Genomic DNA, 144179 nt, shown 5'->3' with positions numbered 1-144179 from the left:
GTGCTAAGTAGTCCTCAAGGTATTGACATTAGGTGTGTAAGTAGACATTAGCCATGTCTCTCTTGTAAGGGTGGAGAATGTGCACTTTTACCAAGGATGCCATCATAAACTATTTAACTGATATCCCTCTTAGTGTTTGGTAAAATAAAAAATTCTAAAAGATCCTGTTCAGTCTAAGACCTTAATCTGTATATTACAATTTTCAATTAAAAAAAAAATTCTATCTCAAGACACTTGAATGCATACCAGAGTAACCATTACTATTATGTACTGCCAAATGGTTTGTATATGCAGCATGTTATGGTCATAGAAATACTATAGGATTGTTGACCCAAACATTACTTAGATGTGTGTGTGAGGAGCAAACCGCCCCATCGTAGGTATATCTCATACCCTTCTCACTCCCCTCTCCTCCCATTTATGGGACTTTGTTTTTCTTTTTCTTTTTTTTTTATTATTTCTTTTTCCCTGGTTTTTCCTGCACCCCCTATACCCTTTATGGGCTGAGTTACTGTTCTCTTTCTAGATGTCTCTTAAAGAGGGATCGCTAGAGGTCCGTGACCGTATCCCTCCATCTTTCTTGTTGTTACTGAAGTGACTAAGTGACTTCGAGTTCCTTTTACTTTTTCAGTTATGTTAGTTATGATTTTAGACGCTTTTGTTTGTTAATGTTACAGGCAGAAGCTATAATATGTCCACAGATATGGCGCATGCCTATATTTACTATACTCTGCCTTTGTTAGTAGTTTACTGTTAGACTTGATCAGATATCAGACCGACTAAGCATTATTGTTTCACAACTTCTTCACCTGTGATGATGTTGGTCAAAAGATGTTTATATGTTAAGTGCTTTCTTCCATCGCACTGTGACTAAGCTTTCTGTATTACAATGTAAAGGCCTTGTTTTACGTTTACTGTATGCTGATTGTTTGTTTCCAATAAACCTTTTCACCTGGAAAAAAAAAAAAAAAAAATACTATAGGAACAAAGAAGACACTTCTCACATTCCATATGCTTGCCATCATTGAGATCTTTTATTCAGAACCACGTTGGGTATTTATATATATTTTTTTTTAAACCAAGATGTGGGGTCGAAATTTTAATCTTAGTACAAATCCAAGCTTTACCAGTCCAGAAGTGAGGAACTGACCCCCAAATGAATTATACCATTCTCATTATCCTATGGGATTTAGTTTGTGGAGGTTTAGTAATTCATCTATTGCGATTTCGTTACAGTTTTCTGGTTCACTTAGTAAAGAAGATGGCAATCCAAATCCCACATACACCAGCATTACCAGTCCAAAATAGACTCACCCACAAATAAATGATAGCATTCATTCAGTGCCACGGGATATAGTTGGTTATTTTTTGGCAGTCAATTATTGAGATTACAAATGACAGATAGAAATGACAAATAGAAATTAGTCATTAATCCCAGACGCCTCACAGATGTGCTTTTTTAATAGACATGTGCACACTGAAATATTTTATTCAGGATTTAGTTTTTGTCCGAAAAATACATTTATTTCGTTACTCCAGAAATTTGTTCTTATTTATTTTGTTATGTTAAAAAATGCATTTGTCCGAAAATCCAAAATAATTAAGGTGAAATCTGCCATTGAAGGCTCATGGTGTCTGTCGAATGTTTAGACGGCGCAGCTAAACTGTACGACGGCGCAATCATACATTTCCGGTCAAATGTTCCGCCTACAAGCTATATTAGAATTCTAATGTTGTATGACACTTGTAATAATTATATTTATTAATTATTCTTACTAGTCAACCAACATTAGAATTTGACCATAAATGTCCACTCGCGCCGACTGCTTCGTCAAATCTTCCTGTAGAATCTTTTCTCTCTATGTCGAATAATCTTGGACTAATAGAGTTAGGTTAGGCACATTCGACCTTTTCTGCTATTGTGTCTGTAATGTCGAAATCTTTTCTCTCTATGTAGAATAATCTTGAACTAATAGAGCTAAGGTTAGGCACGTTCGACTACAGGTTCGATGGACACAGATTGCTATTGTCAGCATCATGCCGAATCTCCTATCTGTATCGAACTGATGTCATAACGAAAATGAAAATAAAGCATTTATTTATGTCAGATCTTTCGGTTTTCAGATTCTGCACATTCCTTATCATTTGTTAAAACGATAACAAAAATACCCGAAATTCAGAAGAAAACGAATGCACATGTCTACTTTTTAATGCATTTTCAGCGTGTGGCTCAGGGCACATTGGTTTCTCTGCTCCTTCAGTGGGCCAGTTTGCCCCTGTTGTCAAACCTCTGGGCAGCAGTGTTTAAACTTTTTTTTTCCTTGCTGAAGAAAAGTGTAAAAAAAATGTGTGATGTGTCAACCACTTTTACCTACAGGTAAGCCTATAAGACATCGGCGCATGCGCACTTTAGAAAGGGAAGATCGTGCCGTTTCTAAAGGGGGTCATGCTGTGACTGACGGCTCCCACTCGCATGCGTGGGAGGGATGTCACGCGACTCCTGCCAGTCAAAGAGACAGAGTTTGCGGCCCCGGAAGGAAGAGGGGTGAAGATGGACACTCGCTACTAGTGGGGACATTGGTGACATTGCAGGCTTTGGTTTCAGGTAAGTGATACATAATGGGCTACTATGCGATGCGTAGTAGCCCATTATGCTTTACCTTTGCAGGGAAATAAAGAGGAAGTAAAACCCATCAGGGTGTACTTCCTCTTTAAAGTAGAATTCCTAAACCTAACTAGTCTTATAAATGCCCCCACCCTCTCCCAACACCTATGCTGACTAATCTGTGTAAGAAAGAGTATATACTCACCTATTCCCAGCTTACTCTGGTCCAGTCTTGTGATCCGGCTTCCTGTGACAGTCAGCGGCAGCTGAAGGGGAGGGAGCACTGACAATAGATGGGCCATAAGAGACTATGAGTGATGCCAACACTCTAGGCTTTACTAGACATTTTTGAGCGCTCTCTCCTTTCTCTTGCAGCCACCATTGGCTGACAGAGGAGAATACATGACCAGACCGGACCAGACTGAAAATAGGTAAGTACTGTATGTTGTATATGCATCTTTTTGTTACACGGGTTAGTCAGTAGTGGTGAACAACACAACAACTGTGTAGTGTTACAGGTGCCTGATCGAACCGTGGATTATCTCATAGAAGTCTTGCTGCCCTCTAGGACTGGGGTCGCCCTGTCAGTACTGTGAGAATAGAAAAAGAAAAGAGGGTGCACTGGCCTGGTGCATTATCCAACACGTTTATTTAAAGATATGAATAAAATCATAAAGATGTCTACTCACAAACATAAGTTAAAAACATGCTCTTTAGCAGGGGTCAAGTCCTGGGGAAAAAAGTGTGGGAACTCTCACCCAAGATCCACTCCCCCCACCAAAAAAAAAAAAAAAATTATACGCTCATATGCACAAACGCTTCAAAAGTGGTATTTTCATCCAATTTTCATATTGTGTGTATGAAGCTTAACTGTTAGTACGTTAAAAAAAAAAAATTCTCAATAAACAGAAATACGGTAATTCTCTGAATAATCAGCATTCATTCAATTGTGCTTCCATGCAAATGTGAACATCGTGTTCTGATCTTTATTGGGGAATTTTATTTTGTATATAGAGTGTTTATGTGGTGAGTTTACACTTTTCATTGAACAGAGTTTGGATAACACAGGGTTAAACGGAAAGGACATAAATGAACTGCACATTATCTGGACAGAATGCTTGGGGAGATAGTGATGTGTTCCTGCTTAGGAGATGTATGTTAGCTTGGGGGGCTGCAAACTCTGCAGGGCTCCAACACACACTCGCTGCTATTCCAACCTAAGCTATTTCCACATAAACTTATCTCCTGGCATTCAACTTTGCCAGGTATTGTGCTCAACTTACCACCCCAAACTGATGTTCCTCCCTCAGCTCACCTCTCTCCCTGCATGTCATGTGAGCAGAATAGCTGTGCTCCTCCTCTAGGTTCTCTCATCATATGGCACTGAAGATAGAGGAGGGGGGGATTCAATGGGACACACAGAGCAAGTATGCAGGACAAGGGGGGGGGGGATGAGGAGACAGAAAATCAGGAAGGGCCGGCGGGGAGGAGCGCATCACGAGAGTTCTGACTAAATACAATCTCTTAGCAGCAGGGACTTGATCTACCCATCAGCTAGCTGTGATTGACAGGTAGATCGAAGCAGAAGCTGTCATGGGGCCCCCTACTGGCAATGCCTGAATGGTCAGGTGTGCAGCACTTACTATTGCGAGCTGTGTCGGCGGCTGCTGGTGTAGCACCTGCCACACAGCTCGCATACTTCAAAGTCTTGCAGGACATGGCTGCTAATGGGAACTGAGTTCCTGTTGTGAAAAAAGTACAGGAACTCCGTTCCCATGAGTTCCCGCAGGACTTGAGCCCTGCTCTTTAGGCCAAATGTGTGGCTATCTCATCGATTGTTTGCATCACTGAACCTGGGAGTGGGGGGTCCTGGATGAGACCCCTTAGGCTGACGTGTTTCGAAGGACTGCCTTCTTCGGGCTCTGAAGAAGTTTTTGTATAGTCCCGTTGTACGTGTTGTACGTCACCACGTTCTTGACGTTCGGTAATTTGGGCAACATTTGTGTGACCGTGTGTATGCAAGACAAGTTTGAGCCAACAACCTTAGGAAAAAAATCTACGGTTTTGTTGTTGGAAAATCTGATTGTGTGCACGGGACATTAAGATTTGACCTCATATTATATGGTTTTGGTAAATCTGAAGACAAAAATCTGCAGAAAATCTAATGATCCATACACACGAGTGGATTTTCCGTTGGAAAAAACCTGGATGCTTTTTCTGACGGAATTCTGCTCAAGCTTGGCTTGCATACACACAAAAGTTCTCTGAACTTTCGACCGTCAATCGGTGATGTACAAAACATATGACGAGCCGAGAAAATGAAGTTCAATGCTTCAGAGCATGCGTCGAATTGTTTCCGAGCATGCGTAGGAATTTTGCGTGTCGGAATTGCTACAGACGATCAGAACTGTTTCCGACCGAAAAATTAGGAACCTGCTCTCAATCTTTTGCTGGCGGGAATTCCGCCAGAAAAAGTCAGATGGAGCATACACACGGTCGGAATTTCCGACCAAAAGCTCTCGTCGGACTTTTGCTGGCGGAATTTTCTGATCATGTGTACAGGGCATAATAGTGTGTATGGTGTCTTACTACTACTTCAGTTTAGTTTCAATCTTGGATATTCCAGTCCAGGATCAGTGCTGAGTATTTCACAAATCATCTCAGTATGGAGAACAGAACAATTATCTAGATATGCAAAGCTGTGTTATTAAAAGCAGTTTCACAAAACATACCTTTGTTGTGGGTAATGAAACTGTTTTATACAATGACATGGCTGATTAAGATTGGAAAATGATAAATAGGAACTTGAGAAGAGGAGAAGAGATCGTATAGCTCAAATTGCAAGCACTCGTTTTCACGTGCATATATTTTTTCTGGATGCTGAAAAATCTTTACAAAACACACTGTTATCATTTCCATTGTCTGTGAAGAGAATCTCTTCTTTACCATTTCCTTCAGATGAATTTCATTCTACATTTGTTGATTGGATTGGATGTGGGTTGGTATGCATGGTAGCATGTTATCCTTGCTTCTTCTCCCATGCACTGCCTTATTAAAGGATAATGCAAACCCTGTTAATAAAATCTGATATAAGCTCTGAAGTAAGTAACCCTGTCAGCCTTTTAAAAAAATCCTGTTGACAACTCCCTGCTTAAGAAGAGGTACGAGTATTATACTCACCTCTATGGTGGCCGGTGTCTCCTGTTCCTCTTCATTAACACCTCCAGGAGCACCAGTTGTCTGTGTTCCCCATTACAAACTGTGGTTCCATCCTCCAACCCCAACTTCACTGCAGGACACATCTGACAATTCAGGATGTTCTGAATGTTGAAAAGTCTGACAGAGGCTGCAGGGAACTTCCAATGGAAATAGGTTAGCGTAATTTCTAAAACTGCTGCTTTACTTAAAATAATACCTTGTGATCCCGCCATGATCAGACACTTCCTATATGGTAACAACTCTGCCCTTGTCTCCTGGCTGTGCTCCTGCATTGTCCAATGAAGACTACAAGTGGCCATTTCAACACACATTACATAGCTATGGTTTTCTGTTGTCACCAGTACGAAACTCATGCTGATAAATGTCATGCATATATCACTGAAGTGTACACTACATTGTCAAAAGTGTTTGGACGCTTGCCTTTTACACGCACATGAACTTTACTGGCATCCCAGTCTTAGTCTGTAGGGTTCACTATTGAGTTGGCCCACCCTTTGCAGTTATAACAGCTTCAACTCTTCTGGGAAGGCTGTCCACAAGGTTTAGGAGTGTGTTTATGGGAATTATTGACTATTTATCCAGAAACACATTTGTGAGGTCGGGCACTGATGTGGATGAGGCCTGGCTCGCATTCTCCAACCTAATGCCGCATACACGCGATTGGACATTCTGCCAAAGTCCATGGGATTTTTTCTGACAGATGTTGGTTCAAACTTGTCTTGCATACACACGGTCACAATGTTGTTGGAAATTCCAAACGTCAAGAACACGGTGACGTACAATGAGACAAGAAAATTGAAGTTCAATAGCCAGTGCGGCTCTTCTGCTTGATTCCGAGCATGCGAGAACTTTTTGCATCGGAATTGTGTACACACGATCGGAATTTCCAACAACGGATTTTGCTGTCGGAAAATTCGAGAACCAGATCTCAAATTTAGTGCAAGGGAAATTCCGATGGAAAATGTCCAATGGAGCCTACAAACGGTCGGAATTTCTGACAAAAACCTCCCATCGAACATTTTCCATCAAAAAATCCGACCGTGTGTACAGGGAATTATTCATCCCAAAGTTGTTCTATCAGGTAGAGGTCAGTAAAGTTCCTCCACCCCAAACTCGCTCATCCATGTCTTTATGAACCTTGCTTTGTGCACTGGTCCATATAATTTGGTAAAGGGGGGATTATGGTGTGGGGTTGTTTTTCAGGGGTTGGGCTTGGTCCCTTATTTCCAGTGCAGGGAACTCTTAAGGCGTCAGCATACCAAGACATTTAGAACAATTTCATGACCCTAACTTTGTGGGAACAGTTTTGGGATGACCCCTTCCTGTTCCAACATGGCTGTACATCAGTGCACAAAGCAAGGTCCATAAAGACATGGATGAGTGAGTTTGGGGGGAAGAAACCTGACTGGCCTGCACAGAGTCCTGACCTCAACCCGATAGAACACCTGGAGGATGAATTAGAGCAGAGACTGCAAGACAGGTCTTCTCATCCAACATCAGTGTCTGACCTCACAAATGAGCTTATGGAAGAATGGTTAAACATTCCCATAGAAACAGAATTAGAGCAAATGGTAAGGAAAAAGACCAAAAAAAAGCTAATTTCAATTTTATATAACTACTTATCCAAAACGACATTTTCAGATATAAGTAAGCTATGTGAAAGCTGGACAAGAGATATTCCAACATTAGTAGATAAAAACTGGGAGGAGATATGGAGAGCTCTACTCCAAATACTAGTATCTCTGCGAGATAAATTAATACAATTTAAAATAATACATAGAAGTTATTATACGCCATACAAATTATACTAAATATTTCCAACTAACTCTCAAAACTGCTGGAGATGTGCAGTTACCCCAGGAAATTTCATCCACATATTCTGGTCTTGTCCAAAGATAGTGATATTCTGGAGGGAGGTTTTGAGAATAATTACTATAGTAACATCAGTCTCTTTAAATCAAGAGGCAGAGATGTGCCTATTAGGACTAGTAGGGAATAATATCACCCCTATAGGAAGGAAAATACAGGTGGGTCTGTTGCTAGAAAGACAATAGTGCTGAATTGGAAGAAGGCGGTGGGCCAACTCAATATTGAACCTTATGGACTAACACTGGGATGCCATCAAATTTAATGTGCATGTAAAGGCAGGTGTCCCAATATGTTTGACAATATAGTGTATTTAGACAGGCTAAAGCCTAGTACACAGAGGCCGAATATCAGGCAGCATCAGCCGGTTCAATAAAAAATGGCCGACATGTGTATGGCAGCTGGTTGAAGGGGCATGACTGAAAAGGTCTGCCGATTGGCTGAGAGCGCTGATCGCAGGGCCGTTTTTAAGGCAGGGCAAAAGGGGCAGCTGCCCTGAGCCCTGTCACTGTTGTGGGGCCCAAAGCAGCTCCCTCATACTTGCCAACTATCCTGGTTTAAATTCCCTCACTCCTTGAGGTTTTAGTCCCGTGTTGTGTCCCAATATCTCAGTGTGAAGTGCTGCTACTAATGCTGCCCAGCTCTGTCCTATTGTTGTGTACAGATGACTCACCTGCGGACCCTGTGTTTACATGTAAATTACCAGCATTCATATGTAAATAGCGGTATCATGCCCCCCTGAAGTCATATCCACAGTAATCTCTGGCAACCAATCAACAAGCAGAAATCATGTGCTGTAACCTCTAGCAACTAATCAGTGAGCTGTAATGTGTTCTTTAACCTCCAGCAACCAGTCAGTGAGCGCTAAAGATATCTCTGGCAACCAATCGCAACAGTTGCCTGATCTGATTCAGTAAACTGTTGCTATTTATTGTATGTCTCAGAGCAGGTGGAGAGCAAAACTGCATGGGGGGGCTCCAAGAAAAGTTTTGCACAGGGTCCAATCAATATTAAAGACGGTCCTGGCTGATCGGATGCTGGTGAGAGCGCTGACTGGTGTGTTCTGGTTGGGGGGGCACTCCCCCCTTGTCAGAACACAATAGCTCAGTAGGGGAGATGACTGTACTAATATCAGATAGTTAGTACAGCAGCTCCCTCCAAACTCTTCAGTTTTTTTTATCATTCAGGTTAAAGGAAAAAAATAATAATAGTGTCTACTAGACTTAATTGTCTGCGAGGAGGCCAGCAGCACTGAGATGTAATAAAGGATGAAAAAAAGTAAAAACAAGTGTTTTCTTTTTTTTTTATTGCTTATTATACACAATAATTTAGCAAACAAAATGTAATTTAGAGCCCTTTCACACTGCGCCGCCTAGGGCATCAACAGTAAAGCGGTGTTATTTTTAGCGCCGCTTTACCGTAGTTTTAGCAGCGCTATTCGGCCGCTAGCGGGGGGTTAAAACTGCCAGGCTTTCACACTGGAGTGCATGGAGCAGCTGTTTTAGGGCATTTTGCAGGCTCTATTTTTAATGCTATAGGGCCTGAAAAATGCCCTCAGTGTGAATGGGGTCTTAGGGTTTACATCTACTTTAAGACACCATAACAGATATTCCCAGGGTCGTGCAGTCCCCACTCCAAAAGCTTGAACGCTTCTTCACCTGAAACATGAAAGGATGTGTTTTTAGGCCTATGGAATAAGGTGAGGGAAATATATACATACATATTTTTTTTGCATATTTGTCACACTTAAATGACTCAGATCATCAAATTTTATTATTACACAAAGATAACCCGAGTAAATACAAAATGCAGTTCCTAAATGATGGTTTAATTTATTAAGGTAAAAAAGCTGTCCAAACCTGCCTGGCTTTGTGTGAAAAAGTAATTGCCTCCTAAACCTAATAACTGTTTGTGCCACCCTTTGCGGCAACAACTAAAATCAAGAGTTTCCGATAACTGGCAATGAGTCTTTAACATTGCTGTGGAGCAATTTTGGCCCACTCTTCTTCACAGAATTGTTTTAATTCAGCCACATTGGAGGGTTTTTCAGCATGAACGGCCTGTGTAAGGTCATGATACAGCAGCTCAATTGGATTTAAGTCTTTGACTAGGCCACTCCAAAACTTCCAAAATTTTGAGGTGGACTAGCTGTTGTGCTTCGGATCATTGTCCTACTGCATAAGTGCACTTGAGCTTGAGGTCACAAACTGATCTGAATTCATGGTTCCATCAATTATGGTAAGTCGTCCAGAATATTTGCCTAAAAGTCTTGGGGATAATCAAGATGCTTTTTGGTAAATGTGAGATGAGCCTTTGTGTTCTTTTTGGTCAGCAGTGGCTTTGGTCTTGGAACTCTCCCCATGGATGCCATTTTTGCCCAGTCTCTTTCTTATTGTTGAATCATGAACACTGATCTTACCTGAGGCAAGTGGGGCCTGCAGTTCTTTAGATGTTGTTCTGGGTTCTTTTATGACCTCCTGGATGAGTCGTCGTCATGCTCTTGGAGTAATTTTTGTAGGCCGGCCACTCCTGGGAAGGTTCACCACTGTTCCAAGTTATGTCCATTTGTGGATAATGGCTCTCCCTGTGGTTTACTGGAGTTCCAAAGCCTTAGAAATGGCTTTGGAACCCTTCCTAGACTGATACATGTACATTACTTTGTGTCTAATCAGTTCTTGAATTTTTTTAGATTGTGGAATGATGTGTGTCTTTTTGTGATCTGTTAGACAGTTTCTATTTATGTGATTTCTTGATTCAACAGTTCTGGCAGTAATCAGGCCTGGGTGTGGCAACTGAAATATAACTCAGCTTTCCAAAAAATAGTGTTTAATCACAGTTCATTCATGATTCAGCATGGGGGGGGGGCAATGACTTTTTCACACAGGGCCAGGGAGGTTTGAACAGATTTTTTCCCCCTAATAAATGAAATAATAATTTAAAAACTGCATATTGGATTTACTCAGGTTATCTTTGTCTAATGAAATTTGATGATCTGAATCATTTAAGTGTGAGAAATATGCAAAAAAAATTAAAAATCAGGAAGGGGGCAAATACTTCTTCACAGCATGGTATATATATATATATATATATATATATATATATATATATATATATATATATATATATATATATATATATATATATTATTTATTTATATTTAGTACGGTAATAAGGTAAAAATTGAATATCGGCCATTATTAGTTCATAATTAAGAAGGGCAACTAGTGAGAGGTTAATACAACTCGCATTGTTTGCAAATTACCAAGGATGCAACCTGCATTGATTTGGTGTTTAAGGATGTAAAACAATATAAAAGTTATATTTTATAATTAGTTACAGAAAATAATTTTATACTTTTTAATTAATATATAAATGACTAAACTCCAATATACTTTCCCTTTAAACAAGCCAGTTGATCTCATGAACATGAAGGTGACTACGGTATTCTCTATTTTATTGTCATTAAAGGAAACCAATACTGGGGAAAAAAAATATGTAAGTTGCAATTGCTGGCTGTGGCTGGCCATCTGAAAATGACAATTGCCTGGCTGTGGCTGCTTTTATTACATTCAGGCGTTGACCCAGCACAAGAATACAGTTTGGCAGTTCCTGACTTAATTTGCTGCATGCTTGTTCTGGATGAAGCCAGAGACAGCCGGGTAACTAGCATGTTCAATAAGAATTCAGCAGCCCCCGTATTTTCCCAGTACAGTTTCCTTACCATGTATATGTGTACTAGCCCACTGATGTCTCTGGGATGCCAGTTTGAGGTTGATAAGATTAACCCGTCCTATGTGTGAATTGTCAAAAGGAAATATTATGCTAACTGGAATTTCCCTCTTGGAGTAAAGCGAGCCAATATTTGCCTTCAGGTTAATATTCAAATCCTATTTAATGTACAGTTGTGCTTGGCAGCATCTGCCAACTGAGTAATTCAACCCAAGAAAGTATGAATGTGCAATTAGCAGCCACATTTACCAGAGAATGACTTACTAATCCTCGAGACAGGGGGGTCAATATTTATTCCCTGCAGGAGATGTGATGATATTTACACAGGATATGTACTTATACCCTCTAATTAGGCCCTTGTAAGGCTATTACTACAATAGGATGCCATTAAGTTAACGCGGCTGTACTATGGGTAGGTTACCCATGACATATCCTGGACTTCAGGTACAGAACATTGCATAGTGACTGGGAACCAAAGAGCATGTTGGCTTGTATTGCTGAGATAAGAAGAACATCCCTGAACATGGGAATAGTGATACACATAGTTCCCAACTGTCCCTCATTTCGAGGGACTGTCCCTCTCATCTTATAAAATCCCTCTGTCCCTCTTTCCTCCTCAATTGTCCCTCTTTTTGGTCTAGGTATAGACCTTGTTAAGCAACATATTATTTAACAACCAATGCTACTATGCTAAGCCTTTCATCTATCCTCTGAATTCTTTCATTTGTTCTATTGAACAGCTAGTAAGAAGGAGAATTAGTGGAAAAGGGATTTATGGGTTTACCTAATCATTTTCTGCTTATATATTCTTTAAAATCTGCAAAGCTGAGGGCACGGCAAGAGTATGTACTTTACTTGCATACAAAGGTGTCCCTCTTTTCCATCTCAGAAAGTTGGGAGGTATGTAGGGTTGCCACCCGTCCAGGATTCACCCGGACAGTACAGGTTTTGAATCCTGTGTCCGGGTATCAGTTCACCTGAGCCCTGGATACAGTGCTGAGGAGTCTCCTATAATTACTCTGTAATGGGATTCCCCATGCAGGTGTCTCCCTCCCTGCCTGCACTGCCTGGTGATCTTGCCAAGTCTCCGGCCCTGTGTAAGTTGTGTGGTGACTGTGTGCTGTGAGGGGGGGAGAGATGCACCAGTGCCTACTCCATGCAGACACACAGCCATAATTACTTCATTGTCCAGTGCTCACTCAGTAGCCTTTATCTAATATCTTCTTTATTCTTTATTTGTGGGGTGCCTGTGGATTGCTTTGATTAGTTTTTTTTGGTAATTAAAAGTCCACTGCCCCATTGACACCGTCCACTACCCACTGACACCGCACTCTGCCTCAATGACACCGTCCACTGCTTTATTGAAACCGTCCACTGCCCCGCTGACACCGTCTACTACCCACTGACACGTTCCACTGCCCACTGACACCGTTCTCTGCTAACTGACACCATTCTCTGCCCCACCAACACCGTCCTCTGCCCCACTCACACCGCCCTCTGCCCCACTGACACTGTCCTCTGCCCCACTGACACCGTCCTCTGCCCCACTGACCCTGTCCACTGCCCCAATGACAACGTCTACTGCTCTACTGCCACAGTCCACTGCCACCGTCCACTGCCACAGTCCACTACCACTGTCCACTGCCCACACTGACACCATCCACTGCCCCACTGACACCCTCCTCTGTCCCACTGACACCATCCTCTGCCCTACTGACACCCTCCTCTGCCCCACTGACACCGTCCACTGCCCCACTGACACCGTCCACTGTTCTACTGACAGCGTCCACTACCCACTGACACTGTCAGCCCACTGCTTTATTGAAACCGTCCACTGCTTTATTGAAACTGCCCACTGCTTTATTGAAACCATCCACTGCCCCACTGACACCGTCTACTACCCACTGACACGTTCTACTGCCCACTGACACCATTCTCTGCCAACTGACAACGTCCTCTGCCCCACCAACACCGTCCTCTGCCCTACTGACACCTTCCTCTGCTCCACTGACACCGTCCACTGCCCCACTGACACCGTCCACTGCTCTACTGACAGCGTCCCCTACCCACTGACACCGCACTCTGCCTCACTGACACCGTCCACACTGCTTTATTTAAATCGTCCACTGCTTTATTGAAACTGTCCACTGCTTTATTGAAAACGTCCACTGACCCACTGACACCGTCTACTACCCACTGACACCATTCTCTGCCAACTGACACCATCCTCTGCCCCACCAACACCGTCCTCTGCCCCACTGAGACCGTCCTCTGCCCCACTGACCCTGTCCACTGCCCCAATGACACCGTCCACTGCTCTACTGCCACAGTCCACTGCCACTGTCCACTGCCACAGTCCACTACCACTGTCCACTGCCCACACTGATACCGTCCACTGCCCCACTGATACCCTCCTGTGTCCCACTGACACCATCCTCTGCCCTACTGACACCCTCCTCTGCCCCACTGACACCGTCCACTGCCCCACTGACACCGTCCTCTACTCTACTGACACCGCTCTCTGCCCCACTGACACCATCCACTGCCCCACTGACACAGTCCACTGCCCCACTGACACTGTCCACTGCTCTACTGACACCGTCCACTGCTCTACTGAAACTGTCCACTGCCCCATGGACACCGTCCACTTCCCACGGACACCGCCCTCTGCCCCACTGACACTGTCCACTGACACCGTCCTCTGCCCCACTGACACCATCCACTGCTCCACTGCCACAGTCCACTGCCACCGTCCACTGCCCACACTGACACCCTCCTCTGCCCCACTGACACCATCCTCTGCCCTACTGACACCCTCCTCTGCCCCGCTGACACCATCCTCTGCCCCACTGACACTGTCCTCTGCCCCACTGACACCATCCTCTGCCCTACTGACACCATCCTCTGCCCTACTGACTGACAGTGTCCACTTTTAACCACTTCATACCCCGCCCACAGTCAAATGACATCCACAGGAGGGATCTCCCATCCTGGTCGGGCGTCATATGACGTCCTGGGCTTACTGGCCTGCACTCAGCGATTGCCGGTAACAGAGCCGGGAACGTGGATCTGTGTGTGTAAACACACAGATCCATGTTCTGTCAGGAGAGAGAAGACGGATCATGTGTTCCCAGTACAGAAGAACACTGATCAGTCTCCTCCCCTTGTGAGTCCCCTCCCCCTACAGTTAGAATCACTCCCTAGGTAACACATTTAACCCCTTGATCGCCCCCTAGTGTTAATCCCTTCCGTGCCAGTGACATTTATACAGCAATCAGTGCATTTTTATAGCATGGATGGCTGTATAAATGTGAATGGTCCCAAAATAGTGTCAAAAGTGTCTGATGTGTCCGCTGCAATGTCACAGTCATGATAAAAATCACAGATCGCCGCCATTACTAGTAAAAAAAAAAAAAATGCCATAAATCTATCCCCTATTTTGTAGACAATATAACTTTTGCGCAAACCAATCAATATACACCCTTTTTTTTTTTACCAAAAATATGTAGAAGAATACATATCGACCTAAACTGAGGAAATTTTTTTTTTTTTTTTTTTTAAATTAGGATATTTATTATAGCAAAAACTTGTCACTATTCTTTTGTTTATAGCACAAAAAATAAAAACCGCAGTGGTGATCAAATACCACCAAAAGAAAGCTCTATTTGTGGGTAAAAAAATGATAGAAATTTAATTTGGGTACACAATTGTCATTCAAAGTGCAACAGCGCTGAAACTTGAAAATTGGCCTGGGCAGGAAGGGGATGAAAATGCCTGGTATTAAAGTGGTTAAAGTAGGCTAGGTTCATATTTTAACTGCGACATTTCTTTTATTAATCTAATCATATTTTCTGGGCACACAAATGCTTTTGTTTTATTTAACCATGCCCCTTTACCTCCACCCCCCTCTCCACTGTTAACACAATTTGGCCACAGCCACTGTTCACTGCAGCGAGTAATACGCGCCTCCTTACTACTCTCCAAAGGTAACTCAAAGGTGTCCCAAGTCTCTTGTCACACTGTACACCCCCCCAACCCCCCCCCCCCCCATGACGTGAATGTAAAGTCAGTGTAGAGCAATATATATAAATGTGCAATGGGAAGTATGCAGGGCAGCAAGAAATGGCAGGCCAGCCAGTGAGCAATTAACTAAATGATAGAAAAACTGTGCTTGGTGCTCAACATCAAACAAAAATTTTAAATGAGTAAGTAAGCCGTATTTAGTGGTATGATAGGGCAGTATGTAGTTGCAGGGCAGCCAGGAAACAGTGTGCCATGGCAATGCGGTCAGTGAGCGCTATGTAGTGGCAGGGCATTCAGCGAGCAGTGTATAGCGGCAGGATACACATAGTTTCCAACAGTCCAGAATTTCCTGGGACATTCCCAGTATTTAGACCCTTGTCCCGGTCTTACCGTGTCCTGGGAAATTTCACAGGAAATTGCAGTTTTCCAGACTTTTCGCCAGAGCTGCCGCTGCAGGTCCGAGGCCAGCAATAGTGATTTGTCTACGCTGCCATTTTACAGAAGACCAGCTCTCATGAGGAAGAAACAAGAAGCGGATACAGAGCAGGATGGACTAGCTGCATCTGTGGTGACAAAGTACGCTGTATCTGTGGTGACAAGGTGCGCAGTATCTGTGATGACAAGCTGTATCTGTGGTGAGAAGTGCATTGCATCTTTGGCGACAAGCTGTAACTGTGGTGACAAGTTGTATCTGTGGAGAAAAATGTCAATCTGTATCTGTGGTGGCATGCTGTATCTGTTATGACAAGTGACACGCTGTATCTGTGGTGACAAGTGACACATGGAATCTGTGGTGACAAGTTATAATCTGTATCTGTGGTGACAAGTGCACTGTATCTGTGGTGACAAGTGACACGCTGTATCTGTGGTGACAAGTGTCACAATGTATCTGTGGTGGCAAGTGACAAGCTGTATCTGTAGTGACAAGTGTGCTGTATGTGTGGTGAGAAGTGCATTGCATCTTTGGTGACAAGTTGCATCTGTGGTGGCAAAGTGTGCTGTATCTGCGGTGACAAAGTGCACAGTATCTGTGATGACAAGCTGTATCTCTGGTGAGAAGTGCATTGCATCTTTGGTGACAAGCTGTATCTATGGTGGCACGCTGTATCTGTTATGACAAGTGACACGTATCTGTGGTCACAAGTTATAATCTGTATCTGTGGTGACAAGTGCGCTGTATCTGTGGTGACAAGTGACACGCTATATCTGCGGTGACAAGTATCACAATGTATCTGTGGTGACAAGTAACAAGCTGTATCTGTAGTGACAAGTGTGCTTTATCTGTGGTGACAAATGACATGCTGTATCTGTGGTGACAAGTGCTCTGTATCTGTGGTGAAAAGTGACACGCTGTATCTGTGGTGACAAGTGTCACAATGTCTCTGTGGTGACAGGTGACAAGCTGTATCTGTGGTGACAATCTGTATCTGTGGTGACAAGTGAGCGCTGCATCTGTGGTGACAAGGGAGCGCTACATCTGTGGTGACAAGCGAGCACTGAACCTGTGGTGACAAGTGAGCGCTGCATCTGTGGTGACAAGTGAGCACTGCATCTGTGGTGAAAAGTGAGAGCTGCATCTGTGGTGACAAGTGATATGCTGTATTTGTGGGGACAAGTGCGTTGTATCTGTGGTGACAAGTAACAAGCTGTATCTGTGGTGACAAGTGCTCTGTATCTGTGGTGAAAAGTGACACGCTGTATCTGTGGTGACAAGTGTCACAATGTCTCTGTGGTGACAAGTGACAAGCTGTATCTGTGGTGACAAGTGGCATGCTGTATCTGTGGAGACAACTGCTCTGTATCTGTGGTGGCAAGTGACAAGCTGTATCTGTGGTGACAAGTGACAAGCTGTATCTGTAGTGACAAGTGAGTGCTGTATCTGTGGTGACAAGTGACATGCTGTATCTGTGGTGACAAGCTGTATCTGTGGTGACAAGTGAGCGCTGCATCTGTGGTGACAAGGGAGCGCTACATCTGTGGTGACAAGCGAGCACTGAACCTGTGGTGACAAGTGAGCGCTGCATCTGTGGTGACAAGTGAGCGCTGTATCTGTGGTGAAAAGTGAGAGCTGCATCTGTGGTGAAAAGTGAGAGCTGCATCTGTGGTGACAAGTGAGAGCTGCATCTGTGGTGACAAGTGAGCACTGTATCTATGGTGAAAAGTGAGAGCTGCATCTGTGGTGACAAGTGAGAGCTGTATCTGTGGTGACAAGTGAGCACTGTATCTGTGGTGACAAGTGAGCACTGCATCTGTGGTGACAAGTGAGAGCTGCATCTGTGGTGACAAGTGAGCACTGTATCTGTGGTGAAAAGTGAGAGCTGCATCTGTGGTGACAAGTGAGCACTGTATCTGTGGTGACAAGTGAGCACTGCATCTGTGGTGACAAGTGAGCGCTGTATCTGTGGTGACAAGTGAGTGCTGTTTCTGTGGTGACAAGTGAGCGCTAAATCTGTGGTGACAAGTGCTCTGTATCTGTGGTGACAAGTGACATGTTGTATCTGTGGTGACAAGTGAGCCAAGCTGCATCTGGTGGCAGTCGACGTGGCAAGTGACGCACTTAGGGCTCCCACTGATTTTGCATTATGGTGAGTTGAACTATAATGCTTTTCGATCATCCTGACACCATAACAACCATGGTGCCGTGAAGATTGAAGCTCCAACACCAGGTGTTTTGAGTATCTTTATCTGCTTTATCTACCTTCATTCTTTCCTTTCTTCTCCCCTCCCTATCTCTTTCTTTCTCCCTCCATCTCCCTCTTCCTTCTCCCCCCCAACCCTCTTTCATCTCAGACGCTAACCCCCCCCCTCTTTAAGCCACACCCAATATTTAGTTTAGACCATGCTCATTTTTCCACAGCGGTGCACTAAATAGTTACATAGTAGGTGAGGTTGAAAAAAGACACAAGTCCATCCAATGTGTGTGATTATATGCCAGTATTACTTTGTATATCCCTGTATGTTGTGGTCATTCAGGTGCTTATCTAATAGTTTCTTGAAACTATCGATGCTCCCCGCTGAGACCACCACCCGTGGAAAGGAATTCCACATCCTTGCTGCTCTTACAGTAAAGAACGTTTTATTAGCTTTGTTGCCCTTCTTTGTACTCGCTTCATTTCCAGTACATCCTTCCCGAGGACTGGTGCCCAGAACTGGACAGCATACTCTAGGTGCGGCCAGACCAGAGTCTTGTAGAATGGGAGAATTATCATTTTATCTCTGGAGTTGATCCCCTTTTTAATCCATGCCAATGTTCTGTTTGCACGCCATTGCTGAGCCTATCATGAATTCTCTAAGTACCCTCAGGTTCAAGCCATCTGGTCCCGGTGATTTATTAATGTTAAGTTTCCCAAGTCTAATTTTAATTCTGTCCTCTTTTAACCATGGAGGTGCTTCCTGTGATGTGTCATGAGGATAAACACTGCAGTTTTGGTTACTGAAACCCCCTGATTCCCTCTTGAAGAATGAGGAGAAGAATAAATTCAAAACCTCACCATCTCCCCATCCTTTGTAACCAGATGTCCTACCCCGTTCTTTATGGGGCCAATATGGTCTGTCCTCCCTTTTTTACTGTTAAGAATTTCTTGGGATTTTTTTTGCTCTCCTCCACTATATGTCTTTCATGTGCTATCTTAGCCATCCTTATTGCATCCTTACATTTCTTGATGCATTCTTTATAAAGTCTGAATGCTGATGATGATCCCTCAATCTTTTTTTAAGGCTTTCTCCTTTGCTTTTATATGCATTTTTACATTGGAGTTAAGCAATCCAGGACATTTGTTCGCTCTTTTAAATGTATTACCTAATGAGATGCATTGGTTAATGCCCTTATTTAATATGCTCTTAAACCCATCTCTCCTCCGTGTTTTTTGTTCCTAAGATTTTATCCCAATTTATGCCTTCTAGCAAGGCTCGTAGTTTGGCTCTTTTGAAATTCAGTGTCTTTGTATTCTCCTTATGTTTCCTATTTGTGTGACTTATACTGAAGCCAATTGACCTGTGATCACTGTTACCTCAATTGCCGTGATCAGGTCTGTATTGTTGATAATCAGCAGAGCCAGTAAGGCTTTATTTCTAGTTGGTGCGTCTACCATCTGACCCATAAAATTGTCCTGCAAGACGTTTAGGAACTGGCGAGCCTTAGATGAATGCATGGTTCCCTCCGCCCAGTCTATGTCTGGATAGTTAAAATCCCCCATTATGATAACACTTCCCATCCTTTCTGCTAATCCAAATTGTAATACGCACCACGTTTTTCGACTCCTGCTACACCACGCATACAAATAAATGCCCTGCCCCCTAATTATAGGAAGACTCCACCTACAGACAAAAAAGTGTACCTATATGTTTTTTGAGAATGTTGGCAACTATGGATACAGCACTATGTAGCAGATGGGCAGTCAGTCAGCACTATGTAGCGATAGGGCAGTGAGTTTTATGTACGTAGGGGCAGTATACGGCAATGTTGCGGTGGAGTCACTAGCAGGGCAGGGGCCACAGAGTGGGACTGATGAACAGTATTCCTGCTGTGAAAGCTTATCCCCTTCAGCCGCTGGCCTTCAGATAGCTGGCTTCCCAAGCTGCTATATCTGCTCCTCCTTTTGTCCAATCTTCAGTTGCTGTGTCAACTGGTATAAAGTAACAGCTGTGAGAGGAGTATAGGAGGTGGCCACAATCTTGGCCTTGCCCACTACCTCTGGCTGCCAGGGAAGAAGCTGCTGAGTGCCCTCTGGATTCTCTGCATGGGGCACCGGGGACAACCTGAACTCTGGGAAAAGGGCAGAGCCACAGAAAGCTGCAATTCAGCCCCCTCACCTCGCTGACATACTGAGGCTTAAGACCAGTACAGGTGCCCCTCCCTGTAAAGACCCTCAATGGTACCAACATCTTCTTCCCTGCTTCTTCAGTGTGTGGAGTGACATCACTCCTGCGCACAAGTGCAGTCATCCCGGAACAAATATAGTGCTGTCACTTTAACGATTCCGTTCATGCTCCCATGCTAATATGCTCTATGTTAACATGCAGGTAGGTGTCAGTTTTTCTCTGCAGTGAGCTGTGGTGAGGGGGCAGTGTGATGCGTGGTTTAGTGCATCACATTGTTTATTTACTAAAGGAAAATCCACTCTGCACTACAAGTGCACTGCAGTTGCTGTAGATCTGAGGGATAGATCTGAAATGAGTGCAACCTCTGCTGATTTTATCATCCAATCATGTGCAAGCTAAAATGCTGTTTTTTATTTTCCTTGCATGTCCCCCTCTACAGCTCTGCAGCGACTACATTTCCAAGTGCACTTCAAAGTGGATTTGCCTTTAGTAAATAACCCCCTTTGCACTCTTCTAAAGCTTTATTTGAAGCACACAGTGGGGTTGATTTACTAAAGGCAACTCCACATTGCGCTACAAGTGCACTGCAAGTGTACTAGGAAGTATAGTCACTTTACATCTGAAGGGAAGATATGAAATGAGGGGAAGCTCTGCTGATTTTATCATCCAATCATGTCCAAGCAAAAATAATGTTTTTTTATTTTCCTTGCATGTCCCCCTCAGATCTACAGTGACTACACTTCCAAGTGCACTTGTAGTGCAAAGTGAATTTGCTTTTAGTAAATCAACCCCTAAGTGACTTTTTATTGATATCTTCACATAGCAGCACAGTGACATGCGGTGCCATCCAGTGCACTGCACCTGCATCATTCCGCACATCACATCATATTGTGGTGTGAACAGGGCACATAGAAAACAATTGCATTCCATGTTACCTTTTTTTTTTAGATCAGCTCTTATCTTTTTTGCTTGGATTAGCCACAATAAAGCCCAGCTACATGTTGGTTCCTGGGAAGCCATCTTTCTGCTGTCATGGGAGCCAGCTGCTGCAGCCCCCTGATGATATGCCACTCTCTTCCAGTTGCTACTTTGCCCACTTCCTCTAGCCACTTTGTGGAAGCTGATGCCTCCGGTGTAGGGTACATATCCTTCTTGCCTAGGCGAGAATAGGAAGCGGAGATGGGCTGGAATGTTTAAAAAAAAAGGTAATTAATAAAAGAAACAAAAGAAAACACAATTGGCTTTTTAGATTGCAGATGGGAGCAGAATTGCAATGATATGCTTTGAGTAAAGGTTTGCATGTAGCCACCTAGCAGTTTGTTTTAAGTGATAGTCCCCACTCCTATTGTGTCTTGTCTTTGACGTCACCAAACCAGAGTTGAAGGTTGTTTTAAAGGCTTCAGAAAATCTATGTAAAGCTTGCTGAAAGCTATACAAATCTTTACATTTGTTGTACACATTGATTTTACCAAATCAGAAGCCTATATGTACAAGCCCTAAAGGAAGAATTTCATTGAGAAAGCATGGATGCTGCTATTACTGATCTCTCAATTTAAGAATAAAAGTCTCGGTATTGTCATATCCAGATGGCAGCATTTCTAGAATAAGATCATAAGATCAATAAGATCAAACTCCAAACATATAGCTTCCAACTGTCCCTGATTTAGAGGGACTGTCCCTGATTTGGAGCAGTGTCCTTCTTCCCCCCTCATTTGTCCCCCATTTTGGTCTGATCTATAGAGTTGTACATAAAATGCACTTTTTATCTTTCAAAAAGTGTTTCCCAGTGCTAAACCTTTCATCCAAGTTCTAAATTGCTGCATTTGTACATTTTAAAAGCCAATATACTGTAAAAAAAATAGTAATGGTAAAAAAAAGCCCTTCTGTATTTAATTAACAATTTTTTTGGTTAATTGTCCTTTAAGGGGGTGTGGCAGGAGGTGTGTCCTATGCCTACATACGTTTGTTAGTAGCTGTCCCTCGTTCCTATCTCAAAATGTTGGGAGGTATGCAAACAGCTGAAGGAAAAGCCTCATTGTCGGAAAACTCTAAATAGGGACAGGTGTACCCCCCCCCCCCCCCCCCCCCCGGTACACAGGGACTTTGTAGGCATACAGCAAAAAAATAAAATATTTTTAAAACATACTTTATTTAGACAGACATGATTTTTTATAAAAAAACACATATGTGATGGTACCAAGTGTAGCAATAACCCCCGAAGGAACTGCTGAATTTTTATTGGGCTTACCGTTACTTCACCTGCTCACCGTGTCCATCTTATGCCACTTACACACGTTCTGAGAATCCGTCGGAATGCGTCTTATCGGACCGTGTCATCAGATAGTCCAACTGCGTGTGGTATGCATCGGACTGATTCCATCCAAATCTCCGTCGGACCCAATTTTCCAACATGTTGGAAATATTTCCCGACCAACTGGGCCGGTCGGACGTAATCCAATCATGTGTAGAGAATTTTGATCGGACTAAGTGCCACGCATGCTCAGATCAAATTCCTACATCAAAGCTATTGGCTACTAGCCTGAATGTAGTCCCATCGTAACGAAATTACGTCATCACGTTCTGAAAGATCGGATTTTTTGGCAACTTAGTCCGACCGTGTGTATGCAACAGTTTCGGACACAATCCGTCAGACTAAATCTGACGGACAAAATCCGACGGATTTGGTTGTGGAAATCTCCGACCGTGTGTACCGGGGCTTAGAGGTCCCATTGCAGAGCGAATTAAAGAATGTTAGCTCCGACACTTAGTCCCTTTTCCAAAGATTTATTTGAAATAAACAAAGTTTTGCAATAGAGGGATAGAGAGTTAAGTGGAGTTCAGGTACCTTGTAATTGTGGGTTAGAGGTATTTCCTTGATCCAGAGGACAAACAGCTTCCACAGACTGGATCCAACAATCACCGGATAGACCTCTCTCACTGACCTAGCAGCCTGTGGGGTGCTCAAACAAAGTCTCTGCCACAGACTTGTCAATTTAAATGAAATCATTGTACAATCCTCTGCCACAGGAAAGCACAACCAGCAACTTGATAAGAGATTAAAGAATTGTCACACAGTACCAGTTTCCTTCAGCCGATCCGGAGATACTGTGTGGTAGGTGACAGGGGCGGACTGACAACTGATGGGGCCCCCGGGCAATAGAAGTTCATGGGGCCCCCTGCGTCCCAAGCCACACCTGGACAGGGGGACATTTTGGGGGAGCACAGCACACAGGGGGACACTGTTGGGGGGGCACACAGGCGGACACTGGGGGGAGCACACAGAGAGACCCTGGGAGGGGGAGAGCACACAGTGGTCCCTGTGGGGTTGGAGAGCACATGGGGGATACTGTGGGGGGAAGCACATAGAGGGACACTGGGGAGGGGGGAACCACACAGGGGGACACTGAAGGGAGCACACAAGGAGACCCTGGGAAGGAGAGAGGGCACAGGGGGGCACTGGGGAAGGGGGAAAGCACACGGGGGACACTGTGGGGTTGGAGAGCACATAGGGAGACACTGGGGGGAGCAAACAGGGTCACTGGGGGAGAGCACACAGAGAGACACTGTGGGGGGAGAGCATACAGGGAGACCCTGGGGAGGGAGAGAGGGCACAGGGGGACACTGGGGAGGGGGGAAATCGCACAGGGGGACACTGGGGGAGCACACGGGAAGACCCTGAGGGGGTGGGGAACACACAGGGGGACACTGTGGGGGGTGGGGAACACACAGGGGGACACTGTGGGGGGTGGGGGAACACACAGGGGGACACTGTGGGGGGTGGGGAGCACACAGGGAGACACTGTGGGGGTGGGGAACACACAGGGGGACACTGTGGGGGTGGGGAACACACAGGGGGACACTGTGGGGGGTGGGGAACACACAGGGGGACACTGTGGGGGGTGGGGAGCACACAGGAAGACACTGTGGGGGGGGGGGGGTGGGGAGCACACAGGGGGACAACTGTGGGGGTGGGGAAGACACTGTGGGGGGTGGGGAACACACAGGGGGACACTGTGGGGGGTGGGGAACACACAGGGGGACACTGTGGGGGTGGGGAACACACAGGGGGACACTGTGGGGGGTGGGGAGCACACAGGGAGACACTGTGGGGGGTGGGGAACACACAGGAAGACACTGTGGGGGGTGGGGAGCACACAGGGGGACACTGTGGGGGGTGGGGAGCACACAGGGGGACACTGTGGGGGGTGGGGAGCACACAGGGAGACACTGTGGGGGGCGGGAACACACAGGGGGACACTGTGGGGGGTGGGGAACACACAGGGGGACACTGTGGGGGGTGGGGAGCACACAGGAAGACACTGTGGGGGGGGGGGGGGGAGCACACAGGGGGACAACTGTGGGGGTGGGGAAGACACTGTGGGGGGTGGGGAACACACAGGGGGACACTGTGGGGGGTGGGGAACACACAGGGGGACACTGTGGGGGTGGGGAACACACAGGGGGACACTGTGGGGGGTGGGGAGCACACAGGGAGACACTGTGGGGGGTGGGGAACACACAGGAAGACACTGTGGGGGGTGGGGAGCAAACAGGGGGACACTGTGGGGGGTGGGGAGCACACAGGGGGACACTGTGGGGGGTGGGGAGCACACAGGGAGACACTGTGGGGGGCGGGAACACACAGGAAGACACTGTGGGGGGCGGGGAACACACAGGAAGACACTGTGGGGGGTGGGGAACACACAGGGGAACACTGGGGGGACACACAGGGGAAAACTGGGGGGGGAGAACACAGTGGGACACTGTGGGGGGGGGGAGAGCACACCGGGGGACACTGGGGGGAGCACATAGTGGGACACTGCGGGGGGAGCACACAGGGAACACTGGGGGGGGGAGCACACAGGGGAATACTGGGGGGGAGCACACAGGGGAATACTGGGGGGGACACGGGGGACCCTGTGGGGGGAGCACACAGGGGAACACTGGGTGGGGGGAGAACACACAGGGGGACACTGGGGGGGAGTACACAGGGGGACACTGGGGGGGACACACAGGGGAAAACTGGGGAGGGGACACACAGGGGGAGACACACAGGGGAATACTGGGGGGGGGACACAGGGGAACACTGGTGGGGGGCACTGGGGAGGGGACACACAAGGGGACACTGGGGAGACACATAGGGGGACACTGGGGAGGGGACACACAGGGGGACATGGGGACACACACACACAGGGGGACACGGGAGACACTGGGGGGGACACACAGGGGGACACGGGAGACACTGGGGGGACACACAGGGGAACACAGGAGAAAACTGGGGAGGGGACACACGGGGGACACACAGGGGACACTACTGGGGAGGGGACACTGGGGAGGGGACACACAGGGGGACACACACAGGGGAATACTGGGGGGGACACTGGGGAACACTGGTGGGGGACACTGGGGAGGGGACACACAAGGGGACACATAGGGGGACACTGGGGAAGGGACACACAGGAGGACACTGGGGAGGAGACACACAGGGGGACACTAGGGAGGGGACACACAGGGGGACACACACACAGGGGGACATGGGAGACACTGGGGGGGCACACACTGGGGGACACGGGAGACACTGGGGGGACACACACTGGGGGACACACACACAGGGGGACACGGGAGACACTGGGGGGACACACACTGGGGGACACACTGGGGGGGACACGGGAGGACAAACAGGGCGACATTGGGGGGGACACATTTGGACACTGGGGAGGGGGACACACAGGGCAACACTGTGGGGGGAGAGCATACAGGGGGTTAGTGTGGAGAGGGGAGAGAGCACACTGAAGACTGGCCCGGGCTCCATACATCTGTACTGGTCACCCCCTCCCTCCGATGGCGGCCCTACAGTAAAAAAAAGTTTCACTCACCCCGGTCATGCCTGTAATCAATACCGCTAACCGCGCGCTGCTCCCCGCCGGCCCCTCCTCCCTTCTCGTCCGTCCTAGGTGATGTAGTGTACAGTGCAAGCCCCGGCGACGGACGGGAGGGAAGGAGGGGCTGGCGGGGAGCAGCGCACTGTTAGCAGTATTATTACAGCCGCTTCAAGGGGCTTCTCTTTGGGACAGCCACGGGCCCCTAATGACTCCGGGCCCTCGGACGGCGACCGAATGACCGATGGGTCAGTCCGCCCCTGGTAGGTGACCAGGTATGCGTCCTCCAACTAAGTCTCCAGGCTCTTCCAGAGATACCAGCCTTGTTGCTCGGTCCTCTCCTGAAAAAGTCCTCCCCTGGATCCTCCAGTCGCTTGGCTTCTCCCCACAGGTAAGACAACACAGGACCACCCCTGGATCGATAGGCCCCAAGACTTCTGGGCCTACCCTTTCAATTACAATGCCTCGGGCCAGCCGGCCCCGAGACACAGGAACAGGCAGCACACACCCCAGGCCAGGAGGGCCATGAGGTTGGGATAATGAATCCCGGAAAAATAGACCCCCTCAAAATGGCATCAGTACCTTAAATACCCCCACCCAGAATGCACAGTGGGTGAACCACGTTCACTGGGCTATTTCCGAGTAAAAGGAGTATTCAATGCATTCAGCCTGTTGCATTTCCAACACTTACCAGTGGTGACAGTGACACCTACGACCAAATGGAAACTAGCACAACCCAGCTAAACTGGTACAGAAACCAGAACTTTGAAATAATAAGTCTGAGCCAAACTGCAGCTTCAGACAACTTAAATTTACAAAAACAATAGTGTCTGCTCATTGGGAGCAGGGCGCTACACAAGCATGTATATAAATGGTACATTATACATAAAACATATATTTACGGATACAAATTGCACACTTCAATGCATATCATTTTCTTCCTTTGGCCTAACATGTTTTGGGAAATTCATTCCCTTTTTTAGAAGCAATACCGAAAAGAGTGTAGATATTCAGCATTAAATTGCAGACATACTACTCGTAAACAGAGAAATCAGTCTAAATTGGGTCTGCTATTCTCTCCTTTGTGGGCCAGATGGTGATAAACCTATTTTTTCATCAAAAGTTTTTAACTGATCTCTCTGTCTATGAGTAGTATGTCTGCAATTTAATGCTGAATATCTACACTCTTTCCTGTATTGCCTCTGAAGAAGGGAATAGATTTCCCGAAACATGTTAGGAGGAAAATGATATGCATTGAAGTGTGCAATTTGTATCCATAAATATATGTTTTATATATAATGTACCATTTATACACATGCTTGGTACCATCACATATGTGTTTTTTATAAAAATCATGTCTGTCTAAATAAATTATGTTTTAAAAATATTTTCTTTTTTGCTGTATGCCTATAAAGTCCCCGTGTACGGGGGGGGGGGGGGTACTCCTGTCTCTGTGTAGGGGTTTCCTACAATATATATTGGGATGTGGCAACAAATATAGGCGAGAACTTTTTTGTTCTCCTGGTGGTTCATTTTCTATATTCAGATGGAAAAGCCTCAGGTGAAAGCTGCAGGAGTTTTATTTCCAAGGTAGGCCCAATAGCCAGAAAATGTAAGCTTCCATCTGGGGTTTTCTATTCAAGGATTCTTCATTGTGGCCATTTTGTCTTTAGGTTCCATGTTCTTGTCTGTTGCTTTAATAAAACTTTTTTTTTTAAACTACAGCTAATAAATTATTGTATGGAATACTTACTGACGCAAGACCAATTCTTACATAGAGACATGGGGGTTGACTTACTAAAGACAAATAGGCTGCTCAGTTTGTAAGTGAAGTTGCACTTTGCAGTGGAATTTTTCAAAGATTTTAGTGATTGTGGTGAGATTTCACTTTGCAAAAAATATCCAATCATGTACATGAAAAATAAAAAACAGCATTGTTCTTTGCACATGATTGGATGATAGAAATCAGCAGTGCTTCACCTCATTCACTAAGCTCAGTGGAAAATTCCCTTACAAAGTGGACAGTCTATTTGCCTTTGGTAAATCAAACCCGTTAAGTGGCTGTTCAGTCAACAGCAACCAATTACTGCCTCTGTCTCACACCACTCCTGGTAAAAGTGAAAGTGCCAAAGAAGTAGAACTAAGGTGACATAGTGAAAGGTAAGTATCTCAGTGTTGTTGTTTTTCATGGGAGCTGCAAAAGATGAACAGTGAACCTACAGTAATATTTAAAGTGTAAGCACACCTTTTCAGAAAAAATTAAGAAGTGAACTAACACACACGCACGCACACACACACACGTCTCCTCTGTACTTATCTGTGTGGATGATGAGCTGTCAATGCCTACCCAGCTAGTGTAGCAGTCTGGGTATGTGAAATCCAAGCTCTCCTCCATATTGTCTCTGACTGGCAGGTTAAGAATAAATATTAAGATTAAAAATATTGGGACAGTCCTAGTGCTGATGTCACACCGCTGCTTCGGATACCAAGCAGCAGTTTTCTATGGGAGTTTTCATTTGGATTTATTCTCACTATGGATATTTTATATGTGTGCTTATGCAGTTGTAAATAAAACTACTACACCATGGCTTCATGTTGCTTGCTGTTGTGGTGAGCTTCATTTGACAGTGCTGTCAGGCTTGTCATTTTCTCCGCTGTCACTTGGAGGTAAAGAGAAGTGGTTCCCTTGGGCTGAGTGTGTGATGACAGAGAAGGAGCGAGCTCAGTTTAATGACTCAGGATGGCCGTGCTGCACGGCTTGCAGCAAACATTTTTGGTGGGTTTGCAACAGGTGGTGTGGTGTGGAAACACATTAGTAGATTTCTCCTTGATTGGACACAGTGGTGGATTCCTTCATTACAATCAACTTTTCTGCACAAAATCATTGTTTTAATAAACGGACATTTGGTTACCTTCGATCAATGTTGTTTTTTATTTTTGTTATTGTTGATGTCACAATTTCTCACATATTGATCGCATCTCTTTGGCGCTGCAAACTTTTTCGTCTTGTTCACTATCAAGGTTTGTGTAGCAACCTGTATGATTGCTAGCTATCTTCCCCACAAGCACTGACTATTTCTATACATTTAAACAAAGAAATGTGTTGCATTTTTGCTTAGAAATTGTTAACTAAAATATTGTTTTAATTTGTTCTTTCACTTACTTAAATAGGATTTTCACCAACTCCTGTATCCAAAGGCCACAGGGGAAGATGCTGTGGTACTGGTCCTTGCAAGTGCTGATTGACACCTCTTCACGGGGACATCACACGCAGATCGAGATGCCTGGGGATGCACTTGGAGTCCTCTTTTAGCCTCAGTTGTCCACTGCTGATTTCCTGGCTGTGGCAGGCATGATCCCCAAAGTCTATACCCACAGCCCTCTGTCCCCATGTCCAGACTCTCTCCTGCCTGGTGGTAGCTCACCACCTTCTCCCAAAAAGCCTAATGGCGCGTACACTCAATCGGAATTCCGGCCAGAAAAAGACCGATGAGAGATTTTCATCGGAAAATGTGACCGTGTGTATGCTCCATCGGAATTTAGCTGTCCGAATTTCCTCCAGCCAAAAATTGATAGCATGTTCTCAATTTTCCCAACGGAAAAACTTTCTATCGGTAATTCCGATCATGTGTATGCAATTCTGACACACCAAAAATCACACATGCTCAGATTCAACTACGAGACAGAAGCTATTGGGTACTGTCTATTGAACTTCCTTTTTCTAGTCACGTCGTACGTGTTGTACGTCACCGCGTTATAAATGATCGGAATTTGATGGGACCGTGTGTAGGCAAGACAGCTTGAGCCGAATTCCGTCGGATTTCCGTTGGGAAAACCATCAGAGCTTTTTCCGATGAGAATTCCGATCGTGTATACGTGGCATTAGGGGTAAAAACGTATCCCATGCAGCAGTGCTTCTTGGGATATTTAGTTCTCTGCGTGTTGATTTCAATCAAGAAGTCTGCGCTGGGAACTCCATCTCCCAAAGTTCTTTTCATCTCCTCCAGTCCTCCCTTGTTTGGCCAACTTGACTCTGCCTATGAAGAATTAGGTGAAAGGGCAGATGGGGTGTCTTGCTTGTGAACAAGTCTGTGACAAGAAAAAAATGAAGGGGGAAGTTCCTTGTGCAAAGCTGACAAGCTGTGTCTCTGTTCATTAGGAGTCTGGGCCAGCTTGGCAACGTAATGAAGATGCATAGCTACCGCTACCGTAAAAAAAAAAAAAAAAAGAAAATTAAAATAAAAACTACTGATACCGTCCACTGTTCTACTGACACCATCCATGTTTTAATACATTTTAAAATGTTTGTTATATATTTAATGGCTCTACTGGCAGGATCAACAGGTTACAAAACTACGTTACTGGGGGAAATCAGAAAAACTAAAAATGCTGTGTTAAAGAGGAAGTAAACTCTCCCACTCTGATGCTTCTTTTCATTTAGTCCATTATAATAAGTAATTCAAACTATAGCCATTGTAATCCAGCCCAAATCACAAATTACTTATTGTTTAAAGAAACTTTAAAAAACTTGTTTCCAGGGGTTAGGCAGCACCATCTTAAGTATTGTTTTCTGAGTCTACAATGGAGTGTATTTCTGCCCTTACATTAAGCACTTCCTGTACTGTTAACCGAGCCTCCTTCTCAATCCAATGTTTCTATGGCAACCCTGCTTCCCTGTTCATAGCTGACTTGTTTATTTCATAGTATTTACTTGTGCTGAGTACCTAGTGTTTGCCTGTATGAGTCCTATCAGCTTCAGCTGATAAGACTGCAGTACTGCTGTCCCATTCCCTGGTTTACACTGTATGTGAGGTCACATGGTCACATGGTGTGTAGAAGGAAGCTCTGAGTGATTAGCAGCCTGCTGGGAGTTCAGAGCTGTGTGCCATAGGAAGTCTTGATAACAGATGGATAAGACATAGAGAGTGTGCCGTAAATCAGGGGAGATCTGGGCATGCTCAGTGACATCATTCTAAAGAACAAAAAGGATTACAACAATACTAAGCAAATAAGGAGATATCTACAAGCAGTGTTCATTGGGGTTTTTTATGCTGATTCACATGGGACAAAGTTGTAGGGGAGGGTTTACAACCACTTTAAGGCTAGTGACAGATTGCATCATATATGTCATTTAGTTTTTTTCCAAAAAGTTCCACTTTAACATGACCCCTCAATATTCTAAAAATGACAGCTGCCTGAGTCACCCAAGTCTAGTAATTGTTCTAATTATTTTGACGTCCTGGAGTAACATTGCACACAATGTATTATTTGTAATCCTGTGATGGGCCCTCTGTACTCCAATCCACTATGCTCACGTCATTCCTTCTTTCCCAGGTCAGGTTGGGATCAGTTGCCATCTTTATTATTCTCTATGTATGATTAAATGGTCCGTAGCCAGGAAGAACAGAGGATACCAGGTTCTTATTAAGTGTCCAACCTATCAATCACTGCTCCGATAAGTACTCTACCATACTCAGTGAAAAATACCTTTATTTCATCGTAAAATGCACATACTGGCAAGAGAGAGACCGTATCGTTCTGCTGTGAAAAAGCCTAATTCCGGCTAAGCTTTTGAAAGGTCTCTGAGTTTCTCCTCTGGGCAGCAAATCAGAGGGATAAAATGTTGTTACACAACTGCTTTCTCTAATTGTCAGGCATCTGAACCATTTTAAGGACAAGCACCTCTGTGACCTATACTTGGCTTTGCCCACACCCTAAAACTCAAGAAGATTATTGCCGAAACTTGTCACAAGGAGGATCAGTGTCCCAGAGCCCCAGGACAGAACACTGTACATCTGGAACTGTGTGGATGGGATAAGGCTTTGTTTGACATAAGGATGTGCGTACAGTACACTTACAGATCCCACCATCCAACCCAACAACCTGCTACCAGACGGCACTTTCAGGGCGAATGAAATGCATGTTAATCAATACTACTGAATCTGAGTTTCTCATAATATTTGTTTCTCCGATAGGCATTAAAACATTATTGTCTGCTGCTTTTTTAATCCAGTGGCCTCTATTTGCTTGCTAAGGCCAATCTGATGGGGAATTTCCATATGTACATATATAACTTACCTAAAAAACACATCTTAAAGTAGAACTATAGACAAAGTAGAAAATTACATTGATGAAGCAGTCATCAAAAAAGTTCAGCGCATAGAATCAAATCTACACATAATTGAAAGTGATACTCAAATAATATCAATATAAAATGATACATATCCATATAAAGTGATACACTTATAAGTAATGTCCATAAAAAATCAAAAAGGTACACAGTGAAATGTACTAGTGTAAACACTATAGATGTAAATAAAAAAGTGAACAGAAAAAAGTCCCATTTAAATTCGTGCTAGGTTGGAAAGGAATCCAGGCATAACGGATGTGACACCTAAAAGAATATCCACACTAGAGGCTTATTAGAATGCCAGAGACCCCCTTATTCAGTGTGGTCAGAAAACGCAGCAAAGATGATTGCCGTGACAGGAACAAGGATGTCAGCTTTGGCAAACAATCAAAAGGGATCCTGGGCCACTCTCAGTAGCTCATAGGATATGTAAAATAGGGGCTCAACATAGTGTAATATTGTAAAAACACAGGGGTTTATTAAAAAGTATTACACTTACATCCATGTAGATTGCAAAACAGCACATACAAAATGCTAGAGTCAAAAATAGGTCTTCCTCCAACAACCAAAATGGCCGACACTCGACCACACATGCATTTTTGTTTTTTGTTTCTCCCCTGTACCATAGAGTTATTACCTGTTAAACCTGTCAATAGATCTGTGGTTTTCCCACTTCCTGTAAAAGGGTGACAATAATGTTTGCTCTGCAGTGAAATCAGCACCAATCAGTGTGGTTCTTGATTATCTAATCACCATAACAGTGTATTTCTATGACCACATAGTTTGTGTTATAATTGTATTGATTCATTATATTAATTATTATATAAGATATTTTGTAAATTAGCCTCTGGGGGGGGGGGGGGGCTTTCACTGCTTCAGTGCAATTACTCTGTTTTTCTCCTTAAAAACTGATATTAGCCACATTGGGTGTGCAATGTTATCAATTAGTTAACCAATTAAGGGACCTTTTGCACTGATCTGTTTTTTATGCGTTTGGGGTAAAAAAAATAGCGGGAGAAAAATGCATGAAAAATTTATCCCTTTAAATTAGGGCCGCACTGGTGCCGATACCAAGCATTTGGCATGCTTGACACAATACTTAAGCAGCCTCAGGGGTGATTGTATCGGCGGTGGGGGGAGTTACAAGCACTGATCTCCCTGTATAGCTTTTCTGACAGCTGCTTCTCCTCCTCTCGCTCCCGCAGCTGTCAGGGAGATCAGTGCTTGTAACTTCCCCCCCCCCCCCACCGCCGCACTGCTCACCTCTGTCTGTCCCCCTCTGTGCTTCCCTTGTCCTCCTCCGGGCCCCCCTGCATCCTTCCTGGCTCTCCATGTCCCGATCCGTTTCATCTTTTGGGTCCCCCTCTGTATCATCCTCCGGGTTCCCCTGTGTCCTTCCCGGCTCTCTGGCTCCTCCTCCACTTCCCCATTTCCTCCTCCGGTCCCCCCATGTCCTTCTTTGGTCCCCAATGTCCTCCTTTGGTCCCCCCTTGTCCTCCTCTGGGTCCCCTGCGTCCTTCCCGGCTCTCAGGCTCCTCCTCTGGTCCCGCAATGTCCCCCTACGGTCCGCCCTGTCCTTCTCTGTGTCCCCCTGTGTCCTCCCCAGCTCCTTTACTGGTCTCCCCCTGCCCCGGATCTGTCAGGATGGAGAGTGGAGGAAGGAGCCAGTAAATCTGTCATTTACTGGCTCCTTTCTTTTCCAAATTAACAAATAAATGTAAAAAAAGAAAGCATTGTAAAAACATTGTAAAAAAAATAACAGAAAACTATAAAATTGTATTTTTAATAATACATTTATTTTTTATAAAATTGTAAAAAAAAATAATCAAATAAACAACTACTGACACATGTGCATGCTACTGTCACATGACATTAGAAAAAAGCAGAGCTTTTTTTCAGCTGGAACTTGGTGGAACTCAGTTCCACCACCTCTGGCTCAGGCTGTCTGCCTACCACTATCACCTGTAAACACAGAAGTCACCTACAGTGGAGGTACTAGAGACGGCTGTGTGCTTCAGTTTAATACAACAACAAAAGTAAGATATGTGGACGATGGCAGAGATTTTAAGGAAGGGGGGGTTGCATGGAGAGGTCAGATCTGAAGATGGGTGAAAGTGGGATGTGGATTGGGGATGCAGAGGTAAGCAGCTGTGCAAGAAGGCTGAACTCTGCACTCTCTTTGTAGTGCACCCCCAAACTCTGCACTCTGTATGTAATGCACACCTGGTGTTTAATGCCCCTTAAGACCCCCCCGCTGTTAAATTAAATTTAACCACACTATTAACCCACTATGTGATGAGGTTTGGAGGGTATGTGTGAGGGGGTTTCGGGGGGGGGGGTCATGATTGAGTTCCTGCACCTATTTTCTGAGAAAAAAAGCCCTGGAAGTATCGGTAATCATTATCGGCGAGTACTTGAAAAAAGTGTCGGTACTTGTACTCGGTCTTAAAAAAGTGGTATTGGTGCAACCCTACTTTAAATCCAATGGAATCCTTCACACCAGGGCACTGCAGGTGTGGTGCATATTTTAAAAGTCCTGCATCTTTTCAAAAGTGCACCAAAAATGCATTTCTCATTGATTAGTATAGAAAATACACCAAAAAGATATAAGAAACACCCCCGCGTGTACTTTTGGCGCTTTTTTGAGTCACATGCCCCAAGTTTCACAAAATGTATAATTGGAGTCAGGAGTCGCATATTGTATGTCTTTTTACCACATGTGAAGCACAACCATTGTATAGTATTGGAAAGCAGAAATCAGCGCCTGGATATGTAATTAACAAACATGGCTGCCCCCATTGCACATATATAATTACTTAATATTCATAAAAACTAGGCTTTTAAAACATTAAAGCATACTGGTAAAATAACTTGCTCTAGGCAGACCTCTTTTACAGTATATTTCCAAAAAAATAAATAGATAACTGTACATATCCTAGAACCTCCGGTGAACTTTATACGATCATAGCAATAAATATTAGGCATGTGAAAAGACTGATAGAAAATAGACAAAAAATTTTTTTTTCTCTTGCCGTCAGTCTGTTGTTAGGGAAATGCTCAGACAGTATCAGGGAAAACAAAGAGCGCCCAGCTAAGCCAATCAATTACTGTCCCAAGCATACTCAGTCAGGGAATGTCAAGAATGAATAACAGATACTGTAAATAATTCTTTCCAACCATCACACATAAAAGGACTATTTGGACATCCCATTTCAAAACCATGGGCATTAATATGGAGTTGACCTTCCTATAACAGCCTTCATTCTTCTAGGATGTTTTCCGCAAGAGTTTGGAGTGTGTTTAAAAGAATTAATGTGTAATCAGCCAAAAGAGCATTTATGTGGTTTGGTACTGATGCTGGATGAGAAGACTGGGCTCACAATCAGCGTTCCAATTTCATAGGTGTTTAGTTGGGATCCAGGCATTGTGCAGGCCACTCGAGTTCCTCCCCACCAAACCCGTCCAGCCATGTCTTTATGGAGTTGGCACCTGAACAAGAATTTGGAGGGCTGTCCACAGGGTCGTGCCAATGGTGGATGCCACCTGAGGCAGCCTTTTTTGGCGCCCCCTCACCATCGGTTGCTAGGCCCAAGCCACACAACATCATTGTTTGCTGGAATGCTGGTAGTCTGGGTTGCATGACATTATTGGATGCTAAGACACTAGGGGCCAGGTCCACAAAGCCTTATTGTTTGTTAGGACACAGATGACTGAGCAGTATAGTATCATTGGTTGTTAAGGTGCAGACGGCTGCTATATGGACCAGGGGCTAAATATACATAGTGCCAAACCACCTGTGTACACAGGGCCTCCTACCATGCCTCCACGAGTTCATACTCATTTGGCTTCATGGGTGGCACAGCCCTGGATGTCCACATATTTTTTTGCTCATACACTGTACCAGGTGGAAGTTCTTTGATGGATATCCAGCAGTTGCATTGATAACAATAACAGGAATCAATGCTCATAAAACAATTGTGAATGCCTGTGAACTGCTAATGTCATGGCCATACAAGGTGGGACAAAAACAATGAAAAAGTTTTGGGCTTTGCTCAGATCACGACTTAACTTTTTTGGGGGTTAACTAAAAGGAGATATTTTATATAATCTCTTTTTATTGAGTTTTATTGAGATCAAAGCATAAAGGGATACCAATGGTAGAATTTAGATCAGAACATATAGTATATTTCTGTACCAACAATAAATTAACTGCTAATCATCGTCAGGATAACTGTGCATTCCTATGCTTGCCGACTGTATACAGTACATATATGGTGGGTCTCCTGTGCTGAACCACGTACCTAGTATGTGATCCAGCACTTTTGGGTTGGGGGCACAAAGGCACGCTGCCAGTGGCCCACTCTCACTGTGATTATTCACAGTAGGAGCCGATCAGCGGGTAACGCAAGGTTAAATTTCCACTGGCACCCGCCAATTGTTCGTTACACAAGCAGAATTGTAACAGAATGTAAACAAGGCAGATTGCCGTTCTGTCAGCAGGGAAGGGATTGATCCTGTTTTTCTGCAAAGCGGGGGCACGGATCAATGCCTTCCCCTAGTATAAGCACTTCCCACAGTTTAGTAAAACACCAGCTAGGCACACAGGTAACCTTTTGATCGTCCCTGATGTTAACCCCTTCCCAGTGGAACTCCCCCAGCGGTGTCCCCCTTACATGAGGTGTCCCCCAGTGGAGCCCCCCTGACATCAGGTATCCCCTAGCGGTGTCCCCCTTACATCAGGTGTCCCCAACGGAGTCCCCCTTACAGCAGGTATCCTCCAGCGGAACTCCCCCTTACAGTAGGTATCCCCCAGCGGAACTCCCCCTTACATCAGGTATCCCCCAGTGGAGCTCCCCCTTACATCAGGAATCCCCCAGTGGAGCTCCTCCTTACATCAGGTATCCCCCAGCGGTGTCCCCCTTACATCAGGTATCCCCCAGCGATGTCCCTCTTACATCAGGTATCCCCCAGTGGAGCTCCTCCTTACATCAGGAATCCCCCAGTGGAGCTCCTCCTTACATCAGGTATCCCCCAGCGGTGTCCCCCTTACATCAGGTATCCCCCAGAGGTGTCCCCCTTACATCAGGTATCCCCCAGTGGAGCTCCCCCTTACATTAGGTATCCCCCAGCAGCGGAGACTCTCTCCGCCGCCATTACATTAGACCAGTAGGAAGTAACAGGCAGAGTGGAAGAAAATAGAGGCGGAGCTGGCCGGGTTGCCGCCAATAGAATTTGAGATGCAGCGCCGCCCACCCCATGCCCTGCAGCCTTTCCTACAACAGGTCACAGACAGACCAGCAGCAGGGCTGGGGGTGGGTGGCGCCACAGTTAAATTTATTTTAACCGGGAAAAAGGTCTAAATCCGGGGGAATGTCCCGGGAAATTCAGGACAGTTGGCAAGTATGATCTCTCTATCTATCTATCTATCTATCTATCTATCTATCTATCTATCTATCTATCTATCTATCTATCTATCTATCTATCTATCTATATTCCTCCCTCTCTCTATCTATTATTGTCTTTTGTTCTTAGTGAACAATCTCACCTATAACAACCTTTAGGAGCTTATAAGTTCACACCTTAATAGAGAGTGATGGAAATGTCAGTGCTCTGAAGTAGAAAGCTGAGATTACACAACACAGACTCAATGAGTAAATAGTCCACACATACAGTCAGTCTAGGACCTGGGTAGTATAAAGCAGTGGTTCTCAACCCTGTCCTCAAGTACCCCCAACAGGCCATGTTTGCTGGTTTTCCTTTATCTAGTGCAGGTGCTTTAAATCAGAGTCTATGACTTGGTATTTTGGACAGATATACAGAGAAATTCCCAAACATGGTCTGTTGGGGGTATTTAACCACTTCCCACCCGGCCAATGCATATATACGGCCGGGTGGGAGCCGTCTATTCCTGATAGGACGTTCAGGAACGTCCTTCAGGAGTAGCGGGATCGCGCGCGCGCGTGTCCGCGCAGCGGCGCGATCCCGATGTGCTCGTGTCACCCGGACACGGCACATCTCAGATCGGCAGGAGGGCTCTGTGATTGGCCCTCCTGATCACATGACGGCCGTGTCCAATCACGGCCGTCATGTGATGTAAACAAACAGCCGGTTGCTAGGCAATCGGCTCTCCTCTCCTCACACGGAAGTCACCGCTGAGGAGAGGAGAGCAGAACGCTGCAGCCGGCTGATGATCAGTGAGTATGGGCTGCTTTTTACAGCTTTTTACTCACTGATCATCAGTGTAGTGTAAACACACAACACACCACACAGTACAAACACAGTCCCCACACATGTCCCCAAAACACACATGTCCCCAAAACATACATGTCCCCAAATAATAAAAACACATGTCCCTAATAATAAAAACATGTCCCCCACATATGTCCCACTAAAATCACATGTCCCAATGATTATCTGCACACATATGTACGTGATCACCTGCACACATATGTACATGATCATTTGCGTACATATGTCCGTGATCACACAAACCAATTATTATACACTTAATGGAATTTTTTTTACCAAAAACATGTAGCAGAATACATTTTGGCTTAAATTTATGACAAAATTTGATTTTATTTGATTTTTTTTTTTAAATAGAAAAAAGAAAATATTGTTTTTTTTCCAAATTTCCGCTTTTTTTGCGCTTATATCGCAAAAAAAAAAAAACGGAGTCGTGAATAAATAACACCAAAATAAAGCTCTATTTGTGCGAACAAAATGATAACAATTTCATTTGGGTACAGTGTAGCATGACCGCGCAATTGTCACTGAAAGTGCTAGAGCGCTGAAAGCTGAAAATTGGGCTGGGAAGGAAGGGGGTGAAAGTGCCCTGTATTGTAGTGGTTAAGGAGAGGGTTCAGAACCACTGCTATAAAGGACAGACATTTGAAGCTGAACATAAGTAAACTCATAGAAATAATGCATTGACAAATATAAATTCACTAAGCTTGCACTGAATACATATTTGCTTTTGAGCAAGAATACTTGAATCCTTAATATAACATACCTGTAACCATAATGTACCATATAGCTGGCCACACATTACATTACATGTGTACAATCACCTTTAGAGTTGCCTATAGATGTGTAATGTGAACAACTGTTTGATTGTCTATATATTAATTGAACTATTTAGGTAGACCCTCACACTGCATGGTTGTTGATAAATATAATAGATAATTTACAACCATTCTGTAACGTGTGTGGCAAACATAAGGCCACAACCCACTTGTAGACAGGAGGACAGGGGGCATTTGCCTCCCAGGCTAATAGAAATAATACATTTTGGGCTTGTGGTGAGTAAAGATACTTCCCATTTAGACCTCTAACAGAGCAATCATCTTGTTTCATTTATAAAACCCATCCTTATTTACAGTTCATCCCTTGCTATCCTCCTTTTTCAGCATATATACTGTATGTGAAAAGATGTATTACAAAAAAAAGGTGTTCTCTAAGACAACACTAAACTTTCACCATGGCCACTAATCACTGCAGACACACTTTATGTGTTACACTATTGGGTTGGTTTACCAAAGGCAAATAGACTGCAATTTGCAAGTGCAGTTGCTCCAAAGTTTAGTAAATTAGTAGAATCTCTGATGAATTGTATCATCCAATCATGTGCAAGCAAAAATTAAATTTCTTGTTTAATTTTCCTTGCACGTGATTGAATACTATTTGCAAAGTGAAGCTTTACCTCATTTACTAAGCACTGGAGCAACTACACCTGCGGAGTGCACAGTTTATTTGCCTTTAGTAAATCAACCTCTTTTGGTAGCCCACAGGAAGCCTTCCCTACAATGAAAAGGCCAGTTGGAATCTAGGAATTTATGGGAAGAGTTGGCCAGCAGACAGGCAGCACTCTCAGCATGAAAGGAGATTTTTCAAGTAAGCTTATATTAGATTAATAAAAAAAAAATAAGTTCCACAGGCTTCTGTACGGTGAAGTTAGTCAACTTTAACTATGACATTCTAACTGATTAATCCGAAAGCACTTAACAAATGTCAGCAAATAGAAAAGAGGAGGAAGGAGAGGAAGAAGCGCCAGGAGACCACAATAGTGTAGTAAGTTTGTTTATTATAGAAATAATAAAAAAAAATTAAAAGTTGTGCACTCAGAATTTTTCTATCAGATGAATGAAGATGAATGTAGATGAATTTTCTCTTACATATACATGTGCTGAGTTATGAAAAGATTATCTACTTCAGTACCACGGACAGTCCGGGATTTTTGGATTAGCAAGGTGCCTTCCAGGGGTACTAAGGTGGCCATAAATACCTTAGGAGACAACAAACTTCACTTTCACTTGGCACTTTCCCAGCTACAATACTTTTCCCCTCTTAACTTTGGTTTTATTGAACAAAAAAATAATAATAATAATTCAAGATGACATAATGGGGTTGATTTATTGCAAATAGACAGTGCACTTTCCAAAGTGCAATTGCACTCTACATAGAGGCTGCCGGGCACGTGCATCGGCTCCATCGTTGCGCCATGGGCATGCGCACGCCCACTAGTGGTCTTAAAGCGGCCGACGTACAGCTACAGCGATTAGCCCATGGTATCCAATAGACATGTGCAGAGTAAAATATTTTGTTTCAGAATTTCGTTTTCGTCCGAAAAATTAATTTATTTAGTTACTCCCGAAATTCGTTTTTATTTATTTCGTTTTTCGTTCAAAAATTGCATTCGTCCGAAAATCCACATGAATTACGGTCAAATCTGTCTTTGAAGGCTTATGGTGTCTGTCGAATGTATAAAGAAGATTCGACGGAGCTAGTATATAGCATACTTCGTGTGAACTTTAGAACCCTATTAAAGTCTATGGGACTCCAACGTTCAAAATCTAAAGTGCTAATTTTAAAGACTAATTTGCAAGTTACTGTCCTAAAAAGTGTTTGGGGACCCGGGTCCTGCCCCAGGGGACATGGATCAATGCAAAAAAAAGTTTTAAAAACTTCAGTTTTTTCGGGAGCAGTGATTTTAATAATGATTAAAGTGAAACAATAAAAGTGTAATATTCCTTTAAATTTCGTAGGGGGGGGGGGGGGGTGTCTATAGTATGCCTGTGAAGGGGCGCATGTTTCTGGTGCTTAGAACTGTCCCTGCACAAAGTGTCATTTATGCAGGAAAAAAAGTCCTTTAAAATCACTCGCAGCTATTATGAATTGTCGGCTCCATAATACAGAGAGCACTCATTGAAAGTCATTGATAAAAAAATTAATAAATAAATAAATAAAAAAGCGTGGGGGTCCCCCAAATTCAATTACCAGGCCCTTCAGGTCTGGTATGGATATTAAGGGGAACTCTGCCTCAAATTTAAGAAAAAATTTGACGTGGGGTTCCCCCTAAATATCCATAACCAGACCCTTCAGGTCTGGTATGAATATTAAGGGGAACCCCGCGTCAAATTTAAAAATTTTTTTACGTGGGGGTCCCCCTAAAAATCCATACCAGACCCTTTATCCGAGCACGCAACCTGGCAGGCCTCAGGAAAAGAGGGGGGACGAGAGAGCGCCCCCCCTTCCTCCTGAACCGTACCAGGCCACATGCCCTCAACATTGGGAGGATGCTTTGGGGGTCTGTGACCCCTCAAAGCACCTTGTCCCCATGTTGATGAGGACAAGGGCCTTTCAAACAGGGGGGGCAGGTTCTGGGGGTCCCCTTGTTAAAGGGGGCTTCCAGATTCTGATAAGCCCCCCGCCCGCAGACCCCCACAACCACCGGCCAGGGTTGTGGGGATGAGGCCCTTGTCCTCATCAACATGGGGACAAGGTGCTTTGAGGGGTCACAGACCCCCAAAGCATCCTCTCAATGTTGAGGGCATGTGGCCTGGTACGGGTCAGGAGGGAGGGGGGGCCGCTCTCTCGTCCCCCCCTCTTTTCCTGCAGCCTGCCAGGTTGCGTGCTCGCATAAAGGGTCTGGTATGGATTTTTAGGAGGACCCCTTCGTCAATTTTTTTTTTTTAATTTGACGTGGGGTTTCCCTTAATATCCATACCAGACCTGAAGGGTCTGGTTATGGATATTTAGGGGGAACCCCACGTCAAATTTTTTCTTAAATTTGAGGCAGGGTTCCCCTTAATATCCATACCAGACCTGAAGGGCCTGGTAATTGAATTTGGGGGACCCCCACGCTTTTTTTTTTTTTTTTATCAATGACTTTCAATGAGTGTTCTCTGTATTACGAAGCCGACAATTCATAATAGCTGCAAGTGATTTTAAAGGACTTTTTTTCCTGCATAAATGACACTTTGTGCAGGGACAGTTCTAAGCACCAGAATCATGAGTCCCTTCACAGGCATACTATAGACACCCCCCCCCCCCTACGAAATTTAAAGGAATATTACACTTTTATTGTTTCACTTTAATTATTATTAAAATCACTGCTCCTGAAAAAACTGCAGTTTTTCTCGTTCAAAAGATTTATTTGTTTTAGAAATAATAAATAAAAACAAATACAGAAACAAAAATATTAAAATATAACATTAAAGTATAAATGTTATATAAAAAATAATTAAATACATAAATAAATATGCAAATAAATAAAAATAAACACACTAAAAGAAGAGAGGGGTGCTCCATCATTTACAACCTATGGAGATGAATGCAAATTATAACTACAGATATCTAAGTAAAAAGGAATAAAATACCAAGGAGGAATAATAAACATTCCAAAAAAAAAAAAGGTGTGGTTATTATATAATCTAGAGAAGACTAGAGTATAAAATTGTTTATATCTGAAATGTCAGGAGCTCAATAAACTAGAAAAGACAGAAATATATAAATTTTACATATTTGAGCAAAACGAAATCCTGACCTTAGGTATACTTCTATATAGATAACAAATACTGTAGTATAATTAAAGGTTTTTTGAAGAAGTATGGAAGAGAAAATGGTAAAAGGAGATGGGGACAAAACGGCCGTTTTTAAAACTTTTTTTTTTGCATTGATACATGTCCCCTGGGGCAGGACCCGGGTCCCCAAACACTTTTTAGAACAGTAACTTGCAGAATCTTTTCTCTCAGTCAAATCTTTTTTCTCTGTCGAATATTTTCTCTATATAATCTTGGACTAATAGAGGTAAGGTTAGGCACATTCGACCACAGGTTCTATAGACACAGATTGTTATTGTCAGAGTCACATCGAATCTCCTATTCTATATCGAACTGTTGTAACAATGAAAACGAAAATAAAGCATTTATTTATGTCGGATCTTTTGTTTTTCGGATTCTGTGCTTTCGTTATCGTTTGTCAAAATGAAAACGAAAATAGCTGAAATTCGGACGAAAATGCATTCGGGCGAAAACGAATGCACATGTCTAGTATCCAACCTGCTGCGGTGTAACTGCGGCGGCTGGTCCTCAAGTGGTTAATGTGATACCTACATAAGCCTGTGTATTAAAAACTTAAATTGCCCGAATAAACAGAGCAGTTATTTGGAAAGATGCTGAGTGTATCTTTTTTGTCTGTTCCATACTGCAATAGATATTAGTTTGGAACTACTGATTAATATGAGGATAGGAGTTGTCTATTTATAAAAAAAACAGAGCAATTAGTTATGGTGATTAACCAGGGGTGGCAGTGTAGGGGTTAAATGTTCCTAGGGGCGTGTTACTAACTGTGGGGGGCTGGGCTTTGTGTTAGTGAACACTGATCTCTGCTCCAATCCCATGGAGCAGAGATCAGCGTCACTTGTTGCTAGGCAGAACGGGGAGATACTGTTTACAACGGCATCTCCTCGTTCAGCCGCCCCGTGAGACGATCGTGGGTATGCCCTCGGCGACCGGACTCACAGGGGTCCTGACCGGCATGCAAACGGGGCGGCATTTAAAACTGGACGTACCTGTACGCCATTCTGCTGACATCGGCGTGCGCCGGTCGGGAAGTGGTTAACCCCTTCACTGCCAGTGTCATTTACACAAGAATCACTACATTTGTATAGCAGTGATTGCTGTATAAATGACAATGGTCCCAAAAATGTGTCAAAAATGTCTGATGTGTCCGCCATAATGTCGCAGTCACAATAAAAATCACTGATCGCTGCCATTACTAGTAAAAAAAAATATATATTAATAAAAATGCCATAAAACTATCCCCTATTTTGTAAACGCTATAACTTTTGCGCAAACCAATCAATAATCACTTATTGCGATTTTTTTACCAAAAATACTTAGAAGAATACGTATCGGCCTAAACTGAGGGAAAACATTTTTTTTATATATTTTTGGGGGATATTTATTATAACAAAAAGTGAAAAAATTAATTTTTTTCAAAATTGTCGCTCTATTTTTGTTTATAGCGCAAAAAATTCAAAACGCAGGGGTGATAAAATGCCACCAAACGAAAGCTCTATTTGTGGGAAAAAAAGGACGTCAATTTTGTTTGAGAGCCACGTCGCACGACCGCGCAATTGTCAGTTAAAGAGATGCAGTGACGAATCGCAAAAAGTGGTCTGGTCTTAAGCCAGCAAAATGGTCCGGTCTGAAAGTGGTTAAAGATTTCTTTGCTTTCTTTTCCATGCAACTGAAAGAAATGCAGAGGGGTCTGGATGCAACATACCTGATGAAGTGGCCAGAGTAGAAATGTGTTGAAGGTATTTTATGTTCACAAAATAAAGTTTCTTTCAATATAAAAATCATCGGGCCATCCAAGATTCTCCACTTCCTACAACACAGATCGTCTGAAGTACCGCGGGAAAAGTTTTTTTAAATGAAACTAACTTTCTCTGTTCAACTAAGTCTGCAACAATTAGACTACCAACAAGGTCTGAAGGAATCCCCATACATCCAAAAAACTTCTGCATGGAGACAGGACCATTCTCCACATGCATTATTACTGGTTGCCAACCAGCAAAGGTTTCAAGTAACTATACATACTGTATGTAAGTACACATACATTCTGTTTTACAAACTTTACTATTTTAAGACAACAATAATACAACCTGGTGCTGTCCCAATTGTTTTTTTCACCCCTGTCTCCTCATCCTCCTTTTTTTTTTAAGGGGAACCCAGACAACTTTTTTGGAGTCTACTCCATAGAAATTTTTCTCCTGTGCTTCTTTTCTTCTCCAGACCCTGTCTGTTGTTACAGCTTGGTTGTTTTGCCCTTAAGGACATCACTTTTGTTTTTTAAGTTTTCACCAAGACAATTATATTGTTCCTTCGAGACACTCGTGTCAGCTATGTTGTGTCCCCTGAGCCATGTATCTGTGACACTAGAGCGCTGTCAGAAGAGTGACCTCATGCCAATGACATGCTAAATGCTGTGCTTTTCAGCCAAAAGGACTTGCTTCAAATGCCTTTGCTTTAAATGTGAGATTTGCACATTGTTTGTCTATTTCTTATGCTAAGCTGATTAATACTCCATAAACTGCTGTCATTTCCATTCCTCCATGACCTGTCTTGAGAGAAGCTTCATTCCACAAGTCATTAGGTGACCCGTGAAAAGGTTAAAAGAGATTTAAACTGCAAGAAGTCATATTGGTTTCTCAAAGCAAATTAGGAGATTAGTAAAAAATGATGACAAGCTGTGCTTGGCCTGGAATGATACTTTAGAGTTTTCAAGGTATCTGTTTACGAGAGTCGAGGATATATAAACTGAGAATCTATTGCAACTACTTGCGGAAAAAAAGAGCTCAACACATCCTAAAGGCAATATATAGCATGTAATTTAAATAGAAAATAAAAATGAAATGTAAAAGATGAATTATTATTATTTTATTTTTTTAGCGTATGTCAGGACAAAACAAAACATGGTTTGTTTTGTCCTGACATACGCTAAAAAAATACAATACTTGCCATTTTCCATTGTTTTATCCCTTTACAAATGCAGCAAGTACAGAAAAATACTTGATCTATCAGAAATCCAGTGTGCTCCTAACTTCCTGTTTACTGACAACACAGTACTCCTGCTACACTGAAATCCCACCTAGTGCTGTCAGCTCTGTTTGCTCTACTACATACTTCCACCTGGCTCAGCTCCTCTGTATATCTCTCTACATGAATACATTCTTTCCCAGCTAAGCAGTGATGTTACTATTACCTCATGAGACTGCTCCCAAGGTCCCTGTCAGTCCCACATCTCAAGCAGTGTGTGAGCGGGAGTAATCACCAGTCTGTCTATGCCCGCAAACACATAGGTATAACCAAAAGCAAGGTCACACTCTGCTATTTCCACACTTCCTCCAAACCTTTGGAGTATGGGGTACGTGGTACCCCTACCCATTCACCAAAAAAGTGTAAAATGTAAATAAAGACAGTACACAAGTTTTTGACAATTCATTTATTAAAAAATAAAAAAACAATGTCCCCTGATGTAGATCCATCGCCAATCACGCCGCCCGATGATACCGCCGGACCTGAAAAAGGAAAAAAAAACCCTCCAGTTTTGTTGAATGCTCCCAGCACTGATATTTATTAAATAGGAGTGGAGTCACCTGATGACGTCAGCAGGTGACCCCACCCCCTTTTGACATCTCTGGCCGAGGCATGTTGGGTCAGTGACATCACAAGTGGGCGGGGCTGTCAGGTGACATCAACGGGTGGCCCCGTCCCTTACCTATTTAAGAACTGTCACCTGGCAGAATAGGTATTAGGTGATCAGCCTTAGTCAAAGACGGATTTTTTTTTTGGGGTGTGGTGGGTGTCATGATTTAAAAGGGATCTACAGCAGGGGACACCCACCCACCACCCCCCCATGTTGAGGGCATTTGGCCTGGTATAGTTCAGAAGGGGGGTGCTCACTCATCCCCCCATTTCCTGGCCTTCTAGGCTGTGTAAGGGTCTGGTGTGGATTTTACGGGGACCACACGTGTTTTTTTTGTCAATTTACATGTGATTTGACTCCTTTGTTTTTATTTAGAAATGCAATTTTTGCTGTAACATGTTCTATATATGCTACAGATGCCGCACTTTACAGACAGACTAAGGGTACTATATATGGGAACCCCACTTAAAGAGAAACAATAAAAATGAAAAATTATGTTTGCAGCTGCAGGCATCATCCTGGTACCATTTTTTTAGAGCTGGCAGTTGGATCTCTTGTGAAAGTAATCCTAGGAACTCGGATTGCTTTTATAATCAGCGGTTGCTTTTACAAGCAGCAGGAAGGGACCCCCCGCGCCTTTCGTGTGTAGCACCCTCAAGGTTGCTAGATAGTGAGTAAGATTTGTACAGTATAGGTAAATCATCAGGCTTGGCTGGCAACCAAGCCTGTGTGTTTTTATTCAGGATCAGGGTTGAGTGACTCAGGCAGAGCTGGTGACTCGCAGGCAGCATCACTGAGACCTCCCTCTTCTTTCCAGAATATGGTGGAATATTCTGGAAAGGAAGGAGGAGAGGAGAGCTGGAGCTGCTTGGGGTATTCTAAGGAGCCATGACCAATCCCCAACCTGGATTTGCAGGGGGCAGGCCTCTTTAAATACTCAGGGTCAGCCCACCTGGAGAGGAGTTGTTCAGGAGGAAGCTGGAGATGGAGTGCTAGGCTGTTGTGGCCTTGAGGGAGCTCCCCAGGCTGGGGCCTGGGCTCGGGTGTGGACAGGACCTTCTAAGAAGATATGGGGGTGTCCTGGACAGGAGGCACGGGAGCAAAGAGAGGACAGCAGGAGAGCACTGTCAGGCATAGTCTCCAGGAAGGAACAACTGGTGCAGCCAGGAGGGCTAGTGAGTGACACACAGTGAGGAGAGAACTGGGAGATTGCAGTCTGGGATGGGTGCAGAGCCAGTGGAGTGTACTGTGGTGGCACAGGCAGTGGAGAGAGGTAGCTGCAGCTAGAAGGGCTGGAAGGGCCTGAAGAGGTGGTGCTGGGATCAGTAGCCATGAGGACAGCTAACACCAGGACTACCTACATATTTTTACTACACCAGAAGGGTCCACGGTCCCTTCCTGCAAAGGGCATTTGCTAAGGTCTGGCTGAGCCAGTGTCATGTCTAAATCACAGTGCTATCTGGTTCTGGAAGAACAAGCAAGTGATGTGCTGGAGCTGTTAAGGAGGGATAGTCTGCAAGCAAGTACTGTGCTCGAGCTGAAGTGTAGAGGAGTACATACAGGAAGTATATATAGTTTGAGTCCTGTATACTTTCTTCAATCAAGTGGGCATCCCATACACCCCCACCCTATTCAATTTTAATACACCCAAAAAAAATACAAAAACAAAGTTGAAGGACTGGTTTTCTGCCTGAGGGTGAATGAGAACTGTGTGCCTGGCTGGACAGGGTGACAGATGGACCACAATACTCAGCAGCCCTTACTGGGGGTACCATTATATGTGGATTTACTGGGATCTCCCTTCCCACTGGGAGTCACGATCGACCAGATCATAGAGACAATTAAAGACCAGCTTGGATCGCCTCTATGATATAGGAACCTGGAAGTGAAGTCTCCTGTCACATGCCTATCATGCTCACTTGCAAAGGCAAACGCATGCATCAGTCCCACAAGCAAGCGATCGTTCCACACATGTGAGGTATCACCATGAACATCAGATTATGGACACCAGGCCTCCTGTGTAAACTAATCTAAGGTGATAACCTGTAAAGGCTTTTAAAGCATCGCCTATTGATAGTAAAATTTATGTTGTTTGTCATCATTGTACAGGCATGTGCAATTTTAAAGCGTGACAGGTTTGGTAGCTATTTACTTGTAACATCATTTTTTATATTTTAGAAAGAAATTAGGTTATGTATTATGTTGTTTTCGTTTTTAAATTTCCCAAAAGATGGCATTTGAAAAAAACACTGCACAAATACTGTGTGACATAAAAAAAATAGCAACACCCACCATTTTATTCTCTAAGGCCTCTGCTTTAAAAAAATATATAACGTTTGGGGGTGCTAAGAAATTTTATAGCAAAAAATACTGATTGTTACATGTGAACAAAAAGGCCTGGAGCTTAAGTGAATCATTCCCTATTTTATCCAAAATTAAAAAAAAAAAAGTTTTTAAATTTAGATTTACTTTAAATATGAGGCTAATAACTTGTTTATATCATGTAGTACATACAGCATGTGCGCTTTGTTCCAGTTGTTTGGTGAACATTGCATTCAGTTAGATAGACGCAGAGAAGTGTGTCCTAATAATATTGGTTACCATCATTTTCTCTTTTATGCAAGCGTGCGCCTCACAAAAACCTTCTGATTGGGAGGAAGAGGGCGATTCACCCCAAGGGGGATGTTTATATTCCAAGAAGTGTTACTGCGAAACACCATCAATTAAATCTCTCAATCATAAACAAGTACTGTTTATTTACTTTTTCGCCTACCTGATGCCTAATTCCCAGCAATACGGGGAAAAAAAAAAATCCCGTTATTTCTGTTAGCTGACATGGCATGTGCCAAGTTGTACGTGGAGAAACTAATGGATGACATGAATTTCCGGAAGACAAATTCAATGGTTCCAGCAATGAGCATTGCAGCAGAAGGAGGTTTTAGATTTCAGCACAATGCACCTGTGAAATTGCACGTCCCCTGCCATATGATCTCCATACAAGAGATGATATTAAAGTCGTTGTAAAGAGCAGATCATATCTGTAATTGGTTTGTTGTGATTAGGCTCTTATTTTGTGTGTAAAATGGTTGATGAATATCAAAACATAAATGATGACATTCTCTGCTGGTGGATCAAAGTTCACACTAGCTGAGGCTCTTCTACTGCAGAGGTCATATGACCTAAGGCCTAGACCTTCACATATGATGCTAGCACTAAAAGGAGACTGGAACACCATTCCTATAGTAAAGCAGGGAGATGGTAATATATTTGGGTGTTTCTTTGCAGCAGGCACTGGAGCACTTGTCAGGATAGAAGGAAAAATGGATGAGGCAAAATACCATCAAATTATAGTTAAAGTACAATTCTAGAAATGTTTATTGTTTGCAGGTAAGAGGGACAGAGGGACTTGGCTCTAAAAAAGGAACAGTCCCTTCAAATATTGGACAGTGGGAGCAATTGTATAGTATGCATATTGTTAAACTATGTATGCATGCATCAGTGATATGCATGCATTATCAGTGATAACAATCTGGAACATTAACGAGTCAAATGTCTAGAAGCTGGGGGCTATTATGGCAAATTGGGGACAGTAGGCTGCTATAATTCCCATAATGAACAAAGCAGATTGACCACTTACCAAAGTTCCACGGGAAAGCATCAGTGGGCACATTAGAAACAAATGTTTTTTTTTTTGTGTGTAATATGTTTTAGGAGGGGAGTTGGAAATACATGGAGGAAGACCGAATTGAAGAATACTGCATCTTCCTATTGAAAGATTGCTAGAGAGGAGTGAAGTGTCAGAGAAAGCAGCACTGCGCTGGTAGGAGATCCATTACTGCATGTTGTGCAATGTAAACACAGAACAACGGGGAGGAGAGAATCCTGTTCATTGTTCTGCCAAGCCTAAAATGAGAACAATGTCCTAATCAGCGGTGTCACTCATCCAGATGGATTTTGAGAACCTGCCAACCTCACTCCTGTGAAGTTCAGCCCTTAGACTAAATATTCTTAGAAATAGTACAGATGGAACGGACACATGTCTTTTCCAACTGTAATAATTGCCTATATCTGGAAGGAAATAAGAGTGGTCAACAGCCGAAATACTCAGTGGTGAAACCTATAGCAACCAATCAGATTGAGCAGGGAAGCACAGTACACTAGAGCCACCAATCACATTTCAACAGAATAGTGCACTCAGAACTCCAATGCAAAGGGAGAGGCAGCACTCAACTTCTCTAAATAAATCCTTTTTTAAAGGAGTCGGACCCATTAAAGGGTAAATAAGCTGCTCAGCTAGGGGTGTGACATACACATACTTAGCCTTGCAAAAAAAAAATGTTTCAGCTTACTGGACAACAATCTTAGCACCAGCATACTGAGGGTAGCTGTCACTCCGGAAAACCAACTGAGCACTTAAAGTAGATCTATAGGGAATTTTTTTAATTTAATATTGTATAGACTAAGGGAGGATTATAATCTATGTCAGATTTTTTTTTCGCCATCTGTGCTCTGTTGCATAGATTTCCCTTCACTTCCTGTCCCATAGCCAAATGGGAAGTGAGAAGAAATCCATGCAAATTAAGGGAATTCCTAGCAGACCCCCAGGTCCCCAGAACTAGTGTCCCCATTGGAAGATTTCCCCTCTATTACTTTTCTGAGGACAACCCAAAATTTGTGATTTTCTTTTACCTTCACTTTCAATGATAATGGTAAACAAGACAAATAGAGAGGGTGGATCTCCCTAATGGGAGGCTCAGACAGCAATAAAAACTGGCAAGCATTAGTTTTGCCTTTAGTTAAACTAGTAGTGGCCACTGCATGTTATAACAGAAACAGCACCATTCACCATTCTGCTTTTACTATTCTGACCTTTAAAAATGCCTGTATCACTCACTGCCACAGTCAGGGGTCAGGCTAGGAGACCAGTAGCTATAGCCGTAGAGAAGATCCCTCTGACCAGCAGGATAAGTAAACCAGCAGTTCACCATGGCGGATGACGTGGGTTCACTCGAGGTGTGGAGCCAAAACACTAACCATTATTCACCAGTCCTCCTGGCAGTGTATATGAGTTTTGCTGCATGTTAGTATCAGGTTGCTGTCCTCAGGATTGCCCCACCAGGAGGTGCACAAACCGGGGTCCAGTAGGAGATGTAGCAGGTAGGGATCAAGCAGAAGGGTAGTCAGTAAACAGTCAAAGGTCGCTAACAACTGGTTGCAAGTTGGGATCAAGCAGAAGCGTAGTCAAGGAACAAGCCAAAGGTTGTTAGAAGGAATGACAAGAGCAAAATATTGGCTGGAGAGAGCACAATAATCTGGTAAACAGAAAATTTAAAGTCATGACTTAACTAGGAAGTTCATGGGAAGAGCAGAGAGTTCAAGAGAAACAAGACACAAGGCAAAGTTGTCTAAGGAATCAAGCAGGGAGCCCTTCAAGGTGGTTCAACAGGATGAAACACCGCCAGACACAGCAGAGGTTGTAGGTTCAGATCCAGGTCCTGACAAATGCCCAGACAGGAATGTATCACATTTTACATTGCAGAGGCTTCTTCTGAGTTTCTAGTTAGAGCATTTCTTTGAGTCAACTTAATGATTTTTTAAATATTGTTCATTGAAGATAAAAGAGAAATGATGAAAGAAATATTTACAGACAAGGTTATATAAGCCTGAGATATTTTTGCATGGTTACCATGGTCCATATTGGATCAATGTAAGTATGCATGCTTCATATCTAAGGGGGCCCTGTGGAAGCTGAAGATTACTGTAATAGGGTTCAATAGTTAAGAAATCACTGCTAGCTTTCAGGTCCTATGCTGAGTGTCTACTTTGCTGCTTAGTGAACACAGGAGGTCACACATTTGACACAGCGAGTTCTAGCAGGACTGTGATCCTGCGGTGGACAAATTGGACACTGACACTTTTGACACTTTTTTTGGGGACCAGTGACATTATTACAGTAATTAGTGCTAAAAATGTGCACTGTCACTGTACTAATGACACTGGTTAGTAAGGGGTTAACATCAGGGGCGATCAAAGGGTTAACTGTGTGCCTAGCTGGTGGTTTACTACTGTGGGGGAGGTGCTATGACTAGAGGAAGGCATAGATCCATGTCCCTGTTTTATAGGATCAATGCTTTCCTTACTGACAGAATGGCGATCTACCTTGTGTACAGAATGATCAGCGGGTGCCGGCAGACATCGGGTTAGCGGGACCTGCTGATCAGCTCCTGCTGTGTAAAATCACAGCAGGAGCGAGCCGGCGGCAGCACGCTCTCGCACCTGATACCTGGAAGTGCAGGCTCACCTATATATATAATATATATATATATATATTGGTGATCCTAATAATAATGGCTCCCAGTTGGTTAGTTCGCTCGTTCATCCACGGCAAATGAAAGTGGGGAATAAGCAGGAAGATCCCATAGCGTAATATGTCTCAAATAGGTTTATTTATGTTTAAAAAATGTCTACTTACAACAATGCTGAAAACGACAGGCAGATCAAACAATGTGTAGTGTTACAAACGTCTCTATACGTCACTTCTGGTTGTTCCTTAATCCAGTAACTTCCCTATGCATTACGTCACAGGTCATGACTTCATCAGGGATACTCAGCACTTTATGATAATCTTGCACCATTTTGCATTATCTATTGTTCATTCAATTATTATTTAATATTTAGCACCTGATGATGATTTGCATGATTTTACGCTACATTAATTGTTTGTTTTAATTATCTGCACAACAGCAGCTATTTTTTTCACTTTATGAATTTATGGTAATGTGTTGTGCATTTTTTGAAAGTAATTTATTTGCGTAGTTTGCACAGCAGCTAAATAATCGCATGTACAGCAAATAATTTATTTGCGTAGTTTGCACAGTAGCAGATTGCACAGCAGCTAAATTATTGCATGCACAGCAAATGCTTTATTTGCGTATTTAGCACAGTAGCAGTTTGCACAGCAGCTAAATAATCGCATGCACAGCAAATAATTTATTTGCATAGTTTGCACAGTAGCAGTTTGCACAGCAGCTAAATAATTTCATACGCAGCCAATAATTTGTTTACATAGTTTGTACAGTAGCATATTCAGTTTAATAACTGCATGCACAGCAAATAATTTATTTACGTAGTTGGCACAGTAGCAGTTTGCACAGCAGCTAAATAATTGCATGCACAGCAGCAATTTGCATTAGGATTCACCATTACTATTGATATAATTATTGATTTATTGCACTTTATCTATGAGGTAGAATACATATCAAACAAGGATATTCCATCTTTGTAGTAATATATGGTATATCCGCTTCCCGCCCACCCTGGACGTCCTCATGTTTACTTCCGCAATGCTCTCCGGCGCGGGCGCGCATCTGGGAAGTTTTGTGTTTGCCGTGTCCCCCGGAGACAGGCAAACACAGATTGCTGTAAACGGCCAATCACAGCGGCTGTTTACAGCGCGATCGGCGTGTCCAATGTGAGATGATCTCATATGTAAACACATACAGCGTGTGAGAGGGGAGAGATGAATTGCTGCAGCGGCCGTAAGTGAAAAAAAAAAAAGTAAAAAAAAGTGCCATCCACACCAGTGCCATCCTCCCCCAGTGCCATCCGCCCCAGTACCATCTGCCCCAGTACCATCTGCCCCAGTACCATCCGCCCCAGTGCCATCCTCCCCAGTGCTACCTGCCCCCAGTGCCACCTGTTAGTGCTATCTGTCCCCAGTGCCACCTGTTAGTGCTATATGTCCCCAGTGCCACCTGTTGTCAGTGCCATTTGTCCCCAGTGCCATCTGTCATCAGTGCCATGTATAAGTGCCATCTGTCATCAGTGCCACATGTCATCAGTGACACATAGTGCCATCTGTCATCAGTGCCACATATTAGTGCCATCTGTCATCAGTGCCACGTATCAGTGCCATTTGTCATCAGTGCCACCTGTCAGTGTCACGTGCCATCTGTTGTCAGTGTCACGTGTCATCAATGCCACTTATCAGTGCCATCTGTCATTAGTGTCACGCGTCATCGGTGCCACATATTAGTGCCATCTGTCATTGGTGCCACGTATTACTGCCACGTATTAGTGCCATCTGTCATCAGTGCCATGTATTAGTGCCATCTGTCATCAGTGCCACGTATTAGTGCCACGTGTCATCAGTGCCACGTATAAGTGCCATCTGTCATCAGTGCCACGTATAAGTGCCATCTGTCATCAGTGCCACGTATAAGTGCCATCTGTCATCAGTGCTCCGTGTCATCAGTGCCACGTATGTGTCATCATTGGCACGTATCAGTGCCATCTGTCATCAGTGCCACATTTTAGTGTCATCTGTCATCAGTGCCCCGTGTCATCAGTGCCACATATGTGTCATCATTGGCACGTATCAGTGCCATCTGTCATCAGTGTCACGTGTCATTGTCCTGGTGCTCCAGGGCCTTCAAAAATGTAATAGGTAGTCAACAAGTTAGATGTGTAATTTATGCTCCTAGAACACCTGATGGCGCTCCCTGCATGTTGGGCCTCTCTTTGTGGCCAGGCTGTGAAAAAGTCCCACACATGTGGTATTGTAATACTCAGGAGGAGTAGCAGAATTTTTTGGGGGGTGTCATTTGTGGTATACACATACCATGTAAGAAAAATAACCTATTACAATGACAATTTTGTGGAAAAAAAATTAAAAAAATAAAAAATCTTAATTTTGCAAAGAATTGTGGGAAAAAAATGACAACATCAAAAAGCTCACCATGCCTCTTACTAAATACCTTGGAATGTCTACTTTCCAAAAAGGGGTCATTTGGGGGGTATTTGTACTTTCCTGACTTGTTCGGGTCACAAGAAGTGAGATAGTCCACCAGTACATCAGATGTGATCAATTTTGTATGATTCGCACCACAGCTTGTAGACTCTCTAACTTTTACAAAGACCAAATAATATCCACTAATTTGGGTTATTTTTACCAAAGATATGTAGCAGTATAAATTGTGGCCAAAATTTATGAAGAAAAATTAATAATTTGCATAATTCTGTCACAGAAACAAAGAAATATGCGTTTTTTTTCAAAATTTTCAGTCTTTTTTCATTTATAGCGCAAAAAATAAAAACACCAGAGGTGATCAAATACCACCAAAAGAAAGCTCTATTTGTGGGAAAAAAAAGGACAAAAAATGAATTTGGGTACAATGTTGCATGACTGAGTAATTGTCATTCAAAGTGTGAGAGCACCGAAAGCTGAAAATTGGTCTGAGCAGGAAGGGTGTTTAAGTGCCCAGTAAGCAAGTGCATATAGTTTGCGCTGATCACCTTTTTTATTTATTTTTGTTTAAGTGCATGGTATACACTTTAGGTCTAGCAGCAATCTAACCGACATACCACATTCGGATATTTTTCACTTTGATAGCGCGAGGGAACCCCATTTTTCTATAACCCTGTAGCAGTACAACTGCTATAGAGCGGTCAGCAAGTGGTTAAAGTATATTTTTACTTTTCCAGTCAAATTTGAGAAAACTCCACAATATGTTTATGTGTTCCCATTCATACAGCATACCTAAAAATAATAATAAAAAAAATATTTTGACTGGTGCACTTTCCTAGGACAGACAGGGGATTATTTACTAAACCAAAATCAGTCTCACTTCTGCATCAGCTTCAAGATTTTATTGCCAAAGCTTAACAAGCTTTTTCGTTTCTATGCACAAGTGAGACTGATTTTGCACTCTCCAGCTTTAGTAAATAAACCCCACAAAAACGTGCATTTAGGTGCTTGGGTACTCTGATGGGCTGGAGACAGGTGCTTGGGAATTCTGATGGGCTGCAGATGGGTACTTGGGTACTCTGATGGGCTGCAGAAAGGTACTTGGGTACTCCAATGGGCTGCAGATAGGTACTCAGGTACTCTGAAGGGCTAGTGACAGGTACTTGGCTACTCCAATGGGCTGGTGACAGGTACTTGGTTACTCTGATGGGCTGCAGAAAGGTACTTGGGTACTCCAATGGGCTGCAGATAGGTACTCAGGTACTCTGATGGGCTAGTGACAGGTACTTGGCTACTCCAATGGGCTGGTGATAGGTACTTGGTTACTCTGATGGGCTGGTGACAGGTACTCGGGTACTCTGATGGGGTGCTGGTGACAGGTACTCGGGTGCACTGATGGGCCGGAGACAGGTACTCAGGTACTCTGATGGGCTGGTGACAAGTATTCTGATGCTGGTGACAGGTACTCTGATGCTGGTGACAGGTACTCTGATGGGCTGTGACAAGTATGCTGGGGGGCTGTGACAGATACCCTTTATTTGGGGGAGATCAGGCACTGTGCTTTTACTTTTACCTTCCAGATCTCCCCTTCACACAGTGAGGAAGAGAACCCGGAAACAGCATTGTTGACATTTGTGACTGGCTGTGAATGGACACAGCCGATCACGTGGTAAAGAGCCAATTTCACTGGCTCTTTACCCTGATCAGGGATAGGCTATGCCCGAGGGACATGCTTCATCCCTGATCACCGTCCACCCAGGATGGGAGGGTGTTTCTGCTGGTGTAATTTTACTATGGCCCAATATAGAAGTAGTTAAGCACAGACAGGGGATTTTAATCTGGCTGTGAAGTCTGAAACATCTGAACGTGCATCCTAAATTTTTGTTCTAGTTCCAAGACTTGCTTGGTAGTAGAAGCCAGCAGATGATGGTCCCTGGGCCTGAGTCTTTAAAATCATGTCAGCAATGGCAGCTCTTATATTTTTAGCCTCACTGGTTCACCTAAACTGCTTAAATGTGTTATTGCAGGAAGAAACCAGCATTGGTTGGGAGGGTGATGACCCTTTTTTGTGACAGTTACTGAAGGTGTCAGTTTTGGAAGGACTCTGCTGGATATAATTATTTTGCCTTCTTCTTAAAACATCTGGGTCTATGTTCTTCTATGGTCCTGGTTTGGCCCCGGGTCATTGGCTTTTTTAGACGACCAACTAAGAAATGTGGAGAGCACACCCCCCTTCCCCAATCCAGGCTGTGACTTATGCCGCGTACACACGAGCGGACTGTATGGCGTACTTAGTCCGTCATACAATCCGACGGACAGTCCGTCATACTTTACACTGAACGGACTTGACCACACACGGATGCACAAACAGTCCGTCGAAAGCTTGTGCGATGACGTGTACAGCACGTACGACAGGACTAGAAATAGGAAGTCCAATACACAGCAAAGCACCCTTCCGCCGTGTAAATCCTTTCTGGGCATGCGCCATTCTTAGTCCGTCTAACTAGCATACTGACGAGCGGATTGTCCGCTGAAACCAAAGTATGACGGACAGAATTTCGAAAAATCCGAAATTCTTAGTACGCCAGACTGCACGCTGAAAAAGTCAGCTGAAGCCCACACACGAGCGGACTGTCAGCTGAAATGTGTTTCGACGGACTAAGTACGCCATACAGTCCGCCCGTGTGTACGCGGCATTACGTTGCTCATCACATGCTCCAAGTGAGGACATAATCTTGAGGGAACTGCCTGCCAGGACCCACAAAAACTGGAGAATAGTAAACTTGACAGTTTCAGATAAAATTGTGTTTTTCTACTTTCTACTTTAAGCGCCTCCATGGGTTAAAATAATACATATGAAGATACTGTAACTTAGAACATCACATTTATATGGAAACATTTGTTTCAGCTTTAAAAAAGTTACATAGATACTAGTGTATGGGTGTTAAGAAGTAGCATAGCTTCTTTGCTGTTTTAATTGGTCTAGGAGGGCTTACACTATTCCTAGTGAACATGTTGTAAAGTGTACTGTAGTTGGTTTCAAAAAGAGTATCCTTTGGGCAGAAAAGGGGGGCTGGAGTACATGTAAAGGAAAGCCAAATATGTTCGTTGCAAGCAAAGGCATGTATTAGGTTGACCATTGGACAAAAGTTGGCCGTACACAAGTAGATTAGTATGAAAATTCTCATCAGTACCTCAGTACTGAAAGTACTTCAAAGTTTCATTTGTTTTTAACATACAATTTTGGAATTTACCAGTATGTAATTTCCTAAATGAAAAACACATTCACTGTTAGAAATTTGTTCATTCAAGAAAAATATTAAATCTCACTTTTATCATCACTATGGTTGAAAATGGCCATTGATTTGACCCCAAAAACATTTTTTTAAAGAATATCTTCAAGTGTATGGCCAGCTATAGAAACCATTTTTTAATGCAAGAAGTGAATCTCCTGTTAAGCAGATTTCGGTGGCACACTGGGGTGATCAACAAGGCCTATAAATCACCAGAGATGGTTAAGTACTGTTGGGTTCTATCCATAGAACATTCTCTCCAAATACTTGAGATCAACTGAAAGACACACATTTAAGTTATTCTTTGTTATCAGGGGGCTTCTGTTTTGCTACTCTCCATTTGTCAAGTGCCTTTCTGATGATCAAGTTGAAAATATTGACATTTGCTGAAGCTGAGACACCAACCGTTTTCTTGGAAGTAGTTTTAAGAGCTTTGTGACTTTGGTTGCATTATTGGAGACATTTTGGCCAACTGGCCAATCCTGGGAGGAATCACCGCTGTTCAAGTGTTTTCCATTTGAAGATTATGGTTCTCACTGTCATTAAGTGGCATCCCAGGTCCTTAGAAGTACCTTTTTAGCCATCTCCAGACTGATAGATCAACAGCTTTTTTTTCTGATCTCTTCAGGAATTCCCTTTGATCATGGAGTAGTGTGCTTGTTGGATCTTGGTTCTGGCAACTTAAATCTGTTGGAAAGGTTCAAAATATGTGAGGTTTATGATTAAACAAAAAGTCTGGTTGTATTTAAAACTGGTTGTGCCTTTTCAACTTCTCCACTTGAGATGATTTTTTGTAAAACTAGCCAACATTTTTGTTTTTATTTTACAGTGCTGATGCCCATGTCCCTATTCAGATCAGAATGTGAGAGATATATCACCAAAAGTTTTTCCAGTTAAGTAATTGGGAAAGGTATAGAACCTCTATCATGTTTTAATTGCTGCCTGTATCCCCTCACTTCCTGGCCAGATATGAAACAGAATAGCAATGAGGAACAATTTTAAGGATACAGTCAGCATTTAAAACCTAATTCGAAGGATAATAATGTATGAACCTTTAGGTGTCCCCCATAAAATGTTTCAACAGAAAGAACCAAGGAGAAAAACTGCTCACGTGGCAAAAAATACAAAAATAAACAAAAAATTCTAAAGTAACCACAGCCTTTATTCAGATGACTATACCCTTATACCCTAACCCCAGACTGACTTAAACCCTCAAATTAAAATATAATCCAACATATCCCCCGGAGGGAACCAATGTGGGATGGTAAAACTGCTATGATAATTTATGATTACTTAAGTCCTGTAAAGCTATTAATTTGGGACTTTTCCAAGCCTTCGAGACCTTGCTATGCATAAGCATTAATTCTGTTCTGCTGCTATTACTGTATTATTGCTTGCCCAAATGTTTATGCTTCTGCTTTGTTAATTATTCCTTTGTTCTTTTATTCATGCAATGCAATTTTTGTTATAGGGATTGGCACTGATGGATTATGACTTTGTAATCAAATTTTTGATTTAAGATATTTAGTAATAGCTTGTCTCAAATTAATAATTTTAGAAGACTTGACTGGGCATGGGTATTGTCATAGCAGTTATACCATCTCTCATTTGTACCCTCCAGGGAATATGGAGGATTATATTTAAATTTGAGGATTTCATTCTGGGGTTAGGGTACAATGGTACAGTCATTTGAATAAAGGCTTTTGGTTATTTTTTATTTTTGCCACATGCACAATTGTTTTTTTTTTTAATGCAGTTTTTATTTTATCCAGCTGTATTTACTAGTGCAACTTAGAATATCCAAGTGAACACCAACATGCCAGAAAAAGAAATTCAAAAACAGAATCACTGAACTGGAAAAAGGATCACCCCCTTATGTCGTTATTTTATCAGGCCACATGCTGCTTTAGTTACAGCCTTTTGTCTGTTGAGATATGTCTCTATTAACTTTGCACATCTAGACTTCTTTGCAGAACTGCTCAAATTCAGCTAAATTTGATAGTGAGCATTGGTGGACAGCAGTTTTCAAGTCATTCCACAGATTTTCAATGGGGTTTAAAGGGTTGTAAACCCTTGTGTTTTTTCACCTTAATGCATCTTATGCATTAAGGTGAAAAAACTTCTGACAGTGACTGCTCCCCAGCCCCCCATTTTACTCACATGAGCCCTTCGATCCCTCGGTGGAGATGCGCTGTACCTCTCTGGCCGTGATTCTCAGCTCTTGCTTGGATAGATCGATAGCAGCGCAGCCATTGGCTCCCACTTCTGAAATCCAATGACGCAGGCTCCAGGGGGCGGGGCCGAGTCCTGCATTCTGTGTCTATGGATGCAAATGTTGGACTCGGGAGCTTGCTCGCAAGGTAACACCCCAGGAAAGCGCTTTTCCTAGGGGTTTATACGATGCGGAGAGGAGCTGATAGTGCCGCCGTTGGACCCCAGAAGACGACGATCGGGGCCACGGGGCAAAACAAACTGTACAGTGGAGGTATGACATGTTTGTTATAAAAAAAAAAAATATTAGTCTTTACAACCACTTTAAGTCTGGTGTCTGACTAGGCCAGGCAAGGACGTTCACCTTTTTCTCGTTCAACCACTGTGTGGTCATTTTTGCTGTGTGCTTTGGGTCATTGTCATAATGGAAGTTAAACCTTCTTCCCATAGACAACCTTCTGGCAGAGGGCAGCAGATTTTCCTCAATAATTTGATGGTACTTTGCCCCATCCATATTTCCGTCTATCCTGACAGGAAAAAAAAAAACATGCAATATAGAAGCTGGGTCATAAGCTATATATAAATGCACCCTTTATCATGTAAGCAGATAATCACAGATAAGTAATTTGGAAGAGTAAATATTTTGCAGAAATTTTTTGCTATCTTTTATGCACCATTTATTGTGCATCTCGGAAGGGTAGAGACCGCCACCTAGTGGTTTGAGATAAAACATGAGCAAGGACTGCAAGACAAATAAACAGACATAATAATGGGAACCTCAGTTTCTGTCCATTCCCAACAAATGGTGAACTTTCAGTATGCAAACAACCCTATGACATGTAAACAACATTGCACATCTCAGAACGCAGAGTGTTCTATTTTGAAGCTCAAGTGTCCCAAATGTAACAACATGTTACTTTGTTGTTGTAATAGTAGTCAGCAATTTCACAGTGACCTTAAAGTGCATGTGTGGCCTACACACAGAGGAAGTAGACATTTTGGGCTGATTTATGATTCATGAGAATGTCTCTATCAAATTTGCTTAGCAGCAATCATCCTTCTTACGTTCCAGAGGTATTGCAGGAAAATATGCATCTTTAGCACTGCTGTTTAAAATATGTTCTGCTGCAGAAGTCAAATACACTACTAGGTATGCCACATTTTTACTGTGATCTTTAAAGTGGTAGTAAACCACAGCTAAGTCCATAAGAAGGCTTTGCATTCAGGGCTATTTGCAATATATGTCTCAAGCGTATCTCGCGTGGCCAAAACATCAGCCGCTTGGGCACCACATGCTTGACCAGACATATGTTGACCTGCCATGCAGTTCGTTGGCAAGCGTACCTTAAAGACCCACACCAAAGAACAAAGCGGACCTCTCCTTGCTCCTCATCAGCTGTGATCTCCAACCCCACTATACTTTCAGTCCTCTCTGAAACCTGCACTGAGAGGAATGAAGGTGTAGAGTTAGGTGTGTCACAGCCAAGTACTTGCGGGCACTCTGCTAGCAGTACACCGACGTCCGATTGTACCAGGCAAATTTCCCTGCCCCAGCTGCTGGACCATCAACATGCCCAGCAGTTGAATGCTAGCTTGGCTAAATTGCTAGCACTTCAACTGCTGCTTTTTCAGTTGGTAGACTCGACCCCCTTCTGTGAGTTTGCGCAATGTGCGGTTCCTCAGTGGCAGGTTCCCAAACGCCACTTTTTCTCACGGAAGGCGATTCCGGCTCTCTACCGGCATGTGGAAGGCAATGTCCATGCCTCGCTGGACAGTGCGGTCAGCGGTATGGTGCATATTACCGCTGACACATGTAGAGGTCGACCGATATATCGGCCGGCCGATATATCGGCCGATATTTGCCGTTTTTTAAATAATCGGCATCCGCCGATTTGTGCTGATAAAAAGCCGATTTAGAACTACAGCGGGACTTAGACTGACTTCTATACAGAAGTCATTTCAAAGTTGACTGAGTCGTCATAGCAACCGTTTTCCTCCACTCTGGGCAGGCTGCCAAGAAAAGAACAGAAAGATACAATGTTTACACTTGAATGAATTAAGTCATCTCAGTGTGTAGAAGTTCTCAGTTTAACCATTTAAAGACTAAATTTTTTCTGACACTTGTTGCTTACAAGTAAAAATCCTGTATTTTCTGCCAGAAAATCACTTAGACCCCCCCAAAAATGATATATATTTTTTTAGCAGAGATCCTAGGGAATAAAATAGCGGTTGTTGCAATATTTTATGTCACACAGCATTTGCACAGAGGTCTTTCAAATGCATTTTTTTGGGAAAAAAATACACCATTTAAAAAATAAAAATAAAATAAAAACAGTAAAGTTAGCCCATTTTTTTTTTTTTTTTGTCCAAAAGTTTTGACTACCTGTTTTTATTTAATATATATATATATATATATATATATATATTTTTTTTTTTATCTAAATCATACATACAAGTAAACTGATTGGAGGTTTGTTTTGTTTAATAAATGTTTAAGTGTAAGAAATTTTCTGTATCACGTATGAAGGCCGCTTTCACACTGGAGCGGGCAGGCGTTGATGGTAAAACGCAAGTTTTAGCGGCTCTTTACCATCATTTTAGCGGTGCTATTTGGCTGCTAGTGGGGCACATATAACCCAGCTAGCGGCCAAGGAAGAGGTTAAATGAGCCCATGAAGCACCGCTGCCAAATCGCATTGCATGCGATCCGGCAGTGGTGCCCATTCATATCAATGGGCAGGAGTGGTGGAGGAGCGGTATACACCACTCCAAACGTGCTACTTGCAGGACTTTTTTTTAAGATCCTGCCAGCGCATCGCCTCAGTGTGAAAGCACTCTGTCTTTCACGCAGACTGCAGGGGAGCCATTTTACAGGCACTTTACAGGCGCTATTTTTAGCCCAAAAGCGCCTTAAAACGCCCCAGTGGGAAAGGTGTGTTAGATCAAGGGGGATTAAAAATAAATAAATAAAATAAAATCGGCCTAAAATATCGGCCCAAAAAAATCGGCATCATATATCGGCTATCGGCCGCCATGATTTCTAAATATCGGCATCGGCCAGAGAAAAACCCATATCGGTCGACCTCTAGACACATGGTCCAGCAGGCATGGACAGGGACGTTACCTATCTTTTTCACGGCACATTGGGTCACTCTTCTGGCAGCTGGGAAGGATGCAGGACAAGGTACAGTAGTGTTAGAGGTTGTTCCACCACCACGCCTACAAAATGCTACTACTGGTTGTGACACACCTCTCTCCTCCGCCCCTCCTGTTCTTCTTCCTCCATGGCCACTTCCTGTGCTTTGTCCTCAGAACCAGCGGTGCTCCGTAGGCGTTCAAGGGGCTATGCAAGTACGCAGGCAAAAAGATGCCATAACGTGTTTGGGCTGGTGTGCTTGGGGGACAGGAGCCACACTGGGGCAGATATTCTGTCAGCTCTGCAGGGGCAGGCTGAGAGGTGGTTGATGCCACGTCAGGTTAAGCCAGGAATGGTGGTTTGCAACAATGGCACCAACCTCTCCGCCCTCCGAGAGGGAAAACTGACCCATGGGCCCTGTCTGGCTCACATGCTTAACTTGGTAGTGCAGCGGTTCTTGGGCAGGTACCCGGGCTTACAGGATGTCCTGAGGCAGGCCAGGAAAGTGTGTTAATTTCTGCCGGTCATATAATGCCAGTGCTCAGCTGGCTGTGCTCCAAAAGGAGTTGAACCTGCCCAAGAACCGCCTTATCTGACATGCCCACCAGGTGGAACTCAACATTGGCCATGCTGCAGTGGCTGCACATGCAGCAGAGGGCCATCAATGAGTACACGTGTGACTATGGCACCAGGACAGGATCAGGGGAGCTCAGTTGCATGCACTGTCCTGTCACCATTTGAGGAGACCACGAGGATGGTGAGCAGTGACAGTGCATGCATCAGTGACACTGTACCTCTTGTCCACCTGTTGGAGCACACGCTGTGTGGAAAAATGGACAGGGCTAGGGATGAGCTTGGTGTTCGAGTCGAACATACGTTCGACTCAAACATCGGCTGTATGCACGTTCGGCGAATAACGAACATTATGGGCCATTCGCGACAAATTCGTGTGGCGCTCATGGCCCACAATGCACTGCACCATCGCAGTGCATTGCTGGCTCATGATTAGACAAGCATGCACTGTGACCCCGCATGCTTGGCCAATCACAGCGCCGGCAGCGAGGAGAGCCATGATTGGCCACAGGGAGGATGCCTGTGGCAAATCATAGCTCAGGCTGTGTAGTACACGCCCCACACTTTATAAGGTCGCCAGCGCGGCGGCCTTGTGTAGTGTGTTGGCGTCTGTAGGAGTTAGTGGGTGTTCTCTGTGCACCTTCAACACAGTATACACCGTTCGTTATCGACCGATTTAGTGTTCTTGCTCTTCTGTAATTGAGCTTTCAGCCATCTGCAGGAGATTGTGGGTGTTGTCTGTGTGCCCTGAGCGCAGTATACACCATTATCCAGCGATTTGGCATTCTTGCTCTTCTGTAATTGAGCTTTCATCACCTGTAGGAGATTGTAGGTGTTGTCTGCGTGCCCTGACCGCAGTATACACCATTATCCACCTATATAGCTAGCTATATTGCTCTTCTGTAATTGAGCTTTCAGTCAGCTTTAGGAGATTGTGGGTGTTGTCTGCCTGCCCTGACCGCAGTATACACCATTATCCACCTATATAGCTAGCTATATTGCTCTTCTGTAATTGAGCTTTCAGTCAGCTGTAGGAGATTGTGGGTGTTGTCTGCGTGCCCTGACCGCAGTATACACCATTATCCACCTATATAGCTAGCTATATTGCTCTTCTGTAATTGAGCTTTCAGTCAGCTGTAGGAGATTGTGTGTGTTGTCTGCGTGCCCTGACCGCAGTATACACCATTATCCACCTATATAGCTAGCTATATTGCTCTTCTGTAATTGAGCTTTCAGTCAGCTGTAGGAGATTGTGGGTGTTGTCTGCGTGCCCTGACCGCAGTATACACCATTATCCACCTATATTGCTGGTTTTCCCATCTTCCTTCAGCCCATTACTATGTCTGGAAGGCCAACAAGGAGAGGCAGACAGGCATGAGCCGATAAAAGAGGGAAAGCAGGCTCTGTGTCTAGAGACAACAGTGCTGGTCGTGGACGCGGTGCAACATCATCAGCACATGGCCATGGGACACGCTTGTCCTTATTTTCGGCAGCTGGACGTGTTGAGCGGCATCATGCCGAAGACTTGGTAGAGTGGATGACCAAGCCCTCTTCATCCTCCTCATCTTCTCTCACCCAGGCTCAGGGTACTAGCAAAGCAGCTGCCAACGCATCGTCTTCCCTCGTCTCAATGTCATCATCAGTGATTCTTCCCCTAGACCCACCACATCCTCCTGAGGAGTCCCCTGAACTCTTTGAGCACAGTGTTGGGTACATGCTCCAGGAGGATGCCCAGTGTTTTGTAGGCTCTGATGATGATACTCAGCTAGAGGAAGGCAGTAGCGTTAGCGCAGAGAGAGGGGATGCTCAAGGAGGACAGCAATCTGGCAGTCATGTTCCACAAGCTGAAGCATACTGCCAGGTTTGCTCCAGGGATGAAGAGGGAGGGGATGATGAGGGCACTGACTCCTCATGGGTGCCTGGTAGGTGAGAGGAGGAGGCACATCTCCAACAAGGCAGGATGCCCTCCGGAGGCCAGCTTAGGGGCAGCACACCAACTGAATCACACCGCAGAGCTCTGCCTGTGCAGGGTGCTGCCTCTGCACGTTATTCTAAAAGTTCTTTGGTGTGAGCCTTTTTTTGAGACAAGTGCATCAGATCGCACCGCTGCTATTTGCAACATATGTCTCAAGCGTATTTTGTGTTGCCAAAACATCAGCCGCTTGGGCACCACATGCCACCAGACATATGTTGACCTGCCATGCAGCACATTGGCAAGTGTACCTCAAAGACCCACACCAAAGAACAAAGCGGACCTCTCCTTGCTCCTCATCAGCTGGGATCTCCAACCCCACTAGACCTTCAGTCCTCTCTGAAACCTGCTCTGAGAGGAATGAAGGAGTAGAATTAGGTGTGTCACAGCCAAGTGCTTGCGGGCACTCTGCTAGCAGTACACCCACGTCCGATTAAAGCAGGCAAATTTCCCTGCCCCAGCTGCAGGACCGTCGAAAGAAGTTTACTCTCAGCCATCCACATGCCCAGCGGTTGAATGCTAGCTTGGCTAAATTGCTAGCACTTCAACTGCTGCCTTTTCAGTTGGTAGACTCGGCCCCCTTCCGTAAGTTTGTACACTGTGCGTGTCATGGTTATGCAGTGATCTTCCTGTGTTTGCTTACCTCCCCTCATGTGTTCAGACTAGAGGCCAGCCACCTCCCCCTTGTTGTTTTTTTATAACCTCTCCTCTAACTATGTCTCCACCCCAGGCCCTATCAGGGAGCCCTATATTAACCTGTGCACTGCAGGCCATCAGTGCTGATCAACCATTGTGTATACCTTTGTGTGTTAGCTTCCTGTTTCCTGCCGTGTGCTCTTCTACTGGTTTCCGTTACCGACTTTGGCGTGTTTTGACTATCCCTGTTTGCCTGTGATCCTGACCTTTTGGCGTGTCCCTGACTATTCTTGTCTGCTTGTGGCCCCGACCTGGCTTTGTCCCTCACCATCCCTATCCTCCTGTTGCCTACTGTGGGTGTGAGCTGGGGGACCCTGGGGGTCGCGACCTGGAGCCAGTTGCAGCCAAGTCCATCCTCACCACCAGAGGCGCTGGTGAACACCTGCTGGCTCTTAGACTCCGCGCCCCAGGAAATCTTACGCTCTAACCCCAGTGGGATCAGTCAGCCGTAGGGTCCACAACCTTGCGGTGCACTCCTGATCCCTTCGGTGTGCATCTGTCACCTCGCCTCAAGGTGACCTGACAGTGCGGTTCCTCAGTGGCAGGTCCCCAAACGCCACTTTTTCTCACGGAAGGCGATTCCGGCTCTCTACCGGCATGTGGAAGGCAATGTCCTTGCCTCGCTGGACAGGGCGGTCAGCGGTAAGGTGCATTTTACCGCTGACTCATGGTCCAGCAGGCACGGACAGGGACATTGCCTGTCTTTTACGGCCCATTGGGTCACTGTTCTGGCAGCTGGGAAGGATGCAGGACAAGGTGCAGTAGTGTTGGAGGTTGTTCCACCATCACGCCTCCAAAATGCTACTACTTGTTGTGACACACCTCTCCCCTCCACCCCCTCCTCTTCTTCTTCCTCCATGGCCTCTTCCAGTGCTCTGTCCTCAGAACCAGCGGTGCTCCGTAGGCGTTCAAGGGGCTACGCAAGTACGCAGGCAAAAAGATGCCATGCCGTGCTTGCACTGATTTGTTTGGGGGACAGGAGCCACACTGGGGCAGATATTTTGTCAGCTCTGCAGGGGCAGGCCAAGAGGTGGTTGATGCCACGCTAGCTTAAGCCAGGATTGGTGGTTTGTGACAATGGCACCAACCTCCTCTCCGCCCTCTGACAGTGACAACTGACCCATGTGCCCTGTGTGGCTCACGTCCTTAACTTGGTGGTGCAGCGGTTCTTGGGCAGGTACCCGGGCTTACAGGATGTCCTGAAGCAGGCCAGGAAAGTATGTGTGCATTTCCGCCGATCATTTAATGCCTGTGCTCGGCTGGCTGAGCTCCAAAAGGAGTTGAACCTGCCCAGGAACCGCCTTACATGTGAGATGCCCACCAGGTGGAACGCAACGTTGGCCATGCTGCAGCGGCTGCACACGCAGCAGAGGGCCATCATGAGTACCTGTGCGAATACGGCACCAGGACAGGGTCAGGGGAGCTCGGTTTTTTCTCACCTCACTAGTGGGGCATGATCGGGGATGCATGCACTGTCCTGTCACCATTTGAGGAGGCCACAAGGATGGTGAGCAGTGACAGTGCATGCATCAGTGACACTGTACCTCTTGTCCACGTTTTGTACCATACGCTGTGTGAAATAATGGACAGAGCAATTGAGGCAGAACAGAGGCAGGAAGAGGAGGACTTCCTTGCCTCTCAAGGCCCCCTTTATCCAGACAGTGTTCCTGCTGTCCCACCCATCACACAGGACGAGGAGGAGGAGGAGGATTGTGTCAGCATGGAGGTGGAGGCTGGCACTCAGCATCAGCAGCAGTCTTGTAGGGATGATTTACAGTCCCAAGAAACCTGTGGACTTGTACGTGGCTGGGAGGAGGTAGCTGCGGATCATGTTGTCCTTAGTGACCCAGAGGACTCCGGACCGAATACCTCAGCTAACCTACGCTGCATGCCCCCCCCCCCCCCGATCCTGCAAAGCCTGCGGAAGGCTATTCTTTGGATCAAGGAGAGGGACCATTACTGGCTGGCCACTCTCCTTGATCCACGATACAAGGGTAAGGTTGCCGACCTTATCTTGCCGTCGCAGAGGGAGCAGAGGATGAGACATCTCCGGGAGGCCTTGCAGAAAGGTCTGTGCAACGCGTTCCCGGAGACTGGGAGGTTACAAACTCCTGGTTCTGGACAACGTGTTGCTGAGGCATCGGTCAGAAGGAGCGGTGGAGAAAGTGGCCATCTGACCGATGCGTTCAGACAGTTTTTTAGTCCGCAGCCCCAAGGTATGATCGGTTCCAGCAACCATCGCCAGCGTCTGATTTACATGGTGCAGGAATACCTAGGGGCAAGGTCAGACTTGGACACCTTTCCCACCGAAAATCCTCTGGCTTAATGGGTCTTGAGGATGGATCACTGGCCAGAGCTTGCATAGTATGCAATTGAGCTACTGGCCTGTCCTGCATCCAGCGTTTTTTGGCTGGTGGCTTGGTTACCGATCACAGGGTGCACCTGTCCACCGACTCGGTTGATCGACTGACCTTCATAAAGATGAATCAGTCTTGGATCACCTACAGCTACCAAGCACCTGAAGCTGATGTAACCGAATATTTTTTTTTTTTAAATATCACATCCCTTCAAGACTGCCTATGCTGATGCTGAGTGACTGTCCTGTGATGTTGATTGTCTATCCTCTTCCTCCTCCGCTGATATGTTGGAAGAACATTTTTGGTTCTGGGTGATACCACCAGCCCAATTTTTCAGCCCCTGTTTAACAGGGGCGTTTAATTACAATTTTTGATGCAATGCTTTGCAGCAGGGCTCATTCCTGCACCACAACTAGAGTATATGGGAGAGGTTGCAGTGTCGTGGCACCAGCACCAGTGCCTAAGGCCCAATTTTTCAGCCTCTGTTTAACGGGGACATGTAATTACAATTTTTGATGCAATGCTTTGCAGCAGGGCTCATTCCTGCACTACAACTAGAGTATATGGGAGAGGTTGCAGTGTCGTGGCACCAGCACCAGTACCTTAGGCCCAATTTTTCGGCCCCTGTTTAATAGGGGCATGTAATTACAATTCTTGATATAATATTTCACAGCAGGGCCCATTCCTGTGCCCACCGAGAGTAACTGTGAGGACTTTTAGTGTTGTGGCACCAGCATCAGCACCACAACCACCAAAGGCCCAATTTTTCTACCACTGTTCAACAATGGCATGTAATTACAATTCTTGATATAATCGTTCGCAGCAGGGCGCTCCAGAGCCCACCAAGAGTCACTTTGAGGGCTTACAACGTTGTGGTAACACCAATACCTTAGGCCTAAATTTATGCAGAGCATATAGGGCAGGCCCCTACTTTCAAACATCCAACTTACAAACATCTCCTACTTGCAAACGGAAGGCGACAACAGGAAGTGAGATGAAAAAAGAAGGACGGCAAAAAAAATTATACAGGGGTGATAACCCTTCCCTATGTTTTCCAAAAAGCTTAAAAATAGATTTTTTGACTGGAGCTACACTTTAAAAATGTACCACTTCAAAATTACAAACAGATTCTACTTAACACAACAAACCTACACAGTCCCTGTCTTGTTTGCACTGCCTGTATACTGCTGTTCTGAGTATATAGGGCCTGGGGGCCCCACACCTTTCCTTTTTTAAATTTGGGTATGGGGCTCCCCTTAATATCTGTATAAGACCCAAAGGAGCTGGTAATGGGCAGGGGGGCTAAACATGCCATTTTTCTCAATGATTTTCATCCATATTGCCGGATCCAGACATTACATTAAAACCGCAAGCAGTTTTAAATTACATTTTTCCCATTAGAAATGTCATTTTGTGGAAAGGGACTGTTCTAAACACGGGAAACACGTGCCACTTCTCAGGCATACTATAGACACCCCTAGGCATGATATTTAAAGGAATATTTCACTTTTATTTTTTCACTTTAAGCATCATTAAAATCAGTGCTCCCGAAAAAACGGACGTTTGTAAAAAAAATGTTTGCATTGATACATGTCCCTGGGGCAGGAGCCCGGTCCCCAAACCCTTTTTAGGACAATAACGTACATATTAACCTTTAAAATTAGCACTTTTGATTTTGAAAGTTTGAGTCCCATAGACTTTAATGGGGTTCTAAAGTTCCTAAGAAGGTTCTGGTGCGAACCGAACCAGGGGGTGTTTGGCTCATCCCTACTCTTCAATCAGGTATTACGCATTCACAGTATTTTCCACTGTGCAGCAGTATGAAGATCCATAGCTTCCTTTGTTCCTAATGTGTGATCATTCGTGCCTCCCACATGTAGAAGAAAGATCCTATAGTATAATACCGTTTTAAAAAGTTTTCTTTGTGCTAAACAGTAAAATCATACTCACATGTATTCTGTATGTTAAAGCTATTTGTTAAAAAACAGGAAGCCGGGATAACCCGCAATCCGTGGCTTTAACCGGAAGTGATGCAAAGATGCTAGAAACTCTACCTTACATGTTTTGTCATCAAGACGTCATTTGGGCTCCATACAGAGTAAATGTGAGTATGATTTTACTGTTTGGCACAAATAAAACTTTTTAAAAATATATTATACTATGGGAGCATCTTTCTTCTACATGTGAGAGGCATGAATGAATGTACATTAGGAACAAAGCAAGCTGTGGATCTTTACACTGCTACACAGTGACAAATACTGTGAATGCACAATACCCCTTTGAGGGGTGAGGATCTCTGGCAAGTGGAATACCTCTGGGGCAGTGTAAGGAGCACCAGCAAAAATGATATGTGATTGAAGTTCACCTGTATCTTTTGGAATACTATGATATATAATTGAAGAGCACCTGTCACTTTTTTGAATACTTATACACATTGAAGGACTGCATATATATATTCTTAAGGACTGCATTTATTTGGATTGTATATATTAATTTTAAGTATGGAAGTCACATATGAATGAAGAGCACTTGTCACTTTGAATTTTTTTTCTACATTGTGTATATTAATTGATTTTCAGCACTAGGAACTTTTTTATGTGAGCACATTATGCATTGAATTAATGCACACCAGTTTGTTACAAAGTATTAATTAGAAAGTGAGTTGGGACCACCCACACTTTAGAACACAACAACAGCGCCACACCTACAATCTTTTAAACCTAGATCTTTGTCAGAAACCATGAATCAGACCGAGACAGAAGTACATTTAAATCACACATTGTTTATTAAATAAAAATAAAAAGGTAAATAGAAAAAGCGTAGTCAAAGCATAGCCAGAGTCCAGTAACCGGATCGAGTAGTCAGCCAGGCCAGAGTTCAATAACCAGATCAGGTAATCAGCCAGGCCAGAAGTCAGGGATCCAAGTAGAGCAACAGCAAGCAGGATAAGGAGCCAGAAGGGATTCAGCAAGCCAGTCCTTAAACAGAACCGCAGGAGATGGTTACTTGTGATGTGACCAAGGCGAAGGCAGAGGTGAAGTACATCTAGCCATTTGCACAGAACCACACATAAATCTTTCTTAACAATGGCATAACACTGCAGGAGACCCACTACTGCTTTATAACTGCATCTTACTGATCATGCTAATGTACCCTGAGCTGTAGAAATGATCATTTCAAGCAGGGGATCCCTGAAACCTAAAAATTGTGTCAAGGATTTCTCCATGGTAAAAAGGCTGAGAAAGGCTGGTCTACAGAAAGAAGTCCTGGCCGCATCCAGCTGCTAGTGCACATGCATGCTGCTCAGCTCATTCATTCCTGTGGTTCAAGACGTACTCCACTGGGTGACTGGGGGCTGTCATGAGAGTGGACATAGTAAGGAATGTTTTCTGACCAACTGTAAAGGCTTCTATTTCCAATTTTTAATGATTAGTTCAATCGTATTCAAATTGATATTTAGTGAGTTGGGAATTTTATTGTATCTATTCTGTAGCTCGTGCTTTTCAATCACCGTATCTTTATGGAGTGGGTTACATGCCACAATTCTGACTCCCTGAAAGTTGGACCGTCCATAGTGTACACAGGTATATTTATATTACTGTAGAGGTACTCCCCCCCATAGGACTCATATTATTTTTCCCGGGCCTCCCACTGATTACTCCACAGTCAGTCACAGGGTATTTTCACACAGCCAGCTGCACACATTCTTCCGCTCGTTATATTCAATGACCAGTCTGGGGGATTTGTTTTTTGTATTTTATTTGGAGACCTTGGATAGGAGAAGAGATTTCATAGGATATTGCAAATTAACTATTCACAGATGTGGACAACTATCTCTATGTACAACTTGCAGCAAATTAATCCTGGACTTTACTCCCTCTGGAATAATGTCAGTCCTTGCTAAATCAATAAAAGGCAGTGGTGGCCCGTGCATTGTGGATGCATGGGCACCGCCCCCGACACCTCCACCACCCTCCCTATACATGTGCCCGGACCCTTTCAGGACACCGGACACATGAATTACTATGGCGAGGAATGTGTATTTTGAAGCACGTGATTAGAGCCAGAGGCAATGGTTGTTGCGGTACCCTGATCTTTGAGGCTGCTCTGTATAGCCTGATCTGTATACCCTGGTCTTTGAGGCTAATCTGTATACCCTGGTCTGTGAGGCTGCTCTGTATAGCCTGATCTGTATACCCTGGTCTTTGAGGCTAATCTGTATACCCTGGTCTGTGAGGCTGCTCTGTATAGCCTGATCTGTATACCCTGGTCTGTGAGGCTAATCTGTATAGCCCGATTTGTATACCCTGGTCTGTGAGGCTGAGCTATATACCCTGATCTGTATTGCTGGGGCTATATACTCCTGACACTATGGGTAGAAGCAAGTGGAATACAGGAGACGAAGTGGGTGGATTCTATAAGGGGTGGGGCCTATGGGGAAGAGGGAGGGGTTATAAATGAAGGGCAGGGTCTGGCACCCCCCATCCAAAAACATTACCAGCCACCACTGAAAACAGGCATCTTCTAGCAGGAGCTCTACGCCTAGGTAGTAGGAATAGCAAAGACTTGATACTATGTAGAACTATGCAGCAGGCCTTCAGTAACACTATGCATCAACTGAACAAATTAAAGCAAGTCCCATTGTAGCAGAAAGAATTTAGTGGGCCATGCTTCTTCAAGACACTAGCCAGTGTCCCCTTTAGCTTGCACCCAATTGTTGACTCCTAGCACTCAGAAGGGGGCTCAACAACACCAGTCCCCAGGATCCCCTGCATGGATCTGTACTCACAAGGCTTTATCAGCACATATGGCAGCCCTCTTCAGTGATACCAGACAGTATCCGCAGACATTCTCCCTCAGACAGCTCTCGCAAGAATCATGGGTTGCAGCTTCAATGTTTCAGGCCCTCAGGTCGACTACCTGAGGCTGCATGGCAGCAGCCCCCTCCCCACGTGGACCTCTCTCCAGAGAAAAGCTTGACACCCAAGCCCATGTGCTCCCCAGATATAAAATACAGGTATCCAGTATGCCTTGGGGCACACCCACTTCTAACTGGCCAGGGCTGTATGGACAGCCATGCTCTCATCTGCCAGGATTCCACCCACTGTCCAATATACTCTATGGCTATTGGAGCAGTGTAAAACTTTAGACAGCATGAGCCACACCAGAGCAGATGATCAATCCGTCAATCAAACCCAGTGACACAAGAGTGGGGGACAGGGCCAAGTCCCACTGTCTGTGTCAATTGATGCAACAGCGGGACTCGGGAGCGTGCCCGCATGTGTGCCCAATGGAAATCGGCTCTCTGTGGAAGCACCCGATGAAGGACAGGGGCGCTGGCAGGGTACCCCAGAAGAAGAGAATTGGGGCTGTTCTTTGTAAAACCCTAGCACAAAGCAGGAAGGTATGACGTTTGTTACGTTTATTTAAAAAAAAAAAAAAAAAAAAAAAAAAAAAAAAGCAACCTTTACAATCACTTCACATTTTCCAGTTCCTTCATCTACACAATTCTAATCTTTTTTTCTATACACCACCGCCATGGATTTGAAATGAAACAAACAAGATGTGCTTTAACTGCAGACTTTCAGCTTTAATTTGAGGGTATTTACATCCAAATCAGGTGAACGGTGTGGGAATTACAACAGTTTGTATATGTGCCTCCCACTTTTTAAAGGGACCAAAAGTAATGGGACAGATTAACAATCATCCAAACTTTCACTTTTTAATACTTGGTTGCAAATCCTTTGCAGTCAATTACAGACTGAAGTCTGGAATGCATAGACATCACCAGGCGCTGGGTTTCATCCCTGGGGATGCTCTGCCAGGCCTCTACTGCAACTGTCTTCAGTTCCTGCTTGTTCTTGGGGCATTTTCCCTTCAGTTTTGTCTTCAGCAAGTGAAATGCATGCTCAATTGGATTCATGTCAGGTGATTGACTTGGCCACTGCATAACATTCCACTTCTTTCCCTTAAAAAACTCTTTGGTTGCTTTCGCAGTATGCTTCAGGTCATTGTCCATCTGCATGCAAAGCACCATCCAATGAGTTCTGAAGCTTTGCGTTTGTTTGTTTTTTTAAGCCTAATGATGGCTTGCTTAATTGATAGTGACAGCTCTTTGGATCTCATATTGAGAGTTGACAGCAACAGATTCCAAATGCAAATAGCACACTTGAAATGAACTCTGTCTTTTTTATCTGCTCCTTGTAAATGGGATAATGAGGGAATAAAGACGCACCTGCCCATGGAACAGCTGAGCAGCCAATTGTCCCATTACTTTTGGTCCCTTAAAAAGTGGGAGGCACATATACAAACTGTTGTAATTTCTACACCGTTCACCTGATTATAATTGTGTCGATGTCCCAATTTTTATGGACCTGACTGTTGTAGGCAAGGTTGAAAAAAGATACAAGTCCAACCACTGTGTGTGATTTTATGTCAGTATTACATTGTATATTCCTGTATGTTGTGGTCGTTCAGGTGCCTAATAGTTTTTTTTTTTTTAATTATCGATGCTCCCCGGTGAAACCAGTGCCTGTGGAAGAGAATTCTACATCCTAACTGTTCTTACAGTAAAGAACCCTCTACGCAGTTTAAGGTTAAACCGCTTTTCTTCTAATTTTAGTGAATTGCTGTGTCTTATTAAATTCCCTTTCACGGAACAGCTTTATCCCTATTGTGGGGTCACCAGTAGGGTATTTGTATATTGCAATCATATCCCCTCTCAAGTGTCTCTTCTCCAGAGAATAAGTTCAGTGCTCGCAACCTTTCCTCATAACTAAGGTCCTCCAGTTGCTTTTATTAGTTTTATTGCGCTTCTCTGGACTTTCTCCAGTTCCAGCACATCCTTCCTGAGGACTGGTGCCCAGAACTGGATTGTATACTCCAGGTACAGCCGGACCAGAGTCTTGTAGAGTGGGAGAATTATCATTTTATCTCTGAAGTTAATCCCCTTTCTAATGCATGCCAATATTCTGCTTGGTTTGTGTGCAGCAGCTTGGCATTGCATGCTATTGCTGACACCATCATCGACAAGGACCCGCAGGTCATTTTCCATCCTCGATTCCCCAGAGGTTCTCCCCCAGTGTACAGATTGCCTTCATATTGTTGCCACCCAAATGCATTATTTTACATTTAACCTCATTTGGCATGTAGTTGCCCACCGCATTAATTTGTTCAGATCTTCTTGCAAGGTTTCCACATCCTGCGGAGAAGTTATTGCCCTGCTTAGCTTAGTATCATCTGCAAATACAGAGATTGAGATATTTATGCCATCCTCCAGATCATTTACAAATGAATTAAAGAGGATTGGTCCCAGGACAGAACGCTGGAGGACCCCACTTTCCCCCCTTGCCCATTCCAAGTACTCCCAATTTATCACCACTCTCTGAACTTGCCCCTGTAGCCAGTTTTCTGTCCATGTACTCACCCTATGGTCCATGCCAACAGACCTTATTTTGTACAGTAAACATTTATGGGGAACTGCATCAAATGCTTTTGCAAATCCAGATACACCACGCCTATGGGCCTTCCTGCAGAATGAGCTTTCACCCTGAGCACTGGATATGACATCCGCTTCCAGAATCTGCATCTAATAGATGTGCTCAGAGCACACAATGCAATGACAGAGATTCATGGCTCTTCACACAGTGAGCAATTACAACAGTGATTGTGGCTGGATGCAGAGATGAGCCGCAGCTATCTACACACCTGTCATTCCAGATGCAGTATTCTGCAGATTCTTGCCCCTGGAAACAACAGTATACTATATATAATATCGTATACTAATCGCCCATGTGAATGGACCCTTAGGGTTTCTCCATTCCTTTGCAAGGCCCTATGGAACCATCCCTGCTTGCATGTTCCTCATCATAACTAGAGCTGTGTCTCCTTACCACGTGGGCATCAATAATATTGAAAGAAAAAGCCCAAAGCCAAGGACATCAAGCCACTCCCCTGCTCCTCAGCCCTAGACTGTGTTGTCCATTATTACCACTTCCCTGTGCACACACTCCCGAAATGGAAGTTTAGAAAATCAGTGCTGTGTGAGCTGGCGACAGCAAGTAGTAAGCATTGAGCTTGTGCACAAAGGAGTAGTTTTCATTCTCCCCCCGATTATCTGATGAGGCTGCAGGACCACTGACCCCTCTGTCTGGACAGTGCTAATTGGCCATGTGCTGATCACATGCACCCTCCCAAAGAAAAAAAATTAATAAAAATAAACCTCTAACAATACACACCAAGCTGAGCATGTGCAGCTTGTCCTCAAGGCTCAGTAGTATCCAGAGATAGTTTGGGGACAGTGGAAAAAGGAGCAGATCATAGAAGACAGAATCAAACTGCCTCTTTACACAAATGTAGAGGATTAACCCCTTAGGTTCCACAGTGAGTACAAGTGTGCTTTACTGCATATACAGACTGATTTCACTGTGTTATGTGTTTACTAACACTTTAAATAAAATAATATATTAGGGTAGTATGATTTCCAGCTTGCTGCCAAAGCACCAAGTTAACCATTTGCCTACAGGCCATTTCTGACAGTTCACTCCTACAAAAATATCTAATCTACACTTTTATGAATTAAAAAAAAAAAACCCACACATTAACGTTAGCCCAATTTGTTTTGGATAATGTTAATGATGTTACGCCAAGTAAATAGTTACCCAATATACCACGCTTTAAAATTGCACCCACCCGTGGAATGGTGGCAAACTGCAGTCCTTAAAATTCTCCATAGGAGACGCTTTAAACCTATTTACAGGTTACCAGTTTAGAGTTGCACAGGAGGTCTGGTGCTCAAATTTTTGCTCTCGCTCTGACATTGATGACAATACCACACATGTGCAGTACCCATCACCGTTTACATATGTATGCGGGAGTAACGTATGTGTTCGCATTTGCACGTAAACACAGTGGGATGGGGGAACTTTACAGGTTTAAAATTAATTTTGTTACACTTTGCTATCACAAGAGATGAGCTAAATCCCTTGTGACAGTATGGGCCATGACTGGTCCTCTTTATGGAGAGATCTGAGGTCTATTAGACACGATCAGTCTGATTGGCTGCTGGTGGCCAGGTAACGAAAGAGATTGAACCAGAAGTGACAAACTACTTGTCACTCCTGGTTTCCAGGGTTACAGAGAGGGGGAACAGCGTCTGTTTCTCTCTGTACATGGCAGCCATCGCCGCTGGCCACATCACTCCTCCCATTTAGCCACTCAGATCACTTCTTAAATAAAAAATAAATAAATAAATAAAAAAAAGAAAGAAAATCGTAAGCTGAAAAGATTGATACCAGGATGATGCCTGTAAGTGCAGGCATCATCCTGCTATAAGCACTGAAACCCAAGGACGTCCATGTACTTACCTTGGGCGTCAAGTGGCTAAACAAAAACATGTACCCTGAAATTCATAAAGACTGGCATAGACACATTTTGCAAAAAAGTATCTTGAATAGGCCCTAAAAGTCGAGCACCAAATTCAAAAACCTGCCCAGAACATGCTCTGGAATTTGGCACGAGCTGCACCCGCTTTTAGAATGCATGCAAGACACTTTTTCAAAACCTGTCTGCGCCAGTTTCTCTCTATATGCGAAAACAGAGTTGGTCTAAACTGGCACATTCCATGCAACACGGTAATATGGCTATATGGAAAGAACTCACACCCTGGAATCCATCCAAATTCTTTATTAAATAACCAAGTACAAAGTAACTGCTGACATGTTTCGACGAAGAGCCTTGTTCAATGCAACTAGGCTCTCTACCGAAACATGTCAGCAATTACTTTGTATTTGGCGATTATCGAAAATAATTTGGAAGGATTCCAGGATTGCGAGTTCTTTCCATATTATGAGTTTGTGATGGGGGGGGGGGGGGGTCAGCTGAACCTGGTGTGAAGGTCCCAGTAACAAACATGCATATTTGGAGGTTTTCACAGTTAGAGCGGCTACCCCGTTTGTACATTCAATGCAACACAATGTAAAAGCTGCACATTTTAGAACTACCTGAATTTGGGGCACGAGTGTCAGAACATAAAAGTGTCACAGATGCTTCATGAATTTGGCACAATATTTTACCAAATGGGATTAAGCACAGAAAAGTGGCACGACAGCTTTATTCAACCCACCTCCCCTCAAGTGTTTAATGCAATCTTAAAGAGATTGCAAGACTTTGGAAAAATAATTACTGGACAAAAGATGATTTAGTTGTGTCATATTAAAGGGCGTATACCAATGCAGTCAATCATTTTGTATTTATTCTTTGTAAACAATTGATATAACTTTGAGGAAATTAATTTTTACTTTGGACCAGATCTATAAAAAGTAAAGGAGATGCTGCTATTCATAGGACACTATGGAGTCTGATCCAGACTGAACGTCCAGAAAAATGCAGCCTGCATTGTTAAAAGCTGCATTGTCCTTCAGATGTCCTCTGCATAACACTCTGGTATAGGAGCAGAGCTCAGGCACATGAGCTTTGCAGATCTATTTCTGCGATAGCAGGAGAGCTCAGTTATAAGACTGACAGGTCTACTTATATTATTTTCTACATTGATCCTCAAAATAGTGTTTACCCGTGTAAAGTCTGTGCATTGCATGCCGCATTCACTGTGCTACCATAAAGCACAAGGGTTACAAGCACAGACATTTTTCAATGAAAACGCACTGACGGCAAGGAAGTGAATCCTCGCCAATATTTTACAGCTGTAAGCAGTTGAGTAAGGAACTTATATATGCTGCAGTTCTTCAGTAAATAAAAACGCATAGGTTTGTCATTCACTATTCTTACCCAAAAACTGGTTGGTTTGTTTAAGGTCACAAGAATGGTTGCTATTTGTGCAGAATTACTTTTGGTTACAAGTGCTGGGAATTTGTAAAAATACATCAGGGTCAATGTACCAAGATCAGTTATACATGGTTCGAATCTCAGCTGGTTCCTAAGATTCAAACCATTAATGGGCAGGTTGAATGTAACACAGGTTCAAGGCGCCATTGAATGCATGCTGGAAAAATTGGAGCTACAAGATGATGTTTGTATCTTTTTTGGGGATCTCTTATGACCAAGTCTTCTTAAAGTGGTGGATTTCCCTACCTTCAATTCAAATTCCCCCTGGATGGATAGAGGCGCGCTGGCTGGGTTTTGAGCCACAAGTGAGAGTGACCTTCTGTAATAGGTGGTCAACAGTAGCTGGTAAGCAAGCACTTTGTAAGGTGGAGACATTTACTCAGGATCACACACGTTCTGGTGATGGATGGTGCACTTTCCGGGTGAAGGACTTTCACAATTGGGACTTCTCAGAATTCAGCAGCTACAACCACTAGCTGCTAACTTTTAATAGCCCGCGTTGTCAGCTCCTTGAGGAAGATCGGTCCATTGGATAGGGTGCAGGCGCCGGCATTACAAATTAAGGGAAAGCAGAAGTGGCGCCTTCAGGCTTCCCTGCCGGTTTCTTACCGTACATGCGCAAGTCGTGTGGCGCTTCCTGAATGGCCCAGTCATTTTCTGGGACACACACAAAGGTCCTAGAAGGCAGCAGGAGAGAAGAGGATGTGACGCACTAGGCCACAGCAAGGCTGGGACAAAAGTTAAGGGAAAAAAAATTTAAATTAAGAAATCCAAAAAAAAAAAAAATCGAGTGGTAGAGGGTTGTCATTCCTTTAAGACAAAGTTGTAAAAGTGAGTGGAACTCAATTTTAAGCACAACTCTATAAAAAGGTAATATAAAAGGTTGAATGAACAAAGCTGATCAACTTGGGTACAACCAGCCTACCGGATCTGCTCCCGGTGGGGATGGCTTTCCCCACCCCACCCGTGAGAAGACAATGGCTCAGCTGGATGATTCCATTTGTCAGCACTGTATGTGTTGATGGGGGGGGAAAAGCACAAATTCCTGCAACTCGTGGCTATAGGAAAGCTAACCTCTTCTCAGGAACATATTCAGTTTCCAAATAAACGGATGTGGATTTTTTTTTTTCTTTTTTGTATAAACTGCCTCTATTCCCTATGATTCAGTATTACTGTATCCTATTCCCTTGAATGGCTCAATTTTTCAAACTTCTTTCCAATGTACAATCCACTGAATCTCACAAGTACCACTAGTAAGAACCAAGTGATAACTTAAGCAAGCCATACATGGATCAAAATTTGAGCGGTCCAACAGGGCAAGCCGATTGTTTAGAAGTTGATCAGTAGAGTGACTTCTGAACAACCAGCCAGTTGGAAAACTTCTGGACGTTCAGCACATTCTAATGGCTGGAAAGTCTCACCATTGTCAGAAAACAAAAGCTCAGCAGGAGTAATTCCTCCACTCACACATTTGAGGTGTCAGGTCATTCTCACTGGAGGGAAAAGCTCATTTGCAACAAATTATTGGCAACTTTCCTGTATGTCTTGAAGGTAATTATTTTGCAAAGGCTACTTTGTATGGTTGGAGAAGATTCCTGCGTTTCCTTATACGAACCATTACTTTTTATAAATGTCAAATGTTATTTTCTGCCATGTACAATTTTTACTACTTCAATAAGGCAATAATGTATGGTTTTGCATTATCAATGAAAAAATGGACCTGGAACTGTGGAAGTTGTACCGAAAAGGACTAGTCATGAGCATTGCCTCTGGGTCTCCCTGCAGCTGATCCTTTCCCCCTAGTACCGATTTACCGTGCCTTGTTCTGCACTGTGTCTCTAAGTGGGGATGGTAATTTTGGTAGAATAATAGCTTTGCTTCTTCATGTCGGCAGACCCCTGATGACAAGGAGTAATGATCAAGATGCAGCAGGAAGGGTGGAAGAAAACACAGATTCATAGAATAAATAAAGCTGAAGCTAACTGCATCAACAAAAAAGGAACAGGAAATAAGTTACCAAAACAGAGCAGGTCACGTCCATAGGCAAAGAGTCGTCAATATTTGTCTACTAAAAAAAAAAAAAAAAAAAAAAGACAGACAGACGCAGCAATTCGCCATGAAGCACATTTATTATTAAGTGTCATTTTGTTTGGCATATTCTTTTAATCCAATATTTACCTCCCTCGGCTCACAGCATGGCTTGGATTCTAAGGCATAGTACAATAACCAGCAGGTGGCAGCAGCATCAAACAAATAAAATAATTATCATCAATAAAATCACACAAATATAAAATAGAGAAGACACAAAAAGGGGTTTACCACTTTTAGTGGAATGGATCTCTTCTGTGTAACCCCACTACTGAACACTAATAAGCAGGGGTGAGACACGGATCCCCTTTACATTGGCACGAAGAACTAAAACTGTTCATACCAACATTGCAGTGCCCATAGGCATGGGTAGCCTGTTCTAGTAGACTTTAAAAGCCTATTGACTAGCAAGGCAATCAGCAGCATAGGAGACTTCCGGAAAGGGTGAAGTCTTTCATTTTCTTGAGGGGTAAGTTCTAGGCAAGGTTTTTTTTTTTTTTTTTTTTTAAATGGAGGAAGAAACAATTTTCATTGACCGGGGGGGGGGGCTGGAGGAGGGGATGGGTTCATGTGCATTTACAAACACAATTCTGAACCTCCCTTATATCTCCTGAAGTCCTGGTCCAAAAGCAGCCCCATAAACAGGGCTGTGGAAGTCTCTCAAAGATCAGTGACATCAAAATGAATATGGATCAAGGATACGGTGCCTGTCTCTGTACTGCAAGGAGTTGCGTTTTTAAAATGGACTTTACCCAAAAGCGTTTATTTTTCCCAAAGTTTTGGATATAATGCAGCCGCTAATCTCCTCCATCTCCCATACCTGTCTTGACAACCAGGTCTCCCTGCTCTACATTGTAGATCTTCTCCACGCAAGTTATCCACCTATCCCTACAACAATGAGGGTTACAGAGCGGGGGGGGGGGGGGGGGCGGGGGAGAAGAGGCCTGGTTGTGGCAGAATGCCTAATGGATTATTTCCTGACAATTCCTCTCAAAATTAGAAATTTTGGGGGCAGAGTTTTATATCAAAGTGAACTGACCTGCTATTAAGGCTCCATAGACACTTGTGCAACTTGTCATGCACTACTTTCTTTGGTCCAACTTTCATACAACTTGAGGGCCATACCCCCAAAAGTTTAATGAAAGTCATGCCTGAATGTTATTCAAAGCAACAGTTGTCCATTATCACTGATCAAAGCCAAAATCGTATCCAAGTTGCCCTCAAAAGTCGGCACAACAGGAGTCATACGAGTGTGAATGGAGCCTAAATGTTCTTAAGCCCCCTTTCACACTGGTGTAACTTGTCATGCAATCTGACAGTTCCAAACCACATGACAAGTTGCACCCTACTGTTGACAATAGAACTGTTCAAAATCGGTTCAACTCCCAACTTTGGAAGAAGAGGAAGAAGAGGAAGAAGAGGAAGAAGAGGAAGAAGAGGAAGAAGAGGAAGAAGAGGAAGAAGAGGAAGAAGAGGAAGAAGAGGAAGAAGAGGAAGAAGAGGAAGAAGAGGAAGAAGAGGAAGAAGAGGAAGAAGAAGATCACAACGCTGTGGTAGTTAATTTAAAAGTAAAAGCAGGCAGCCGCAAAGGCTGCCAGACATTGCAGTTTTCCATTCACAGGACACCGAACGAGTGACAAGGCCAGGCAGGTGAAGCCCTGCTCAGCCATATTTTTAATGGTTACAGCTAGCAGAGAGGGAGACGACCCTGGCTGTCAGATCAGGGAGCCGATCCATTCGTAACATTTTACACCCTGAATATGAACAGTGAACTTATCCTTTAACAGAAACAGGTCAGGCCAGGTAAGTTTCACTGTAACACCTGGTACAAAGCAAAATTATACATCTAAAAGCCTATTGTTACAGGAATTATTGGGTGTAAAACATAGAAAGTTTGCAGAATTTGCCCACACTGTTTGCAAGTTCAAAAATCAAATCAGATAAAAAAAAAAAAAAAAAAAAAAATAGATCTACCTTTACAAAGCAGATCTATATTGGCAGCGGCGAAAAAAAAAAAAAAAATTACCTGGTGTGTGCGTTTAAGGCAAAATTCAGACTTTCAAATACAAAACTCTTCATGTCAAACAAAACTTCCAGATAAAAGCGGAATTACCTTGTCTGCTTAATAAGTTCTACATAGAAAAATATGCCATAAAACTATTTACATTCACTCTTCCTAATACATCCAAGTAAATAGAAACATTACAATATTAATATAATATATTCTATAAAATAAAGATTTATGACTTGTGCGTAGTCTTGACTGTTATCCTGTATAGCAGTGATAATACCATAAAGGAATCTTGGAGAGACTGACTGGGATCAGTACTTGAGCAAAGCTCTCCATAATCATTTATCTATATGCTGCTACAGCAAAACTACTATCCAGCATTGCTGGGCTCCAGTATACATTACTCTCGCTCCACGCGTTAAAGTCAAGCTCCACTTTGTGAAGCTTCTATAGGATGTTCCACTGCAGAACAATTAAAGGAAACAGATTTTTTAATTTTTTGTAGTGCAGAGAGGTGCGTTTATAGTCACTGCTCACTTCACCTCCTGTGAACGCTTCCCTTAACATCTGAGCGGCATTTGATCTATACTGCTCAGTATAAAGACCTAGGGAGGACAGGAGAGGAAGGCAGACCTAGTATTGTCATATACAACCCCCTTCCTTCCCCCTGAAGACTGCATACAGATATGCCCTGTATAGAAGACACTAAAAAGTGCATACAAGAAACAATACATAATAAAAAATGGTTATCCTACTTAAAAATAGGCACTAAAGATTTAAAGAGGACCTGTCATTTGTCACAAGGCAACACTGCAAGGATGGCAAAACACTTTGCTTATGTTATTCTCAGTTATGAAAGTTTTAATGTGGTATTAAAGTGTGACAGCTAAGCACTATTCAAGCCCTTTCTGTACCTGCAAATCTGATAAGAGAATAGCAGCTCACAGCAGTGATCTCCAAACTGCGGCCCTTTGCTTGCTTTTATATGGTCTTTGGGGTGCCGTTCCTTCCACTGATATGCTGCGCCTATTCCTCCCAATCAATTAACAATGAGGCCCCATCCCTCTCACTCAAGTCTAGTACTAGCTATTGTATTCTGACAGGAGCACTGGGTCTACCCAGCATAACAATGGGGAGCTACTCCTAATACCAATATATTGGGGTACTATTCCTCCTACTGACCACAGGTGCTATGCCTTTTACTCCCAATGACCACCAACCTGAGATATTGGGGTAGTTCTGCTCAGAACCCAATCAGCTTCCAGTTTTTTTTTTTCAAAGCTTAATTAAAATGGAAGTAAACCCTTCCAAACAACTTTGACCTACAGGTAAGCCTAGATTAAGGCTTACCTGTAGGTCCAAGTAATATCTCCTAAACCTATATGGTTTAGGAGATATTTGCCCGAAAATGGGCACCGCTGTCTACGGCGCATGCGCCGTAGACAGCGGCGCGCATGCGCACTAAATGCGGCAAGTCCAAGAATGGATTTGCCAAATTTGTCGACTCCCGTGCGCATGCGCGGGAGTGACGTCATCGCGGCCTCGCCGTATGACAGCGGCGGAGCTGCGAGGCGCGACTCCCGTGCGCATGCGCGGGAGTGACGTCATCGCGGCTTCGCCGCTGTCATTGGTCGGAGCTGCGAGACGCCACCAGCAAGATGGACGCGGCGGACTACAGGGATCAGCGGCGACTTCGCTGGCTCCTGTGTCAGGTAAGTGACACATAATGAGCTACTATGCGATGCATAGTAGTCCATTATGCTTTACCTTTGCAGGGAAAAAAAGAGGAAGTAAACCCATCAGGGTTTACTTCCTCTTTAACAAGCTGAAGTTGGAAGATGATTGGCTACCATGTACAGCTGCACCAAGTTTTGCACCCTCCAGTTTTAGTAAATCAACACCATTATCTACTCCCAATGGCCAGTCTGGCTCCCCTAAAGTCAAGTGCATTAACCTGGCCCTTTGTTAAATCTTGGAGAGCTGTGGCTTACAGGGAAACATTTTCAGTCATTACACATCTTGAGGTAGGGGTGAAACAAAGTAGAAATAGGACTACAATACAGTCAGTAAGCAGTTGCTCTCCAAAACCTGCACATAGCATCAGGCTTCCACAATACACTGCCCACTGACAACCTACAGGTGCCAAACTAATTAGCTCTGAACTTTATAGCCAAACTGCCAAGGTACTTATACCCCTCTAACACTGGGGCCATGGCAGAACTAAAGCAGCGCTTTAGCATCAATTGAGCGGTGCTTTTTGCCCACTAGCAGAGCGTTTTTAACCGCAAACAAGGGTTAAAAGCGACAGTGTTACGGCGCTTCTGAAACGCTTCTCATTCATTTTGTTGTAGCACTCAAGCCACCCCATGATGGCACTTGCAGGACTTTACCCAATGCCCCACAAGCGCACCACCCCAGTGTGAAAAGTCACACTGAAATGAATGGGAGGCAGTTTTCAGCTGCTTTACAGGCGCCATTTCTAGCGCTAAAATGCCTGAAGTCCGCCTCAGTGTGGAAGGGGTCTTAGAGGAAGAGCTTGATCATCCACAAGGCAGCCTAGGCAGGGGCTTGCTGGAAGTCCATCTACAACCTTCACCTTTCTGCAGCAATCCAGAAGAATAATGCAACTGCTCAAAAAAACTGCACCTACCTGTCATTTCACAAGGGGGAGAACTAGTACTCATTGAGCTGGCCATGCCAGTACAGACAATGCAAACTGGGCAGCTTCTCAGTGCCTATTGCAGTTCTTATCAATACCAATAAAAAATAAAAAGGATTGTGCAGTGCAAGGAAACTTCCTCACCTACTATCTGAATCCATCTCAGCTTGGAAAGAGTCAGAACAAATCTACCAAGAACCCCATTATGTAAAAGCCCCCCCTTTTTTTTTTTTTTTTTTTTTTTTTAATATACACTGAATGTTGTACCCTTTTAATTCTTTCCTTTCGTATACAGATTTGTGTATAACTAATATAGCTTCCTATACAGCCAGGAATGCAATTAGCAAAAGTGCCTATCTGCTGCTGAGATAGGTTCATTTCGTTTTATAGAAAGGGCTTTTTGCGTTATGAGCCCATATTGCTTCTCTATATATTTTTAAACTTGCACCAAAATACAAAAGTAACACCATTACCTTCCCTCAAACACGGTGTGATGTTTTGCTTGGGAGTGTAGGGTAAAGCCAACTCTGCTATAAAATCGGATGGCTAAAGCTACTACTAAGTCTCAACAACGTTCTGTGTCACTCCTCCCATTGTACAAGTTGCTTGTACAATACCTGCTTTAGGGCATCACACTTTAAAAACCAAACCTTCATGACTGGGAGAAGAAAAAAAAAAAAAAATAAATAAAATAAAAAAAATAAAAAAAACACACAAGTAAAGCATTTACTTTTTCCCCACAGTTTGCTTATAGGAATGCCATTACAAAGTGATTCAATTCTGTGTAAAAGTGAAATAACACTTTAAATACTAAAAAGTTAAATAGAAATGGTCTCCAGTTAGATGCAATTGGGAAAGCTGCTTTCCGTGTGGCAACAAGTTTTCCAAAACTGAGTTTAAATATGAATGGAATTTTCTGATTAAAAATAAGTTATGATTTCCATGTAGCTTGAGGTCTTTGGTGAGGTTCCACACATGACAGATTCCTCATGAGGGTTCACAAGGTGCCATATTATTGTTTCTATGGTACCCTAGGAGGAAAGGCTCTCCAAAAGCAAAAGGTGCCACTGTTGCAAGATCTGGCAGCCTGTACACGCTCAACGGTTGGAAAGAAAGTACTTGAAGAACTCATAAACAGACCAGGCAATGGCTGTAGAAGGCATCTGATAAATGACCCTGGCCTGCACTCCCCTGAAGTAGCCTCCCAGGCCTCCAATTTGGTATACCGTCCTTATGGTATTGGCCATACCAGACAGGTGTCCACTGATGTTAGCAGAACTGAGGGCAGTGTTTTCTTGGGTGTTCAGTAAGGTTTTGCACACGTCCAATGGCGTGGTGGCAGCGGCTGCTACTGCTCCAGCAATGGCACCTGAGATGATATGCGAGCCTGGATTATACTGACGCTGTGGGTTCAGCTGCTCCTGTGTGAACTCATAGGTGATGAAGTGAATGGCTTGAAAAGGGATGTTCATGAACAGCTGGGTGGTGTAGCTCCGGTAGAAAGCTCCAATTCCTTCTGTCCTGCTTACAGTGCGAATGCAATGTAGCATGCCCCTGTAGGGAGAGTTGTACATTTGCATTCGTTGCTTGACCACTGTAGATGGAGAAAAATCCAAGATTGTGATATCAGCAATAGTTACCCAATTAAAAAAAACAAAAAAAAAAAAAAAACACACACACACACACACACACACACACACACAGAGCAAGAGAAAAAAACAATGACATGCAGGTCTCTTCTGTCATAAAATATCCCCCTTGCCGCAAGCGGTTTTGAAAATTTTGACTTCACCAACAAAACAAATTGTACGAGTTTTATTAGTTACGAGTTTACATGCAGTGACAGAAAAAAGTATTTGATCCCCTGCCGATTTTTTACATTTTCCCACTGAAAAAAAATTATGCATCAGTCTATAATTTAAGTGGTAGGTTTATTTTGACAGCGAGACAGAACAAAAAAAACAAACCCAGAAAAGCGCATTTCAAAAAAGTTAAACTGATTTGCATTTTAATGAGTGAAAAAAATGATTTGATCCCATCACAAAACATGCTTAGTACTTGGTGGCAAAACCCTTGTTGGCAAGCAGAGGTCAGACATTTCTTGTAGTTGGTGACCAGGTTTGCACACATCTCAGGAGGGATTTTGTCCAACTCTTCTTTGCACATACTCTCCATGTCATTAAGGTTTCAAGGCTGGTGTTTGACAACTTGAACCGTCAGCTCACTTCACATATTTTCTATGGGATTAAGGTTGGGAGAATGGCTAGGCCACTCCAAGACCATAATGTGCTTATTCTTAAGCCACTCATTACATGGCCCATTTCAACGTCACTTTGATACAGTGAAGATGTCATGTCCCCTTAGCAGAAAAACACCCCCCAAAGCATAAGGTTTCCACCTCCATGTTTGATGGTGGGGATGGTGTTCTTGTGTTTATAGGCAGAACTCCTCCTCCGCCAAACACGGCGAGTTAAGCTGATGTCAAAGTGCTTGATTTTGGTCCCATCTGACCACAACACTTTCACCCAGTTCTCCTCTGAATCATTCAGATGTTCATTAGCAAACTTCAGAGGGCATGTACATGTGCTTTCTTGAGCAGGGGGACCTTGCGGGTGCTGCAGGATTTCAGTCCTTCACGGAGTAGCGTGTTACCAATTGTTTTCTTGGTAAATCCCAGCTGCCTTGAGATCATTGACAAGATTCTCCCATGTAGTTCTTGGGCTCATTCCTCATGATCATTGAAATGCTACAAGGTGAGATCTTGCATGGAGACCCAGACAGAGGGATTGACCGTTATTTTGTTTTTCTTCCATTTGCGAATAGTCACACCAACTGTCACCGTCTCGCCAAGCTGCTTGGCGATGGTCTTGTAGCCTATTCCAGCCTTGTGTAGGTCTACAATCTTGTCCCCGACATCCTTGGACAGCTCTTTGGTCTTGGCCATGGTGGAGAGAAATTGGAATCTGATTGATTTCTTCTGTGGTCAGGTGTCTTTTATACAGGTAACAATCTGAGATTTGGAGCACTCCCTTAGAGTGTACTCCTAATCTCAGCCTGTTACCTGTGTAGAAGACACCTGGGAGCCAGACATCTTGCTGATTGATAGGGGATCAAATACTTATTTCACTCATTAAAATACAAATCAATTTCTAACTTTTTTTAAATTCGTTTTTCTGGATATTTGTTATTCTGTCTCTCACTTAAAATAATCCTACCATTAAAATAATAGACTGATAATTTGTCAGTGAGCAAATGTACAAAATCAGCAGGGGATCAAATACCTTTTTCCCTGTATACTTTTGTCACATTTTTACTTGCTGCCCTTTATAAAGGAATATCGGATTTAATATACAGATTTGTAATCGCCTCTTCTACTGGGCATCCACATAAGTAAATATGAATAGCAATTGTTATGATAAACTCATTCATCCTTTTAGAGAGTCTGTCTCCAATCAGGCCTGACCCACAGACCAGCACAAAGAGCATGACTGGTGAAGGACAGACACTACCAAGTAGGAATGAGAGCCTGCTTGACTTAGCCCTGGTTCACACTGAATGCAGCTTTGAAATTCGCACCTGAAAAAATAAAGAATTGCCAAAAGTAGGCAGGAACTACTTTTTCAAATCTGAGCGGCACCGCAAATCCAGCGTTGCACCAATTTGAACAGTACCATTGTCGATAATAGAGTGCGACTTGTCAAGCAATTTAACCTGTCAAATTGCATGACAAGTTGCACCGGTGTGAACAAGGACTAAAAACCAAACCAAAAAGAAAAAAAAAGAAAAAAAGTTTACATTAACTTAAAGAGGAGCTGCACCTAAAAAAAAAATATTAAAAGCCAGCAGCTACTAATATTGCAGCTGCTGACTTTTAATAAAATCACACTTACCTGTCCCAGGTTCCAGCGATGTCGGCGGCAGATGACGAGCGATCGCTCGTCTCGCTGCTGCCACCGCCGCCATCCTCTGTCAGGGAATCGGGAAGTGAATCATGACGGCTTCACTGCCCGGTTCCCTACTGCGCATGCGCGAGTCGCGCTGCGCGTCTCTTATGGTCCCCCGCTGTGTCTCTGGGAACTGTGTGTTTCCCAGAACACAACGGGGGGGGGGGGGCGGAGCGTCTGCGGGGGTCTGCGGCGGTCTGGCCGGAAGTGGGTGCAGTTACCTGGATTATCCAGGTAACTGCACCCCCCTCCCCCCTGAAAGGTGCCGATTGTGGCACCGGAGGGGGGGAGGGATAAGATTAGCGGAACTTCCCCTTTAGGGTGAAGAACCGCTTTAACTATATCAAATGTAGACAAGGCAGGGCAAAAAATAACAAAATTGTCCATCAAGTCCCCCTTACCTTAAAAAAATAAAATGCGTATTTGTTTAAACAAGTTTTTAAATCACACGTTTAAAAAAAAAAAAAATTCTTAACTAAATTTAAGGGTGCATTGTGAAGTTTAACACAAGAGAGTTGGAAGAGGTTTAGTTGAGACTACACAGTAATCAGTGGCGTCACTAGGGTTGGTGTCACCTGGTGTGGAAAAACATGGCGTTACCCCTCCTCCACCAGCTATAGCCCCCCCTCAGTACAGACCTCACTCCTTCAGTACATACCTCATAGCAGGGGACATGCACAGTAGTGACCCTCCTGTGAGAATGTTAACAGAGAGGAGGGGGGAGATTGCTTTGCTCCACTCGGCTGTAAGAGAGACAACGCCAGTGGCCAGCGGGGAACGCTCAGACAGCCCAAAAGAGATGCAGATTGGTGCAGTGGCATTGCCCTGGGCCCTGCTTGTCATGTATCAAAATATCACATACCTGTTAAGAAAAAGCACCACTTAACACTGCCCCGTTGCATAAAAATCGGTCCATTAAAGTCCAATGGATAACAGATACTTCCAGGAGTGTGAATTTTTGTGATTCCCAGCAGCTCTTACAGCAAAATGCACATCTTCAGGGACAAGCTCTCTGCATCAAAACAGCATTCTGTGGTGTGGTCTACAGGAGAGGCAAGTACTAAAACGTATTTTACACTAGAAGGGGTTTTCCCAATTCTGTACAAGATATAGGGTCTCTAAGCACAAAATTGGGGGGGAGGGGGGGGGGGGGGGGGTTTACTTTAACTGGCTAGCTGGTTAGTGTGCTGGAAAATGGATTGTATTGTTCTGTAAACTGCCCTGTCCAAGTGCACCCTACTTCTGAAGGTCGAGCATTCAAGCAAAAGAACCATTGTTTAAAGGCTAGGTTCACCTCTGGGGGGGAAAAAAAAATAAAAATGCCATGTATTTTCGCAGGAGAAACTTTTTTCCCCTTTTTACAGGCGCCTACAAAGAATTGCACCAACGATCAGTAGATCATAGGTGCAATGTCAGCCTCCTGCAAACTCTTCCTTCCTTTTCTTACACAAAGGCCAAGATTCATGCTGGAAATATGTACAGAGCTGGAAGAAATATACAATGGACACAATATTCTACATGCCTCCTATATTTAGACATTTAGTCTAAATATAGGAGCTTGTTTATACCAGAGTCCAGATTTAAAAAAGCTAGTTAGAAATGGACTAGAGCAGTTGTGATAGATATATCTACCTATATAAAAAAAAATAAAAAAATAAAAATTAACTTGTCAGGATATTTACTCATCCAGAAGTGGAAATGGTTAAATTCACTTTACACTGCTGGCAGGAAATACAATATATTTATGTCTGCACTGAGGGTTAACACAGGGGTCAATCAAGGGGTTAAATGTGTTCCCTCTTGAGTGTTTCTAACTGTGGGGGGGGGGAGGAAAGGGACTAACTAGAGGAGTAGACGTATTGCTGTTCCTAACTGCTGACAGAATGGGGATTTGTGTACACTCGCACATGGCCAGCAGGCACGCGCCTGCTATAGCTATTTAAAGGGCTGATGTACAGCTACGGCGGTTTGCAGGAAAGCGCCAACCTGTCGCAGTATGACAGAAGCTAGTGGTTAAAAAAGGCCTAGCGTTATGCACTGTTGTCTTAGTCTTGTCTAAATAAACAGGATTACTTTTCAAATAGTTTAATAGTATGTGTTTTTTTTTTTTTTGTTTTATAATAACACACCACACACACACACACTTTATACTTATAGCTGGGTGAGTGCAGCATTGGTTCGATACTGCATATGTCTCCCGCTGGCTCTGTACTGAGAACTGAGTGATCAAACACTGCTGATCATTCAGTTCTCCCCTCTGCTCTGAGTACTGTCAGTTACCGCACTCTGCTCCTCCAGTGCACTGGGCTGAAAAGGGGGGTGGGAGCGGCTGGCTCAAGCCCTCAGTGGCTCGCTGTAAGGCTAAGTCAGTTGTCATTCCAGGAATCTGGGTGGCTCCTAACAGTAAAGTCGGGATCTTTCTGCAGCCTAGACCAGCCAACAGAGGGCTTTAGCAGGAAGGTGTGCAGAATGAACTGAACTCCTGTGATCCAAAGAAGTAGGGCCCAAAAGGCTTTGGCCATACTCCTCCTTTAACATGTAGTACTAATGGAAGATCAAGAAGATGAGAGCATGAAAAAATAAAATTACCTTCAGCTGGGTTCATGATGGCATCATGCAGCACGGTTGCCAGACTTCCTGCCACCCCTGCAGGCAAACAAAGTGTTAACCACAGTTCTGAATGACCGCACTGAGAGAAAGTCGCAAGAAATAAATGTATGCACGTTAGCAAAATCTCAACTGTTGCCAAGTGTTGGTGTTAGATTACAATCAGGTCTGCATTTAGCGCAATGCTGGGTTTCCTCCGATGTCCCTGCCTCATCCAAATACATACACAGATTATTATATGAAAAGGTGTGTGTGTGTGTGTGTGTGTGTGTGTGTGTGTGTGTGTGTGTGTGTGTGTGTGTGTGTGTGTGTGTGTGTGTGTGTGAGTGTGTGTGTGTGTGTGTGTGTGTGTGTGTGTGTGTGTGTGTGTGTGTGTGTGTGTGTTAGGCTGATACAATGCAGAGCTAGTGCTGATGAGCTGTACATAGTGCTGGGCTTACAAAACTAAAATCTGTATGGGGTCAGCAGTTTTAGATCATCTAAGATTTCAGTCATGCACCAATTAAGAAATTACCATTAGCCAAGTGACTGTTGCCGGCATGGTTAATCATCGATCCTACAGTGGTTTTCATCTTCTCATAGCACGCAAAGTAGAGTGCATGTGCCGGTCCAGCTCCGAGCATGGTCACGTTAATCCCCCTCAATGGGGTGAATAGGCCCTCTGTACGCACCATCCTCTTCAGAGCCTCCATGACGCCTTTGTACTGAGCCTTGGGGTCTGGCTGCAAACTCTGCATTCTAGTCTGAAACAAGGAGGAACATTATTAAACCACTTTAAAAATTACTGTAGTTCTGCTTTAACAATTCAAGTTTTTAATCATTCAGGCACTCGCCTTTAGACACTGGAAGTCCGGAAGGCTGTTAGTGCCAATAGACACTGAAGTCCAGCCATGACAAACATACATGCACCTTTGGCCAAGTAAACAATTTTCATGCAATGAACACTTGTGATGTTATCTCTAGAAAAGAGAATTGTTTAAAAAAAAAAAAAAAAAAAAAAAAAAAGGAATAGTTCACCAAAAGCTGCCTATGCGAGTAAGGTAACTTTGTAGATAAAGGTAATGGTATAGCCATAAACCAGTCATAATGGCAAAATAAAAATCAAAAACACACATTTAATACAAAATGAAATAAAAAGTCATATTTATAAAGCAGGGCTCTACTTTACAAAACATAAAGCCCCTTAATTTCAAAATATTTTCCTTGATTAACAAAGAAAAGAAAAGCCCATTCACACTCACATGACAAAACGTGACCCGACTTTGTATCCACTTGCTTCCCGGCCCATAGTCAAATGATGTTCACAGGAGGGATCTCCCATCCTGGGCAGGCGTCATATGACATCCTCGGCTTCCCAGCCGTCTAGGGGGCGTGTGCGCCACGTCACTCGGGAGTCGTGCATGTGTCCGGCGGCCACGATGTCCACCGAGCACTCGCGATTGCCAGTAACAGGACATGGATCCACAGATCCATGTCCTGTCAGGAGAGAGGAGACCAATCGCAGACCACCATTACTTGTAAACGAAAAAAAAAAAAGAAAAAAAAAAAAACGCCATAAAATCTATCCGCTATAACGTTTGTGCAAACCAATGAATATATGCTTATTGCGATTTTTTTTTTACCAAAAATATGCAGAACACATCGACCTAAACTGAGGAAATAATTTTTTTTTTTTTTTTTATTGGGATATGTATTACACCAAATTGTAAAAATTTTTATTTTTTTTTTCAAACTTGTCACTTTATTTGTTTATAGCGCGAGAACTAAAAACCACAGGAGGTGATCAAAAACCACCAAAAGAAAGCTGTATTTGTGTGTGTGTGGGGGGGGGGGGGGGGGGAGAATGATAACAATTTCATTTGGGTACAGTGTTACATGACCGCGTAATAGTCAAAGTGCGACAGCGCAGAAAACTGAAAATTGGCCTGGGCAGGAAGGGGGTGGAAATGCCCTGTATTGAAGTGGGTATACAGCATTATGCACAGAACATTTCAAAGTCATGAAATCATAGGAACGAATCCATTAAAAGCAAATAGTGTGAAGTTAATCCCGTGGTGCACAGCAGAGATCTGAAAGCAGCATCCACACGCCAATATAAAATGGGCCCCTTAGAGCAGATGCCAAAAGATGCCCACTATGAAAAAAAAATAAAAAAAATTATACATACATCTTTTGTGCACCTCTTCGATTTAGGTTCACTTTACTAGGGGCCCAACTTCCTGACTTTTGAAATCACAATACCCTTCCTCTTAGAGGCCCCAGCTTTGCTTATTTGCTGTGGAGTCGGTGACATGTTGCCACGGCTGGCCCTTGTGTCTTCCATGGTTGCAAACTGTCTGCAAGAGAATCCAGGCAAGCACAAAATAATGCTGCTGCTGTTCCAGCCCAGTTGCCAGAACACTACATAATGCACAAGTACCCACCACGAACATTTTGCATAACCACAGGCATGACTGATCGGTTATACAGAGGAACTTGCCCAGCGGGCTATCAAATATGCCAGTCATTTTTTGTTGTACTGTATGGAGCACAGACTGCAATGGCAATGATCTCCAGCAGTTTCTTGTAACACGCCCCTAGTCAGAGATTCCTACAGCCTGACCCTAGCCATACTGGAGTCTAGAGACATCTCCTGCAGCATGCTCAGTGTCTTCCCATCTACTGTAGCATGTCCAGTCGCGGACCATTCCATACACCGTACATTAGGTGCCATGCTCTAGATCTCTTGCATCAGGCAAGCTGACCACCACTGCGCTAGGCTGTTAATTAAATGGTAAAAAATGCAAAATGTATAGAACAATAGACTGCAGATGGTCAACAACAGAACCTGTTAAACTTGCCAAGTGTGCAAACAAGATTACACTAAACGGAGCCAGGAATCCTGTGTTCTTAAATGAACTTGCATTTGAAAGCAATTCATTCTATGGTCTTGGACACATCCCAGGAGTCTTTGGGCCCGTTCTTCCTCCTCATAAGGATCAAAAAGAGCTCAGCAGCCATGATGCCGTGTTAGCTGTCCTGTTAGGTCAATAAGGGAAGGAGTGGGACATGTCATAACAGGTTGTTAGGTCCAGTATTGCAGATCAGGATCACCCTCTGCAAAGTAGGGAAGAAAGTCTAACTTTCAAACAATATCCAGACTTTCCATTTTGGGTCGTGCTTAGAAGTCTTTTCCAGCAGCTCCGAATGGCATAAATCTGTTTAATATGGAAGGAATACAAGCTTTAGGATATCAACACCATCCAGAGACACGTAACATCAAACAAACACAGAGCAGCAGGAAAGACTTCCTGTTGGGTTTGCCCACTCTGAGCAAGCATACTGCTACTGAATTACATAACCTAAAAGAGTAGAATGACTGCATTACAGAAAGCTTCTCTTAACACACTCAAAACACAGAATGTGACAGTAGAAGAGACCTACCTGGCACATCCAGAGGTGGCCTTTATTGCTCTACATAGCTGCTGGAGTGTCATTGGTGGAAAAACAGCATTGTTTTGAACCATACAATGCAGAGATACTAAAATTGAGAACCAACTCAAAAAAACAAAAAAAAACAAAACAAACAAACTGAAAATGTACAGCTTGCAAACTATAGACTTAAAGCGGGACTGTACTGGGGAAAAAAAAAATATTAAAAGCCAGCAGCTATAAATACTACAGCTGCTGACTTTTAATAAATGGACACTCACCTGTCCCGGGGTCCAGCGATGCCGGCAGCCGAGGCCGATCGATCGCTCGGCTCTCGGCTGCTGCCACCACCATTCTAGGTGAGGGAATCCGGAAGTGAAGCGAATCGGCTTCACTTCCCGGTTCCCTACCGCGCATGCGCGAGTCGCGCAGCGCAATAGGAATTGTCCGCGCTGTCTCTGGGACCCGTGTGTGTCCCAGCAGATAGCGCGGCAGGACAGGAAGAGGCATAGACTCCCACGGGAGTCTATGCCCGGAAGTGGGTGTAAATACCCATCTTAGACAGGTATCTCCACCCCCCTCCCCCCTGAAAGATGCCAATTGTGACACCGGAGGGGGGGAGGGTTCCGATCAGCTGAAGTTCCGCTTTAGGGTGGAACCCCGCTTTAAAGAAGCTCTAAAAAGGGTAAAGGCTCACTATACACAAAAGGTAAAAAAAAAATATTTTTTATAAACCTTCAGCATGCAGCTCCCTCCTAATACTCACTGAGCAGAAACTCTCCCGGGTCTCTCCTTCCTTATTGGCTGAGAAGCAGTAGCGGGAGCCTTTGGCTCCTACTGCTGCCAATCTCAACCAGTGATGAGAGAGCAGGGCAGAAAGGAGCCACGATCTGTGGGGGCTGGGGAGCGAGCTCACAAGAGAGCCTCCAGAGCAAGCAGCCTGCTATGGGGGCACTCAGCAGGGGGAGGGGCTAGGAGCATCAGCAGGGGACCAGAGAAGAGGAGGATTCGGAGTGGGACTGCTTTGTGCAAAACCATAATTTTCCACAGTTCCCATTTGGAGTTACAGTGTAAAAAACACATTCAGGGACATACAGTATATAAAAAAAAAAAAAAAAAAAAAAAAAAGGAGGAGACGCTTTCTGCACTTTAAGGCCCACCTGCGGACTCAACAGCAGTATTTTTTTTGCATAAAAAAGTGCAGGGTGCCATGTCGAAACCCCATTATGGGAAGGGTCCATGAAGCTCTGCACTTACAGGATGTTCACAGTCTTCCAGGTTGAATGATGCTCCTCATCAGCACAAGAAAGGGTCACTTTAGGGATTTATTTTGAATAAGGACGAGCCGAACACCCCCGGTTCGATTCGCACCAGAACTTGCGAACATACCTAAAGTTCGTGTGAACTTTAGAACCCTATTAAAGTCTATGGTACTCGAACGCTCAAAATCAAAAGTGCGAATTTTAAAGGCTTATATGCAAGTTATTGTCCTAAAAAGGGTTTGGGGACATGTATCAATGCAAAAAAAAAAAAATGATTTAAAAACTGCAGTTTTCTCAGGAGAAGTGATTTTAATAATGCTTAAAGTGAAACAATAAAAGTGTAATATTCCTTTAAATTTCGTACCTGGGGGATGTCTATAGTATGACTGTAAAGGGCACATGTTTCTCGTGCTTAGAACTGTCCCTGCACAAAGTGTCATTTCTGCAGGAAAAAAGTCATTTAAAAGCACTGTGGCTATAATGAATTGTCGGCTCCCTGTAATACAGAGAACAGTCATTGAAAGTCATAGCAAGAGTGGATTACCACCGCTGGAATCTTTTTTTTCAGTTCCCGACCCGTGCACGGCGAATGGCACGGGCAGGCAAACTGGCGTACAGGTACACCCGGTTGAAATTTACACCCTGCCACTCGATCGCCGCGGGGATACCCGCGTTCATCTCATGGGGAGGCTGAAGGAGGAGATGCCAATGTAAACAGCATCTCCCCGTTCTGCCTAGCAACATGTGACACTGATCTCTGCTCCCTGTGATTGGAGCAGAGATCAGTGTTCATTAAGACATAGCCCAGCCCCCCACAGTTAATAACACGCCCCTAGGACACACTTAACCCCTACACTGCTACCCCCTGGTTAACCTCTTCACTGCCAGTGTCATTTACACAGGAATCAGTGCATTTGTATAGCACCGACTGCTGTATAAATAATAGTCCCAAAAATGTGTTAAAAATGTCCAATGTGTCCGTCAAAATGTCAGTCACAAAAAAACAAAAAAAAAAACGCTAATCGCCACTATTAGTAAAAAAAATTATTAATAAAAATGCCATAAAACGATCCCCTATTTTGTAAACTCTCTAAATTTTGCACAAACCAATCAATCGCTTATTGCTTAATACGTATCGGCCTAAACTGGGGGGGAATGTTTTTTTTATATATGTTTGGGGGATATTTATTATTATAGCAAAAAATAATGCGTTTTTTTCACAATGGACGCTTTTTTTGTTTATAGCGCAAAAAATAAAAACTGCAGGGGTGATCAAATACCACCAAAAAAAAGCTCTATTTGTGGGAAAAAAAAAAAGGATGTCGATTTTGTTTGGGAGCCACATCACACGACCGCGCAATTGTCAGTTAAAGCGATGCAGTGACGAATCGCAAAAAGTGGTTTCTTAAGCCAGCAAAATGGTCCGGTCTGAAAGTGGTTAATAAAGGACTTTTCCCAAGTGCGTGTGTGTGCAAAGCATCCTCCCAATGTTGAGGGCATGTGGCCTGGTATGGTTCAGGAGGGGGGCGCTCTCCCCCCCCCCTTTTCCTGCGGCCTGCCAGGTTGCGTGCTCGGATAAAGGGTCTGGTATGGATTTTTTGGGGAGAACTCCACGCCATTAAAAAAAAAAGTTTAATTTGACGTGGGGTTCCCCTTAATATCCATACCAGACCTGAAAGGCCTGGTAATAGAATTTGGGGGGAACCCCACGCTTTTTTTTTTTTTTTAATTATGACTGCTCTCTATTACAGGGAGTCGACAATTCATTATAGCCACGAGTGCTTTTATTTTCCTTTTTCCCCCTGCAGAAATGACACTTTGTGCAGGGACAGTTCCAAGCACGAGAAACATGCGCCCCTTTACAGGCATACTATAGACACCCCCCCCCCCCCCCCCACGTATGAAATTTAAAGGAATATTACCACTTTAATGGTTTCACTTTAAGCATTATTAAAATCACTGCTTTCCGAAAAAACAGAAGTTTTTAAAACACTTTTTATGACAATAACTTGCATACAAGCCTTTATAATTAGCACTTTAGATTTCTCCCATATACTTTTATAGGGTGTTCGTGGCTTTTCGAATTTTTGCCGCGAACACCCCAAATTTTTCGCTGTTCGGCGAACAGGTAATGTTCGAGTCGAAGCTCATCCCTAATTTTGAATTGTTATTTAGAATATGCTCTTTTCTCTAAAACAGTGATCTTCAAACTGTGGCCCTAGGGCCGTATATGGCCCTGTAGTAGCCTTTGTCATGCCCTTGGGACATTAGTCCTCCCACCAGCACCAATGATGGGGTGAACCAGTAAGCATGGGCCCATAGCATACAATTTGGCTATGTTCAGATCTGTATAAATTATGGAGTTGTACACAGCAAATAGGCCGGTGTGCACATAAAGTAGAAGGTAGAGGAGCTCAAGACGACAGAGCATGCACTTGCCTGTTGTGCAATTCATCCTGTATTTAAGCTATACTTTGTTATGCAAGCAACCGATCAACAAACTGATAAAGATTGCAGCAGCCCCTTCCTTATTTAGGTCCACTGCAAAAAAACACACACACACACACACACACACACACACACACACACACCTTAAACCCAGGCTGGTTTCCCCCCCCCCCCCCCCCATTTTCACCAGGTGATCCAGCCAGTAAACACATTTTTCTTAAGCCTAGTCAACACGGGACAAAAGTCAGCTGGTTCAATAGAGACTGGCCGACATTCTGTCCGTGTGTACTACAACCGGTCCAACTTCTGTTGAAGGGGCATGACCGAAAATGGCCTGCCGATCAAGAGCTCTCAGCCAACGGCAGCAGGGGGAGAAGCGGAGATTCATGTACTAACATTAGATAGTTAGTACAGCGGCCCCACCAGAGCAGTCTTTTTTGCATTCAGTCTACTGGGCTGAAGGAAAAAAATAAAAATAAATAAATAAAAAAGGGAAGGGAGGAAGTGTACCAAGCTTTAGGCCTCATTCACACAGGTGTACTGATCTGCACGCCTATGGGAAGGGTTGTCTACAGCTGCCCAGGATGCACAGGCTGCCCTACACTGTTGCAATCAATGACAGAGCTGCCTGTGAATCCCAGAGCATGCATGATTTTAGCGCAATGCTGCAGAAGGGTGTAAACAAGTTACCCCCCATGGTTATTTCACCACAACGGCTCTGATGTTAACTGGCCTTAAAAAGGCATGTCTTCCAAAGAAGGACACTAGTTCTTGTGACAACCAGGGATTCCCTCACCTTGGAGGGATTTCCTCTAACTTCCTGTTTCGGCTAAGGGACAAGTGATGGGAGATTTCCACAGTTGGACACAGATGACGTAAAAACCTGACCGGTGTTATAAGCCTCCCTTATTCTATTCAATTAATAGAATTTTACAACAGGGGTCTCCAAACTGCAGCCCAGGGGCCAGATGCAGCCTTTTGCTTGCCTTCATCTGGCCTTTGGAGCACAGTTCATACCACCGATAGGAGACACTATTCTGCCCTCTGACGCCAGAAATGGGGCATAATTCCTGCCACTGACAATGGGGCACTATTCCTCCCCCTAATACCAAAAATGGGGCACCGTTTACTCCCTCTAATGCCAGAAAAATGTGATATTCCCACTGGCCACAGTCCGACCCCCCCCCTTAAAAGTCTGAAGGACAGTAAACTGGCCCTTTGCTTAGAAAGTTTGGAGACCCCTTGTTTAGACAAAACCTTGCTACCTTTCAGCTTCTTCTAGGTGAAACCTACATAGACCATACAGTCAGCAGTCCATAACAGAAAGGAGAAGTTACACTTACCGGTAACATCCTTTTCCAGGAGTCTCAGAACAGCCACCATAGAGAGACCTTGGCTTCTCCCATCTCAGGAAACACTGCCTTGTACTGCAAGAGTTAAGCTTTGCTGTCCCGTCAGCCCCTCAGTTCTTCAAGAGTACCTCCAGGCCAGCTGGAGAGACAAGAATACATCATACTATCTTACCTGATGGTCTCATGTGATGATCTCTCAGGCATAGCCAACAATTTGGGTGGGTACCGATGCTGTCCTGAAAGACTGCTGGAAAAGGAGGTTACCGGTAAGCGCAACTCCATTTTTTCCCCCTGTTCGTCTTTCAGGCCAGCCACCATAGAGAGGATAAGTGAGCACCTTACCTTAGTTAGGGTGGGACTACTGCCTGCAGCACTTTACACCCAAAAGGCCTGGTCTTCGGCCGATAGCAGGTCCAACCTGTAGTGATTTACAAAGGTGGCAAAGCTGGACCATGTTGCAGCTTTACAAATCTGCTCTGGAGAAGCACCAGCCCACTGTTTGAGAATTTGCCATTGCCCTAGTGGAATGTGCCTTAATACCCTCCAGGGACTACAACCCCCCCCCCTCCCCCGACCACATAGGCCTGAATAACGGCTAACTTCACGTGGCTATTGCACGCCTAGAGGCTCTGACCCTTTCCTAGGTGCCCTAATGGAGAGGGGTTCGAGTTTGCTAACCCTCCTTACCGTAGCGATCGCCATCAAAAACATCGTCTTGAGGGTGATCAATTTTAACGCACAGGACCCCAGAGGCTCAAATGGATCCCCAGTGAGGGTCTGTAACACTAATGCCCCGTACACACAATCGGATTTTCCAACAACAAAATGTTGGATGTGAGCTTGTTGGCTGAAAGTCTGACTGTGTATGCTCTGACTGGTCTGTCTGCCAAAGGCTTTAAAAAAAAACCTGCCTATCCATGGATCTGTTGCTAGCAGCTTTTCCTGGAAGAATACGCTCAAGGCAGACAGCTGTCCTTTCAAAGTGCTAAGGGCTAACCCCTTGTCCACTCCCAACTGCAGAAATTCCAACAGTGCTACTGAACTGCGTACGTCGAAGGAGCTTTCTGTGCACCAGCTATTGAAGTGTCTCCATACCTTTTAGGTAGGTAGCCTGCGTCTCTTTTTCTGCAACCTACAAAAGTCGACGATCCAAGAAACCCTTGCCCCTCAGCAATTTCCTCCTCAGTAGCCAGGCTGCGAGATTTCATTGCTCCACCTGGGGACAACAGATCGGCCCCTGAGAAAAAAAAGAAGATCCTCCTGGAAAGGCAGAATCCAGTGCTGCCGGTGGCTCCAGTTAGCGGCAGAGAGCACTGGAGAGCGGCGAGGGGGTGACCCCTCTCCCACCGTGATAAATGGTGATCTAGCAGCGAATCCACAGCAGAGACCACCTTTATCGTAAACAGGACCGCCCACTGAAAAGATTGATACCTCGGTTGTGGCAGCAGCTGCCGATAGCGGGATATCCATCTTTAAAATGCCAACGTATATGTACAGGAGCCGGTCGGCAAGTGTTAATGATCCAGCTGTTGGAATTGCCTAAGAGGCTGTCTGTTTGTTCCTATGGAATCTCTCGCTCTGAGGCAGCGAGATGCCACTCCCATCACTATCAAAATTCGGCCGCATTTGGCCCCGAGACAAGAGTGACATGTCAATGCACATGGTTAAAAAAAAAAAAAAAAAAAAAGTCAGGCAGTCTCTTGTCATGAGCTGCACCCATGATCGCAGGACAGAACAAAAAAATAATTTATAATATATATATATATATAATATAATAATTAGGGCTGCAACTAGCGATTATTTACATAATCAATTAGTTGGCCGATTATCGTTTCGATTAATAACCTTAAAATAAAAAAAAGGTAATTTTGCTGCGATTTGCATTTTTACATTTTTTTTGGCCAATTTGTTGTTGGGCAGATTAAAAAACACAAATTGCCGCAAAAACACATTACATGCTTTTCTGCAGCTTCTCCATTGAAGTATATTAAACAAAAAAAAAAAAAAAGTTTTGCGTTAAAAAAAGTCCTTTCCAAATACGTAGCAGCTGGAAAAAAAAAAAATCATGGATGTGAACGTGTCCCATAGGAAACCATGTAAATGAAGTGTAGTGCGTTTCTGCAAAAAGCACCAAAAAACACAGAGGTCTGGCCCAGGCCTGAGATGTTTAGTAACATAATAATAGGGATAAAAAAACTAAAATAAGTACAAAGAGCAAATAATTTTTTAACCCCATTATGTTAGTGGCCGATTAATCGATTATGAAAATAGTAATAAATTAATTTCATAATCGATTAGTTGTACATACATACACTATTCATGGTCAGCTTTAAGCCGGCCATACATTCTACAATTTTATTATTCCACATTCTTCAGATTTACCTTCAACTATGTAGTGTAACGACCTGCCTGATTGCATACAAATTGAAAGGGTTTAGGTTTGACCTCAATATATATGGTTTTGGTTAATCTAATGGGAAAAACCAAATTGAACAAGAAAACGACATAATGTATGGCCAGCTTAAAGCCAGCCATAGATGGTGCAATTTTATTTTCTGCAACCTTATGTTGCAGGAAAGAAATAGCGCTCAATACCCCCATCACCAACACAGTCAACGTTTATGGGAAAATCCTTCCCGCGAGGGGGGATGGGGCCAGGGAGCTGTTACTGCTGGGAGCACATAGAGCGATCACTGCTAGCAGCTATAGCTGCTGGAAACACTCACATGAAAAATCTAACATGCTTTTTATACCCAAGTTGATTGATCAATTTGGATTAGAGCTGCACGATTAATCGTTAAGAATCAAAATCTTTTCCATCAGTTTAGGCCGATACATAATTCTTCAACTTTTTTTTACCCAAAAATATTGCAATAAGCGTTTGATTGGTTTGCCCAAAAAAGTTATAGCATCTACAAAATAGGGGATAGTTTTATGGCATTTTTTTTTTTTACTACTAATGGCGGCAATCAGCGATTTTTATTGTGACTGCGACATTATGGCGGACAGATCGGACACCTTTGGCGCAATTTTGGGACCATTCACATTTATACAGTGATCAATGCAATTAAAAATGCATTTATTACTGTGTAAATGTGACTGGTAGTGAAGGGGTTAACCACTAGGTGGTGCTGTAGGGGTTAAGTGTGTCCTAGGGAGTGATTCTAACTAGTGGGGGAGGGGCTGTGTGACGACACTGATCACCGCTCCCGGTTACAGGAAGCTGTGGTCAGTGTCATTAGGCAGAACGAGGAAATGCTTGTTTACATTAGCATTTCCCCATTCTTCCTCACCATGAGACGATCGTGGGTATCCCTGCGGACAGAGTCCACGGGACCCGCGATCCGGCAGCGCACAAGCCTCCTCTTAAAAGGGCAATGTACAGGGAAGTTAATCTGCCTGTACATGCCCTTCCGCCGCAGTATACATCTACGCGAAGCGGTCGGGAAGCAGTTAAACTTTAAGTTTTTTGTTTTTTTTTCCCCCCATTAAAGTTAGCCTAACGTACATTTTTTTGTATAATGTAAAAGATGTTACGCCGAGAGAATTGTGATCTTTATTCTGAGCAAAAAACTGGGATTTTCATTTTAGCCAAAATCGTGCTTGGATACATTCAGCCTGCCCATACATGGTTTGAATCTCAGAAGATCCCTGCTGAACCGGCTGAGAGTCAAACCTTCTATGGCCAGCTCAAGGCCCCTTTCACATGGGCATCTGTCAGTCAGTTTTTGACCAGCGATTACATGGATCAAAAAGGAATTGCAATGCATTCCTATGGGTGGCCAGATGTAAGCAGACACGTGTTTATCTATATTGGCCTGCTGGGTCTGTGCAGGTTCATTGTAAGCTTGCATCCAGGTCTGGTTTTACTGACCTGACTGGTTGTGGGTGGACATTTGTGGATGCAAGTCTGCTTACATACAGCCAGCCACCCATAAAGATTATATTATATTACATAGGTCTGTTCTTTCCAAAAAACAAACAGTCGGAAACATAGATGTAATTTATGTGACACTGGGGAAAATAAATAAATTCACTCAAAAATGAGTGAAAATCCCACTCATCACAGTTGTGACCATAACAATTGTACTCAATGGTAGATCTCTCCCCTCTGCCCCTGTGCTAGTGGTTATAGTCCTAACATTGAAGGTGGCTCTCCTCAGCCTGAACATAGCAATAGAAACCCTTCCCCATACTTTTCAAAGTACCAGCTGGAGTTCTAATTAAGCACTGAAGGAAGGACAGGGCTGGCATTATGCACCTTAAACAAAAACATCAACAATGGCTGCCTCCATATTTCAATCCTGATGGGTTTCTTTTAATAACCAACACAGGACATTTCAGTGCAATAGGTCAGGAACACAAATGACACAATCATCGTTAATGAATAACCTTGGAGGGATTCCATTGGACATCCTTGCAGATCTGTAGAAGTGGCAATATTCAGACTAGCTAGAGTGGCAGCAACCTGTCCTGCTGTCCACGGCAGATATGATTTCACAACGCACATCAGCACACAGCAGCTATGACGAGGCATTTTTTTTACATCGAGCCAGAAAGATTGGGTGGGGAATTAAATAGGCATTTCGCGAGATCACAGCGATACCAAAGTACTTATGAAAACAAAGTGCAGCCTTGAGAATGCCGCTAAGCCATTTATCTCCTGCATAAACTCAGCGTTTTATGAACTCGCTGTAAATACATCTAACCACTAAACAAAGGCTCTAGCCAAGAGGAATTTATTCTAACCATGCCAGACACATGCTCACTGCTTTGTAAGCCAATCTAGACTGTAATTTGGGAAATCCTCTAGCTTTCAAAACAGGAGCTGCTTACAATATTTCTGCACTTGGAATTGCAGGGATTTTGTAAGACCCTTTGGTGGGATTTTTTGTATTACTACTGAACAAGGTATTCACTTTGGCAAGACAAAGTATTACAGCAGGCTTAAAAGGGCCATGAGCTGAAAAAATATTAAACTTTCATCAATGTACACAGTTCATTCAGCCTCAGACAAAGTACACCCCAGAACTGCACCTTTCAGGCCAACAAGAAGCAATACTGCAATAAAAGATTGGCCAGGTTTACGATTATGCGGCCTATCTACTTAGGTGGCAATCTAAAGACCTTTAAAAGCAGAATCTCAGGGACCCGGTCACCTATATTGTAATGCAAGATGGCGTGAAGTGTCACAGGGTGTGGTACAAGCGGCTTTCATCGGCATTTATGCTCCATGACGCAAGTACAAGGCTCTACACTAAGGAACCCATTGCTGGGATGAATATAGATCCGGGCTATAAGGACTTCCTTCTAAAAATGCAGCAATTATACAGTCACTGAATTCAAAATGACTAATCTGCATATAAAGCATTAAAGCCAGGCAACCAGCATTTTCAGTTGGAGTTCAACAATGACAGTGTTTTGCTCATGACTGGCTTAAAGCCAAACTGCAAGATGACAAAAAAAAAAAAAAAAAAGGCACAGAATGAAGTTCTGTATTAAAAAGATAAAAAAAAAAATTTAAAAACAATAATACATAAGGAAAACTGGAGTTAGTACTTACCGGTAACTCCTTTTCCGGTGGTCTTCCAGGACAGCCCTTGAGAGATGGAGCTCCTCCCATCGACACAGGAAACACATTGCCACAGTTCAAAAGGCGGTCCCTCAGGTCCCTGGTCAGTCATTCACCAAGAACCGAAGGATGGAACTGAAAAACATATAAACCATAACAGGTAATAACATTAGTACATCACTATAATCAAATAAAGGGTGGGATCGTGCTGTCCTGGAAGACCACCGGAAAAGGAGTTACCGGTAAGTACTAACTCCAGTTTTCCCAAGTGTTCTTCCAGGACAGCCCTTGAGAGGATCCCCAAGTACTTACCAGATTAGGGGGGGACCACGGCCTGGAGGACTTTCCTCCCAAAGGCCTGATCCTGACTAGACATTAAGTCCAGTCGGTAATGCCTTGTAAAGGTGGAAAAGCTTGACCATGTGGCTGCTTTACATACCTGCTCCGGGGTGGCACCAGCTCTTTCTGCCCAGGATGCAGACAACGCTCTTGTGGAGTGAGCTTTAACACCCTCAGGAGGATCTCTATTCAAGGCCTTATACCCCTCTGCTATAGCTAGCCTAATCCATCTAGCTATGGTTACTTTTGAAGCTTTCTGTCCCCTACGCTGTCCGGAAAAAAGGACAAAAAGGGAGTCTGAGATTCTGAATGGATTTGTTATTTTAAGATATTCTAGAATACACCTCCTCACATCCAATAAATGAAAACGTTCCTCTTTCTCATTTGCTGCATTTTGACAAAATGAAGGGAGGACAATATCTTGGGACCTATGGAAGCTAGATGCTACCTTTGGTAAGAACCCAGGGTCTGTCTTTAGAATGACTCTGTCTTCTAGGATCTGTAGGAATGGTTCCCTGATGGAAAGTGCTTGGATTTCACTGACCCTACGGGCTGAAGTGATTGCCACCAGGAGAACTGTCTTAAAGGTAATAAGCCTTAGGGAGGCCTCTGAGATAGGCTCAAAGGGTGACCCCAAGAAAGCCTTTAGCACAACTGCTAAATCCCAGGATGGGACTTTTGTGATTCTGACTGGCTTGCGTCTAGCGACTGCCTTACAGAATCTAGCGACAAAAGGATTTTCCTGTAAGCGTTCATCTAGGTATACACTTAAGGCAGCTATCTGTACTTTAATAGTACTTAGGGTTAAACCCTTGTTTACACCTTCCTGTAAAAACTGTAGAATATTAGCCGTATTTATGTCCCGGCTATTCAGCCAGCTATTGAATTTTTTCCAGACTTTTTTGTAAATAGCTCTCGTGACTGGTTTGCGACTCTGTAGTAAGGTCGCAATTACCTCGTCTGACAGGCCCTTACTCCTTAAGATTTCCTCCTCAGTAACCACGCTGACAGCTTCAGTGTGGCGACCTGCGGATGGTAAAGAGGTCCCTGCGACAGGAGGTCCTGTCTGTAGGGAAGTCTTAGAGGCGGACAGTCTGTCAATTGTAGCAACGTTGTGAACCACGGTCTCCTGGGCCAAAAAGGTGCTACTAGAATCAAACAGGTTTTCTCCTTGAGGAATCTTGCTAGGACCCTCGGAATGAGATGAAGAGGGGGAAATGCATACGCCAGACTGAAAGTCCATGGAGTTTGCAAGGCATCTACCGCCAGGGGTTGATCTCCTGGGTTTAGCGAGAAAAAATTGGGAACCTTTGCATTTTTCTTGCTCGCAAAAAGGTCTACCTCTGGTTCTCCCCAGTGAGCTGTTATGAGATTGAATGCCTCTGGGTGTAAGGACCATTCTTGGTTCGAAATCTTTTGTCGACTCAAGAAGTCCGCCTTGTTGTTCAGCTCCCCTTTCAGGTGAACTGCAGAAATGGATTCCAGATTGGCTTCTGCCCACTGGAGAATGCGTCTGGCTACCACCATCAAACGAGGACTTCTGGTTCCTCCTTGTTTGTTTATGTATGCTACAGCCGTCGTATTGTCTGAACGGACTTGTAGATGGTGACCCTGTATTGCGGGGTGGAAAGCTAGAACAGCTCTCAGGATTGCTGTTAGTTCTTTCCAATTGGAAGAGAAACATTTCTCCTCCGGGGTCCACTTGTCCTGGACCCAGCTTGAGCCTAGGTGGGCTCCCCAGCCCCAACTGCTCGCATCCGTTGTTAGTGTTGAAGTGATAGGAAGGACCCAATGAACCCCTTTGTTTAGGTTCTCCCTGTCCTTCCACCACCAGAGGGAGCGTTTTACCCTTGAGGGGATCGATACCTCCTCCTCCAGATCTCTGCCTTTTAATTGTTCTAACAGAAAACCCTGAAGTTCTCTTTGATGGAACCTGGCCCATTGTACGGCTGGAATGGCTGCCGTCATAAGACCTAAGACCGACATTACTTCCCTCACCGTACACTTGGGGCTGCATTGAAGAAAAGATATTCTCTGCCACAGATTCAAAATCTTTTCTTCCGGCAGTATAATTTTCTGATCTACAGACTTGATCCAGTACCCCAGATACAGGATCTCCTGTGTTGGGGTTGTCTTGGATTTCTCCTGACTGACAATCCACCCTAATCGACTCAGACTGAGTTGAGTCAATTCTAGGTCCTGAGAAAGACGACTCTCTGAGTGGGCTGTTAGGAGCAGATCGTCTAGGTAGGGGATAATTGAGACTGATTGAAGCCTCAGAGGAACTAAAGCCTCTCCGAGAACCTTGGTAAAGATTCTCGGAGAGGATGATAGACCGAAGGGAAGTGCTCTGCACTGAAAGTGGTAAACCTTTGTGTCTATCTGCACTGCCATTCGAAGAAATTTCTGGCATTCCTCCCTTATTGGAATGTGCAGATAAGCATCCCTTAGGTCCAGGGTTGCCATAAATGTCTCTTTCTGCAGGAGATTCTTTATGGAATAAATGGACTCCATCCGAAATCTCTTGTAACGGATGGAGCGATTCAGTGGACGGAGGTTCATAATTAGTCTGAATCTCCCTGACGGTTTTCTTACCACAAAGATGTGCGAGTAAAAACCGTCCCCTTGTTCCTGAATAGGGACTGGTGTCAATACTTCTTGATCTACCATTTCCCCTATTAGTAAAGGTAAGGCCCTGGCCTTTTCTGAGTGACTTGGAAGCTTTGTCACCAGAAACTTGGAAGGAGGGTTGCTGTGAAATTCCAGCGCATGACCCCTTTTTATTATATTTAAGACAAACTCGTTCGAGGTTGTCTCTTCCCATTGAGGAAGAAATTTGCTTAATCTTCCTCCCACAGGAACCCTGACGTCACTGGGGTTTGGGATCCTGATTGGGGCGGCTAAACAGTATGCCCCCTTTTCCTTTCCCTTTATGTCCCGACCAATGCTTTTTGGGGGTTGAACTCTTCTCTGATTTAGAGGGTTCCTTAAAGGGACGAAAAAATTTTCTTTGAAAATTTTTCTTTTTTGCGGGAAAGGTTTTCTTTTTGTCCGCCGTCCTTTCTAAGGCGGAGTCTAATTCAGGCCCGAAGACTAAGTCTCCTGTAAAAGGGACGCTGCACAGGCGGGTTTTAGACGCCGTGTCTCCCCCCCAGGTTTTCATCCATACTGACCTCCTTGCTGCCACTGAAAGTGCTGCAGATTTAGCCGTAAATTTAACGGAGTCCGTGGAGGCGTCAGAGATGAAACTGGTGGCCTTAAAAAGCATAGGGAAGGATTTCAAAAGCTCCCCCCTAGGAGTGCCTGCCTTTAAGTGTTCTTGTAGTTGCGATAACCAGAACTCCAGGTTTCTAGCTACACAGGAAGTGGCTAGAGCTGGTTTTAAGCCTGCCATAGAGGCATCCCAGGCCCTCTTTAAGACAATGTCTGTTCTCCTGTCCATGGGATCTTTCAGGTGGCCCATATCCTCAAAGGCCAGATCAGCCTGCTTTGAGATTTTGGACAGAGGGGCGTCTAGTTTTGGATTTTTATTCCAGACCGCCTCTGGGCTCTCATCAAAAGGGAACCTTCTCTTAAGGGATTTAGGAAAGAAAACCTTCTTGTCTGGTTCAGACCACTCCTTAAGGACAAGGTCAGAAAGCACCTTATGTATAGGGAAAACCCTTGCTTTCTTTTTCCCCAGAGCCTCATACATTTGATCATGTCTGGATAACTGAGTTTCTTCCTCCTCAATTTCCAGCGTATCATAGATAGCCCCCATTAGCTCATCTACTTCCTCGAGAGATAATCTATATTTTGAGGCTTTAGATGCTGCTTGATCCTCTTCCTGACCCGAGTCAGTGTCAGAGGATTCGGGACTAATCAACGTGGGGCTAGGCTCCCTGACCATACGGGGCTCCCCTGAGCTGGGTGTTGTAAGGCATGGTGAGGATGAGATTATAGTTGTTTTACTCGTGGAGGCAGCTGCAGCTGATCCCACGTCAGTGATTAACTCCCGGAGGGACTTAAAGGTCGACGCCATTTCCTCTTTAAAGGAGCCCAAAAACTTTGCTAAAGGGGAATCTGCCTCAGATTTAAGCAAGCTTGCAATGCATTGCTTGCATAGGGCTTTGTTAGAGCCCGAGGACAACCTATTCCCACAATTAGGGCACTTTTTGCGGCCTGTCTTGTCTTCCCTTGGCATCTCTTTAGCCTGAAAATAAGAAGACAAAAGGATTTCTTAGCGTCAGCACCATGTCCCTCTTAGAATCACCACTAACAAACAACCTCACTGTGAGTAAACCGCCACCGTGGGGTACTACAGGGCCCAGCCTACAAACACCACCACTCCACCAGAGTAATAGCATGCCCAGCAGCCTACCTGGGTTTGGCTGGTGCCTGTCTCCGCCGGAGTATCCTGGGGAATAGCCTCCATGGTCCCCCTCTGACGCTCCGAATCCCGCCGCTAATCCGGTATAGCTGGACGCTGGTCGGGCTTCACAGGCACAGCGCTGGCTCTCCCTCTCCTCCTTGTACCCTTAGAGACCCGGAACCGGAAGTCTCGGCACGCAGTGATGACGCGGTTCCGCCGGAAGTGAACGCTCGGCGTCTCCGACCCCCTGCAACGAGGAGGGAAGATGGAAGGTTCCACTCACCACTCCTGGGGGAAACCGGCGTCATTCTGCCCCTGGCCACCTCGGCACTGGAAGGAGGAGGGTAACGGGTCTGCTCCGGTTCAGCTGGACGGTACCCGAGCCAAAGAAAAAAGGTATGGACCCAAACTGCAGCCATAAACCAGGACCCGGTCCCTTAGGCTTGCAGATTCTCAGGCAGCCCCTGAGAGGGGCCTCCAGGTTCCTGGCAACATGTTCCTCCGACGGAGGAAACACAAATGACTGACCAGGGACCTGAGGGACCGCCTTTTGAACTGTGGCAATGTGTTTCCTGTGTCGATGGGAGGAGCTCCATCTCTCAAGGGCTGTCCTGGAAGAACACTTGGGAAATGTATTTATTGCAAGCAATGTACACTAGTAACGAAAAGAAAAAAGTAACCTGTTATCAGCCTCTTGCAATTCCCTGTACAGCAGAGCTCAGACTAGGTGAGGTTGGAGCAGCCTAAAGAGCCCACCAGATGTGCCATGATGCTCTGCCCAGTAAGTGTTCACTGTGTTAAAGCAGAGTTCCAGTCAGAATTTTTTTATACATTTTTTTACATTATTCAGCTGCATTAAATAACCTTTGGAAAAATTCCCTCGTAATCTGCCTCTGCAAGGCGCTTGGTGTCATTTCCCTCGGCGCCCGTGCTCGCTAGTGCTCCTGGGAGATGTCTGTCATTTCCCAGGAGTCACTGGGCAGCGTTGAGGGCTTCATTGCCATCACAACAGGCACTTCAGATGCCACCGCCCATTGTGATGGCAATGTCAGACGTGTACGACAATGCGCGAGAACAGGCGGTGCACGCTGGTCGCTCAGCTGCACCAGAGCCCAGAAGGCCTCACATGCCCACAAGCAATATGGAAACTGACACAAAAAAGGAATAGAAGATATATTCCTCTATAAAATCGGCAATCGAGCGCCGATTAATAACACAAACATTTATTATAAACAAAAGATATGGATATTCATTTTTTAAACAGTGGGAACTGCGCTTTAAATTTTTTTATTCTCCTTTATTGCCATCACAAGGAATGAACAACATCCCTTGTGATAGCTTTGGCAGTGACAGATTATTGAAAAATCTGGTGTCTATTAGACCTCTGAGCCCTCCTCTGCCCTCCAGGGCAGCCGATTAACCACTTCAATACAGGGCACTTATACACCTTCCGGCCCAGACCAATTTTCAGCGCTATCACACTTTGAATGATACTTGCACGGTCATGCAACACTGTACCCAAAAACATTTTTTTTTTTATTAAAAAAAATTCTACAAATAGAGCATTTGGCAATATTTGATCACCTCTGGGGTTTTTTATTTTTTGCGCCACATATAAAAAAAAAAAAAAAAAAAAAGACGAAAATTTTGAAGAAGAATTTTTTCTTTGTTCGTTACTAAACTTTGTAAATATGTTTTCTCCTTCACGGATAGGCACTGATGAGGCTGCAATGATGGGCAGTCCTGATAGATGGCACCGATAGGCAGCACTGGAAGGCATCACTGATGGGTTCTAGTGGACTTGCGTGGTGGTCATCCTCGAGGGAGGGGGTTCATTGATAATCACCACAGACTCCTCCTGTCTAGAGGAGAGCCTTGGCTGCTCTCCTCTCACATCGGTCAGTGCGAGTAGAGGAAAATCCAATACATGGCTTTTCCTGTTTACCGTGATCATCTGTGTTCAAAAAGCCTATGTCATAGGCTCTTTACCTCAGAGATGCGGTGCGTCAAACTGCCCACCCCCCGATCGCAAGGATGGCAAGTGATTAGATGGACTTCTAATGATACAGGAAAGGACACAGATTTACACAAGATTATTACATTACTTTTAATAAAAGAACAGATTTATACTTGTATAGCCCTCTATAGCAAAAGGCCTAGCCATGACTGAGTAGCTGTGTAGCGTAATCTGCATGTTAAGTAATACTGAAGTAAAGGACAAAGGTTGGTACGCAAAAAAGGACGGACACACAAAGCTGCCAGCTATGACCGTGACCTATTACCTGAAAACCCAACTCTACAGACAGCACAGAGGAAAATGCAGGTGATACGGAGCACAGGGCAACAACCAGATATGATCATGCTCTGCAATGGCAATAATTAGATCTGAATTAAAGCAGGGTTCCACACAAAAAAAGTGTTTACAGGCACCCAGCTGCCACTTCCTCTCCTGGCACCGGAAGGAAGATCACCTCTCCCCCCCCTCATCTTCTGGGACACGTCACAGGTCCCAGAAGATTTCCAAGCAATTTACAGCGCAGTGCACGCCCAGGTGTGAAGCCACAGCCGGGCGCCCACAGTTAGAATGCCGAGGGAGAGGATCTTAGTGCGCCCGTATCGCTGGACTTTTATTAAATGTCAGCAGCTACACTTTTTGAAGCTGCTGACTTTTAAATGGGTGGAACTCTGCTTTAACAGTACAGTTGACAAAAGAATACAGTGATCACTGCTGCCCGGTAGAGCCTTCAGTGCGGATCAAGTGGCCAGAATCAAGCAGGACAGTTGTAGACCGACTTCTGTTCAACCACAGTGCCCATACATCAAGCATGTCCAAAGTCCGGCCCGCGGGCCAATCGCGACCCGGTTTTGAACGGCCCGCCTGGTTATTTGGACATACATATCTTTTGTGGCCCCCGACGATCTCCCAGCGCCGGGGCCACAAAAGATATATATGCTTCGGAAGGTACAGGATTGAGCGCCGTACACAGGAGAATTTCCTGTTTACGGGCGGCCTCTGTAATAGGAAGTCCTTCTCCTGCACTGCCATTGGACGACTGTTCTGTCCATCAAAGGAGGCGGGACTTTCTATTAAAGAAGCCACCGTGTAAACAGGAGATTCTCCTTTGGCGCTCATCAGTGCATTCCTGGCAATGGTGCTGCGTCCCTGGCTGTGGTGGGGGGCATTCCTGGCTGTGGTGGGTCTGCAGGTGTGCACTGATTAGGCTGCATTGGTGGGCACTGACCATTATTTTGCTTCACAGTTCTTTATTTAAACATTTTTTTTCCTGAAACTTCCCTCTTAAAGTGAAGGTGTGTGTTATACGCCAATTAATACAGTATGTACAAATACGCCCAAGCTCATTTCTTCCCACACACAGCCACAAAGGCAAGAGAATTCTTGTTGGGCAGTTTATTAGAGCTTGAACGAACACTTAGACCGAATTTTAATGGTTCAAAGAATGTCAGGCAAAATGGTCGGCCCTCGCGCATGTTCACTTCATAAAATCCGGCCCTCTTTGAAAAAAAGTTTGGACACCCCTGCCATACATGGATTAAAAAAGTTAGCTGGTTCCTACTGAACTTCCATCCATGTATGGACAGCTTTACACTAACCTACACTAATTTTGCTGTCGAAGGATGTCTCTAATGCCCCCCCCCCCCCCCCCCCCATCCAGAATAAACACACCTTAAAGGCCGACTATACACAGTTGTCTTTCCCCCTATTCACCTAGCAGGCTGAGCCCCTGCAGACAACAATCTGTTTTTCCCATTGCCCTGTTGTAGCAGTCATTTCTAGCAGCCTCATGTAAAAGATCTCCATTCTATGACTGTCTCTTGAAGCATGTCCCCAACATGATAAAAGTATCAGTCTGACAATTGGACACTTTGGATGCTTTAGTTCTTCTAAACTGCAATCCAATTTTTATATAGCATGTGCACAATCTCGGTCAGAGACCGCAGGCAAGTTGCAGGAGACTGTCAACCTCTTGTATTATGTCTGCAATCTCTATCTTCTGTATGTCCACAGTCTGACTTTATATTGTTGTGTATGAATATTCACTGAATTTTATGTGCGGCCACTGATGTTGGGGCCCCCCCCTCCATATCAAGAAAGTCAATCACCAATGGTCTAGGGCAGGAATCTCCAAACTGTGGCCCACAGGCCAGATGTGCCCCTGTGCCTGCCTTGATCTGGCCCTTGGGACACCATCCCTCCCACAGGCACATAAAATGGGGCACCATTCCTCCCACCAATAGGTCACTAGTCCTTCCACTATAACCAAAGATGGAGCACTTTCTAATCCCATTGGCCACAGCATCATGTAAGTGTTATCCTATGCTCCCAGGATGTGGGTGGGCCCTCCGTTTCCTCACATACAATGGATGACACCAGATAGTGAAAAAAAGTTGCTTCTGGTGACTAGTTTGATAAACAAGGAGGAAGCCTGAAGAGCAATGAAAACTGCAAGTATTTCACCTTATTCCTATCCCCCTAGACAGAACATGCATTTCAGGCCCCTTTCACACAGAAGGCTGTTCTGCCGCAGTTTAGCAAGTTTATTTTTTTCTGTGAAATTCAAGACTCCAGGCACAGCAATCAGCTGCATTTGTACAGTGCAATTACCTGCATTTATGTGCGTTTCTGTGCAGTTGCGTTCAGCTGCAGTTATCCAATATAGTCTTTCCCATAGCAACCCTTTTATTTTTATGATCCCTTGAATCCCTTCTCACGCTGCTATCCGCAGTTGACACAAAAGACTGCGATTACCTGCGGTTATGTGCATATAGCTGCGCTACATCGCACCTGGACGCATTCAATTCTATTTTTTCTTTCTATTCGCACCGAACCACATGTAACGAAATCGCAGCTAAACACTGTGTGTGAATGGGGCCATAGGAAAGCATTGTGTGCTTTTAGCTGTGGTAGAAAACTAGAAAATCCGCAGCTAAAAGCACCATTCTATCTGTCCGTGTGAAAGGAGCCTAACCCTCAATTTTTTTCTCAAGTCTGGATTGCAGTTTAGAAGAACTAAAGCATCCAAAGTGTCCAATTGTCAGACTGATACTTTTATCATGTGTTCAACCTAAGAGTAGGTTCTTTTTCATGCACCTGGCACTTAACACACTTCAGATACAAGGCTCAGTATCTAACATCTTGGCGCCCAACCTGCAGGCCAAACGTGACCCCCTTTGGTACTTCTGCAGCCCTCAGACCCAGCAGTCAGCATTGGGAGCATCGACTGGTGAAGAAACTAATGACAGTGATCTCTGCACCATGTCTCCAATCACACATGTAGCATGTTCAGTGTCTCCAGCTCTCTCCTGTGGTATGTCCATAGTCCCTGATCATCTATGGGTATGTCCACAAAGTCTTCTGCAGTAAAACATACAATGAACATTACATGTGATCCTTTGGTAATGTTAGGAGCTGCAGTTGTGCCCCCCTGCCCCCGGTAAGCTGATCACACCTGCTATAAGATAACGCTATGCTTAGAAAGTGGAAAAAAAATAAAAAAAAATTAAAAAAAATTAAAAAAAAAACACATTCCTTCTGTACACGCAGGGGAGGATACAACACTCAAGATGAGGATTGCTAAATGTAACCGTTTCTTCTTCAACCTCCACCAAAACTTCTGCATTTGTCAGGGAAGTGCTCACAGCTATAGTGACAGCTGTAATTTGGTATACTTCCTGGGGGGTGGCCACCACATGACACAAGATCTGATTTCTCAGAGTCTAACCCATCCATCAAAACCTTCCTTTACACCAAGTCTACACACAAAAGCCACGAGGCTAACCCCAACCCCGCTCTATTAAAAAGGAGACTAATTTGAATATGACATACAGCTCCAGTTTGATCCAACGTGTCCAGACACTTCCACGAGACTGCATTGCTAAAGACATAATTAAAGGCCTCTGGGCTATATAAGCAATAAACACATACAAATAAAATAAAAAAATAAAAAAACTTAGCTTGCCGAGATCAGTTAAAAGAATCAAATTGTTGTGTGTGATAAACAAACTTGACAGAAAACACTTTGAGCAAGCAGCAAGGATAGAATGGCTTATAAAAAAAAAAAAAAAAAACACACAAATATATATATGAAAGTATTTATCCAAATTATTTTAGCAATAAATAAATCCAATATTATATTGGCAGATGACCTCTTCAGTGGGTTACAAATCCAGCAAATAACCGTGTTAGCCTCAAATTCACACTGCTGTGACCCAAAAGTTGTTAGACTTTGCATCGTGACTTGACGCAACTGACGCTTTGAGACTTTGGCAAATCAGAATACTACAGGCGTGTGACATTACTAAACTTGCAAGACCCTCTAAATTGGCAGCCAAAGTTGCAAAGAAATAACTTCCTTGCAACTTTTGTCATTTTAGCATTGCAGTTTATGGCATTCAAGGAAGATGCAGAGAACGCTGTGACCCGAGTCGCAGCAAAAAAGACCGCACTTGGTGGAAATTGGTGTTTTGACTTGTCATACAACTTTGTGTCACGCGTGGCAGAAAGTCGCAGCAGTGTAAACCAGGGCTTAGTCATTAAGTTATGCACACTGGGCTTAAACACTGCATCTAGAGGATTTTTGCATTTTCCCAGTAGAAGCAGTGCAATGTTACCCTATGTATCCATGCACATTAGGACGTTTAGAGGCATATTTTGGGCCAGGGCTCAACAAATCCCAAGCGCCAGGTCACCATGCCATCTAGATCCGGTGCATACTAGCTCATTATGACTTTGCCTTACAGTTTTGTCCCCCCCCCCCCGCAGGTATACAACCGCTTTAAGGTAGCACGTTGAGCTCACAGGCCAATACGCCTGTAAAACTTGCCTTATTTGACTCAATGGGGCCCCACTGCAACTGAGCCAAACGATATTGAACAGGTGACAGGATTGCCTCCTGAGTGCCTGAAAGCCAACCTGAGAAAAGCAATCCACCCCACCCATCTTTTCAGAGTGTGCTGCAGCATGAACTTAACCTTGGGGCTTCCATTCAGTACATCCTGCCCTTGAAGGATTAGCTCATCTCCTGCAGAGGTCAGTGTACAGTTATTTGAGTATTTTTAGCCATGTGCAGCCCCCATGCATTTCCTCCACCGGTACAGTGCAACAATGTAACCGTTACTGTCCATGCTGGTATTACAGCAGTATTAAACCCAAAAGCAAACATATTGCAGGGTACCAATTCTTAGATATGATGGCTGCATTTGTTTTCTTTTTTTTAGGCCGTGTTCACATAGATTAGAAACAGACATTTGGAGGTGCACATTTGCCCCTCCATAAACACCTAATAAAGCAGTCTGCAATGGATAATATGGACAGATCTGTCCACATCTGAAAAGAATAAAGCATTTGTTTCGCTCTACGGCAAAAATGACGCTATATGTTGAGTCTGGAAGGCGCTGAAGCTTGTCAACACCTTCCATTTAAGTCTATAGTGATTCCCTGTAAACGTGTCTTTAATGTTTACAGCCCAATTTCCCAATAATTATATATTTTACAACTGCACAATTAATCGTCAAGAATCGTTATCGCAATCTTGACTAAAGTGTTTCATAATTCTTTCTATGCAAAGAATTCTCTGCTTTTCTGAAGCCACAACCATCAAAAGAAAGGAGAGAAAAAATGGGCAGTCTGCCAAGAATCAAAACATTCTTTATCAATTGAACTTGAGTATAAACATTGTAACAGTTTGTCAATGGAATAGACTGTGTGTAAAACACCAAACCTTTTTCTGACATTTGTTGGTTATTTTAATGAATAAAAATACTAACTAGTAAAGTTAGCCCATTTTTTTTGTATAATGTGAAAGATTGTGAAGAGAAACGTGATCTTGTTATTCTAAGCAGAAAGAATAAATAAATATAAATATACACACACACACACACACACACACTTTCCCCAAAATAGGCAAAAAAAATAAAAATTATAAAAACGTGGCTAAACGTGAGTTACCACATTTGGGGTCTGAACTCTTTTTTGCCTTCAAAGAAAAGCCTATAGACGCAACTGCCTAAAAACGACATTAAACGAACCTGTGTACATGTACACATAAAATGAAATTTAATGAGTTCAGGGCAGTTGGGGGGGGGGGGGAAGCATGCAACTGCCTCTGAACGTCAGTTTACCAGCAGCAGCGTACATGAGGCCTTAGGATTTCTTTTGCAAAAGCTTTCTTTCCTAGTGATCCTGTCAGTAAGTCTGTTGTCATGCAGATGCAACAATTAGGCTGCAATCACACCTCTGCGTTTTGAATCGTTGGCAGTTTGCGCGATTGTAAAGCGCCGAGGTGTGAATGACAAACCACAGAAGTCACATTTGAGATGACATTCACATAAAATCGCAGTGCGGTTCAGTCACGATAAATAGCGCTGCAATCACGGCAACCCACATTGTAGTAAAACTAGTAGCCCAAAAAAGAAAAAAAAAAGTGCAGAAGCTACTTTAGGGCAACATGCGTCACACGATGCGGGTTGCCGTGATTCATCAGGTGTCAATCTCAGCAGAACCACAGTGCGGTTTTAGGTGGCATTCAAATAAATGGCATCTCAAATGTGCGTCCTGGAATTCGTCAATCACATCTCGGTGCTTTGAAAATGCGGTATCTACCCATGATTCAAAAAGCTAAGGTGTGAATGCAGCTTTGGAAGGAGACCAGCAACCATTTAACATCAACAAAGATCAGCTTTTATGTATATAAAACCTTTATCCCCAAAGAAAAAAAAAAAAAAAAGAAATAACTTAAAAACCTGTTTGCTGTAACTGCTAATTAGCTTTGGCTTAATTTGTTAGTGTATTTAAAGCGGTGTTCTACCCAAAAATGAAACTTTTGCTTTAAGGGAAGGTGACCCCCCCCCCCCCCCCCCGACACGGCACGGCACATTCAGCATGTCATTTTTTGCACGCGGGGCTGAGCGCAAACCCTTCTTTTAGAGGGTTCCAGCTCCTACTTTCTCCCGGGGCACCGCAAGTAAGATCACCTCTCCCTCCTCCCTCTCAGCAATCACCTGGGACACGTTGCAGGTCCCAGATGATTGCCTGGCCAGTTGCAGCGTGGCTCGCGCATGCGCAGTGTGTGCCCAGCTGTGAAGCCACAGCTGGGCGCCCACAGTGAAAATGCCGGCGCCGCAGAGAGGAGCAGGACTTCATCCCCCCCCCACATCGCTGGACCCTGTGACAGATACGTGTCCGATTATTAAAAGTCAGCAGCTGCTGACTTAATTTTTTTCTTTTAATTGGAACTCCACTTTAAACCTGCCAGTACATCCAACACCCTCCCCCCACTGAGGATGCTGCTGTGCCTCCTGTTCTTGTTCCTCCAGAGTTGTTTCTCACTAATACAGCATGTTTGTTACTGGCCAGATAAAAAGCCTTTAAAAAAAAAAAAGAAGAAAACGAATGAAGCCCCACATATGATTGATAAGCTGCAATAGATGACATGTGTGAGTTTAATAGCGCTTAATTGCTGGGCTGTACTATATTACAGGCTGCCCCTCTCTGGTTATGTATGCGATGATGACACACAGAGGAGACATTCCCATGCCATGCCCGGGCTCTGCACAGCGCCATGACACCTGACACCTGTCAACAGGCCCCGCCCCCTTTCCCAAGCTCTCACCTTGACAGAGTCCACCGGATACATGACTGTGTGCTCCAGGATACCAGCCACGGCCCCGGCCGTCATGTGGGTGAGCGGGGAGACCCCTGGCGGCAGGCTCTCGTAGTCCTCCCCCTCGCCGGGAAGGGCGGCCACCCCGTCCCTCGCCTCCATTGCAAGCCCGGCGCTTCGCAGGTCCATGGAGCAGCCGGGACGCGCGGCGATAACACCCCCTCCTCCTTCAACGTAGCGAGCAGGCCACTCTCTGCCTGCTGAATGAAGCCAAGTCGCCGCACACCATCCCTACACAGTCCGGGGGTGACGTCAGGACAAGAGGCGGGGTCTCCCCTACACAACACGGTAGCAACCACGGCGTCCCTTCTACCTTGGAGACAAGAGGAAGCGATCATTGGTTGGCTACGAAATAAAAAATGCCTTACAACTCACTGAGGCCACGCCCGTTGTAGGTTTAGCGCTTGGCTTCAATGAGTCACGTGGCTGCAGGGCGGGAAAGCGATGGGATGGAAAGCTGGAGAGTTCAGAAAAGTTTCAGTGACGTCCTTGTTGTAGTAAAGGAAAGTCAGATAAGCCAGGAATGTGCAGACCAGGGCTGAGAGGTCCCTCCTGGCATGACTTTCACTATAGTTATAGATAAGCCCCAAATAAATGGCACTTCCTATACAGATCACCTCATCATTTCACCTACACCTGGTACCATCCACCGAAAAATCCAAGGCGCAGTCCACCTCACATAAAGATTAAAGAAATGTACCCACATGAAGGAAATAAAAATGGTGCATTTATTATACTTTAGCACTAAGGCTCAGTTCACACTTGTGCGATGCGGAAACCAGCACGATTCCAGTGTAGGTTCCCACATTGCACATGAATAGCCACCGCCCCCTCACACTGCCCTCCGTGAACTGCTGCGGGCATCAAAACAAAAATAAGGTGGCTGTAAACCCCAAAAAACAAACCTTGTAGGACAAAAGGCATAATGAGCTACTATGCATGACATACTAGCTTATTATGAAATACCTCAGATCAAAGTTGTTGCAGCAGCCCCGGCAACACGTCTCCCAGAGTTATTTCCATGTTTGCAGGATGTGATTGGCTGGGGCCGCGATTACGTCACTCCTCCGCATGCGCTCGGGAGCTGTCGGTCATGGCTTGCTGCTGAAGAAACGTCACGAGCAAGCCGTTTCAGTGTACCTGAGCCAATGAAGTCAGCGTAAGCGTATATGTTAAATATTTTTTAAACGGTGCAGGTTTAGGAGACATTTACAGTTCCCGACAGGCAGGGGCATGCCTAGGTCTACAAAAGATCTGGGGCTAGAGCCCATAGCAGCGTAGTAAAGAAAGTCATATGCTTAGGCGAACATACACATGTATATAATATATGTGTGTGTATATATGCCCAGAGAGCCCCGCCCCCCTTACATCATGGTCCCCAGAGCGCCTATCCTCCCCCTGAGAACCCCTGAAGAGACTCAGGGCTATGGACCCCAGATTTGGGGCTATAGCCACAAAAGCCATTCCCTAGCGACGCCACTGCCTACAGGTATGCCTTATTATAGGTTTACCTGTAGGTAAAATTGGTGTAACAGAGCTTACAACCACTTTAAAAGCCAATGATGTCACCAGCCCCATTTACTTATGGCGGGAGATCCCATGATATGTAATTGATAGTTTAATAAAAAAAAAAAAAAAAGCCTGGAGGAGGGAGCGATGTAAAATATTTTGCCACATTCAGTACTGACAGAGCGGTGTGATTGGCCCGCTGCTAGTAAAACATACCCTGTGCTGACTTTTGCAGAAGTTCCCTGGCACGCCCAGGTCACTGGGGATGCCAAATGTTTAATAGCAGCTGAATAGTCACATAGCCCTGCCAGCAGCTGTACAGTTTGTTTAACCACATGACGACCAGCCGCCACAGTTGCACTGTGGCAGAATGGCTCGGCTGGACGAAGCGATGTTATGTAACGTCGCTTCACCCTGTGACCACTAGGGGGTACGCGTACCCCCCAGCCGATGCGAGTGCCCAACGGTCTCGATCGCCGCTGAGTCAGTTTCCGGTTCTCTGAGGGGAGAAGTGACAGATCGTCTGTTCATACAGAGTATGAACAAAGGATCTGTTATCTCCCCTGCACACTGCACAGTCCCCATTCCCCTTCAGCTAGAACACCTACTAGGACACACTTAACCCCTTCACCGCCCCCTAGTGTTAACACCTTCACTGTCAGTGATATTTTTACAGTAATTAATGCATTTTTAATCACACTGATCGCTGTATTAATGCCAATGGTTCCAAAAATGTGTCCGCCCTAATGTTGCAGTCACGATAAAATTTTTTTAAAAAAGCAGATCGCCACCATTACTAGTAAAAAATTATATATATATATATATTAATATGCTATAAATCAGTGGTCATCAACCCTGTCCTCAGGGCCCACTAACAGGCCAGATTTTATGTATTACCTTGGGGAGATGCAGACTAGAATACTGCAATCACTGAGAAGCAAATTATATCACCTGTGATGTATTTCAATTATCTTGCAAACCTGGCCTGTTAGTGGGCCCCGAGGACAGGGTTGATGGCCACTGCTATAAATCTATCCCCTATTTTGTAGACGTTACAACTTTTGCGCAAACCAATTAATAAACGCTTTTATTGCAATTTTTTTTTACCAAAAATATGTAGAAGAATACATATAGGCCTAAACTGAGGGAAATTTTTTTATATATATATATATATATATATTTTGGGGGATATTTATTATAGCAAAAAGTAAAAAATAATGTGTTTTTTCAAAATTGTCACTTTTGTTTATAGAGCAAAGAATAAAAGCCGCAGAGGCAATTAAATACCACCAAAAGAAAACTATTTGTGGGGGGGAAAAAAGCGCATCAATTTTGTTTGGGTACAATGTCGCACGACCAATTGTCAGTTAAAGCGACGCAGTGCCAAATCGCAAAAAGTGCTCTGGTCAGGAAGGGGGTCAATTCTTCCAGAACTGAAGTGGTTAACTGGTGACTTGGGAAAAGTTTTAAAATTTGCATACCATTAGCAGTGCTGTTTAGTCTGCTTATGTTGTATGTTTTGGGGAAAGAAGAGTGTTTAGAAAAACCAATGGTGTAAATTTTGAAGGTACAACTAGGGCGAAGATTGTTTCCATTACACATGTCGTAAAAAAAAAAAAAAAAAAAAAAAGGGGGAGGCTGATAAAAGTTCCAGTCAGGATCAGACATTCATTTTACCATCTCTCAATACCCTACTACTTTCACTTTGCTTTTCCCATAACCTCAGTTATTTTAGGAACACAGTTCCAAACACTCTGAGGTAAAGCTGAACTCAAGGCAGATAATAGTCCCAAGTGAATGTAGCTTTGTATTTATGAATACGTTCTGTAATATTTAGGGGCTGTTTAGCTCAATGTAGAGATTACCAGTGAGCAGAGTCCACACAAGTTATGCTGTTTAAGGGCTTGTTGGCCCACTTTTATTAAAGCGGGAGTCCACCGGGACTCCGCGTTTTTTTTTTTTTTTTTTTAAAGCCAGCAGCTACAAATACTGCAGCTGCTGACTTTTAAATAGTGACACTTACCTGTCCAGCACGCCCGCGATGTCGGCACCCGAAGCCGATCGCTCGCTCGTCTGGCGGGTCCTGCCGCCGCCATCTTGGGTATGGGAATCAGGAAATGGAGCCTTTCGGCTTCATTTCCCGGTTCCCTACTGCGCATGCGCGAGCCGCGCGGCGCAATCCGGACGGTCCCCGCTGCCTCTGGGAGCTGTGTGTTTCCCAGCAGGCAGCGGGGCACTTGCTGAAGGGGGCGGGCGCTTGCGGAAAGGGGCGTAACGTACGCCCCTTTCCGCAGAGCACTAGCCCGGAAGTGGGTGCAGTTACCTGGATTATCCAGGTAACTGCACCCCCCCCCCCCCCCGAAAGGTGCCGATTGTGGCGCCGGAGGGGGGGGGGATTCCGATGAGCGGAGGTCCATTTTAGGGTGGACCTCCGCTTTAAAGACAAAGAATAAAGTCAATCAAAACAAAATAGTTGCCCATGCAGCACCACTGTAATGACATATTCGGCAACCCATCGCAATTTGCTACAGAAGTGACATTCCATCGCCGCCATCTTGCTACACCCCACATTCGTCCACAGTAAGGATACAGTAAGAAGGGGGGAGAGTGGGCATTTTACATGTATTTATAACAGTAATGTGGGTTTCTATAGTGAAATACAGGACTTAGAACTCTGTCTGAATGTTTAGATGTTGAGTTTTAAAACCAGAAAACTTCTGTCAGATTAGCAAACCTGTGAGATGAGCAGCCGCTTTTAAAATTAAAGATCTAAGTAGTCAGACAGAGTTGTACGTCCTGTATTTCACTATATAAACTGACTTTACTGTTATAAATATGTGTAAAAATGCAAAACTCTGGCGGGTGTAACAACATGTCCGCTTTCCCCCTTCATAGTGCATCCTTACTGTGGATGAGTTTAGGGTGTAGCAAGATGGCGGCAACAGAACATCACTTCCGTAGCAAATTACGATGGGTCACTGAATACGTCATTACACCACCACTGCTCAGGCTTTGTGCCTTGGTCCTTCTGACCCTGTAACACGGCATCCATGTGTTACTGTACAAATGCTGTAACTCAGCTCTTTTCCTCAGGCTTAGACCCTCTATAAGGCTGCTTTCACACTGGGGCGGGAGCGGCGTCGGCGGTAAAGCGCCGCTATTTTTAGCGGCGCTTTACCGTCGTTTTAGCGGCGGTCTGCGGGCGTTAGCGGGGTGGTTTTAACCCCCACTAGCGGCCGAAAAAGGGTTAAACCCGCCCGCAAAGCGCCGCTGCCGCGGCGCTTTGCCGGCGGTATTGCCACGGTGTCTCATTGATTTCAGTGGGTAGGAGCGGTATAGGAGCGGTGAATACACCGCTCCTTCACCGCTCCAAAGATGCGGCTAGCAGGACTTTTTTCACCGTCCTGCCAGCGCATCGCTCCAGTGTGAAAGCCCTCCGGCTTTCACACTGGAGGGAAAGGGGCCGGTTTTTTTCAGGCGCTACACAGGCGCTATTTTTAGCGCTGTAACGCCTGAATACCGCCCCAGTGTGAAAGCAGCCTAACAGTCTGCACCATGCAGCCTTTTGGCTTCTTCCTTGCACACATAGACTCCTCAGGAGGGTGGAGCACAGAACCCTGGTCCTGATTCTACAAAAAAGACCCACACACCCCTGAACAATCAGTGTGCTGGCTGTTCCCAAGACCTGGTCTTAGGATTGGAGCTTTCGTCCAGCCTGGATCACTACAAGATCTCCAGACTCCAGGTCTCAAACTGAATTCTACCAACCATGGAGTGAAACAGAAAAAACAGTTTCATCCAAATTACACAATCATCCTGGAGCTCCTTAACCTGCCTGGTTGAGGATCCTGGGCGACAAACACCATGGCGGGAAACATAATGTCACAGTCCTTAACGCAGTATAAAACCCAAAACCAGAAATGTACCAATCACAGGCAGTGAGACATTGTCCCGATGTGCGGCTGCAGAGATTGGGAAATGTCTCACTGCCTGTGATTAGCGCAGCGCAGTGCCGACTTCCTGGCGGGCTCTGCACGTGGGCTGTGCGAACACACCGGAGCTCATCCCTACCAGTAACACATCTTCTGTATTAGCCTAGGTTCACACTAATGCAGTGCGGGAAAAAACACTGAGTGAGTGAGTATCTGAAATGTGCTAAACACACCACCAGGTAAGCAGGGGTTGTTAAAAAAAAAAATATATGGGGGGATGAAAATCTGATTTAATACTGCTCCATATTCTGGTGTGTTGTTTTAAAGCACCGTATACCATGCGACAGTTCATTTAAATAGGCTACTAACACATAAGAAACCACAAGCACCGTTTTGTCTGATGCAGTGCCTCGCAACACACAGTAGTGCATTGTGGAGCCTTTCAAAATAAATGGCACTGCAATGCACCAATGCAGTATTATAGTAATAAGACCTTTAAGTGTCTTTTATCTGGGGCCAAGGACAAAAAAAAAAAAAAATCAGCACTTCTGCCCTCTTAGCCCCTGTACACATGGTCGGAAATTCCGACGGAAAAGATCCGATTGGACAATGTTGTCGGATAATACAACTGTGTGTGGGCTACATCGGACTTTTTCCGTCGGAATGTCCAACCAACAAAGTTTGAGAGCTGGATATAAAATTTTCCCACAACATGATCCGATCGGACTTTGTCCCGATTGTTTGTAGAGTATTCCAATCGCATGCTTAGATCAAATTACGAGACCAAAGCTATTGGCTACTAGCTGCAAGGTAGTCCCGTCGCGACGAACGAACGTCATCACGTTCCGAACGATCAGATTTTCCGACAACTTTGTCCGACCGTGTGTATGCAACAAGAGTTTTGGACAAAATCCGTCGGAAAAAATCTCACGGATTTTGTTGTCGAAATGTCCGACCGTGTGTACAAGGGCTTAGACTAGGCTTTGTTTGTGCTATAGCCAGAGGCGGCTCTTTAATTAGGCAAATTAGGCGATTGCCTTAGGCCTCGCCCTGAAGAGGGCCTCGCGGGCCGCGGCCGCCTAATTTGCCTGACAGGAAACAGTGTGCGGACTCGGGAGTGGAACGGTCAGTGTGTGTTGCGGGGTGAGCGAGCAGGCGGGTGCTGCACATAGACGCCGCGCCGCCTGTCTGAGCTGATGAGCCTCCGCCGCCGCCACCGCGGACGAGTTAGATGACATCAATCATCTCGGCTCAGTCAGGCTGCATCCAATAACAGGCTCCACCGCTGCGGCGCTGTCCTCCTAGCCTTTCCCCAGTCGTCGGCCCCAGTGCATGGCGGGAGTTGTAGTTCTTCACAGCACAGACAACAGACTTCGGCCTCTGGTGCCTGTGCTGTGCAGAGACTACAACTCCCAGATTGCACTGCATGAGGCCAGGGAGCGCAAAGACAACATCACCTGTCGCCGGCTTCGTTCCTATGCTGCCTTTAGTAGTGTAGAAGACTGAGGAGCAGGTACAGTACATACATCATCATGCTGTCAGCTGTCTGTACATAATACAGTACCCGGTCTTGCTATGGTCTCATGGCCAGTACCCTGACTGTCACACTCTCATGGTCTGTCTCTGTCTCACAGTCTGCCCCCAGTACCCTGCCTGTCTCACTGTCTGCCCCCAGTACCCTGCCTGTCTCACTGTCTGCCCCCAGTACCCTGCCTGTCTCACTGTCTGCCCCCAGTACCCTGCCTGTCTCACTGTCTGCCCCCAGTACCCTGTCTGTCTCACTGTCTGCCCCCAGTACCCTGACTGTCTGCCCCTAGTACCCTGTCTGTCTCACTGTCTGCCCCCGGTACCCTGCCTGTCTCACTGTCTGCCCCCAGTACCCTGCCTGTCTCACTGTCTGCCCCCAGTACCCTGCCTGTCTCACTGTCTGCCCCCAGTACCCTGCCTGTCTCACTGTCTGCCCCCAGTACCCTGCCTGTCTCACTGTCTGCCCCCAGTACCCTGTCTGTCTCACTGTCTGCCCCCAGTACCCTGACTGTCTGCCCCTAGTACCCTGTCTGTCTCACTGTCTGCCCCCAGTACCCTGTCTGTCTCACTGTCTGCACCTAGTACCCTGTCTGTCTCACTGTCTGCCCCCAGTACCCTGTCTGTCTCATGGTCTGTCCCCAGTACCCTGTCTGTCTCATGGCCTGTCCCCAGTACCCTGTCTGTCTCACGGTCTGTCCCCAGTACCCTGTCTGTCTCACTGTCTGTCCCCAGTACCCTGTCTGTCTCACTGTCTGCCCCTAGTACCCTGTCTGTCTTACTGTCTGCCCCTAGTACCCTGTCTGTCTCACAGTCTGCCCCCAGTACCCTGTCTGTCTCTCACTGTCTGCGCCCAGTACCCTGTCTGTCTCACTGCCTGCCCCTAGTACCCTGTCTGTCTCATGGTCTGCCCCCAGTACCCTGTCTGTCTCTCACGGTCTGCCCCCAGTACCCTGTCTGTCTCTCACGGTCTGCCACCAGTACCCTGTCTGTCTCTCACGGTCTGCCCCCAGTACCCTATCTGTCTCTCACGGTCTGCCCCGAATACCCTGTCTGTCTCTCACGGTCTGCCCCCAGTACCCTGTCTGTCTCTCACGGTCTGCCCCCAGTACCCTGTCTGTCTCACGGTCTGCCCCCAGTACCCTGTCTGTCTCACGGTCTGCCCCCAGTACCCTGTCTGTCTCACGGTCAGTCCCCAGTACCCTGTCTGTCTCACGGTCTGTCCCCAGTACCCTGTCTGTCTCTCACGGTCTGTCCCCAGTACCCTGTCTGTCTCTCACGGTCTGTCCCCAGTACCCTGTCTGTCTCTCACGGTCTGTCCCCAGTACCCTGTCTGTCTCTCACGGTCTGTCCCCAGTACCCTGTCTGTCTCTCACGGTCTGTCCTCAGTACCCTGTCTGTCTCTCACGGTCTGTCCCCAGTACCCTGTCTGTCTCTCACGGTCTGTCCCCAGTACCCCGTCTGTCTCTCACGGTCTGTCCCCAGTACCCTGTCTGTCTCTCACGGTCTGTCCCCAGTACCCTGTCTGTCTCTCACGGTCTGTCCCCAGTACCCTGTCTGTCTCTCACGGTCTGTCCCCAGTACCCCGTCTGTCTCTCACGGTCTGTCCCCAGTACCCTGTCTGTCTCTCACGGTCTGTCCCCAGTACCCTGTCTGTCTCTCACGGTCTGTCCCCAGTACCCTGTCTGTCTCTCACGGTCTGTCCTCAGTACCCTGTCTGTCTCTCACGGTCTGTCCCCAGTACCCTGTCTGTCTCTCACGGTCTGTCCCCAGTACCCCGTCTGTCTCTCACGGTCTGTCCCCAGTACCCTGTCTGTCTCTCACGGTCTGTCCCTCAGTACCCTGTCTGTCTGTCTGCACAGTCTCTGACCGTCTTCTGTATCATTGTCTGCACAGTCTCTGACCGTCTCCTGTATCATTGTCTGCACAGTGTCTGACCGTCTCCTGTATCATTGTCTGCACAGTCTCTGACCGTCTCCTGTATCATTGTCTGCACAGTGTCTGACCATCACCTGCATCTTTGTGGCGTGATTGTCTGTCAGCACCCTGTCTGTGGCTCCAACGTTTGTTACCGTGTTAGCCAGGTAAGAGTTTACTTGTCATTACCATAATAAAACCATCTCCTGTATCATTGTCCGCACAGTCTGTGACCATCTCCTGTATCATTGTCTATAAAGTCTCTGACGTTAAAAAAGTTTACTACTGTTAAAACCTCCCAGGAGGTTTGTGTATGTGCTTCAACTATAGTTAGCACATATATTGTGGTATTGTATTGATATTGTTGTATTTTTTATTTTTTTTTGTTTTGGTTGGCTTTCAGTAAGTGCCTGAGAAAGGGCCCTGGCTTAAGTCTTACACCAGGCTGTTTTCCTGCAGGCACCCTAAATAGACACCTGTTCAGAATTGACAGGTATTTGTTGGAGCAGCACCATGGTATTTGTAGATCAAACAGAAGCATCTTCCTTGGCTGTAAAGGATAGGAGAGTTTAATTCCACTTTAAGGCTGTCAGCAGATTGGCCTCTACAAACTGTAGAGTGAATGGGGCCTCATGCCTAAGTTTTGCCTAAGGCCTCACAAAGTCTAGAGCCGCCTCTGGCTATAGCTGTGTAAATCTCAGCCCTGGATAGTCATAAATACAATAAAACCAGCAGCTCCCTCATGTGTATTTAATCTATTTAGTTGTTTGCTAATAAATTAAAGCACAAATACAGTACTTGATATAATAGTTTTTATTTTATGCTATCATGGTAATAAGTCGGTCAAAGTCTTTCAACTCCTGTGCTCTGCGGCTTTTGCTCTCTTGTATAGTACTGTTCCCCCTCCAATAGGTGCTGCATATCCTCCACCTGAATTGCATCTGGCAGGTAATATGTTTTTATGGTAGGAGGAAATAACAAATACTCCCCATCAGCGTTATGTGTTGAATAATGCACTATAAAATGATTTTGCAATGTCATGTTTTATACAAGACTAAATGATTTATATAACATACAAACAACAGCTGTGCCTAAAAACCTGTTTTCCTCACATGGTAATATTTAATTCTGCCTGAATGAGTATGTAATCCAGTCGATTGAAAGTAAGGCCACTCCTAGATGCAGTGGTGTGCAAATTAGATGATGTTATACAAGCAGGCATTTTGCAGATTAATTTATTGATGCTGATATGACCATAAAATGCATTCCACCTAAAACTGGCACTTAAGTTATGAGTGGATGGTGGTAGGAAAACACTAACTGGATTCTTTTATCTCCAGAAGGCTAGCTATTATTAGTGATATCCCTTCTTACCACATGCTCTTGCAAGTGCTAGGATGGGACTTGCAGGTTACATATCAAGAAGGAGATGAAATGGAGAGGTGAAAACTTTCCATGTACGGTATGTGTTCAAACAAGCAGAAAAAACGGGTTACAAGGCCTCCGCCTTAAAGTAGTACTTAGATTCCTCTCGAGGTTCTGGCATCCTGAGTGCGAGCAATAAACAGCGGTGCAGAGCATCACAACCCAGTTCTCAGGTGGCCGCCGATTTAGGCAGAGTGTGTTCCACACGATCAAATAACTCTGAGGTCACAGTAGGATTGTAAAAGAAGTGGGCCTCTCCGTTAGCAGCCACTCTCAGCCTAGCAGGTTAAAGCATTGCATAGGTGACATCAAAGCATTGCAGTCGCCTTTTTACCTCTGTGAATTTCGCTCTTTTGCATTGTAGATCAGCAGAACAGTCAGGGGTAGAAGGATATTCTGATGTTGTCCATTTTCATAGCATCACCCTCGGTGCGGGCTTGGTATAGGGTAGATAAAAGAAAAAAGGTACCTCTAAGTGCAGTATTAAAACTTTTAATATATTTCTGTTTTCTATTAGAGATTGCCTCCCCTCTTTGAGTGCAACCTTAAGTGTTTGAAGACCACTTCATCGGTGCAATAAGGACACCATCTGCCTGGTCCTGACATTCTGAGCACCCTTGACATACGTTTTAACTTGCATAGGGCAGCATCACGATCTTTAAAATTGAAGAAATTGAACAGGAAGGGCCGCCGCGTTTCTCTGGGGCCTGCCAGGTACTCGGTGCGCACGCTCCACCACAAACATGGGGGAAAAGGACTCTCTCCCAAAGACCTCCACCAGCCAACACTCAATAAATGCAACCAGGTTTTTGCCCTCCACCTTCTCAGGCATGCCCACTGCCCTCACGTTGTTCCTTCTGAGCCTGTTTTTCATGTCCTCCAGGTGGGCAGCATGGCTGGAGGACAAAGATTGCTTAATAGCAGAAAAGAAACGCTCCTGCGCACGAGTGGATTACCAGACAGTCTATATAATGTCACAGGCCTTGCTGCCCTCAAGGATAGGGGTATCCTAACAGTCAAAGATATAAAAATAAAAGAAGGGGCGCACCAGCCTTGTGCATTATCCTTTGAATATGTATTTATTAAAATTCATAAAATTCATGGAGTGTATTGTTCATCTCAGACTGATTGCTGCTATTTTGTGATTTTTTATTTTGCAAGAATTCTACAGTTGTTTGTGAGTAGTTTTCTTTTTTAATCACTTTTAATAAATACATATCCAAAGGATAATGCTCAAGGCTGGTGCACCTCTTCTATTCTTTTTATATCTAGGACATAGATAGCACCTGTCGCAGTGGCCCTACCTCATCCTCCACTATATTCATTCGGCCCTCCAGATCTGATATGCGATCCCTACGTTTTTTGCATGTCCTGACAGACGAATGTCAGTTACATTTTTACCCCCTTCATTTTGGAAGTCAGGGTTGTCAGAGTGGTATTGCAGGTAAGTGACTGCAGCAAAAATTTGTCTCAGGGTGGGCTCTGAGTTTTGCAGGTCAGTGCTAGACCCAGGGATGGAGGGGGTACTCATTGCATTCCACAGGGCTGTATCCACTGGGTCCTCCTGCCATTCCAGCCCTCTGTTCTCACTCACAGAGAGGCTGATTGTGGGATCCGCAGACATTGGAGGCTGTTTAGCTGGAGTGTCCCGGGAGAGATGCTTAGTAAACAGCTTTTGTGCAGCCTCCTTCATTGAGCGGTGCGCACGGCCACCATTTTGGGCCACATGGCTGGGTCCCGGGTAAGGATCTTTGCTTTTCCGTGACATGCCTGCACTTGAGGGACACTACTAGCGTGGCACCACGAACTTGTGGATGATATCGCGGGTGAGTGGGGGCCGTTACAGCCCAAAAGAGGAATCGTCAGGAGAATATCCAGGAGTCTCGGCGGAGCTATCTTTCATCGCGTCTTACTCCATGCAAGCCACGCCCCCTCTGGATCCCTTTACATTACACAGCACCCTGCATCTCCAGACCCCTTTACATTAAACAGCCCCCTGCACCCTTTTAAATTACACAGCACCCTGCACCTCTTGACCCCTTTACATTTTACAAGCCCTACAGCTCTGGACCCCTTTACATTATACAGCCCCGGCATGTTAAAAGACCTCCCTTACAGTTCTGGACCCCCTGCATATTACACAAACTCCCCCATTCAGTGCAGACCCCCTCCCTTCAGTGCAGACCCCCCTTTCAGTGCAGATCCCCCCATTCAGTACAGACCTCTATTCAGTAGAGACACTCCCTTCAGTAAATTACAGACCCATAATGTACCTGAGATCAGCGTGGCACATGCACAGCAGGTCCTCTCTCCCTGTGTACACATAAACAGAGGAGGAGGAGGCGGCTTCACTCTGCTCGGGCTGTGTGAGACATCTAGGACCACTCAGACAGCCGTGGCCATGAGAGAAGGGTGCAGTGTTGTCACCCGCACCGCCCCGCTTGCAACCACACTGCAGCTCACCTAACCCTGCTCTAACCGGCCCTGTCACCACACCGCTGCCTCAACCTGCCCCGCTGTCACCGCTTCAATCATGGAGGGGGGGCACTGGCCTGGCACCCCCTAGTGTGTGGCACCAGGGGCGGCCCAAACCCCCCACCCCCCACTCGGTACAATACTGCTTCTCTGTGCGGTTGGTTTTCCACAGAGTGGCCCCGATCCTCCTCTTCGGGAGTCCCTCAGTGGCGTTCCTAGCCCCTCCACTTCTCGAGTGCTCCCTTCTCCTGTGTCATGCTGCTGCATCCATTAACACAGACAGCAAGACTCTGCCCTGACACCGGCTCCCACGTCACTGGAAAGACCGGGTTCGGGTAAATAAAAGGGGGGGCTCTGGGGGGCTGTTGCATCACAGGAGGTTTTTCACCTTAATGCATAGAATCCATCTCAACAAGCAGTTTTATTCCATGATGAAGGGCTTACTGATACCTTTCCAGGAGTTAATGCAGTTCTTAGAATATATTTTAGCATGATGATTACTGATAAAGAATCATCGAGAGCAGTGTCCTCAAGATAATACAGTTTGATGAGTTGGGTAAAGATTTTTCGGATGCTAAGTACAGGAAGATAGACTTTTTGTAAATATTGTAGTGTCATAAATAAATATGATGTATTGTATGACTTGCCAGTTCCAATTACCTGTTTAATGTGTATTCTCACAGTCAATAAAACTAAGAAAAAAATCTTGTCTTCTTCGGAACTTACCGGTAACATATTTTTTTTCAACAAATGTGCTTTATCATTAATTTCAGTTTACTTTTTTATTTGTCAAACAAATTTAATTTCTATGTTGAGGGGCCCCAGAACTTGAAGTAGCCCAGGTCCCCCAAGGTCTAAAGGTGGCATAGGTGCCAAAAGAGCCGCAGCTTGAATTTCCTCTGATTCAGCAGGAATTGTCTGAAATTCGAGCTATGCATGGCCAGTCTATGCATGTGCCTTTACTTATTGTCCTAGTATCATAGTGAGGGGGTAGTCTACTCTATAGTGTCACAGACAAAACTCTCTCCAAAACAATTTTTTTTATTATTTTACCTCTGGGCGTATGCTAAATATAGTTAATGGTAAACCCCCTACCCCATATACCCCCCATATCTCCTATGCATAACAGATTGCCTTATTTAGTCTGCTGAATATAATAGAAACAAATACTTATCTTTCATCCTGGTCCCCTGACAGCAGTTTCTTTAGCTTTATTATTATTATTTAGCTTTATTTATTTTTTATTAGCTTTGAGAGCTATCACACGACCAGAAAAGAGGATCAGCTTCAGAGGATCGGTAGTGTGGTGGAGAGGAAGTCTGGTGGAGAGGAACCGTAGAGGGTATTGGAACCCCCCTAAACTTAAAAGAAGTATATCTAGTATATCTATACTAGTATAGTATCTAGTATATCTATATGTGGGGAAAGGGGAATACCAGTATTTATTTGTTTTACTGCTTAGAGCTCCATTTTAAGTTGAGTTGGTCTACACCTTGAAATCTCTCTTTCCTAAAATTTTACACCCTGGTTTTTACTTTCTGACTTGCTGGATGAAGAAATAGGAAGTTTATATGGGACAAAACAGATAATGATGTTAAAAATGTGTCACAACATAAGCCCAAAAGTGAGTTTCTAGGATTGATATTTTAATACAAAGGTGGTTTATGAAATATGAGTGATCTTATATCTGCTTATTGTGTCACCATTTTATTTACGTTATAACAATATGTAGATTTATAAAAACAACAATTCTCCATGCTCAAGGAGGTCAATAAAGATAATAATTCCTATGCAGGTCACAAGGCATGCTCACATGTCTGCCCCTGTATAGTGATGGCCGAACGGTTCGCCCGGCGGTCGTTTCGCGGCGAATTTCCGACTTTCGCCGTCCGCGGGTTCGAACGCCTTTTTCCGTCGTTCGCCCCGGCGGACTTACGTGTTTAATGTATACAAGAACTTTAACCTTTCGTGACACGTTTATCATGTGTTACAGGACAACCAATTGAGACATGACAGCTCATGGACACTTGGACATTCCCCCTAACCTATAAATACACCCGATCCGGTGGCCATTTTACATTCTTTCTTCTGTCACTGTAGGGAAAGGATCCTGTGTGGAGTAGGGACAGAGAAAACGCTAGCTATTTGGTACACAAAAGTTCTTTTCAGGACTGGTATAGGTGTTAGGTCAGCAGCCTGAGTTTCTTTTGTCAGTTTAGATAAAGGGACAGAGCGCTGTATGCTGCTATTTTAGGGACAGCTCAGCCAGATTAGTCTTTCTTCATCATCATCATCATCATCATCATTAGCTGTTACTATCAGGTCCACAAAAGAGCTGTTCCAGCTAATCGTTCCAGCCTACTCTTTTTTGCCAATTTGTATAGGGACAGGCAGGAAGCAGTGTGTCAGGCAGTGAGGATAATTTTAAAGACTTGCTGTTACTATTAGTTCCACAAAGGTTCTTTTCAGGACTGGTATCAGTGGTACGGTAATAGGCTTGTACACGTATAATATTCTTTCTTCCAAATATAGAAAGAATATTATACTTGACTGCTGCCCTTCTGCTGCAGTCTGCTAATCATTCACAACTCACTTGTTCCACAAAGCTCTTTATCAGGACTGGTAACTTGGTCTGTCTAGGGTGCTACGGTACATAGGCTTGGGTGCGGTACAGTCTGCTGTTCTGTAAGGACCGCTATCGGTCCACAATACATAGGGTTGCCGTGCACTACTGCTGACCGCTGCCCTATACTGCAGCAGTCCTTCATTGGTATAGGGACTGACGTACAGTCTGCTAATCACTAACACACAACCTGCTTGGTCCACAAAAGTTCTTATAAGGACTGGTAACTTGGTATAGGGTGCTACGGTACATAGGCCTGAGTGCGTTACAGTCTGCTGTTCTGTAAGGACCGCTATCGGTCCACAATACATAGGGTTGCCGTGCACTACTGCTGACCGCTGCCCTATACTGCAGCAGTCCTTCAGCGGTATAGGGACTGACGCACAGTCTGCTAAACACTAACACACAACCTGCTTGGTCCACAAAAGTTTTTATAAGGACTGGTAACTTGGTATAGGGTGCTACGGTACATAGGCCTGAGTGCAGTACAGTCTGCTGTTCTGTAAGGACCGCTATCGGTCCACAATACATAGGGTTGCCGTGCACTACTGCTGACCGCTGCCCTATACTGCAGCAGTCCTTCAGCGGTATAGGGACTGACGTACAGTCTGCTAAACACTAATACACAACCTGCTTGGTCCACAAAAGTTCTTATAAGGACTGGTAACTTGGTATAGGGTGCTACGGTACATAGGCTTGAGTGCGGTACAGTCTGCTGTTCTGTAAGGACCGCTATCGGTCCACAATAGATAGGGTTGACGTGCACCACTGCTGACCGCTGCCCTATACTGCAGCAGTCCTTCAGCGGTATAGGGACTGACGCACAGTCTGCTAAACACTAACACACAACCTGCTTGGTCCACAAAAGTTTTTATAAGGACTGGTAACTTGGTATAGGGTGCTACGGTACATAGGCCTGAGTGCGTTACAGTCTGCTGTTCTGTAAGGACCGCTATCGGTCCACAATACATAGGGTTGCCGTGCACTACTGCTGACCGCTGCCCTATACTGCAGCAGTCCTTCATTGGTATAGGGACTGACGTACAGTCTGCTAATCACTAACACACAACCTGCTTGGTCCACAAAAGTTCTTATAAGGACTGGTAACTTGGTATAGGGTGCTACGGTACATAGGCCTGAGTGCGTTACAGTCTGCTGTTCTGTAAGGACCGCTATCGGTCCACAATACATAGGGTTGCCGTGCACTACTGCTGACCGCTGCCCTATACTGCAGCAGTCCTTCAGCGGTATAGGGACTGACGCACAGTCTGCTAAACACTAACACACAACCTGCTTGGTCCACAAAAGTTCTTATAAGGACTGGTAACTTGGTATAGGGTGCTACGGTACATAGGCTTGAGTGCGGTACAGTCTGCTGTTCTGTAAGGACCGCTATCGGTCCACAATAGATAGGGTTGACGTGCACCACTGCTGACCGCTGCCCTATACTGCAGCAGTCCTTCAGCGGTATAGGGACTGACGTACAGTCTGCTAAACACTAATACACAACCTGCTTGGTCCACAAAAGTTCTTATAAGGACTGGTAACTTGGTATAGGGTGCTACGGTACATAGGCTTGAGTGCGGTACAGTCTGCTGTTCTGTAAGGACCGCTATAGGTCCACAATAGATAGGGTTGACGTGCACCACTGCTGACCGCTCACCTATACTGCAGCAGTCCTTCAGCGGTATAGGGACTAAGAGTTTTGTCACAGGGTCATTTAAAAAATGACATGCAGAGGAAGAGGCAGGCCCTTCCGCAGGGGTGGTAGGGGTAGGGCAGGAGCAACAGGCTTGAGCCAAAGTGGGAAGTTGCAGAAGGTGCGTTCAATTACTTTAAAGGATGCACCAGACTTGGTTGAGTGGCTCGCTCAGCCTTACTCTTCTGCACCCTCCTCATCCTCTCGATCTGCACCCTCTTCTTCACTCTCTGCTATGTGCACCCCCAAAGACACTACCACCAACAACACGACCACCACCACCACCACCACATACCTTCCGCTTGAGTCACTGGAATTATTTTCCGATCCATATCAAGAGGACATTTCTGATGCGCAGCCACTCTTGGTATTGGATCAGGAAGAGGAGGTAGCAACAAGCGCTACTCAGCAGTCTGACGCCAGTACCCAGATCAGCCCAAGGAGGAGGTTGGTCCCCGGTGTTGCTGCCTACTCTACTTATAGCGGTGGGGAAGGTGACGTTGATGATGACGTGTCTAGTGATGTCACGTGGGTGCCCACAAGAGAGGAAGAGGAGGGGAGTTCAGAGGGAGATATGGACCAGCAGATAGGGAGGAGAAGCAGCAATGACTTACATTGCACAGCAGGGACAAAGCAGACTGCAAATGTATCAGGAGCGAGTCATCGACCATGTACGGTCACATCTGGCGCTCCCAGGACACCGGCACATGGCTCCGCAGTGTGGGCTTTTTTTAACGTGTCCGCTGCTGACAATAGCGTTGCCATCTGCAATCTTTGCAGTCAACGCGTTAGTCGCGGTAAGCCCAATACTCACCTAGGGACGACCGCCTTAAGAAGGCACATGAGCAGCCATCACCGAGCCCAGTGGGAGCAACGGAACACACAAAGCCACACTGCAGGCTCTCACCGTCCAGCCTCGTCTTCTACTTCTCCTTCTCCTCTCTCCTCACAATTGTCCTCCACTCCACCTTCCATCACGCCAAGCTCACATTTTTCTGCAAAAAGGCAGGCTTCCGTGGGCCTAATGTTTGAGCGTAAAAAAATGATGACGCCGGATAACCCTCTTGCCCAACGGTTGGCGGCTGGCTTGTCAGAACTCATAGCCCGCCAACTACTGCCATATAAACTGGTGGACTCGGAGGCCTTTCGCAAATTTGTGGCCATTGGAACACCACAATGGAAGGTCCCAGGAAGGAAGTATTTCTCAGAGAAGGGCATCCCAGAGCTATATGGCCATGTTCAGCGGCAAGTGAATGTATCTCTGGCACACAGTGTCGGTGCCAAGATACATCTGACCACAGACACGTGGTCTAGCAAACACGGGCAGGGAAGGTATATCAGTTTTACTGCCCACTGGGTGAACCTTCTGACGGCCGTCAAGCATGTAACCCGTGGCACCCGTGTAGATTTGGTTTTACCGCCACGGATTGCATGCAGGCCTGACTCTTCTTCTCCTCCTCCTACTCCATCCTCCTCCCTCTCCTCCTCAGCTGCCTCCTCCTTTTCCGCTGCTAGCGTCTCTTCCACTGCACCGCCCAAGCTCCCCAGAACCTATTCCACATGCCAGGTGAGACGTTGCCATGCCGTGCTGCGTCTGTTGTGCCTGGAAGCAAAGAGCCACACTGGCCCGGCACTCCTTTCAGCTTTGCGTTCACAGGCAGATGAGTGGCTAACACCGCTCAATTTGACAGTTGGTAAAGTGGTGTGTGACAACGGTGCCAATCTGCTTAGCGCATTGAAACAGGGCAAAATCACGCACGTGCCGTGCATGGCACACGTCTTAAACTTGGTCGTGCAGCGATTCCTTGTCAAATACCCTGGGGTCCAGGACATCTTGCGGCAGGCAAGGAAAATCTCGGCCCATTTCAGAAGATCTTACACGGCCATGGCTCGCCTTGCTGACATTCAGCGGCGACACCATCTGCCGGTCAGACGTCTTATTTGCGATTGCCCGACGCGATGGAACTCAACCTTCTATATGCTTGATAGGCTGCTCCAGCAGAAACGTGCAGTTAACGTCTACCTGTATGAACTCTGCGAAAGAAACGGTTCTGGGGAGCTGGGTTTTTTTTCACCGCGCCAGTGGCTGCTCATGCGCGACACATGCAGACTTCTGCGGCCATTTGAGGAGATCACCAAACTGGTCAGTCGCAGCCATGGCGCCATCAGTGACATGGTACCTTATGCCTTCTTTCTGGAGCGTGCATTGCGTCGTGTCATTGATCAGGCTGTGGAGGAGCAGGAGCGGGAAGATGAGGAAGTCGCAATGCTGGATGAATTCCCAGGGGGGGCTACTCTATCTGAGACAAGTCAACAACAGGAGTCTGATGAGGAGTCAGAGGAGGATGGTGCCGGGGCGGATGAGCAGGAGCAAGAAGAGCATGCTTTAAACCTTTCTGGGATCCCTGTTGTGCGAGGATGGGGAGAGGAGAATGAAGAGGACGACATTATCCTGGATGATGAGCAGGAGCCAGGCCACCACACCGCTTCCACTTTAGTGCAAATGGGGGCCTTCATGCTCCAGTGTTTTAATAGGGACCCCCGTATAAAAAGCATGAGGGTCAAGGACCAGTACTGGGTGGCAACGTACTTAGACCCCCGGTACAAACACAAAATGGCGGAAATGTTACCGCCGTCGCAGAGGGCTGTCAGAATGCAGCACTTCCAGGCCTTGCTTCGAGAAATGCTGCATTCTGCTTTTGCGTGCGCTGGCAGAGGAGCAATTCCCACTCCCAGAGAAGGATTTGCGGGTACCAATCCAACAGCGCCTGCAAGAAGAGGCCGGTTTGAAGATGTGTTGGTGACTTCGGATATGAGGTCATTCTTTCAGCCGACCCATCGACAGGTGTCATCCGGATCCAGCATCAGGGAACGCCTAGACCGTCAGGTGTCCGACTACATTGGGTTAACGGCCGATGTGGACGCTCTGAGGAGTGATGAACCCCTAGACTACTGGGTGGGCAGGCTTGACCTCTGGCCAGAGCTTGCCCAATTTGCAATCGAACTGTTGGCTTGCCCCTCATCCAGTGTCCTGTCCGAAAGGACGTTCAGCGCAGCAGGGGGGATTGTGACCGATAAGCGTACTCGCCTAGCTCACCACAGTGTTAACTACCTCACATTTCTAAAAATGAATGAGGCATGGATCTCGGAGGAATTCAACACATGTGATCAGTAGACCATGTATATGTCTATAAACAATTTTTGGAATCAAGCACACAGACCTTCTTAATTCATTTGGCTCACTTCCCTGACCCAAAAAAGCACACCGTACTATATGCCCCTACCCTCCTCTTTGAAGAGGTTGAGCGGTGTCATATTTCTACTGGGGCTGCTTATTATGAGGGGTTCCCACCATCCCTGTGCTGTGCTGACTTCCTCCTGGGTGTTCTTATTATGAGGGGCTCCCACCATCCCTGTGCTGTGCTGACTTCCTCCTGGGGGTTCTTATTATGAGGGGATCACACCATCCCTGTGCTGTGCTGACTTCCTCCTGGGGCTGCTTACGGTGCTGCTGTCAGCGCTGTATGTCACGGAGCTGCTGTCAGCGCTGTATGTCACGGAGCTGCTGTCAGCGCTGTATGTCACGGAGCTGCTGTCAGCGCTGTATGTCACGGAGCTGCTGTCAGCGCTGTATGTCACGGAGCTGCTGTCAGCGCTGTATGTCACGGAGCTGCTGTCAGCGCTGTATGTCACGGAGCTGCTGTCAGCGCTGTATGTCACGGAGCTGCTGTCAGCGCTGTATGTCACGGAGCTGCTGTCAGCGCTGTATGTCACGGAGCTGCTGTCAGCGCTGTATGTCACGGTGCTGCTGTCAGCGCTGTATGTCACGGAGCTGCTGTCAGCGCTGTATGTCACGGAGCTGCTGTCAGTGCTGTATGTCACGGAGCTGCTGTCAGCGCTGTATGTCACGGAGCTGCTGTCAGCGCTGTATGTCACGGAGCTGCTGTCAGCGCTGTATGTCACGGTGCTGCTGTCAGCGCTGTATGTCACGGAGCTGCTGTCAGCGCTGTATGTCACGGAGCTGCTGTCAGCGCTGTATGTCACGGAGCTGCTGTCAGCGCTGTATGTCACGGAGCTGCTGTCAGCGCTGTATGTCACGGAGCTGCTGTCAGCGCTGTATGTCACGGAGCTGCTGTCAGCGCTGTATGTCACGGAGCTGCTGTCAGCGCTGTATGTCACGGAGCTGCTGTCAGCGCTGTATGTCACGGAGCTGCTGTCAGCGCTGTATGTCACGGAGCTGCTGTCAGCGCTGTATGTCACGGAGCTGCTGTCAGCGCTGTATGTCACGGTGCTGCTGTCAGCGCTGTATGTCACGGAGCTGCTGTCAGCGCTGTATGTCACGGAGCTGCTGTCAGTGCTGTATGTCACGGAGCTGCTGTCAGCGCTGTATGTCACGGAGCTGCTGTCAGCGCTGTATGTCACGGAGCTGCTGTCAGCGCTGTATGTCACGGTGCTGCTGTCAGCGCTGTATGTCACGGAGCTGCTGTCAGCGCTGTATGTCACGGAGCTGCTGTCAGCGCTGTATGTCACGGAGCTGCTGTCAGCGCTGTATGTCACGGAGCTGCTGTCAGCGCTGTATGTCACGGAGCTGCTGTCAGCGCTGTATGTCACGGTGCTGATGTCAGTGCTCTGTATTACGGTGCTGCTGTCAGTGCTCTGTATCTCCTGCACCCTCTTGTTTGCCTACCCTGGTCCCTGACCTTCCCTCTCCTCCATTGCCTTCATTAGCTCCATAGTCCTGAATTGTCAGAACAATTTCCC

General features: G+C 44.9%; 1 protein-coding gene across 2 annotated transcripts; it reads right to left on the bottom strand.

Moving 5' to 3' along the window:
• Window positions 1-57261: 57261 nt before the first annotated feature.
• SLC25A37 (solute carrier family 25 member 37) lies at window positions 57262-122635 on the bottom strand. 2 transcript variants are annotated; one of them, XM_077469719.1, is made up of 4 exons: window positions 122264-122635; window positions 94414-94642; window positions 93882-93938; window positions 57262-59491 (listed from the first exon to the last, which is right to left on the bottom strand). In XM_077469719.1, the coding sequence occupies exons 1-4, from the start codon at window positions 122441-122443 to the stop codon at window positions 59367-59369; spliced, it is 591 nt and encodes a 196-aa protein (XP_077325845.1). In that variant the 5' UTR covers window positions 122444-122635; the 3' UTR covers window positions 57262-59366. The 2 variants fall into 2 exon arrangements, with proteins under 2 accessions (XP_077325845.1, XP_077325844.1); XM_077469718.1 differs by lacking the exon at window positions 57262-59491 and adding an exon at window positions 86507-88942 and having other exon boundaries at window positions 122264-122627.
• Between the last annotated feature and the right edge of the window lie 21544 nt (window positions 122636-144179).

The sequence above is a fragment of the Lithobates pipiens genome, unplaced genomic scaffold, assembly GCF_037356315.1.
Source record: "Lithobates pipiens isolate NorthernLeopardFrog02 unplaced genomic scaffold, aLitPip1_a1.2 Scaffold_8, whole genome shotgun sequence".
Lineage (NCBI taxonomy): Eukaryota > Metazoa > Chordata > Amphibia > Anura > Ranidae > Lithobates > Lithobates pipiens.
Note: the sequence above shows the minus strand (reverse complement) of the source record. Positions and strands in the feature narration are given on the sequence as shown.

Bases quoted from the DNA above. Each gene is read 5' to 3' on its own strand.
- SLC25A37 (XM_077469718.1), bottom strand. From the start codon at position 122,443: ATGGACCTGCGAAGCGCCGGGCTTGCAATGGAGGCGAGGGACGGGGTG. The intron at 93,939-94,413 runs GTAATTTCTTAA...GTTTGCCTGCAG, and splicing joins CAACAGTCACTTGGCTAATG to GGGTGGCAGGAAGTCTGGCA. The intron at 88,943-93,881 runs GTAATTTTATTT...CTCCATCTACAG, and splicing joins CATCATGAACCCAGCTGAAG to TGGTCAAGCAACGAATGCAA.